The sequence below is a fragment of the Coffea eugenioides genome, chromosome 6 (genome assembly GCF_003713205.1).
Source record: "Coffea eugenioides isolate CCC68of chromosome 6, Ceug_1.0, whole genome shotgun sequence".
Taxonomy (NCBI): domain Eukaryota; kingdom Viridiplantae; phylum Streptophyta; class Magnoliopsida; order Gentianales; family Rubiaceae; genus Coffea; species Coffea eugenioides.
The window spans coordinates 52,582,789-52,726,967 of record NC_040040.1 but is presented as its reverse complement, the minus strand read 5'-3'; the positions used below and the strand labels follow the sequence as shown (position 1 = coordinate 52,726,967).

At 34.6% G+C, this 144,179-nt stretch overlaps 7 protein-coding genes and 1 pseudogene across 10 annotated transcripts; 5 read left to right on the top strand and 3 right to left on the bottom strand.

The window, feature by feature from the left end:
• The first annotated feature begins 13,273 nt into the window (after positions 1-13,273).
• On the top strand, positions 13,274-31,208 carry LOC113773136 (cycloartenol Synthase). 2 transcript variants are annotated; one of them, XM_027317683.1, is made up of 19 exons: positions 13,274-13,374; positions 13,593-13,827; positions 17,124-17,309; positions 17,499-17,588; positions 17,769-17,963; positions 18,065-18,149; positions 18,789-18,955; positions 20,360-20,548; positions 20,907-21,020; positions 21,249-21,371; positions 21,496-21,618; positions 21,697-21,795; positions 23,764-23,820; positions 24,930-24,976; positions 25,209-25,352; positions 25,998-26,175; positions 26,971-27,051; positions 28,144-28,227; positions 30,877-31,208. In XM_027317683.1, the coding sequence occupies exons 2-19, from the start codon at positions 13,627-13,629 to the stop codon at positions 30,988-30,990; spliced, it is 2,277 nt and encodes a 758-aa protein (XP_027173484.1). In that variant the 5' UTR covers positions 13,274-13,374; positions 13,593-13,626; the 3' UTR covers positions 30,991-31,208. The 2 variants fall into 2 exon arrangements, with proteins under 2 accessions (XP_027173484.1, XP_027173485.1); XM_027317684.1 differs by lacking the exon at positions 26,971-27,051.
• A 13,692-nt stretch (positions 31,209-44,900) lies between these two features.
• On the top strand, positions 44,901-46,741 carry LOC113774422 (annotated as a pseudogene).
• A 6,470-nt stretch (positions 46,742-53,211) lies between these two features.
• Positions 53,212-54,654, bottom strand: LOC113773033 (zeatin O-glucosyltransferase-like). The gene has a single exon (XM_027317550.1). It carries the CDS (start codon positions 54,652-54,654, stop codon positions 53,212-53,214), a length of 1,443 nt encoding a protein of 480 aa, XP_027173351.1.
• A 20,665-nt stretch (positions 54,655-75,319) lies between these two features.
• LOC113774421 (receptor-like protein 40) lies at positions 75,320-78,520 on the top strand. Its single transcript, XM_027318960.1, has one exon. It carries the CDS (start codon positions 75,320-75,322, stop codon positions 78,518-78,520), a length of 3,201 nt encoding a protein of 1,066 aa, XP_027174761.1.
• A 1,890-nt stretch (positions 78,521-80,410) lies between these two features.
• On the top strand, positions 80,411-87,204 carry LOC113775300 (TORTIFOLIA1-like protein 2). Its single transcript, XM_027320116.1, has 9 exons — positions 80,411-80,563; positions 80,951-80,980; positions 81,373-82,110; positions 82,458-82,652; positions 82,764-82,866; positions 83,036-83,694; positions 84,123-84,806; positions 86,053-86,218; positions 86,920-87,204. Exons 3-9 carry the CDS (start codon positions 81,457-81,459, stop codon positions 86,931-86,933), a joined length of 2,475 nt encoding a protein of 824 aa, XP_027175917.1. The 5' UTR covers positions 80,411-80,563; positions 80,951-80,980; positions 81,373-81,456; the 3' UTR covers positions 86,934-87,204.
• Positions 87,205-88,210: 1,006 nt separating this feature from the next.
• On the bottom strand, positions 88,211-93,646 carry LOC113775237 (probable serine/threonine-protein kinase PBL17). The gene is made up of 6 exons (XM_027320026.1): positions 93,286-93,646; positions 92,225-92,574; positions 90,970-91,105; positions 90,372-90,508; positions 89,786-89,909; positions 88,211-88,917 (listed from the first exon to the last, which is right to left on the bottom strand). The coding sequence occupies exons 1-6, from the start codon at positions 93,335-93,337 to the stop codon at positions 88,364-88,366; spliced, it is 1,353 nt and encodes a 450-aa protein (XP_027175827.1). The 5' UTR covers positions 93,338-93,646; the 3' UTR covers positions 88,211-88,363.
• Positions 93,647-100,579: 6,933 nt separating this feature from the next.
• LOC113775109 (prefoldin subunit 1) lies at positions 100,580-103,472 on the top strand. Its single transcript, XM_027319850.1, has 6 exons — positions 100,580-100,694; positions 100,796-100,849; positions 101,546-101,651; positions 102,179-102,185; positions 102,353-102,437; positions 103,228-103,472. Exons 1-6 carry the CDS (start codon positions 100,671-100,673, stop codon positions 103,336-103,338), a joined length of 387 nt encoding a protein of 128 aa, XP_027175651.1. The 5' UTR covers positions 100,580-100,670; the 3' UTR covers positions 103,339-103,472.
• An 18,900-nt stretch (positions 103,473-122,372) lies between these two features.
• On the bottom strand, positions 122,373-134,011 carry LOC113773251 (lupeol synthase-like). 3 transcript variants are annotated; one of them, XM_027317856.1, is made up of 19 exons: positions 133,207-134,011; positions 132,319-132,534; positions 131,957-132,145; positions 131,757-131,846; positions 131,463-131,660; positions 131,136-131,220; positions 128,518-128,684; positions 128,178-128,366; positions 127,084-127,197; positions 126,693-126,812; positions 126,482-126,604; positions 126,243-126,341; positions 125,666-125,722; positions 125,442-125,488; positions 125,206-125,349; positions 124,357-124,534; positions 123,558-123,638; positions 122,763-122,846; positions 122,373-122,667 (listed from the first exon to the last, which is right to left on the bottom strand). In XM_027317856.1, exons 2-19 carry the CDS (start codon positions 132,514-132,516, stop codon positions 122,557-122,559), a joined length of 2,274 nt encoding a protein of 757 aa, XP_027173657.1. In that variant the 5' UTR covers positions 132,517-132,534; positions 133,207-134,011; the 3' UTR covers positions 122,373-122,556. The 3 variants fall into 3 exon arrangements, with proteins under 3 accessions (XP_027173657.1, XP_027173655.1, XP_027173656.1); XM_027317854.1 differs by lacking the exon at positions 133,207-134,011 and adding an exon at positions 132,666-133,177; XM_027317855.1 differs by lacking the exon at positions 133,207-134,011 and adding an exon at positions 132,714-133,177.
• Positions 134,012-144,179: the final 10,168 nt, after the last annotated feature.

The window sequence follows — 144,179 nt, the reverse complement described above, 5'->3', positions numbered from 1 at the left end:
GTAGATATACACTAGCAACATTATAAATAAAGAAAGATGGTAATCACGAAATTAAGCAATCTCATCACGAAGATATAAACTTGTAGATCTACACTAACAACATCATAATAAGTAAAGAAAGATGGTTAGCCCCAGGTCCTGTCTTATTATAATAATAAGGAGCTTTAATCCCCCAGGTTATACTTATTGCGATTATAAGGCAGCCTTATTTATATATATATATATATAAATATATATATATATATATATAAGAAGACTCCTTATAAAAGAGGAAAAGCAGAAAAGGAGATTCAAGAGTCGAATTTAGGACACATGCTCGCTAGATCAATATCCCTATCAGCCAAGCTTTAACTAGATGTCGGGAACGACTTAAAGAGGAAAATCCACCGGCTTGATTGCACCTATGGGCTCTGACAAGGAGGACTCTTGGCCAATCCAAATTCTAGTCCAATCCTTTCCTCATCTTAGTCAATGTGTAACCTTACAAAAGAGGATAACGGAGAAATGTAAAAACAATTAAGTATCCTATTTATTATGCAAACATACTTTAAGGCATATACATATAAATAGTTTTGAAAATGTAAAATGCACGAGTCAATCACATAATTTCGAGAAGAATTTAAACTAAACACATTCTTGCATGCTAAAATAGGCTCTCGAACCAAAATAGTTAACACCTGAGTCACTAATATCTTCTCTCAGACTTCCAGAAATCTTGAAGTTTAAATATATAGAAAAATGAGATGAACTAACTGTTATTTAGTTAGGTGGAATATATTTATTGGATCCAAGGCTCAAATCAACTATTCTACATAACTAAATTGAAAATATAGGTGTACGCATGTCAACATTTATGTTTATTATGTTAAACACATGATTTTCAATTAAATATTCATTTGTCATCGTAAATTCTTTTCAATCATTAGTTCTGCCTCTATTTCTTTTCAACATTTATAGGTTTACCATCTTGGCATCCATGCTAGTGCTGGTATAGAAGTTTGCCAACAACTTAAAGAATTTCTCAACAAAAAAAAAAATTTATGTATGTAAGTGATTATCATAATTAATTTATCCAAAAAAAATTAATTTATCCCAAAAAAAAAGGAGTGATTAGAATGGAATATCAAATCTTCACCAGTCCACTTGAATTGGACACTGACAAAAAGCAGCCTCCCAAATAGACCTGAAACCAAAGATAGACATGCTTTGCTTGGATAATGGGCCAATCTGGCCCAATTCCACCCTTATCACAAGGCTTCCGTGTTGTGAATTCACGTTTCCACTTTTGAGCCGTGAAAATCTATTTTTTCCATCTCTGTTTTTTTTAGCAGGTAATTTATTTTATTTTATTAACTCGAAAAAGAAAATAAAAGTAGAAGGGGGACTAAACCTGACCTCCAATACTTTTATCTTTTTCCAGTCTCTGTTTGTGTTTCTACAAATAATGTAACCTATACTAACCTTTACTGATGAAAAGGGGAACTTAATTGATATAAGATCTATTGAGTTTGACAAAAAAAAAATAAAAAATTGAGTTATATAAGAGGTAATAGGGAAAGATCTATTTAGACCAAAATGGTGTACTGGAATTTGGGGTAAAAAAGTTGCAACGAAGAGTTAATTTGAGGTAAAAATGTAAAAGTTTTACAATAAGGCGTAATTTATTAAGAATAACTAGTACAACTTTGTAAAAACAATATTACAAATGGAGTACTGGAATTTGGGGTAAAAATGTTGCAAGGAAGAGTTAATTTGAGGTAAAAATGTAAAAGTTTTACAATAAGGCGTAATTTATTAAGAACAACTAGTACAACTTTGTAACAACAAGATTATAAACCAACACTATTCACAATAAAAATTCCTTTGCTTCTTGGAACTGTACATTTTTTAAACTTTGTCTTGAAAAAATCTTAACCATAAAAAGGTACAGAAAGTTTTCTTTTCTTTCTTCTTTTTTAATGTTCAAAGCCGCTCACTTATAACCCTTCCCATCTCACCGTCCAATCCAACTCAATTTTGTCCCTCAGCTACGGACAATTGTTCTACCCTTAGTTTGTGCTAACACACCCTTTGAATCTTTTTACCTATTTCATGAGGGACCCCAAGAACACAATGCTCTTAAATAGTTTTTATGATCAACTAGCTTAATTAACAATGTGTCTTAAATTAAGTGTTAAGTGGTATTGGAAGTTCGAGCTACGTTGGAGATATGTATGGGCTACGAAATGTTGTTGATAATATATTTTAGAAAATAAGAGGCACTAGAATGTATTGTTAAGACAAAAATGATAGGTTTAATTTCAGATTTTTCTGTTGAAAATAAAAGCGTATGCTTTAATTTGATGGTGGTAAATGTTGTTTAACTTCTAGAATGAGGAGAGAAAAGGAAAAATTAAGTAAAAATAGCCAAATTTAATTTGAATTGTATCAAATCTCGAATTACTCCAACATATTTTTGAGGTAGGTTAACATATCATTATATTTACTAACTGCAAGCAGCAGAGTTGAAAATATTTTTAGTGGGGGAACAATTAAAGCTACTAATTTTTTTTTTAATTTAGTTTTGCAAACAGTAGTGACACATATTAATTCATGAATAATATAAGAGGATGCAAACAAAAAAAAAAAAAAACTCACTAATACCCTAAAACTTATTAAAGTACAAAATTTCAGTTCATAAAAAAAAACTCTTCAATAAACTAAACTCCATAAAGCATTCGGTTTGTACTTTAATCGTCATTAAAATGATTCATTACGTTTGCCAAATGTTTTTCATTAAATGTTGTTATCAAATTACTTAAAGCCACATATTTATACTGATTTCCTACCAATTATCATGGTAACCACAAAAATTTTCTAGAACACAATACCTTAAATGTGCATTTTTCTTTGTTCAGTTGGGGTGCATTAATAAATTAATGAAAAAAAAAAAGAAAGTCCAAAAAGTTTTAAACTTTAACATTGATGATCTGCCGACATGCGAAACTAAACAAAATTGCACCCAAATTACAACTTAACAATACTAACTTCCAGGGAAGATAGAATATTCCAACTTTTGGTGGGCTGGAGGAGGAGGTGGATTATGGTGAGACAATTTTCTAAGCCATGTTCATGCTTCGCCATGCAATTTGCAAATTGTGCATTGTTCTAATAGTTAAAGTTGACATAAATAAATTAAAGGTTTTTGGATTTAACTCTTTCTTTTTTCTTCCTACTTTTAAATTCCATCTTTCTTATACTAAAAATAAAAAGAAAGAAAGAAAGAAAGAAAGAAAGGGAAAAAAATATTTTGCTTTTCGCCTAGCCTCAAGGATTTACAATAGTTGTAAAAATGCTCTTCTGCTCTTAAAGTGTTACTTAGGTCTAGTTTAATAATTCAGATACGTTTAAATTTAATGAATTCAGATCTTAACATATTTAGATACGTTTGATAACAAAAAATAGAACATCTAAATTAATTAAGTGTACTAAATTTTTTAGGCAAAACGTGTTTCAAAAAAATAAGTGATAAGCTATTTACTTATTATTTAATGTGATATATATTTAAATATATTAAATTTATGTTTTGTTTGATAACACAATTCAGCACTTAAACTTAATATATTCAGAAATTTAAATTGTCTATCTTGGACTAGTGCATCACGCATGCCTTCTATAGATATGAAATTTCTTCTTGTTAAACAACCTTCGTTCGTTTAGTTGCAGTAACTTTGTGTAAACTGATGATTTTAGCAATTCATTTTCATTATAAGTTGCTTCCAACTCTTAACACTATCGTTGTAACTGGTAAGTTCGATTTTATCTCTTTTCATCTTGAAATATATTGAGTGAAGGTCTTCTTCTTTTTTTTTTTTTTTTGGTGTCATAACTTAGAGAATGGGAAGGGAAGAATGAGCAGGAAGATATGATGAAGAGTTGAATTTTGATGTACCTCCTCTAAAGGTTTGGGCAAACGAAAATTAACTGGCTGCCTAAATTTGGCAAACTCAACTACCTACTAAAAATTTCAACCAAATGTCAGGATACAATTTTAAACAACAACAGCAAACGAAATTTCCCGGAACTCACCTGATGAGTTAGATGGCACAATACTTGTGTTTTTTTTTTTTTTTTTTAGTACAAAAAATTTGGATGGATTCGGCTCTAATTATCATCACAAAACAGAATGTTTTCAAAATCATAAGTCGTTTATAGAGGTTCTTATAGATTGTGCACCAGCATAACTCTTATATCGAAAATAGGATTCGAACACACGAAATGATATTATTATACTTGTACCATTTGGTACTTCAATATATTGCGCACGTTTATTCTTGAAAAATCGATACAATAATAGCTTTTGTAAGTCCATCCCAAGTTAGAGCTCCTAAGAAAAAAGCCTTCCTTTAGAAGGTTTATTTGCACTAATTTTCAAGGCACACACTAATATGTGTGCAGCTAATAGAAAAAATACTATTTAATGTTTTGAATATATATAGTTAGAGTTCTGAAGGAAAAAGATTTTCCTTAGAAGGTTTATTTGCACTAGCGTTCAAGGCACATACTAGTATGTGTGCAAATAATTGAAAAAATATTATTTAATGTTTTGAATATATTTGATGAATCATTTTCAACAGAATTGGTTTTATATATTTTGACAATATAAATAGGAAAAAATTCACCAAAATAATGTATAAATTGATAGTTATTTGCTAGTAATCTATAAGACTATAACTATAATCGGTAGTTATCAATATAAATTATGATTTGTTAAATAACTTCAAAATTAAAATTAAAAAAAAAATATGGTACTTGGAAAGAGGAAATATAATAGTGGCTGGTAACTAAAAGCAATTTAGGAAGGACATAAAATGACACAAAATTGTTTACACCAAAATCCCTCTCCCCCCTTTATATCTTGACAAATTATAGTAAAAAATGGTCGCCCAAAATCTCCATTTACATGTGCTCTCTCTACATCTTTATGCAAATTGTTGTAAAAAGTTTAGGCACAAACTTAGGTGGACCTGATCTTGTAGCTCTAGTGGTCCAAATTTTGTTACATTTTCAACATTTGAATGGTGAGATAGTGTGGCAAATTTTGAATCACTAGGTCTATATAGATCGAGTTTACTCAAGTTTTTGCCAAAAGTTTATTGCTGAAACAAATTTTAATCTTTTAAAAATTTTAAATAATTTTATATTAATAATTAAATATTTAGGAGTAATATGCTTATAGTTAAAAGTAAAAATTGGTCATGTTTTTTTTTTTTTTTTGAAATAGGCCATGGAAAGTTATCTTTTGCAACATATGTGTAGGTCTGAAACAAACTTTAATCTTTTAAAATTTTTTCATAAAATAATTTTATATTGGTAGTTATAATATTTAGGAGTGGTTATGCTGAAAACATATGCTTAATAATTAAAAGTAAAAATGGCCATGGGTGGTTATCTTGAAAGCATGTGTATAGGTAGTTAAAATAAAAGTAGTTTTCATGAAGACAAAAATGAAGTTTATAAAGTGACAAGTAATAACAAATGTTTACTCCAAACTCCACCCTCTTGCTTTATATATAGTATATATATCTAAATCTTTACTATATATTAAGGGAAAGGGAGGGATTGGTGTAAACAATTTTGTACTCCTTTACATTCTTTCTACCCGGTTCCAACTTCCATTGTATCCTTCTTCCAGCTAATATGTATTTTTTATTATTTTGTTTTTCAACTTATTTAGTACACCTTAATTTTTATTAGCAACTATCAATTATGATTATGAATTATTACTAAATAAGTATTTGTTTATCATTTTATTTAGTGAATTTTCTATATATCTACTATACAACATAAAACTAATTCTCTTGAAAATGATCTCGATTATACTCAAAAAATTTGACACAAATTTCTTTTATCAGTTGCATATATATTCATGTGCACTTTGAATACTACTACTAAATATAAAGGAATAGAGGAGGGGTTGGTGTAAACTTTTTATGTCATCTTTTATAATTTCTATTTTACCTTTCAAATAAATGACAAAATGATACTGTAATCTCCCAAAAAAAAAAACACATACACACAACCCCATATTTCTAGCCTAATCTAACCTTTTTTTTTTAGGGTTTCCCGCAGGGAGTGGGCCTCGCAGACTAATCCCCTGCTCCCGTAACTTGCTGGCAATGAGACTCGAACCAGGGACAACACCCCATCTTCAGCAGCCCCATGCCACCAGACCAAGTCCCGGGGGGCCTAGCCTAATCTAACTACCAATAGAGCAATGACCACTAACAACTTCCCATCCAAACAAAAAAAATGGAAAAAGAAAAACACAATTCTTCCATTCATATTTCTAAAAAAAAAATTTCTTTTAAAATTTTTTCCTTCTAGATTTGCACATACATAGGGTGTGCCATCCTCACTAGTATAGTATAGACATAGATGTTATTCCAATCACCATCTGAACCAATCTATCTCTTTCACACCCTCCCAACTTGTCTACACTTATCCGTCTAGATATCTATAACTTGCAACTTCCCACTTGTATTTGGGTTTTGGATTCTATATACGATTGTTAGTGCACTTTTTTTTTTTGTGTTACATCCATATTACATAATGTTAAGGGAGAAATTCGTGTTGATCATGAATCCACTAAATTTACGTAAAAGAATACGAGTGTTAACCTAGAATATGGTATAACATAAGTGTAACATCAAAAAGTATGACTGAATTTCAAAAACTCTTCAACAGTTTGAAACTTAGATGCAAGCAGATTGGCAATTTGGCATGCATAACAGGGAAGGTATAATAAACAGAGTGGGGACAATGGCAGCTATTAGATTGGTGTCACACTTAAATTGCTCTCTTTCTACTTAAAATTTGTGATCATCTATAGTCCAAGCAAATTTATTGCATCATTCTATCTTAACCACTAAATCTGTGTGTGCAGTATCAGTCAACCACTTTGTGTTAAGCGTGTTCAATCTGCAGTTGTTAGGATAAGTATGTTTGAGGTTTCTTATACTTTTGAACATGAGAAATTGAATTGGTTTAGTATCTCAAATATGCATTTAGATTGTAAGTTTAAGTGTTAAAATTAGGTATACCAACAAGAAGTGTCCATTAAAAGATCATCCCTCACAGTATTCTCCTCGACCCTAGTATCATAGTCAATTAATTTTTGTAGATATTTGTTATATAGGTTTGAAAACCTTGCCTGGCAATTACTACATTTTTTCTGAGGACTAATTTCGCCATCAGAAAAGGGACCATGCAAAACTGGAATGATTAATGCTCGCAGGATGTATGGACATTGGCAAAAGACGCACCCTTTGGTCCAAGAATCTAGTACGTACATAGTCAAGATTGGAGTCTAGGAGGGACTGAGGGGACAAAAGAGTCACCCTTTGGTCCTAAAATCTTGTACATGTAGGTTGACATTGGATTTTTGAAGGTTAGGACTACCCAAGTTTTGGCTGTACACATATAATCAAGATTGGAATCTAGGAGGGGGCTACGGAAGAAAATGGATTAGCAGTTGAGGAAATTAGACAGGGATAGATGTAAATGAGAAGATTAAATGCACACTAACAAAGTACGAATATCGTGCATGTTTTGGAGGTTTGAACTAGGGTTGTGGCTCGAATACGAGCTCGACTCAAGTTCAAATACATTAAACTCGTTGGCTCGCGAGCGGTTCACGAGCTCGATTATATATATATATATATATATATTATTTTAATAATAAAATTACATATATATCCCTAATATTTTATTATTTATTAAGAAAAATTATTATTTTTATTTATTTTTAAAATAAAATAATTATTTTTATTTTTTATAAATAAATAAATTATTATTTTTTTATTTTTTAAGATTGAGCTCGAGTTTGACATTTTGAACTCGTCGAGTTCGAGCTTCATAAAATTAATTGAAGGCTCGGCCCGATTAAACCAAAACTTGACTCGACTCGATTCGTTTGCACCCCTAGTTTGAACCGACTAGTGGCTAGGCTAAACTGTCTTTCTTTTCTTGTGTCTGCTCAAATGATCTGAGAAGTACCCCTCAAATCAGCTGGCCCTGCCATTTGAGATCTTGTTTAAATAATGACAAAAACCTGGACATTTGAACATCACATTCTGCATTTGCCGCCTATTAATGTCTCAGATAACAAATCTGAAAGTTACAGGTGTATATATTTGTCATCAGAAGCTAATTTTCTTTTACCAACATTTGTCCATCTCACCTACCATGCTTGCACATGGCGATCATGTTCTCATGCAGCATTGCTCTCTTAATATATTTCCCTTTAAGGGCTTAGGGAGGACAGAAGGGAATCAGAATTTGTTGAACTTCTGTTCTGAAAAAACAAATACTGTGTTCATAAGGATTTGAAGGGCACTCTCATATTCGCATGTTCTTGGGATGGATTTGTTTGGAACAATTGTAAATTGATCAATGGTTATGATAACTCATGATCTTGCCCGGAAGCAAGTCTTTTTCTCAGGAAGTTGATCTCTGTTGTAGTAGTACTCATACATAAACAAATGTGTAAATACACACATATATATATATATTCACCGACACGATAGCTTTTCTTATTCTAATCCTATTCTTACTTTATACTAAGGGGAGGAGGTGGCCCCAAATGGATCAAGAGAAAATTCAGACGAGACTAAACTATCATCGGACCAAACGAATGTCTTTACATTTGCTGATAAAACTTTTAGAAAATCCTAGAGATAATGCAAATCAAGGGATTGAATCCCTTAACTCGCACTCAAAGAGTGCCTTTCTCTCATCGGTGGCTAATTACTCTAGAGGTAGTTGGTTTCGTATATAAATAAAAAAGCTTGTCTTGTTTTCTTGTATGGTGTACAAGGAATGCATTATTTTAGTACTACAGTACAGTGCTTGACAGCATCTTGTTCCCAAAATCTGTTTTCTATTCCTTAGTGCCAGTCTTTCAGTTCAATCAAACGAACTCACTTGATGCGTGTAAGACATTTGTTTGACCGCAATGAAAAAGTTGTTCTAATCTGATTGGTAACCTTCACGCATAAAGTTTCAAACATTTTGAAAAAGAGTGGACAGGGAAATAAATCTACCACAAGGCCTGGATTGAGAACTTTACATATTATTGTGACAAAATGTGGAAGGTAAAGGGTGAAAGAGGTACATAGGAACATATATAGTACTGCCTCAAACTCTTGAATTCAAAATTCTATTCTGCATGTTGCTCGTAAATTCAAAAATCAGTTTATATGTAATCCTCAAGTCTCACAAACTTTTCATGCATTTGGTAACTACAAATAAGTCTTTTTTTTTTTTTATTCCTTGGTTACCTATTGCAAAATTCAAAATGTACATAGGAAAATGATGACCTTGTTACTTGAGCCAATCATTGGTTTCAGTATCAGAATTCTAAATTAAATTTATTTCTATTTCATAGGGACTAAGTACCAACAAGTGCGAACTCAGTTGGAAAATCTTTAAATAAGTACTAGTGTTAAAGGTACACTCATCAATGTGTGAACATTTAGGAAATAATTAAAATGAATCAATTTTGTATGTATTTTGTTTGTTACATGCAAAAAATTTATATAAAATTTTCATGAAATAACTTTAGTTTATATGATTATAATAATTTGGTAGTTACAATACTTAGGGTGGTTATGTGTAGTTATATTGGCAAAATGTGATTAGGTGATCAAGGTAAAAATTAATTTTTATAAGGGCAAAACTAGAAGTTGCAAAATGACAAAAAACGTTTATACCAACTGGCATTGTTCAGGCATTATATATTGTATAAGACAACACAAAGATCTTAAAATTAGTGTGTAACTTGCGAGCTTTAGACCATTACAATTGACATTCGTAGTTGGTATTTTTGTTGAAAATTAATGACTCATCCTTGATTTAAACTTTGTTAGCCAAGCCAATTAGTTTGAAAAGCCTTATAGCTGTCTCCAAGATTTAACTTAACTAGTAAGAACACTAGTCCGATGATCGTACAATTTTTGGTTCGATTTTTAAGTCCTCCCCTTTTCTTCTTTCCTCTTTGTATATATAGTACATAGCTAGGGATAAAACAAAAATAAAAAAAAACAAGAAAAAAGTTTAGCACAAACGGCTTGCGTGGTGTTTGTCTTGCCATAGACCGTATAGTATAGAGATCTAAGGGCGGAGAGGGAATAGGCCGGCCTGGCGGCTTTGGTTTGAAAAATGAAGTATAATAGAAGTTCCAAAGTCGTCGTGTTTAATACAGTATGTTTTATGTTTTTTGTACTTTTGAAGCAGGTAATCGTGAAATGCAATTTATACCACAATAATGACTACTTGTAGCTATCAAGCGATAGCATTTGCATCCAAGACATTGATGACACTTGACCTAAAGAAGAACAGTTGGCCTAAAATTACTACAAAACCAGCTCAAAGTCTGATTTTAACTCTAAACTGTTAGATCTGTTGCTACCAACTTCACTAGACAATGGATTGAAACACAGCGGAAGTTGCTTAAAAGAGGGAGAAAAAAAAAAGGAAAGGATTAATTTTTACCATGCGATGACTATGCAAATTTGAATTTGAAATTCGATATCTGCATATGTGCCATGAATTAAACGGTGATAGTGTACACACTGTCAGTGTATATAAGATTTATTAAAAAAAAAGGTCAAATATCAAAGAAGATCAATGGCGGAATAATCTTTAATTGTTATGTTTTATTTGTTTTAATCTTGAGCTATAAAAATGTGAATAAACAAACAAATAAAATGTGAATAAACAAACAAACATGTTCATTATCTTCAAACTGAGTTTCTAAGAATTTTTTTTTTTTTCGTAAAAAGGACTGAACCACCATCAGACCAAACAGGTGCACCACTCACCCGTATGGATTTAGAACACTTCTCATATAGAGGCACATTGATATAGAGACACATTGATGAGAGGTAAAGTTTGAACCCCTGACTTCGCATCCCACTATTAATGTGGTGGTCAAAGAATCTTGATTGACCATTATTTAATGTTGAATCTTATGGGGGGAGGGGCGAATTTCCATTAGTTGAGGGGTTAGACTGAATTTTGTTTGTAAATTTGGGTATTTTGTCCAATTTGGTCCCATCTTTATTCGGGCAAACCAATATAGTTATCTAGTTAATTGTTTAAACGAAGCAGCTAATGCAAGAGAATTTACAGAAAATTAGTACAAGATAAAGGGAAAAATCTTGCTATAAATGGACTTGACCTATTAAAATTTTTTAAAAATTCTAATATATCCTCCCCTAACTTGGAAGTTCTCTGTTCTTTCGGTTCTCTTTTATTGAACTAGTGCTCGGTGCACACTCGATGTGTGTGCAATCAAAAAATACATAATATTTATAGTTATATATTTTAAATAAAATTTTTATTACTGAAGCAAACTTTAATCTTTTAAATATTTTTCATAAAATAATTTTATATTCGTAATTATAATGTTTAGATGTAAAGTTATGTTGAAAACAGATACTTAAATAGTTAAAAATAAAATTAATCATGAATAATTATGAGTAATAAAAGTAAAAGAAGTTTTCATTTTGAAATTAATGAAAGTTCTTAAAGTTGATCTCATGTAGCCCAATTGGATTCCTTGTTTTTGCTTCTGTTTTTGAAAAACTGTTTTTCACATTCCAAATGTTACAGTACATGTGTATTTCAAAAACAACTCCAAAAATACCATATCCAAACAATATATCAAAAACAACTCCAAATATACATATTATACTATATATATATATATATATATATATATATTATATTAATATAAATATATTTATTTCAATTATGTATAATATTATATATATTATATCAATTGAAATAAATATTATATATTTATATAAATGCATTTATTTATATATATTTATATATATTTATAAATATATTTATGCAATTTTGTTTTACAATATATATTAATATATATTAAAGTGTATATTTCAATTACGTATATTATATATAAATTATATTAATATTAATGTATATTATATATATTATATATTTATATATTTATTTATACATATTATAAATATTTTGCCGTATTTAAAATATATTTTTATATATTTATATAAATATTATATATTATATATTATATATAATATAAATATGTAATTATACATTTATATAAATATTATATATTATATATCATATATTTAATATATTTAATACATTTATGTATATATATTTATGTAATTATACATTTATGTATATTTATAATATACATTTATATTATGTATTATGTATAATATAATACATTTATAATAGATTTATACATTTATATTAATATACATAATATTAATTATACATTTATACATAATATTAATATATATTTATAATATATTAATCTATACATTTATCTAATATTCATTTATAATTTATACATTTATAATAATATACAATTATTACATTTATAATTATATTTATATTATGTATTATATATAATATAATACATTTATATATTTTTATATAATTATATAAATATATTTATTTATAAATATTAATAAATGTATTATAAATGCATAAATGTATATAAATATTTAAACAATTAAGATTATAAATTATAAATAATATTAATTATACATTTATACACAATATTAATACATTAATACATTTATATTCATTATATTAATACATTAATACATTTATACATAATATTAATATATATTTATAAATTATAAATTATAATTTATACAATATTTATTTATAATATATATTTATATTAATTATAAATTTATACATTTATAAATATATTTATATTATGTATTATATATAATATAATACATTTATATATTTTTATATAATTATATAAATATATTTATTTATAAATATTTATAAATGTATTATAAATGCATAAATGTATATAAATATAAAAATATAAAAATTATAAATTATATAAATACTCAAAAATATGTTTTAAAAATACCTCTAAAAATAATCCAAAAAACATCTACAGTAATTTTTTCATATAGTTTTTGAAAAATAACCCCAAAAATAACTAATCTAAATGGACTTGTATTTGAAAAATGAAATGCTACAATGCTATTTTTGAAAAATAATCCAAAAAATAGTTAATCCAAATGGATCCATGGCTTTCCAAAAGCCAGGGGGCATACGATTATTTAAAAATGCACACAGAAAAGTAAGTACAAATAAAACCAAACCACAACAGACACAAGACAAGTCCCCCGCTCTCTGGCCCCTGGCGTCATCTCATCAGACTCTACCCATAAACAAATACTTAGTAGTAACAAAAACTCCAACACAAAAATTTTAAAAAGCCAAATCCACCCACTTACTCCATTTCCTTTTCAGTTTCCATCACTCTCTTTCTGTCTCTCTCTCTCTCTCCGTTCTTCTTGGCCGTTTCCGGTAAACCTCCTTCTACTTCACTACTGCAACTTTCCATCTTCATCTTCTCCACAAGATCTCGCTCAAATCACCAAAACTGCACCGCGCACTTCACACACTGCTTTTCTACGCGCGTATCTGCATTTCCGTATAAGTACTTGTAACTGCATGTGAGTTGTCCTTTTTCTTTTTTGCTGGGTAATTTTGGTGTGTTTTGTGGTGAATCTGCTGAATTTTAGTGGAAGAGGAGATTTGTAAAGGAAAAGGAGGAAAATGTGGAAGCTGAAGATCGCGGAGGGAGGAAGTCCGTGGCTGCGGACGATTAACGGCCACGTGGGCAGGCAGTTTTGGGAGTTTGATCCGAACGCCGCCGTTTCGGAGGGAGAACTAGCCTCGATCGAGGAGGCTCGCGAGAATTTCCGCATTAATCGGTTCGAGAAAAAGCACAGCGCCGATCTTCTCATGCGTCTTCAGGTTTGTTTCTGTCTGTTTTTTTTTTTAATGTTTATGATATTTGGTGGAAAATGTGGTGCTGATTTTTGCTGACTCACTTGTGCATGATGGATTAGTGATGTGTTACAGCAGCAGAATGTACTATTACAGCTGTGCAAAAGTTAGTATTAGGGATTATGTTTTTCTTTTTCTTCGTTTCTTTAATGTTGGTTAAAAAAAAAAATATTCTAGTTGTATTTTTCTTTAAACGACTGGTTGATATCATTAATTTATTTTGTCCGATTTTATTAGTGGTACTCCTAGTATTTTTGTATTTTTTTTTGTTTTGAAGATTTAAGTTCGTAATTTCATGGTTCATGGAGTCTTCAACTAATTACTGGGTCATAATGACATCTAATTTGCGAAAAAGTAACAAATTTAGCAAGGAGAGAATATGATGGAGGCATGATTGAAGAGTCGGAGGGGTTGGGAAGGATAGTGGCCTTGTAATGGCGTTTCATGAAATATGGTCCTTATTGTAGATTTATTTCATTTGTGAAGTTAGTTGAAAATTAATGGTTTTGTTGATTGTTTATTAAGGTGCGAAGCTGGTTAAGTTAATTTCAGATACCTAGAAAAGTTGGGGGGGGGGGAGGTTGGAGGGATGGGTTGGGTGGTATGGGGGGGGGAGTGTAAGTGAGAGGTCCTTGTTTGAGATCTCCCACCTACACTTCAAAAAAAAAAAAAAGAAGATACTTGGAAAAGTATTTGTACTTACGATGTACAAGTAGGTGAAAAGTGTAATCCCGTTTTGGTGAACTTTTTTTCCCTTTTGTTTGTTTATGAATTACCTTTGTCCATTCTGACGATGTTATTGTTTAAACTTGTAAGAGAGATGTTGTTCAATAGTGCAAGGCAAAATATAGGGTGCCTTTGAATCCTTTGATGGGAATGGAAAAGGTCAGGTGCACATGATTATGCTATCACGTTATGTCACATTATGATACGAGTTATATATAAGTATGTACGCATATGCATGTGTGATGTGCAGTATTGCCAGTATACAACATGGGGTTTGCTGGAGCTTATATGAACGTGACAACAACAAAATTATTCTTGAGAAGTAGAAAGTGTACAAATAAGTTAAAAGGAAAAGTTCATGATAGTGATCTTTGGGTTGGATCTGTCTCTATGCATGTTTGCTTGTGGTTGTCGGTGTCTCAGTAATTATTTATATTGTCAATTTGGTAATAATTTTTCTTCATTTGGAAAATGAATAGCTTCATGTATGGTTCTGGTAGAAATTAGAGTTTAATTTGAACTTGATCGGGAACTGGAACAAGTGAAGTCAGAACACAGATAGTTGTTTCGAAAAGTTAGAAGTAGTTGATAATGACAGTGGCTGTGGGTACAACAAAGTTGAAATTACACTTAATTATTCGCTGCATGAGGCAGTGTCCAAATAATTTATGTTTCTTACAGCTCTTTCTGATGATTACTCATGTGCTATTAGTTTCTTCCTGAGTTAGTTTGTAAATCAGAATAAGTTGATTAATAGGATGTAAAACAGATGGTCAATACTCATTCTTGTCTGGACAGGTAATTCCAATACTATTTCTCGGTTAATGGCTTCTCAACTTTTTGGCTCATTTATTGACCTTTGTTGAAGCTGTCCATGTAATGAGCTGAAAGGACAGAGGCATAGGAAAAAAGTTCTGTAGCTTTTCTAGAAGTGTGAGACTCTTGAAATTTGTATCAGCTGACGCAGACGTGAATTCCAATGTTAGGAGAACAGCTCATTTTTTATTTTGTCTGTCCAGGTTGGCCTCATCTTAGAAGCCATGAATTTTTTTTCCTCTGAATTTTAAAAGTCCTTTATTCTTCAGAAAAAGGTTGAAACCATATGAATGTTAATGAAAAATTAATTTCTGTATTCCAAAGAAACAGAAGTAGACAAATGCAAAAACTCTGATGAAAGCTTATTTCTCACTTTAAAAATAGTGTGAGAAAAAGAGTGGCATGATGCAGGGCATTGCTTTTTGCTATCTGACAACAGAAGTAAAATGTGAACTGTTTGTTTCTAGTTACAAAATTAGGGAAGTATGAATAGTCCAACTTTCTTAAATTATGTCCGTGCTACTGGTAAAAGTTAGAAATACGCTTGAAAATTGAGAAGACCCTTATGCAGCAAAAAGAATGCTGCTATCACTTGGACAAAAGAAGACTCGTCATGGTGTGGCAACATTTTAAGTAATTTCTTTAGCACTGTGGCTATGGGTGGTTACCTTCTGCTTGAATTCTTTAGAGATTTTTTCACATACCTTACAGATGACTGGACCTGTTTTTACATCATTCTTTGAATCAACTTCTTAAATGTAGTTGGCAGTGAAGTTTGTGCATCTTTTTTCTAGGTCATAAGCTGGAAATGTAGAAAATAATACAAAACTTGTATCTATATTGTTGGAAAAAGTAATCAAGTTTCAGACTTGATTGATGTTTGGACCTTCTGAGCTTATAGTGTTCAAGAAGGTAAACTACATTTGCGTAATCCAAATTAGGTTCCTTTAAAGCCATGATATTGTCAACAAAGTAAGGGTTACTATTTTTCTCTGTCTGATAATGACTGTGACATATAGAATGAACAGCAGTATCTGAAATGTAGAAATGACACCGAGAAAGTGACAACTAGTGGGAGACTCTTTTGGTTAATTTAACTCTCTAGATTCCCTGTTAGTACCATTTTGAGTGGCCAGTATGGCTGTGCTATAATTGAGTTGTCATCGTAAGAAAATTTAACTGCTTAAAGAAAGTGATCTTTTTCCTCAGAAGAGTAATATCCCACAATTTGAGTTTAGTGCTTTCAATTTTCTTTTCTTTTACTAGATAACTACTCTTTTTGCTGTTGGGGAAGCAAAGTTTGTTTCCTACCTGCTTTTCGTTCATAAGTATGTTAATTTGCGATTTTGCATAAAATTAAACTTTGTTTTGTAACTTTGAATGTATCAAAAGCCATACAGAACATAAGCATCAGCCATTTGTTCTAATATTTAAAGTGTGCAATTTCTTTCCAGATATGTTTGAATTTTTTTCTTTTCGGGTGAAGTACTTTGGTGGGGTTGAATTTAGGATAAATCTGTTACTTGTGTCAGTGTGGAATGTTCTGCAAAGTTCCTTGTAAAATATTTCTTATGGCATGATTAAGTATAATTAACATCTGTAATGTAACCAAATAGGTTTCAGGAGAAACTGATATTGATGATGAAAGAGTGATATTTAATGTTAATTAGATTTTTTCTCTTTTTGGCATTTATCCACCTTTATCTCCTTGTGAATTTTAGTTTGCACAGGAGAACACAAGTATTGCAGTTTTGCCCAAAATCAAAGTAAAGGAGATAGAAGATCTCACAGAAGATAATGTTGCCCAAACATTAAGAAGAGCCATCAGTTTCTATTCAACTCTACAAACTCATGATGGGCACTGGGCTGGAGATTATGGAGGTCCAATGTTTCTTATGCCAGGCCTGGTGAGTTGATTTTGTCCGTTGTGTTTCCTGTAGGCTTATATACTTTGCTCAAAATTTGGATTATTTGAAAACAATGTTGAAATTTCATTTTTGAAATTTATGATGTTATTGGATTTTTCTGACGACTTTAGACTCGTGTCTTTTGATTTTGATTTTTTGTTTTGAATCTTTGTTCATTTTGTTTTACAGATCATTACTCTATCTATCACTGGTGCATTGAATGCAGTATTATCCAAGGAACATAAGCTTGAGATGTGTCGTTACATTTACAACCACCAAGTAAGGACAGCATAACTTTGACATGCAACACTAGAATGTGACTTATGCCTGGACTATGCATCTCTCTCATTTCATTTTCTTGCGTAATCTTCAATCTTAAATTCTTCCAAATTAGGAGCTTCTCCATTTTGAATTCTCTGATGGTTGGATGAGTGATTCTATGCTATAACATTAATGCAGAACCCAGATGGTGGGTGGGGATTGCATATTGAGGGACCAAGTACCATGTTTGGCTCAGTGTTGAATTATGTTACCTTGAGATTGCTTGGTGAAGGGCCTAATGATGGAGATGGCACAATGGAGAAAGGGCGAAAGTGGATTTTGGATCACGGTGGTGCCACTGCAATAACTTCTTGGGGGAAAATGTGGCTTTCGGTTTGACAATTCCCTGTCTTTTCTGGATTAGGGCTTTCCATTTTTCCCCATGTGCTTGCTTGGTTTTAACCTTTTATTTCTGGTTTCTTGATGTTACCTAGGTACTTGGGGCATATGAATGGTCTGGAAATAATCCTCTGCCACCTGAGATATGGCTTTTGCCTTATGCTCTTCCATTCCATCCAGGTAGCTGCCTTTTTGTGCTTCCCTTGTGGACTGCTGCTTGATCATTTGTCTTTGCATTTTGGTCAGGTGTAGAGATAGCAATATATTCTTTTACACAAGAATCTTGCGTTCTCTATTAAATGCAACTAACTTTCAGTTTGGCAAATGCTTGATTGATGTATTTATACATTTAAATGGGTACACTCTTATTCTCTTGATCGAGGGATCAATTTTGTGAATCCTTCTTATGTGAATAGATCAGATTTAAAACTTCAGATGCTTGAAGGTGCATAGGGTTTTTAAAGGATATACTTCAAATGAAATTGCTCTTGTTCTATTATTGTATGTTCTCATGTGTTTGATTTAGTATAGAGGTACTGATACATACATAATCCTTCACAAGAGAAGCGTAGCCTTGTGGAGGAAGATTTATCATTATGAAATGTCTTAAGTTGACTTGAAATGTCTAAGTTGAAGTAGGGCTGCATTTCGTAATTGATGTCTAGAGTTTTTTCCTGGCCTTGAATAAAATGTTTGTTGGTTTAATCAGAAAATGATGTTCTGGTTGGTCTTGACAAGCACTGGTTGTTTGTTCTTTTTCAGTAAGACTTATGTTTGGAATATCTTTTCATCTCATAGAAAAAATGAACATTGATGCAGGAAGAATGTGGTGCCACTGTCGGATGGTTTATCTACCAATGTCTTATTTGTATGGAAAGAGGTTTGTGGGTCCAATTACACCAACAGTTCTATCTTTGAGAAAGGAAATCCATGCAGTTCCTTACCATGAAATTGATTGGAATCTAGCTCGTAACCAATGTGCAAAGGTTGGTAAGGGTTGCAGAACAGATGTTGTATTTCGTAAAATGTGCAAATTTCTATCTGCAGTGTTGATTTATTCTTGAAGTTTAAATAGGAAGATTGACACATTTATATAAATAGTTTGGATCCTTCATTTTTTCAAAAACTAGTTTTTCAAATACTAGTATTTTGAAGAGTTCATAGTTAAATATGTTGTGGGATGTAAGGCCATAGCATTTCATCCTTAGTATGTTTAGCTTTTGGTTTTCTCAAACGGATTTGTGGAAAAATTGCAATGCACCATATATTTTGCTAATGTCATTTTTGCACTGTGATGCTTTATTGTGTGCGGTTAATTAGACAAGGAGGCATGCCTTTGTACCTTCGCATGCTTTTGTAAGAACTGATTGGTTTATTTTTAGATCATACTAAAAAAAATGTGGAAGTCGACTTGTCTCTGTATGCAAATTACTGTGCTAATTATCGAAGCCCGTTTGGTTAAAAATCAAGTCATTTCTTTTGTGCTTGTTGATCTGCGCATTATGTAAGGCAATCCATCAAGTTGTCAATGGAAAGGCAACTAGGAACTGTGTTTGAGTGACTGAAATATCAATTTGACTGCTGTAATGCTGCCCATCCTAGCATTTGGTGATGACATCCTTAGTTGCAAATTCAATTGACTTTTCTTTCCTAGAATTTCTACATGGTATCCAGTTGCCATAGATAAGTGGTTTTCTTAATATTACTGCCCTCTATCTGTGTGTGTGTGTGTGCATGGATGAAATTTCAACTGACTTTAATAGATGAACTTGGACTTGAAAGGATACCTTTTCGCATTGTGGAACATTTATCAGTCTCCTCTCTGGTTGCGGTTGTGCTCACATGTAAAAGATAAAGTACATGTAAGAAGGATGTAATCAATGCTCAAATATCATCACTTGTTGAACCAATAGATAAAGCCAGAATTATGGTCCAAGAAAGATTCCACTACAGGGAATTACCATTTGGGTAATTATGAGCTTATAGAACTTACTTTGAGGTGGAAGTTAAGTTTTCCCTCTGTCATTCCTCCTAGATCCATTTTTAACTTCCAACTGGGATTTTCATTCCATGGCGGATGCAAGTACGACTGTTTCAATCGCTAGAAATAAAACTTGGTCTTCCATTTTTATTTGGAACTATTGATTTTGTGGTTAGATATTCTTTGTTTCCTTGATATTGATATTGAATTGTTTGTCAGAAATCACCTCACTTTTCCTATTATTTATTTACCTTTGTTTTACTCTTTCACTTGCTTTTAAGTCTAGAAGTTTAGATGATAAAAATAACAGTTCAGTAGCCTATATACTCTTCTATCTTGCATTTCCACGTTGAGTGAAAACGATAATATTTGTCTTTAATTCATGTCTATCCATTTGGCTTTTTTGCAGGAAGATCTATACTATCCACACCCTCTAGTGCAGGATATACTTTGGGCATCTCTTCATAAAGGTTTGGAACCAATTTTGATGCATTGGCCTGGGAAAAAGCTAAGAGAGAAAGCTGTTAGTGTTGCAATGGAACACGTACATTATGAAGATGAAAATACTCGCTATCTGTGCATAGGTCCTGTGAACAAGGTGTGCAAAATTATTTTATTATTAAGATACATGTGAGAAAAGTTGACAATGTCCAGACTTGTTCCCTCTTAACTTGTGCAAAGAAACATCTTTTGCATAGTATAGATATGTGAAAAGGTACTCTGTTACACATTGGGGTGAAGTCTGACTTCTGAGAATTTCGAAGACTTCTGTCAAACTCTTATTTATTGGTTTATTGTCTAGGATTATTGTGTTTTTTTTCATATTATTCTAAGATTCTTCTTCAATAATATAAGTTGAATTTGGTTGTATAATAAAGTAAGAAGAGTTTTGAATCTTCAAAAAATGTTTGACTCCTGTATTCCTATTCTTTTTGAGACTGACCCTTTGTTTCTAGGTCTTGAACATGCTTTGCTGTTGGGTGGAAGATCCAAACTCTGAAGCTTTCAAGTTGCATCTATCAAGAATCTATGACTACCTCTGGATTGCTGAAGATGGCATGAAAATGCAGGTCTGAGAAAATTTATTACCTACACTTGATGTTTCTTTTTTCTTCATCTTTAATTTTTTACTCGTGGCAAATATGCATATATTGTAATGTGCATTTCCATTAGTATTGATTACACACACAATGCTTCTTGGTTGCTTTGTAGTCATAGTCCCTCCTACCCATTCTGGAAATATTGTTCTCTTTTTCTTTGAAACAAGATTGACCTATATTGGACTTCTTATACTTAAGGGATATAATGGAAGTCAATTGTGGGACACTGCATTTGCTGTTCAAGCAATCATTTCCACAAACCTTGCTGAAGAATATGGTCCAACTTTAAGAAAAGCATATACATTCATTAAAAATTCGCAGGTGAGATATTTTTTTTTCTTTATTTGGTTTTGGCTGTGATTTTATTTCTGTTTGTTTACTCTCCGCTATCCATACCCATTTTCCTTTGATTAGTTTCTCCTTTAATATGTTTTTATCTTTAAAGGTTCTGGATGATTGCCCAGGAGGTCTTGATTCATGGTATCGTCACATTTCAAAAGGTGCTTGGCCCTTCTCAACTGCAGACCATGGTTGGCCAATTTCAGATTGCACTGCAGAGGGATTAAAAGTAATAATCACTTTGAGAATAGACATCCCTCAAGTGTGATTTTCTATTTGCAGACTTATTTCATTTTTCCTGTATCAGGCATATCTCTCTTTGTCAAAATTACCATCAGAGCTTGTTGGTGAAACAATAGATGTCAAGAGATTATATGATTCAGTTAATGTTATCCTTTCATTACAGGTATTTGCTCACATTAATTATGTTGGACCTTTTTGTATCTATGTTTGCATGTTAATACACAGCCACTACATGATTAACTAAATCACTTTGCTTTGTCTAAAATTGGAACTTGTTGGAGAAAGATGCATACATAGAACTAGGCTTCCCTCTCAGTTTTCCAATAATTTTAATAATTTTTTATGTCTCGCTTTATTTGCTTTTGAAGTAACTACTACTAAGTTTCTCAATTTTGAAGCATGTGGAAAAACCTTATTACTAAAGAAACAGAGGTTTCTGACTGGTAAAGTTGCTAAGGTTAAGTTAGATCAAGTGTACTGCAGTATAGGTCATCCCATATCTTTGTATTTTCTATTGCCCTTGAATGCTTGAACATCAGGGCAGATACATATGCAAATGGCAACCAATAAGGGGGTCCCTTCAATTAGCTTTAGCTGAGCATGACTGTTATTGAGTTGGACATGAGGGCACCGATTTGATCGAGGATATAAATCGTTTTATCCTTTGTGGATTTATAGTTTGAGTGACAGTATGCCAGACAGGAATTCTATTTCACCTGTTAATCAGGGTTTCAAGTCTGCCAAATATCCAAATATGACTGTAATTCTAGCAAATTCATGAATGAGGTGAATTATTTGAATAAATGAGTATTAAAATTGGATAATTCCGATCTTTGCGGTTCACCCATTACTAGTTATGTTCAAATCTGATGCTAATGTCTGTGTACTTTCCAGTATATTTGCTTTTCTGATTCTTTGTCTTGATTTCATTTATTCCCTTCAGTAATGCCCAATGTCCCAAAACTCCTCCAGACACCCCCAGAAAGTTGGGGGGGGGGGGAAGAACACGAAAATTGAATGTCTGGAAGATTATGTAGTCTCTAGGATTTTTCTATTCTAATAGGTTAAAAGTGTGTTGATGTCTGAATGAGAGGAGATGGGTGTATTTCAACATATGCATAGGATGTTTGGCATACAGAACCAATGGAAATGGCTGAAAGAGAGGATAAAAAGCTCAATTAGTATTGGACATCCGTATGGGTCTTGAGTAAGGTCTTTGGAAGTTTTTGAGTACAAGGGATGAGACTCTTCTAGAGGTTGAAAGATAAAGTTGCCTTGTGATTTGAAAAGGTTTCTGCACCAATAAAATGGAAATGCTAGGGTACAGAGGTGTTAGGGAACACGAGTTGCTTCTGATTACAGGAAGGATAATGTTTATGATTTTTTTTTTCGAAGTTGTAATCATAGATTAATGCTGCTCTTGTTTGTAAGGAATTGAATCCCTTATTTGGTTGAGTTGGATGACAAGGAGTTAATATTGTTGTGCAAAGTTAGTTGGCTAAATAGAAAAGGACTTGGTGATTCTTAACTTGCTTGATCCTTGCTTCAAATTCTGGTTTGGTTTGGATCTGTAATCAATTAAGCTTCCCTGTTTATGGTGAGAGATGTTTGAGTTGAGTAAATTTAGAAAAAATGCAATTACCCTTGAACTCTTTGAAGAATGCATAGTTGTCTGGAATTGGAAGTGAATCTTGTAACCAAGAAATGCTTGGAAGTCATAAGAATTTCTTGTCGATGGTTCCATGGGACCTGACAAATACTGAACTTGTTAGCCTTTTCTATTAGTGCCTACAGGAAATTAGATGCATAAGTTTTAAGAGCTTGATACACCCTGAAGGCAACAAGAGATTATAGAAGAGAAATTCTGGGGTGTGGCGATCATTTTTTAATGTTGTGGTACATTAACATAATTAATTCAAAATCCATTAAAGTTTTTGAAGTTCTTGAGTTGAGACTCATTCAGAAAGTTACCTCTCCTAGACGGAATGTACTTTATATCATATTGACATACATTATCAAGAGATCTTTTTTCTGAAATACCGTATATGTTCTTAATGCAATTGTGGACCTCTATGCTTAGTATAGTGAGATGATCTCACAGCATCTAAGAAAACAATTTTCCTTGTCTCAGAACAGTGATGGTGGCTTTGCAACATATGAACTCACAAGATCCTATGCTTGGCTGGAGGTACACTTCTTTTTTTAAATGTGTTACCAGCAAGTCCATGTGAAGCAGTAATCACAACAAGCAATTTTAAGTGTGTGAGACTTTTTGGATATGTAATCCTTATCATTAGTGTTTTCATATGATTTTCTCTCTTCTGGTACACAAATATTTAGTTACCACAATTGCGTTCATTTTCATTACTTCATTTTCTGTGTACTTGTAGTATTAGTTGTCTATTTGAAAGACACTATGTATTTGCAAATATGTTGTAGAAATTACAACACATTGTATCTCTCAACTCCGTTGGGCCATCTTATAACAGAAATAGGCACTGTGTGCTAAATAATGTATTAAGTCTAGATTTTTTTGGACTTGCTGATGGCATTCAAGAATACTGTTGTTCTCTTTCATTGGTGCATTTTTCTTGTTATAGCATTCATTGTGATGCTTCTTAAGGCTTCCCTTCGCATGGTACTCAAATATGACCTTCAGATTCTGATTATTTGCTTAGATTGCCTCATAATGAAAAAAAAAATCAAACCTTTCCCCTGGGAGTTTACTTGTTCAACTGTAGCTCTCTTAAACATGCTATAAGGTGAATGCAGATTTTTTTTTCTTAATTGGTTCTCCACCTGGTTTCGTTCACTACAGCTGATTTTCTGCTCACTTGGACTAATCTTGATAGATATATTTCGCGGTCAATATCATTGTCTAAGTGTTTTTTCCCCTATAATCACTCGTATAGTCATATCATCATCTAAGTTGTGGTAAATGGGTTCAGAAACTGACAGCTTGACCAAAATTGGTACACTGTCTCACAGTTCGAATTAGTAGCACTACTTTTCCCTTTAAGTTTAGGAATCTCTTGGAAGTAAGATTTAGCTATAGCTAACCCATAAGCACTACATAATGGTTGCAATTAGGCCTCTTATGAAGAACTTTAGGGTAACATTAAGCATTTGAGACTTCCACAACTATTTTTGGGACAACTGCATTGAATTGGCTCCAATTTCTTCGCTGCATGCACTTCAATGTCATTTCTTCTACCTTTGTCATGTTTGCTACTGCAAAGACTTGTGCTAGAATTCTGCCTCTCTGTACTTTATTCTTCATTTTTTCCCTTTGGGCAGACGATCAACCCTGCTGAAACTTTTGGTGACATAGTCATTGACTATCCGTAAGATTTCTGCACCCATGCTTTAATTGTGTAACTTGACCTATTTTTATTTCTGTTAATAATATGTGGATACAAAGACTAAGTTATCCATAGATTGATACAAAGACTAAGTTATCCATAGATTAGATGATTGCTATGCAAGGAGTTTGCTTATAAAGTTCATTGCTTGTATTTGCCATGGTGGTGATTGATTCTGATTTATGATTATTTATGAACTATGGTGGATATCTAGTTATGTTGAATGTACCTCGGCAGCAATTCAAGCCCTGACTGCATTTAAGAAATTATACCCTGGGCATAGAAGAGAAGAAGTACAGCGTTGTATTGAGAAAGCTGCTTTGTTTATCGAAAAGATACAAGCGACAGATGGCTCTTGGTGAGTATTGCTGCAAATGCCTCTCTTCATACTTTTTGAAGGAAAGACTTGATATTCTTTTTTCCTTTTCGTTTTAGCCCTATCACTGCCTCACCCTTGGCGTGCTAGGTTTGAAAGCCTAAGCAAGCCACTTGATGCTCTAATCGAGCTAGGCTCAAGAAAAGCTTGTTTGAGATTGGTTCATCAATCATTCAAATTAGACCTGAAAAAGAGTTCATGTTCCTTATTGTTTTAAGCTTGGCTTAGTAAATATAAACTTGAGTTCTATGCATAAATAAAGAAGGGTGTTAAAAAGAAGTTACTCGAGGTTCTTTTGGGCTTGGTATTATAAGATTTTATCTGAGCTCTGCTAGATTAATAATCAAGCCAAGGTTGACCAAAATTTGAAGGGTGTTAAAAGTAAAAAAATCGAAGTGTAATACTGGAGGTGGAGTGTTTAGCTTGATTTAGGCCTGTTTGCATCCTTAGGCCCTGCATATGTCTGTGGGTTGTGTGAATCCTGGAAATTGTAACGCAGCAATGCATATCTTGTCTGTGTTTCTGATTTCCAATAATATTCTTGCTACATTAACTTTCAGATTCAAAATTTTCATTTGGCTATATCTTCTATAGAATTGATATCATGTCCTTCTTTCTTTGTCTCAGGTATGGCTCTTGGGGAGTTTGCTTTACTTATGGCTTATGGTTTGGTGTAAAAGGTTTGGTGGCGTCTGGAAGGAACTTCAACAATTGTTCTGCCATCCGCAAGGCCTGTGACTTCCTTTTGTCCAAACAGATCCCTTCTGGTGGTTGGGGGGAGAGTTATCTATCTTGTCAAAACAAGGTTAGTGTTTATTAGATACTTATTTGTTTTCTGTTGGTTGGTGGTTTGATTCCATTTTACACTTAAACTGAGGAAAATGACGTAGTAAATATAATTTCAACCTACTAATCACAAAATGTCCACATACTTTGGTTAAGTGAAGGAAGAAGCTCTTCATTTATTCATTCAAAAAGAGACATAACACTATCAATCATTTTGAAAGGAGAAAGGAAAAAAATAAAAAAATGAAAAATGACAACCTTGACATCCGGTTCAGTAATTCTTTCAACATTCCTTCTCCTATGATGCGTAAAGGAGTACTGAACGTTCAATTTTTGGTTCACTAATTCAACATTCCTTCTCTTATAATGTGTAACGAAGTATTGCTATTAATACTGTAATTCCTTCGTGACTATAGTAACTAGGTAACCAACGTTATCAGCTATCAGACTGAGGAATGTTTTTGTTTTTTGTGTATTTAAAGACATTATAAATTACCCAGAATTGCACCTGCAAAAAGTTAGTTGCAAGCTCGACTATTTCACCTTTTGTTCTTTCACCCCAAAAAAAAAAAAAAAAGAAGCCAGATAACATTCAAAAAACTTGTCATGCTGCTCAGGAATTCAATCAAACTTCCAAGATTAAGCAAGTTACTGGATAAATATTTATCAATAGTAGTATATCCATCTTTACGTGTTGAATCCTCTGTCTTTTGAACGCTTTGTTTTGTTCTAAGTACTATTCAATTTGTTGTGAAAGTGGGACTAAACCTCTGAACAACTCTTGTAAAATACTTGACAAATGCTTTTGGTCTAGGTATATTCGAATTTAGAAGGTAACAGGTCCCACATGGTAAACACTGCATGGGCAATGCTGGCTCTTATCGATGCCGGACAGGTAACGTCAGTTTCCCGTAAGACCCAAATTGATCATAGCACTGAGTCAGTATGGTTATTTTCGTTAAAGCACGAAATTGATTGATGTGATAGCTTAGTTTCTATGGCTGGTTCTTGTCGCTTCCTGAGCACTGAGACGAATCTATCCAAGCAAAAGAGGATCCAATTACGAAACAAATTCAACCTCACATAGCCTTTTCTTTATCTCATTTTAACTTGAAGGGTTTCTATTCAGTAATGTTTCTTCATGAGGTTTAAGTAACATGGAAAAACTCCAGATTGTACTGCTATTTAATTAGTGTTGTAAAACTACAATTTTGGCACAACTACTCCTTTCAGAAACATACATAGGGTGGGTTTGGGTTTTTTGGCACCTTAACAAATTTGCCTCACTCTCCTATGTTTATGTGATCAAAAGGCGGGGTTAAGCCCTATATGACCATTCAAAAGGTTGGCCTGACAGTGGCATTTAGGAATCTGCGCAAAAACAGTGGGTTGATCTGTATCAAGAGCTCATGGGTATTTTAGGAGTGCACTATAAGAGAAGAAATATATCCAAAACATTCTTGTTAATATTGAACACGTTGATCACTTGATGGTTGCATTAGAGGGTATTTACCTTGTATTTAGAACTATTCTCAACAAAATCTTGCTAACAATGAAATGTTTCCAATCACTTAATGGTTGCCATTTGAAAGTTTGTGCCTTCATCCTGCTATAAGTCGTCTGTTTTCTGGGCTTCTGGTCATCCTGGCTTATTTTGGAGCTTGATTTTTTTCATTTCTTTCTTTTTTTTTCGAAAAAAATTAAAGTTTCTCCATTGTATTCTCTAATATAGTTCATTTGTGATTCCCAAATAACAATAAGTGAATGTTTAAGTTTTGATAGAAAATTGCTTGACCGAACAGAGTCAAAGATGAGAAGTTTGTTGGACTGAGAGAGCACTTGTTGAAAAATCCATTTCGAATTTGTAAAGACAAATCTATTGAGTACATTTTGGATCAAGTTGCTACAGCTTTGACTTAGATCACCTGGTTGTGAATTACTGAAGTTTTAAACTTGTACTTCTTTGCCTAATGCCTTGATTTTGCAGACTGAGAGAGATCCAACACCGTTGCATATTGCAGCAAAGGTATTGATAAATGCTCAATTTGAGAATGGAGATTTTCCGCAAGAGGTATGTCTGTTGCTCTGTTGCCTGTAGCCTATTGTATTTAGCTGGAGAAAAGTTAGCCTATCGTATTTAGCTGGAGAAAAGTTTATCTCTTTCCTAAAATTCTTTGTTATTAGATTGATGGTTTGGCAAATTCATAGTCAAAAAGTATGTGTCTGAATTTCATATGCATTTTAGGTTTTCTGCATAGAAAATTTTTAAACCATTAAAAATAAAATTAGATCTGATTAATGGTTTTTCCTACCATATAAACTGTTTCAGAAGGCACCATTCTCAGTTCATCCAGTGGGAATATATTTGACCAACCTTGACCTTTTACATCTATCACATAGATAGCTGTTGACAGATACATGGTTTTGTTGTATGCTGTTAATATTGCTTCACTTCCTAGTTTTGTCAAATTGACTTCTACAAAGTAGTTTCAAAATGATAGTTTGGCAATCCTGCAGCTTTCTGTTTTTAGTTGCCTTTTCAGGAGAGAGCAATCACATCTATTTCCATTTGGCTAATCTTCCTTAATATCTGTAGGCATAAAACTTTGCAAGGATAGACATATTTAGTCATATTTTGGCATCAAAATACCAGTATATTAGAATAGAGGTGTAAATGTCTGTGGACACAAACCAAAGGATCAGCATGCTGAAATACCTATGATTGTATGCTTTGAGGTGTTTTGTAGTTTGATAATCTCATGTGATTGTTTAGCTGCAAAATCAACTTGTTTTACTGCTGCTTCAATGCATCTTACTACTGTTGAGGAACAGTAATACTATTGTCAGTTGGCATACTTACCAACCAGGTTGATTGAATGCAATTTGAAGGTTAGAAACCAAAGTGGATTAGAATAGAGGTGTAAATGTCTGTGGACACAAACCAAAGGATCAGCATGCTGAAATACCTATGATTGTATGCTTTGAGGTGTTTGGTAGTTTGATAATCTCATGTGATTGTTTAGCTGCAAAAGCAACTTGTTTTACTGCTGCTTCAATGCATCTTAGTACTGTTGAGGAACAGTAATACTATTGTCAGTTGGCATACTTACCAACCAGGTTGATTGAATGCAATTTGAAGGTGAGAAACCAAAGTGGATTGTTTGGACTAGTCTAGATTTGGTCTTTGCTTGACCTAATCTTTTGTCGTTAACTTTTGAATCTGTATGCTTATTTTTCGTATGTTATTACACACTGAAGGCAAGTGTTTAGTGTATTATATTTAACTATTGAAGGCAAGTGCATTAAAACATCTACTGATTTTTTATCCAACTATAAAGACAATCAAGAGCTGAACAAAAATTTGTTCCGAGTAAAATTTATTCTGAACTGAACTAGCAAGGTTAGGTTAATGCGGAGCTGAACTGGCCCAATTTTTAGAGTCCCAAATCCTTAGGGTGTACATGTTGAGGATGAGGAGAAATCTGTTCATTTTCATTCTTATTTTGGTGTGATGATTAGCTCCAGAGCTTAAGCTCTGGCCTTTCAGTTTCTTTTGATTTTTCTACACCAAATACGACACTTCCCAGCATGATTGTAACAAATGAATCAATATAGTTCTCAATCTGTTTCATCTGTAGAGTGAAGAAATGTCAATCTGTAGTCAGCTTAATGTTAATTGCTCAATTAGAGCTTTTGTTTTTTTCCCCCAATCAAACGACAACATTGGCGGGAGGGAGAGGAATCCATTTCCAGTCAAGCTCTGTGCACTACTACCCCTGATGGATTTAACTGCAGGATTTTTTTTTTTGGGGGGGGGGGGGGGGGGGTTCAGAAACCCCAACCTCAGCTGAAGGAGAGACTTGTGAAAGCTGGTGTGATTATGTTAGCAGGCAGAGTCTCAATGTTGAGTGGCTAAATGTATTTAGGTGATGGCTTAGTGTAATCAAGTCGAATTACATGTTCAGATAGGTAGAAATATTTAAGATGGTAAGATGATGAATAGACCAATCTTTCTCTGGCAGGAAATGTCTAGTGATTATTATAACATTACGACATTACGGCTTAAGAGAAACTAGGGAATGACGAGGATGAGCAGGTGATGGACAATGGATGGTAACTATAGTTGCTTTGAACGTAGACATAATAGGTTTCCTTTAAAGTATGAAAATGGAAAGGGGCATTGGTGAAATTTACTGAATATGCTACTAGTGTTTTTAGCAATCATGAGTTTGATTGCATTTCAATCAGGAGATATGGAGGTTTGGCTTTGTGTTTCTTGGGTTGGATGTTGAACAGTGGGAGCAGCTATTATGACAATTTGGGGTGGAATCCTTGCTAAAATCTTATTGGCTTGTTTTTCTAGATGTGAATTTCTTTTTAAAGTTGTTATTAATCTCGACTACAAAGTTTCTACCGAGTTTCAGTTAAGCATATATTATTAGTAAATGACGTTACGTTATATGACCAAAATGGCTTCTTGATTCTTTAGTTAAAATTAAGAGTCATGTAAGATGGTTTTCAATAGACTATATGCCAACGTGCCAAACTTTATGGTAGTCAAGTTTATGGTGAAGATGGCTGTGGACTCTCAGGTTTTTCATTATGTTTGACACAAACTTTTTTGTCTTGTAAAATTGAAGGAATATTTCAAATTGCTGTTTGTCAGCAATTCTATTTTTTTTTTAAACGTGTTTCTTTTTGGTCTTATTTTGACTTCCAGGAAATAATGGGGGTTTTCAACAAGAACTGCATGATCACCTATGCTGCATATAGGAACATTTTCCCCATTTGGGCTTTGGGAGAATATCGAACTCGGGTGCTGAAAACCACTTGAATTACTGCTACTCCCTTCGCAAGAATCTGGAAGTCAGTTTTCTCCAACTTCTTGATTTGTAGTTTCTCTTCGTTGAGGGTTTCCCTTTTGTATAAATCACGTATGCAGTTATGGATTCAACTTTCGAAAACTATAACAACCAGTGATATTATTAGCTAATGAATTGCTCCTCTTGTTGTTTGACCTTTGTAATTTTTTCATTATTTCTTTCCTTTAATCAGTTATAGAAAGTCTATTAGTTTAGTAGCTACCATCACCAAGCTGCCATGTGGGTTTCACTAAATAAATGGTCTTTTTGGGGGCAAGTTGAGCGCAATTAATTGGCTAACTTCAAGTGCATGTTTATATTTGTACTCTGGGAACTTTCGTGTAGAACTAATGCTAAATGGTTAATTTGAGCAGCACTTAAACGAAAAGGAGAGAATCAATAAACCAAAGCTGCAAGGAGTGTTGAAAAAAAAATCAATTTGGAGGAGAAGGAAAATAGTATCTACACATTCATTGAAAGTCTAACATGTGGCAAATCAATTGCTAATATTCCTTGAAAGTGCAACATGTAGCAAATCAATTGTTAACAGTTGAGATGTCAAATAAGGGATTTCTTATCGATGCTCAATTAGGGCTGTCAACGGTCCGGGTCTGGACCCGGACCCGGACCGGACCCGTCAACATTTTTCAGGTACGAGTAGATATATAGACCCGTGACCCGGACCCGGACCCATTTTATCTAACAGAAAAACGGGTAGATATATAGACCCGTGACCCGGACCCGGACCCATTTTATCTAACAGAAAAACGGGTCGAATAAGGGATAAACCTTACCGACCCGTATTAGACCCGAACCCGTTTTATTTAATTAATAATTAAAAAATATATACCTATCTATCCTAATTATTCATATCATTATCAATACTACTTTCATTCCCAAAATTTTCCAACCCTAATACCCACCGCCGCACATTCTTTTTTCCTCTCACTCTCTTTTCTCTTTTGCTCTGCCTCCCGCCTCCGCCATTGGTGACCAGTCCATCTCCAGCTCTCTGACTCTCTTTTCTTTGGTCAGCTCTCCATCTCCATCTCTCCATGACTCTATCTCCATCTCCAGCTCTCTGACTCTCTCCATCTCCACCTTCAACCGCCGGATTTGGCTAGCTAATGAGAAAAGAGATCTTGGAATTTCTTGAGGTGTTGACTTTAGCTACTATTTGGGTGCTTGCTTTCCATGATTGGTGTTATTGAATTTGTATTACATTAATGCTTTGTTTCGGCTTTTTTGCTTCGGCTTTTACCTTTTCCCACTTGAGGTACTAGATTTCAATCATGTCTGGCCCATGATGAATGATGTGGAAAAATATGATGCCCGTTCCTTTGTTTGATTGAACAAACAAAAAAAATGACCGACTGCTTATATGAGGCTGTGATGATTTTTTTTTATTATCAATACGAAACTAAATAGAAATCAAGATTTTGAGCTTTTCTGTAGCTTGGCTTGGTAAACTCTGGAGGGTCTGTGAGGGGTATGCAGAGGGCTCAAAAGGAAAATTGGGCACTTTTGGTTCATTTTTCCTTTTGGGTTCTTTATCTGATTTCTCTCATGCGGCAACTGTTGTTTGTAGCCATGGCGGTTTTAGCCTATCTTGATGTCAGACTCCAATCTGAGCCTCCACTTTTCGCTCTTCAAGCTTTAATAATGAACCCACAACCTCATAGAATTTTTCTTATTCTTTTTGCTCAATTTTCAGCTGTATTCTGGATCTGTAGCTGGGAACATTCCTTTTGAAACAGAAGTAAGCAATCCTCCATTCTGGTATTTTGCCTTTTTCCGGGTAGGCCCGACCCGGACCGGGACCCGTCAGTTGCGGGTCCGGTAGAGAGATTAAGAGATCCGTCGGGTATTTGGGTCGGGTCCGGAATTAATCCAGTATGACGGGTCCGGGTCCGGATTTATTAATTTCGACCCGGATCCGGCCCGTTGACAGGCCTATGCTTAATCGGCACTTGTTGAAACACTCAAATCAAACATAATTTACTATTTGAATGCACATTTTAATAATTATTATTACACCTTGCATTTAGTGGCAAAAGCAGTGGCTCCAAAGAGATGTTTTCACTTTGGCAAAGACCTTGATGATTTTAAATTTGTGCTTACGGTGATGCATCTAGGATTGTCCAATTTATCAATAGTAAAGATGATGATCTCTCTGCCATTGGCCTAATCATTGAAAATTTGTGGGAAGCTTTGCATGATCCTTGTTTGATTAATGTAAATTGGGTTCCTAGTGTCACGGGTTGTATAAATTCTTATAAGCTAACATGTCGTGCGGCACTAGTGATCGTTCAATATTTAAACTATAAATGGTTTGTTAGTTCAACCTAAACACTAAGTGCGCAAAAATGTGCGGAAGCTAAAGTAGTGAGCAAAGAGGGAAAACGTTTGAGACTAAAAAAAATCTTGTATTGCACTTATGAACACTTGTATAAGATTGGTTACACATGAGGGGGATTGGCCTATTTATAGGCAAGTCAAGATACAAGTCTCTAGAATTTTACACTAAGCACTCTCTCTGAAACTTTCTATACAAGGCAACTCTTATGTAGAAAACTCTAAACTATTCTACAAGACTCTTGAATAACTTAGAACATTTCGAGGGCCTCTAGGGCTTGCTACATACTTCTACCAACATTTGGTGTAGTTTCCATGTTTTAGGCAAGCCTCCAAGTTTTGGCACTTGTTTGGGGGAATGTGGTGTGGGTCTATTAACTGTTCTGATTTTTTTGTTGGGACACTATGTATAGTAGTGCATGGCTGGCTGGCCGAGCACGGTCAGGCACGGTTGTGTGCGTGGACAGGCACAATTGCGCGTGGACAGAGTGCGATCCATGTCACTAGGAAAACTAACAAAGTAGCTCAAAAATTAGCACATTTTGCCAAAATATCTCACTCTGTTGAATCCTGTGAAACTCTCCTCCTACCTTTGTTGAGCAATTCGTGTTGGACGATTTCTAGTAAATTTAATGATAAAATCTTCAAAAAAAACTTCTATTTAATTTTATATCTTTAAAATATTTATGCTCGAACTATTTCTTTGCAAGTGGGCACTTGTTAGATAGACCTGTAAATTGTTGGCAATTTTCGCATTCATCTACTGGTCACCAATTTCCATTTCCTAGTAAGTTTGCAGTTGGAGAGTTGATTTCAAAATAAATGAAACAAAAAAATCATTACTTGATTTAGGTTCCTAAACACACCCTAAGTAAAGTACAAAATTAAACATAACTATGAAGATTGGATGAAAACTTACAGACTTACAGTGAATTCCTACATGCTTGTGATCAAAGAGCCCCATATCCCATTTTGTTTTGGTCTGTATATCACATAACCTTTGCTTGCGCTATCAATTAAATGCAAGTGATTCAAAAGCTATTACAAAAGTCGTCAAGCAATAATGCACCTTGGGATGCTTTTTGTTAAGGGATAATTTCAGAAACCTCCCCTGAGGTTTCTGACACTTTCACTGACATCCCCTGAGGTTCTCAAAATTTCACTTACCTCCCTTGCTTTTGATTTTGTGGTAACAATCCAGTCCAAATCAGATTAAAATATTATTTTCATGTGTGAGAAGGTATTTTTATTCCATAGCTACCCTTTGCAGAAGTTGTATTAGTAGAAGATTCAAAGAAGAATAAATGATTTGGACTAATTAGTAAAGTTGAGGGGGGGTAAGTGCAATACAAAAAATTGCATGCACCAGATGTGCCATGCAACAGTTATTTGGCAGATTTTGCAACGGCTAGCTGCAAATTGCAACGGCCAGAAGGTTTGCTGTTTCAGTAGCAATAGCATATAAAGCAAAGCAACTTAACTACCTCTGAGGTTTCAAGCTATTAACATTCTTTGCTACTAATTTGGAGTGATAACAAGTGCATTTGCTGTGCTACAATTAGAGCTCTTAGTAAAAAGTTTTAGCTGCAACCATGGCCTCTTCAAGCCATAGGGGAGAATCATGGAATTCACCTACATCTTTCTCCATTAAAAACAGGTTTTGCCGCTGTAATCGCAAAGCAACCGTAATGATATCAGAGAGTGAAAGGAATCCAGACAAGTTGTATTTCTATTGAGAAATTTCCAACTTTGTGATGAATTTTAAAAAAATTCTACAAAAGGGGTGATTTTGGGTTTAATTTCCGTCAGGGGGGTCTTCGCATTTGTGAATTTCACAAATGCGAGCTTACAAGAGCTCGCATTCGTGGAATGCGAGCTCTGGTTATTGAGCTCGCATTCCACGAATGCGAGCTCTTCTCAATTTTTTTTTTCCTTTTTTAAGAGCTAGGGAATTATTTCTAGGAAGCAAATGCGAGCTCTTATCTTTTTTATTTTGGTATTTTTTGAGAGGTAGGGAATTATTTGCAGAAAGCTTCTAATTTTTGTTTTAAAAAATGTTGCAAATATTTAAAATTTTGCAAATAGCTCGCATTTGTTAAATTTGACCTGCAAAAATTGTATTTAACTTTTTTGTTAGATTTCGCATTTATAAGTATGACTTGTAGAAAATTAGATTCAAATTTAGATGTATTAGGGTTTTAAAAATATTATATAAGTGATAAAAATTTTATAAATTGTAAAAATAAAATCAAACTGCTTGGATAATTAAATGTTATATTTGCATAAGAAATAATACAATAATCATAATAATGATAATACAATAATATTGGTGTAATAAAACTGCCATTAATTTAAATATTTACTTATAATGCCCAAAGAGCCTAATTACCAATTTTTTCTTCTCGCGCTCAAATATAACATTAACCCGCATGCGAGCTAACCTTGAAATAGAAAAAACACAGAATCCCGCTTGCGGGTTTCAGGAGTATTCGGATATTCTCATATGCACCTATGCAAATTGAACCAACCGGATATCTTATCCGTATCCCATTTTTTTAAATAAAAATCTTATAAATTTGAAAAATAAAATCAAATTTAGATGTATTAGGGTTTTAAAAATATTATATAAGTGATAAAAATTTTATAAATTGTAAAAATAAAATCAAATTTAAATAATTAAATGTTATATTTGCATAAGAAATAATACAATAATCATAATAATGATAATACAATAATATTGGTGTAATAAAACTGCCATTAATTTAAATATTTACTTATAATGCCCAAAGAGCCTAATTACCAATTTTTTCTTCTCGCGCTCAAATATAACATTAACCCGCATGCGAGCTAACCTTGAAATAGAAAAAACACATAATCCCGCTTGCGGGTTTCAACGTTATTCTGCGCTTCGTGTGTTTGCTTTTGTTTTGCTTTTGTCTTTTTTTTTTCGAAATGGAGGGTTGGCGGTGGAGCTTAGTACGAGAGCTCACTGAACTCTAATAGGTTTCTAATTAGGTTTCTAATAAAGACTTCGTTCGATATGTGATATTTCAGCCGAACTTCGAATCCATGGCACTTATTACGCGCTTAAGCCACCTGTCCACATTAGCAATCAAATGGCTTGATATCAAGAATTCCACAAAGGTAAATTACCTAATAACCTTGCAAAATAGGCTATCCATCTTCCTTGAGTTCATATAAAAACATTATCCTAAATACCAAAAAGGACAAGCTTGAATTCCCAATCCCACCTGTGTACATAAATTGTTCTTATTTGATTGAACTTCTTGTCTTGTAACAAATGACTCCACAGACATTTTCTTGCAAAGTACGTAATTTGAAGTCAGACGTGTAATCTTGCATGACAAGAATAGGTACGTAAAGAATAAGAAAATTCATTATGTAACTTAAACATAAACGGTAGTAATTAACCCCAACTACTTGGGATATATCTGTAATTTTGGCCCTGATGACGTCAGAAAAGGGGCCCAATTTTTTATCAAGGGAGGTAAGTGAAATTTTGAGAACCTCAGGGGATGTCAGTGAAAGTGTCAGAAACCTCAGGGGAGGTTTCTGAAATTATCCCTTTTGTTAAATTGATGTTTACGTCACTGGTTAAGAACTAAAAAAGGCAATGGCATGACAACTACAATAATACTAACGAAACAAACTTTGTTCTCTATAGGTGTCAATCACAATTAAATTATGTTGATCACACAGACCTTTTCCCTAATAACTTGTTCAAACCCACCCATTAACTTTAAATGGGTCTAAATGGGTATCCAATTAAACCCATTTAATTAGTGGGTAGTGGGTTGATTCGACTCACCCATTTATATTAATTTAAAATAATTATGCATTTAAACTCAATTTTTACTTTGTGTTAATGAGATAAAATTGAATTTCCTAAGAATCCAATAACAGTAAAATGTCGTTATTTCTTGTCAAACAACATATGAATTTTTTTCTTCAAAAAAATAGAAGTAGAATTTCAAATGAGTCATAAATGGGTATAATTAGATATACCATTAAATGGGTATCCATTTATTTAAATAGGTATGAATGAATTGATCAAATTATACCTATTTTCCAATTATGATCCACTCAAGTCATCCATTTTGACACCTCTACTTCAAAGTATCATACGAGAAATGGAAAATTCACACCGTTCCCTTCTCTATGCACAAACCCAAGCGATATATTACCTCGATATAGTGTGGTTTTTACAGTTCTGTATTAATTTGCTTTTTACATTTTTCCGACGGACTGTACTTTTCTGCTTCTCGTCATCATGGTGTATTTCCTACTCTTTTGGCTGACATATGAATACTTCTAACAAGGAACTGTATTTGATAAGCAAACCTATTAAAATTAGTTGTTTTTGGAATGCGAAATAAAACAACTTGAGACTCCGTATTAGAAACCAAATTTGATTTTCTATGCAATGAAATTTTACTTAAGCAAATTTAGTTAAATTTCAATCAAATTTAGTTGCACAATAAAATCAAATTCAATTAAAACAGGGAATAGAACAAATTGAGACTTTATCTTACAATAACATAAAATATGAAGTCTCAAGTTTTTTTTTTTAATCTTTCCCACTATTATGTTCGGGGTTCCAATCGGCATTTGGGGATGGGAAGTGTATAGGGAGGGTGGGAGGATACAAAGAAAAAAGTCTCAAGTTATAGTTGACATTGATAGCGTTAAATATTAGAGATGTCAAAATGGGTGATTTGGGCGGGTTTGGGTTGGGTAAAATGGGTAATGGGTATAAGTGAGTCAACTCATTTATACCCATTTAATTAAATGGGTATAAATAGGTAAGTCAAAAAATGAATTGGGTAACCCAATTACCCATTTATAACCCATTTATTTTAACTTTTTGTAAACTCATTTAAATTCATTTTTGCAAACTAAGTTATCAATTTATACCACCCTTTGCACCCATCATTAGTTTTAAATATTTACTTATAATGTTCAATAAGCCTAATTATCAATTTTTTTCCTATCCGTACTCTATGTCGTAAAATTACATACTATTTAATAATTGAATAATAAGAATATAAAAATTTAAATTAAGTACTATAAAAATTAACATAAAAACTTAATCCAAAAATTTTGAACCCCTAATATTTTTTTCATGTGTAAATTTAAAATTTCAATTTGGAAAGATAGGAAAAGAGGCTAAAACTTATCATAAATTGATAATGCTAAAAAATTGAGTAAGTTAACAAATTAAGAGAAAATAAAATGAAACAAAAGTAGTTAACATCATAACAAAATGAAAAATTTGAAAAAAAAATGGGCGGGGGAAGAGAGGAGATTTGGGGGAAAACAATTCTAAATGGATTAATTGGGTTTGATGGGTTACCCAATAATACCCATTTATTAAATGGGTATTAGTGGGTAACCCATTTATACCCATATGTAAAAACTTAAGATACCCATACCCATCTATTCAGGGCGGGTATGGGTAAATTTAATTAAATAGGTTGATTTGACACCTATGCCCTTAATTAACAATCATAAAAACGCATTCAACTTAATATGGTAGCAATCCATATTGTATTGCTATACAGTTGCTTGATATACGCTATATGTATAGTGGACTGGAAAACAAGAGATTCACAGTCCAATGTTTTTAAATTCGAACCGGATAGCAACTTGGTTAAACTATTGAATTAGGGGTCAACTGGTTGGATTAGTTGGATCGTTTTAAAAAACATGCTGATATTAGCATGATGTCATAATTATTTTATATTTTTATAAGTTTTAGAAATATTGAAATTAAGTTCTTGATTATATTTCGAGAAACTCTACAAAATGTTCTAAAAATATTAGGCTTGTAATCAAATATACACCTAAAAATTATATATAAAAATGTGAATTCAAGTCTAAAATATGTCCATTCTCCAATATTACTTGAAAAATTAAATTGAAATAAATCATATCCAATTCGAGATCTTTTTGTTTAGAATATGGCTTTCTAATGCAAGTTGGAATCATTGATAATAAATTGAAAAGATGATAGGGATAAAAACTTCTTGGTTTAGAGATCATTTAGGGGCATGAGTAATTTTGGTGTTTATACTAAATGGTGGCTCTTTTTATTACTATTAATAAATGAAAGTTTTACAATTTAGGAAACTCAAATTATATTTGAGAAAAACAAAAAAGAAAAGTTTGAGAACTGGGTTAAGCAATCGAGTCGAGACACTGGTTTGGTCGATTTTTGACCAAAACAATTTTGTGCAGCATATCGACTGTTTTTGAGCATTAATGATCCACACCAAATCGAAGATTGTGCCAGGCCATTTGAAGTCATGGCTGCTGGAATTTTTTCCCTTCCTATAAATCTACCGGGAACCTCATATAATCGTGGTATTAAAGCTGCGAATTCAGTAAGACAGAAGATGTTAGGAATTATAAACCAAAGGAAGGGTGAGGTGATGGATAAACAACTAGTACATGACGAGGATCTTTTATCACTAGTCTTAACCAAGCCAGATGAGAATGGAAAATTCATGAGTGAACCAGAAATTGCTGATCACTTGCTGCACTTCTTGCCTGCCAGGATTCCACCACTGCATCCATCACTTTTACAATGAAATATCTTGCGGAATTTCCTGATATCTATGATGAAGTCCTCAAAGGTACAAGTGTTTTTTTTTTTTTTTCATTTACATTTTCTTTATCAGATAGAGTATTTGTTTGATAAGAAATAGCAAAGATAACAGTAGTACTGTGGCCAAAAAGTCATCCTTAATCGTAAACTTTGGAGCCTTTAAATAGGCAAAACACACAACTGAAATCCCTTAAGATCAGGTCCCATATCTGGCACCTTCTCCATAACCCCACCACTCCTAAAGACTAGACCACTAAGCCACTAAATCTGCTGACTAAGTCATAACTGAAAGACTCCAACGTACAGCAAATTCCTAAACTCTAGGCCACTAAATGAATGACTCCATTTGAAAAACAAGTTAAACAATAACATAAGTAAAAGTTTCAACAATCCCTCCCTTAAACTGATGTTAGTAAACATCAGTTAACAACCTTGACTGAACCTAGGTTGCAGAGACCTAGTAATCCTCTGAGTTTCACAAACGATTCTCTCTTGAGCGCCTTGGTGAATATATCAGCAACTTGATCATCACTCTTACAATGCATCAAATCAACAGTTCCATCTTTGCAAAGATCTCTCAAAAAATAAAGCTTCACATCAATGTGCTTGCTTCTTCCGTAGAGCACTGGATTCTTTGATAACTTGATTGTAGAGCTGTTATCACATAGTATTATAGTAGCTCCACATTGCTTGAACTGCAACTCCTCAAGTATTCTTCTCAGCCATATGGCTTGGCAAGCACAAGCCGTAGCTGCAACAAATTCAGCTTCTGTACTGGATAAGGTGACAATTGATTGCTTCTTTGATGACCAGGAGATTGCACCTGTTCCAAGCATAAAAACATAGCCAGAAGTACTCCTTCCATCATCTTGATCTCCTGCATAATCACTATCAGTATAACCCACCAAGTTAGATTTTTCACCCTTCTTGTAGCATATCCCTAGGTTTCGAGTTCCTTGTAAATAACGAAGGATTCTCTTGGCAGCTAACAAATGCAACTCCGTGGGACTTTCCATATATCTGCTGATTAAACTCACAGACTACATTATATCTGGCCTTGTTGCAGTAAGATACATTAAACTGCCCACAATTTGCTTGTAGAGTGTGCTATCAACCTTCTTTCCATCATGATCTTTGTGTAGCTTCATGCCACATTCAATTGGAGTACTTACAGAATTGCAATCCTTCATATGAAATCTATTCAAAATTTCTCCCACATATTTCGTTTGAGATAAGAAAATTCCATCATCTGATTGCATTACTTCTATGCCAAGAAAATAATACATCCAACCAAGATCAGTCATTTCAAATTCATTCATCATGGATTTCTTGAATTCACCAAACATGGTATCACAATTTCCAGTAAATATAAGGTCATCAACATACAGGCAAACTATGAGAAGCTTCCCCCCATCTTCAATCTTAACAAACATTGTATGCTCATAAGGACATTTAATAAAACCAACTTTAAGAAAATAAGTCTCAATTCGACTATACCAAGCCCTCGGAGCTTGCTTTAGTCCATAAAGAGCCTTTTTCAGTCTGAACACTTTATTCTCATTCCCAACTTTAATATAGCCAGGGGGTTGCTCAATAAATACCTGTTCCTCCAAATACCCATGCAAGAATGCTGATTTGACATCTAGCTGGAAGATAGGCCAAGAATTTTGCGCTGCTAATGCAACCACCAATCTGATCGTGTCATGTCTTGCAACTGGAGAAAATACTTCTGTATAATCAACCCCGTACTGCTGCTTGTATCCTTTTGCCACCAGGCGTGCTTTGTACTTGTCAACACCACCATCTTTGTTTAGCTTTGTCTTGAAGACCCATTTGACACCAATGGTTTTGTGCCCCTTAGGAAGATCACACAACTCCCAAGTGTCATTCTTCTCAATTGAATTGATTTCATCGTCCATTGCCTTTTGCCATTTTTCTTCTTTGACAGCACTCTCAAAAGTTGTAGGATCACAATCTGCGAACAAAGCAAAATGAGTAATTGGATTACTTAACCCAGTTACCTCATAATCTTCCATCCAAGTAGGCCTTCTTCTAATTCGACCAACTGACTGGGCTCCTTCTTCATTTACTTCAGCAACTGGTTGTGAAATTCCAGTAGCTGTTTGAGTTGTATCTGAAGAGTTTTGTGGCATGTCAAGTGCTGGAACTTGCTCCTGTTTAGCATCATCATCATAAAAGACTTGTTTAGGCTGCTGCCCATCCCAATCCCAGGTGCTCTCTTCTTCAAAAACAACATCCCTGCTGGTCACAATCTTCTTCGTCAGTGGGTTGAATAATTTATAGGCTTTGGAGGATTCACTTACGCCAAGAAAGATGCATTTCTCAGCTTTGTCATCAAGTTTTTTTCTTTTCGCATCCGGGATGTGGGCATAGGCGAGGCAACCAAAGATTCTAAAGTGATCTACAGCTGGTCTTCTTCCACTCCAAGCCTCTTCAGGAGTCTTGTTTTGAACGGCAAAAGTTGGACTTCTGTTTAAAACATGAATACTCCATTTTACAGCCTCCGGCCAAAAAGTCTTTGGAACTCTTCCTCTTGTTAATAGAGTTCTCACCATATTAAGAATTGTTCTGTTCTTCCGCTCCGATACACCATTTTGTTGTGGTGTATGTGCAGCTGTAAGTTCTCTTCGAATGCCATGTTGCATGCAAAAACTTTCAAATTCTTTTGAGCAATACTCGCCACCCCGATCTGTTCGAAAAGACTTAATAGTCTTGCCTGCTTCATTTTCCACAAGAGCTTTGAACCTTTTAAACATAGTAAGAGCTTCTGATTTTTCCTGTAAAAAATAAACCCACGTTTTCCTTGAAAAATCATCAATGAAGGTAATTAAGTATCTTTTACCTCCATTAGACGATGGGTTTATTGGGCCACAAATATCTGAATGCACCAGCTCTAACACATCCTTTGCTCTCCAAGACTTTCCTTTGGGAAACTGAGAACGGTGTTGTTTGCTGACAACACAGTCTTCACAAACTAGGGAGGGAACAGTAATTTCCGGAAGCCCTGTCACCATGGTTTTCTGTTGTAGAGCCCTCAGTCCACCAAAACTTAAGTGGCCATAACGAAAATGCCACAACCATGAGGGGTCCTTTACTTCAGCCATCAAACAAGATTGAATGCTTTCAATTTTCATTGGAAATAATCTGTTAGAACTCATCTGGACAGTCGCAATAGAACTTCTTTTATCAGGATCATAAATTTCACAAGTGCCTTTCTTAATTGTAATGACATACCCCTTTTCTTGCAACTGACCAGCACTCAACAAATTACTTTTCAAATCAGGAACATACAACACATTAGAAATTGTTTTCACAAGGCCATTCTTAGTATGTATCTTAACATCACCTTTTCCCATCACTTTCACAGTAGAGAAGTCACCAAAACTGACAGTAGAGTGAAAGCTTTCATTTAGATTCGAAAAAGAAGACTTACTTCCACTCATGTGATTGCTGCAGCCTGTATCGACATACCAAATATTCGACTCAATCTTTTTTCCTTCATGGGCAGCCATCAACAAAGTTTCTGGTTCATTCGTTTCTTCTGCAAAATTTGAGTTCTCCTCTCTTTCTTTATACTTTGGCAGTTCAGTGACACATTCAGAAGCATAATGACCATATTTGTGACATCTAAAGCACTCTACTCTAGATTTGTCATGATCTCGATCTCCCCTTCCTCTTCCTCGGCCTCTGCCTCTTCCTCTTGAGCTGTTGGAGCGAGTGTTGGTAGAAGCTTTTAAAGCTTGTTCCTCTGCTGTCCAGCTTCGATTCATCTTCTGTTCATGGACTAACAAGGAGCTCTGCAATTCATCAAGAGAGAGGTCATCTATGTCGTTTGACTCTTCAATTGAGCAAACAACATAGTTAAATTCTCGCGTCATAGAACGCAGAATTTTTTCTACTATGTTAACATCTTTAATCTCTTCTCCATAGCATCTCATTTTATTTGCAATTTCCATCGTCCTTCCAATAAAGCTTGTAACAGATTCCGCATCCTTTATCTGCAAAACTTCAAAATCCCTCCTCAAGGCTTGAAGCTGTGCGCGCTTCACTCTAGAAGAGCCTTGATATTTTTTCTTCATTGAATCCCAAATATCCTTGGATGTATCTTTGCAAAGAATAGTCTCCAAGATGGGACGATCAATAGCCTGGAAGAGATAGTTCTTCGCTTTCAAGTCTTTGAGCTTTCTAGCTTCAATGTCTGTTTGCTGAGCATCTGTCACGGTTGCACCTGCTGGTGGTTCTTGAATTCCAGATTCAACCACTGACCAATATTCTTTGGACCGTAAAAAATTTTCCATGAGCATGCTCCAGTGGTCATAGTGACCATCAAAGCGAGGGATGGCGGCTTGCACAAAATTTGAGTCATTGGCCATTTGGATAGGGTAGTGGGGAAGAGTAGATAATTTCAGGTGTTTCACTCTCAGGTCTCAGGAATCTTGTAGCTCTGATGCCACTGATAAGAAATAGCAAAGATAACAGTAGTACTGTGGCCAAAAAGTCATCCTTAATCGTAAACTTTGGAGCCTTTAAATAGGCAAAACACACAACTGAAATCCCTTAAGATCAGGTCCCATATCTGGCACCTTCTCCATAACCCCACCACTCCTAAAGACTAGACCACTAAGCCACTAAATCTGCTGACTAAGTCATAACTGAAAGACTCCAACGTACAGCAAATTCCTAAACTCTAGGCCACTAAATGAATGACTCCATTTGAAAAACAAGTTAAACAATAACATAAGTAAAAGTTTCAACATTGTTACAATTGCAAAAATGAATTGGACTCATCAAATTATTGTTTCAATTTACCGAGAACAAAGAAGCATTGCGCAAGAGAAAATCCCCGGGGAGCCACTGAATTGGAAAGACTTACAGAAGATGAGGTATGCCTGGAATGTGGTCAGCGAAGTACTAAGACTCGTCCCTCCTGTTCAAGGGAACTTCCGGGAGGTCTTAACGGACTTCGCATATTCTACTTTCTTCATTCCCGAAGGATGGAAGGTATGGGACCTAATTTTGCATGTTTTAGAAATGTTGATCAATGATTAAGGCAAAGATGAAGCACTAGAACGTGTAAAAAGAACTGGGAGCCATGTAATACTGCATTAGTTATTCAACCTACTCCTTACTCTCTACTTATATTATATGACTCTCAATGCCATCTTATATCAAACTCTCTCCATTTGTTCTATTAAAAGTATTATGCTTTTTTATTTTATTTTTGCATGTTCCAAAATACTTGTCATCTTAAAAAATCAAGCATGATCATCACCCTTTTTCTAATCTTAGCATTCAACTTTTGAATTTTGCAAGGTAAAATTTGAAAAGATCTATATACGCTATCACTATTAAACATACTACTTCTAGGATTTTGTTTTAAATAAAAAAAATTGATAAGTAACAGAACTTTTAGAAATAGAGATGGTCCATTTAACATGGTTGGATTCAGTGGTAGAGTCACATGTAAGCAAGAGGTGGCAATTGCCCCTACTTAACTTTAGAAAAATTAGTTTTTTTTTAAACTTAAGAAATTTAGAAAATTTTAAAGTTCCATCTTATTTGTCCACACTAAATTTTAATAAATTCTCTTTTCTATCTATATTGACCCCCAAATAATTAAAAAAATTCATAAAAATTTTGGATTTACTTAAAGTTAATTATGGAAGTTATTTCAAGAATAATCTCTTTCTCTGTTTTTGAGTTAAATTAACCCCCAAATAATTAAAAATCTTTGTTACCATCAAAGGATATAAGGATTTTGGAGCTACTTAAAGTGAATTACAGAAATTATTTCAAGAATAATTTCTTTGAAAGTTTTCACATTCAAATGGAGAAAATAATTGTCACATTTAAATTTAAGCATAATATGAACTTCCAAGCATATTAAATTTAGAAAAACATAATTTTAACATAAATATCCATTTATTTTAGCTATACTATTACTTCATAAATGAAGCTAATCATGTTAAACATCTTAATGTTCAAGTTTGTTTGATTATTTTAACAAGTATGAATTTGTATTCAAGTTTGATTTTTTTTATTTGTCAAGCTGAGGTCAAGCAAGTATTTATTGAGGTGTGCTCAAATAGATTGAATATTTACCTATACATTTCAATTTTATGCCAAACAAGCCAAGTTTGAGTCGAGTTTAAAATTTATCGAACACAAAATAATATTTAAATTTGGTTTGATTAATTCGTAAACTAAACTTGAACGAACACTTATTGAACTCAACTAAATTTGAGTATTGAATAGTTTGGTTGATCTTTTTGCCTTAACTTTATTTCATGTGCCGTCACGGATTGATCCCTTTATCTTAGGGTCTTGACTCCACCACTGGTTGGATTGATTCATGTTTAGTAAATCTAACCGGGATTTCTAAATTTTTTTAAAAAAAATCTTATTTTCATCTAGATATATTGGACTCCCAATTCAACACACAAGAATCCACAGTATTTCTCTGATCCTGAAAAGTTTGATCCATCAAGATTTGAAGGATCAGGACCTATGCATGCCTCACACATTCGTTCCTTTTGGCGGAGCATTATCTCGGATATGCCCGGGTAAAGACTTTGCTAGAGTGGTTATACTTGTTTTCATGTACAACGTGACAGGGAAGTTCAGATGGGAAAAGCTCGATCCTTCCTGATGAGAAAACCGTGGTCCTCCCTATTCCTCTGCCCGCCAAGGGATTCCCTGTTGTCCTCCATCCTCATTGAACATGCACCGCAATATTTATGGCAATAGCCATTGGCCCATTGATGTACTGCACAATTTTTATACAGGAGTTTTCACAAAACATCACTTCTAAGGCAAATAAGAAGTCCACTACTGAATAAATTACAGCAAAGTTTTTCATCGTTCACAAGAAAAGAGCTTCAACCTTGTCATGTTAAGGGAATTCAACAAGAAAGCAATTTGCTGATTTTACTTACGTATGATGGAGTCTAATGTTTACTACCGCAGCAAGAAAAACGAAAAATCATGCTATTAGTTGACAAATCAAGTTTGAATCATCTGCTAATATGACATATAAGCAATGGCTATATACAGTAGTAGAATGTGATTCCATTAATTAGGCAGCAAATATGTTGGACTTGAAAAATTGCCTGTATTTTCTATGGTTCTACACTTCAACTTTGCTGAAAACTCGGTACGAAGTAAAATTATCAACTAAACTAGGATGCAACTTAAGTTTATGCAATGCTTCTTCCATTGGTATAATGGAAAATATGAATTCGAAGCAAAGAACAAAGTAAGTGTGGAACCATGAGAAAAAAAAGAAGAAGTGTAGTCTATATTCTATATATGCTTCTACATTTTAATATTGCAGCAAACTTCGTAGAAAGTAAAACTATCAACTAAAATAACGTGCTACTTGAGTTTGGAATTTTCATTTAAGGAATGAAGTTCCGCTAGCAATCAAGTTAAATTTATTATTTGAGGTAGACCTTTAGCTTTTTATTTTGAATTTTTTCTTCCTTGTTAGATATTTAGCTTTTTAAATATCATAATGATAATTATTTTGGATGGAAACGTAAAATTGGACCTTGAATAATTTTAATAATTCTTGTCCATAGTCACACATTTGGAGCTTAGAGCTCTTGATCGACAAGACTACAAGTTGTCAAAAAAAAGAGAGTAATTACTGTAAGAAAACAGTTTGTAAACGGCCATTGGTCATGTAGTAAGACAATAGCGCAAATTTTATTAATGCATTCTTGATATTTCGACCAGCAAATGCTCTATTTGCATACTGACGAGCGTGACATATACATACAAAATTAGTTCATACACAGTCAAGTTTTACATTTATAAATTCTAAATACTCCACACGTGATTTTCCTGCAAGTATACAAGTCGTGAGTGAATATAGGGTATTAAGGGTTGAACCCACAGGAAAGATTTTCAATTACCGGTGATTTTCGAATTCCTTTATTATTTAGACTATCATAGTGCAAGAAATTAACTCTACACTATAAAAGTAATAAAAATAACCCTATAAAGCTCCTAGAGGTATGGAATTCCTTATAACTCTTACAAATGAGATTACTGATTAAGTGAATGCTATTATCTTGGCTAGTTATGGGATAATTTCCTTATGTATGTGAAACCTACTCTCATAGTGAACCAACTATACTTGTAACTAAGCCATACCTACTCTCGTGGTCATGAATTAATTACAAGCTCATTTCTTCTATAAAATTACATGAAACAAGTCACTAAAACCACAAAGATGCTCCTCTACTCTCGTGAGTGAACTCCCTAAGTTTATTACTTCATTGAACTAGTGTTAAATTCCAATTTTCATTGCACACTTAACACCTTAAGATTATCACAATTAATGACCGGTTAATCATGATTAGAAAAGCAAAAGCGGTAAATAACTTGCTCAAAATAATATCATCAAATAACCAAGTAAACTTTACTAACAAGATATAGCAAGTTCATCCATATTCTAAACATATACTTTAACTGAACATGAAGAAAAACGAATCCAAACTTGTATTATAGCTAAACATGAATTCAAATATAAAAGTGAAAGTGATAGGAGAGAAGTCACCCTTGTCACATGAGTTCCAACTCTCCATCTTTGCTCCTCCAATTTTTATCCAAATCTAACTACAAATACAAGAAAGGTAAACTATACTAACTACTCTATACTATCCTAACAAATGAACTAAGGAAATTCTAATAAATACTACATTTTTGTGGAGTTTCTCTAACTTTCCAAAGTTTTTCAAAATGTTCCTCCAAGGCTGCTATTTATAGAGGATTCAAGAGCTAAATGAGTTGTTTCTAGTTGTCATTTTTAACTCTTGAAACTCCCATGAGTTGTTTCTCCAACTTTCCACACATTTCTTGATAAGACACAGCCGAAATTGTTAGCTGGAATTGAGCTAGAAAAGTTGTGTGAAAGCAGGCAAGTTGATGAGCAAGTTGCAGAAAATAGAAGAGAATACGCGACCTCAAGAATACTCGGCTTCAGCTCGCATATTGGAGGTCGCGTTTTCACTTCGGCACCATTTTAACTGATACTTTTTTGATGATGGAGGCCGAACTAGCTCTTGTACAAAACATGAAAGCTGTAGTCCTTTGAGTTACTTTCCAATGCCTCAAGAATCATCCAATTTAGAGCTCTGTGAACCGAGATATGACCAAAATACTTTCGAATGGTCAGAGCTCTGTTTCAACTTTCGACAACAGAGTTTCACTTCTGTATTCCGACATTTTGACAATGAAAACGACTGAACTGGACTTCGATGTCTTCATACCAAATGTAGCTCTATCTCTTAACTTCAAAATGGTATAAAAATCACCTTAATCCAATCATTTTAGATCAAGATATTGCCAAAATACCACAAGGTGTTAAAGCTGTAAAACTTGTGTTTCTTTAGAACTTAATTGCATTTCATCTCTTGTACTTCATATTCTTTTTTTATTTCTTTAAACCATCATCAATCATCCAATTCTCTTCTCAATTCATGCCATTTGATGATTGAATCATTAAACCCACAAAAACATGAAGTTTTCACTATTAAAATCCATAGAAATGCAATTTTTACCACTTTAACCACAAAATACATATTTTCACTAGAATCTTAGTTAATTAGTTATAAAAGTGACTAAAACACACCAAAACTAACTGATAAAACACACTAAAAACATGTAAAATATACACTTATCCCATACATGTTAATATGTCAATTAGCTAGTCTGATAGGTGGAAAAATCTATATCTTTAGCTCCATAAGTTTGGCAATAGTTCAAACGAAATAAGCCAGTACCATAGTTTTATAGCTTTAGCCCCACAGGCATGCACTAATTCACCAATTAATCCCTACTCTATCATTTCAAATAAGTTCATGGTAAAACTAGAGGTGGGCAAAAATACCACAAACCAGAAAATTCGATATATCCGATCCGATTCAAAAATTAGGATATCCGATCCGTATTATTTGATCGGGTCAAAAGAGGGTCGAGTACCCAATTAGATACGGGATGAGTTAGGGTCATATAATTGAAAACCCGCAGGTACCCCACCCATCCGCGCACACACACACACATATATATATTTATTTATTTTTATACACATACTATAAAATATTATTTTTAGAGCTAAATAAGCAATTTCATTGAACGAATTACATTAAAAATGTGTGAGACTATAGTTTGTTTATAAGATTCAGTTGTAGAGGTCATGAACTTATATTTTTTAGAAAAGAGTTTAATTAATGTGGAATATATACTTAAAAAAAGGTGCCCCTTATTTCAAATTTTTATTGATTTTGAATTCTTTTAATTTTTTTCCTTTTTCTTGTATTCTCTTCGCTTGTTTGTTTCTTGGTGGGAGACTTTTTTTGAGAAAAATCCTTTATTAAATCTTAGACGAATATGCAGAATATAAAATAAATTAGTATAAATCATTTTTTTAAAAAAAATTAAATGATAAGCGGGATGGGACGGGTCTTCGTTGATCCGACCCTATTTCAACGATTACCCGATAATCGAGTACTCGTTGATATGCGGGGCGGATAAGGGTAAAAAAAGCTTGACCCACAAGATGCGGGTTAGGTCAGTAAAATGGTGATCGAGGTGGGTACCCGACTCGTTCCCACTCCTAGGTAAAACAATGAAATAAATAACCATTAAGTTTTATTTTTAAATTAGAAATTAACATAGGTTTCATTTACATATGCTGATATGCATATTTAATATTTCAACTAACTAGTTAATTTCCTGGATGGGAGAGATACAGCTTTAGCTCCTTAAGTTTGGCATTGGTTCTATTAATCTTTGCATAATGATTTTTAATAAATAATTATGATACTACATTCAAATGAATTAGACCAAGTGGGTAGTTTTTATTTGAGTACTTGATATTTAATTTCAACAAGCTATTTTGTCAGTAGGAGATTTAATTTATATATAACTTTAGCTCCATATTTTTTGGACTAGTTTCAATCAAAACTTTTCAAAATGTTAAGCCTATTTTGTAACTTTACTAAAGGTCACTCCCTCAACTATATCCAGCCCCATCACTGATTTGAATGCTTCCACCTTTATTTTTTTCCTTTCAAATGAAAAAAGTCTAGCTTTTCTTGTTTCCGAGTGTCATTAATCCTTCCCTAGTGGCACAATTGTTCAAGAATGTGAGACAGGAACTAAAGTTGGATGATGTTTTGAAGCGCAACGGATCTTCTGTCCCACATCCTGTGCCACTCTGTGTCCCGCTTTTTATTATATTGCTATTTCTCTTTCATAAACATCATGTTTTAATTCTTTTTTGTTTCCTTAAAATCCAATAACTATTAATTCAGTAATACACAAAATTTAACAAACTCAAAAAACCAAAATGCATAAAAAATGAGATTTTTTATGAATTTTCTGCTGTATTTTTTTATTTTCTATTATATATTATTTTTTTGAAACTGTTGTATTTAATTTTAACTGAATTAATAGTTATTGGATCTTAAGGAAACAAAAAAGAATTAAAACATGTTGTTTATGAAGGAGAAATAGCAATATAATAAAAAGTGGGACAGAGAGTGGCACAGGATATGAGACAGAAGATCGGTTGCGGTTTTGAAGATCATTTGCGTGATTCTCTTTTTAAATTCAAAGCTTTCATGAAACCATGCAATAATTTATATCCATGACTTCAAATAGGATATGTAATTCAAATAAAATTTTCAATGCCTTTTTCCTATTAAAAAAACTTTGTTGCACCAGATCCTGCCACCTAGAGGTTGTAAGGAAATGAATTTGTTGCACCAGATCCATAGCAAAAGCCTTTGGTATAAATTAAAATAATTAAGTAAATCTCATGAGCAGAGGTATGTGTTTAATTAGTTGATCGCAATAAAATTAAAGAACTCATCAAGCAGCAGTATTATTGAGAATTTATTGTAATTGGTTTTAACTTCATATCGTACGTTCCTTGTTAGTTAATTGTGCTCCTGATTCATAAACATAAGTACACTAGTAATAGTTCACGTACTTTGCACGTGGTTATATTAATCCAAATATAGTATCTCTTAGATATAAATTTTTAATTTTTTTGGTGAAATTTGATTGTTTACCTGATAACAGAATGTTTATAGTTTTAATTTTTTAACTAATTAGTGCTACAAAGACTATCTAATTATGAACTCTATGATCTATTAATTTTGAATTTACTTTGATTTTTGGAATTCATTTTGTGCTTTTTGGTAAATTATGGATTCAACTTTGATAAACAATTCTTAGTACGGTTATGTTTCACCAAAGTTGTTATATACTCACAATATTTTATAATTAAATCATAATATTATTTTTAATATTGTAGAAAAGATATTGTTAAATAGAAAATACACGTATACATGTCAAGTACGAGCCGAGTACATAAAATTCATAATTATTAGCAAAATAAAGACTTAAACCATAAAATCAATTTCTGAAGGGTATTAGAGTAAATAAATTGGCTTGTTAGATTTTGTTATTCTAATTATTTTCACCACACTCACCCTTCCTTTACCCCTTGGAAAGCTTGTTGACTAGCGGTAGTCTAGATGTGCCTTTTTTTTTTACTTAAAAATAAAACCCATGGTTAAGTTTTTGATAAAATCAATGAATTGTAACAGTTGAAAAATTTTGTATCAACATTTTGAATGTTATTTTTTCATTGCTAAGACAAACGAAATGTAATTGTATAATTAGAATGAATTAATTATTTAAGAATAAGATATATGAACCATGCTATTATCTAACTTTGCATGAACATTTAATTTTTCTACCTTATATTTTTGCAGTTGGACTTACCAATTTTTTTTTTTGAAAATTTGAATTGAATAATGTGAGATGCATTGTTGAATTTGGATTATTTAAATTTTTCTAAGTGTTAGTCATGAGGCTAGTAAAGAATGTAAATGATTTATATTGATTAATCATCTTAGATTGGCTATGTAGTTGTCAATTGACATTTAATTGATAGAAAGAGTTAGATTCTTTTGTTTTTGTTTTTCTTTTAGTATTTCTTCAAATTGATAAAAAGCACATAATTATATATCTATCTCTTGATATTCATATCAAGATTTTCCAAATGAATGTGAACTTTTTTTTCTTATATATTTATCTTTTATTCCAAGAGCATCTATTTAGTAATAGATATTAATAGATAGATAGATAGATAGATAACCAATCTACCAATCTATCTACGAATATGAGCAATGAAAGAATCCATCTCCAAGCGACTAACACCACCTTCCGTAACAGACCCCTTAATAGTTTTGCTCAATTCTTTAGCCCTTTGCCTCATCTCCTCTCCTTCTGCAGAATTCATCAATCTTCTCACAGCATTTTCAATAGTAACAGAAGTCACAGGTTCATCTCGCCGCGACCAGTCCCTTACTGGTAGGCCAATCTTCAGCAGCTTTTCCATCAGGACAGCGTTCCACGGCTGGTCAGTATGCATAGGCCATGCTGCCTCTGGCACTCCCATGCTAATGCTTTCCATGCACGAGTTCCAGCCGCAATGACTCATGAAACCACCAGTTGATGAATGTGCAAGAACCTCCAACTGCGGTGCCCACTCCCTCACAACTATACCTCTCCCTTCAATGCTCTCTTCAAAGCCTTCAAGCAACTTAGCCCTTCTAACCTCCCCTTCAAAAATATCTCCTTTATCTGCATCCCTGAGTACCCATATGAACTTCTGCCCGCTTTTCTCCAATCCAATAGCGATCTCCACGGCTTCTTCATCTGATAATGAAGTTGTTGAACCAAAAGAGACAAAAATAATAGAGTCCTGGGCTTGCTTGTCAAGCCACTCCAAGCAATAGTGTCTCTTGTTGGAGTTTTTCAGCCCATCTATTATTACAACTGGATTGAGGGGACCAACAGCCCATTGCTTGTCATTATCAATTATACTGGTTTTTGTTAAGAGATCAAGGTAGGGACCCTCTATCTCTCTGCACGTATTCAGCAGGTATCCAGAGATAATTGGTTTGGAATCCAGTTGCAATTTTATAAATTCCATCATCTCTGGAGGCGTGCAACCTTCGTTGGATGGAAGAACTTTGAGTAGTTCGAGTAGTTCAGGCTCGGCGAGTGTAGGTTTCCCTTCTAGTTCCCAAATGAATGCGTAGCCATAGAAGGCCGAGAAGATACTAAAGCTGTATGACTCCACATTTGGAATCAAATGCGCATCCTGGATGACATATGACATGGCAGAGTCATAAATAACTACCAATCTTTTTGTTGCTCTTGAAAGTTGCTCCAAAAGTGCGTAAACTGGCTCGCGAAGTTTGATCGATGCATTAAACAATGGCACGAGTTGAACGGGGAATTTTGTCCGGGCGTTTGGATTGGGCGGAGGAGTTTCGTAACAAGGGATAGAAAATTCGTGAAAATTGATGTTAGAAATGACAAGAGGATCCCAACCTTGGACGCGAACCTTTGCCTGGCGGATATGGGTGGCCAGGCCAATGTAGTAAACGGGTATGTTATGGGAGGAAATGAGGCAGGAGAGATGGAGGAGTGGATTGAGATGGCCTTGTGCTGGAAGCGGAACCGTGACCACAGTCACTGGAGTTTGTTGAATACTCCTAGTATTATGGCCTTGGTTTGGGTTTTGGCTTTGGACAAGGGCCATTTCCTTCGAAAGATTTGGGAACTGGCAGTCGTGGACAGCTCTTGACTGTCAGCTGGCTAAGATTTCTTTTGGTCTTTGTGGAATCATGGTAGGATTTTTTTGGTCTTATAGAGATGAAAGATGAAAGCTAGGGACGTAGGATTCCTAGTTGAAGTAGGATATCTTTTTCCACTCTGACCCCTTGGGTTTGTGAATGGCATGCAAAATTTGAATTTTGAATTTTGAATTTTGGATGGCAAAATTGAAAAGTTAATCCAATTATTCATATCAACAGTCATTTTTGAATTTTTAAAGCAGTTCAACCACATATGGGATCCTCTGTTTGGATTTTATTGTATACTATAAAAATTTTTAAAAAGTACTCTAAAAGTTACTTTAAAAGGTATTTTAAATTTTTTTAATGTTTAAAAAATATTTCAAAATATATTTTAAAAACTCTACTACTCTTAAATATGCCAAAATATTTTCTAAAAATATCCCAAAATATACTCTAAAAACTCTGCTACAGTTTTATTTTTCAAAAACACCCTAAAAAACAACTAATCTTAGTTTCACTTACTAATACTGCTAATGTGGCACATAACATTGAATGCATATTCAGGGGATGTTTGATAAATGTTTGGACAGGAAAGTGGAACCACGTAGTTTTGCATTGTAGACTGTATGTAATAATTAGGCACGAAGACAAAAGTTTCAAACCAAGATTTAGAAGCTTTTTTCCAACTCTGTGCCTTAGACCAAAGACACAGATCAAGAGTCTCTGCAATCACCAATCGCAATTGTATGGTACAATGTAGACAACAAGACAAGGGATATAAACACTAATACAATAAATATAGATATTAAGACAATAATATGCAAAAAACACAACAAATTTTAGCACTGCCTCAAAATTGGGTCCCCAAATCAATTTCATCCATCCAATTTCAAGTTGAGAACATTCCTACCATTAAATGCACCATACAATCCAACCTGCAATTGTATGAACCCTATCCCCAAAGACACATCTTGACTAAATTTTGCCTTGAACAGGCTTGCATAGATTTTGGATCAATTGGTTTCCATTATGTGCACTCCAATCGCGAGTGCTATAAGCAGACTGGGAAAACTTCCTCTATTTCCTTCAGTTATAAATTTTTAAGATAGCTGAAAACTAGGTAAAAAAGTAAGGTATATCAACTAAACTAGAATGCTATATAAAATCGTAATATTCATTTGAGGAATGAAGTTTAAGTAGCAATTGATTTAAAGTAATTAAGTTCGGTGTACGGCGTTTTAATTTTATCTCTGTTCCCCTTCCTTTTAGATGTTTAGTTTTGAATTCTCGTGATTGACAAGCCTAATAATTATCAAGGCAAAAAAAATTAAAAATAATGAAAGGAAAATGATAAATACTTGTTGGTAATGTTATAAACCAATAGTGCAAGTTTTTTTTTTTTTTTTAGTGTAAGCGAGATGACTAGAACCCGAAACCTCTTGCTTAATTACACTCCCTCCCCCAATAGTGCAATTTCAGTTTGCATACTTGATATTTTAATTAGCAAATGTATTATTTGCGTGCAAGATGTTTCAACCAGCTATTTTGTTAGATGGGAGATTTGTAACCTTACCTCCATAACTTAGCCCTAGTTTCAATCAGTTCCTCTAAAATGGCTTCAAATAAACTATTCTGTAAGCCCTTCTTTCGTGTCAAGATCAGGGTACTAAAAGGAAATGAATTAAATTAAACTAGGTTTTCTTTGCGTACTTGAGAAATTTTACAACTAGCTAGTTTGGCAGGTCCGAGCGAGATTTATAAATTTAGCTCCATATATAATGGTTAATGGTGGCGCTGCATTAAATGAAATAAATAAATATTAATTGTGTGCCCCTCTTTCATGTCATTTTTTGTGGTACTCCATTAAAAATGAAATAAGCCAGTGCCACAAGTTGCTAGACCTGGAGATATATAGCTTTAGCTCCGTAGTCATGTAAAGTTCCAATTAATTCCTATTTTGGCGTTTCAAATAAGTTTATGGTGCTACATCGAAATGACAAACCATCAATAAGGTTTCATTTGCATATACTAATATGCGTACGTAATATTTCAACTGACTAGTTCTTTTCCCAGATGGGCGATTGATAGCTTTAACTCCATAAGTTTGGCATTTGTTTCAATTAGTCTGGATAGAATGTTTAGGAATAAATTATTTTGTGTGCTCTTCTTTCATGTCAACCTTATGGTACTACAATGAAATGAATTAAAACCAATAGTATATATTTTGTTTGCATATTTGAAAGTATTTCATCTAGCTAGTTTGGCAGATTTGAAAATTATAGTTTTAGCTATATATCTGATGGTCCAAGGCACTGCATTAAATGAACAAGTAATAAATAATTGTATACGCCCCTCTGGCATGTCATGTTTATAATACTGCATTAAAATGAAATTAGGCAATACCATATGTTGCTAGACTTGAAAATTTATAGCTTTAACTCCACAAGCGTGCACTAGTTCCTAGTAATCCCTTTTTTATGGTTTCAAATAAGCTCAAGGGGATACATTGAACGTGAAAAACCATTGACATAGGTTTAATAATTTGCATATGCTGATATGCATACTTACCATTTCATCTAACTAGTTATTTCGCTCGATGGGAGATTGATAGTTTTAGGTTCATAAATTTGGCACTAGTTTCAATCTGTCCTTTTAGAATGCTCTGAAATAAATTACAATAGGTAGGGGTGTGAATCGGAATCAAAATCAGTAATTCGAAACTTTGAAATCCGAATTTTTTGAAATTTTGGCATCAGAATTTTCAACTGAATTCGATTTCGAATTCACCAACTCCAAATTTGATTTCGTTCTGAATTCACCGAATTTAGGAACATAAAAATTATTATTATTATATAAATGTTATATTACATATATATATTATATATATGAAAAATGAATTTGAAATTGAAATAGAAAATTTGAATTCCGATTTCAAATGGTGAATTCGAAATCGGAATTTCCTATTTGAAAAATTCCATTACCGAATTCAAACTAAATTCGCATAATTTGAAATCGAAAAACCCGACTTCAGTCCCGAATTCCGAATTATTGATTTCGAAAATTTTGAATTCGATCGATAAATCGAAATTTTCGATTTTGCACACTCCTAACAATAGGAGTGTCAAACTTATGGCATCACAATGAAATGAATTAAAACCAGTAATATAGGTTTTATTTGCATACTTGAAGCATTTCAACTAGCTGGCTTGACAGATTTTCAAGATTATAGCTTTAGCTCCATATATGATGGATATGGCAGGGGTGGCCAAAAAATCCGACCCATCCGAAACCCGACAACCGATCCGAACAGATCCGAAAAATAGGATATCCGATCTGATTTTTCTTGGCGGGCCAGATGCGGGTCGGGTACCCCGCAAAAACGGATACGGATCAGCAAAATAAAAACCCGCGGGTACCCGACCCGCAGGGTATATTATATAAATATTAAAAAAATAAGGGTTTATTATATAATTTTATAATTTTTAATCCTAAGTGTAAGTAAAGTGTTTCACAACCTCATATTTTAATCTCATATGATCCGCCTCTCCTCATCTTGTCTAAAAAAAGTGAATATTCTTGGTGAAACTTGAACCAAATGAATAAAACAAAGAAAAATTTGTGAAACTCTATCATAAAAATTGTTCATCCATTTCATCCTTTTTCATTTTTATTCTACTTCCATCGATCTTTTCTGCAAATTTTTTATCAATTCAATCAAAAATTTGTGTTTGGAGCTCCAATTTTCTGTTAGCTAGATAATTAAAACATTTGTGTCTTTCATTTATTTATTTATTTTATTGCAATTGTGTCTCTTAAATTTGTTTCCTTTATTTTAGTGCAAGAAATTTATTTTTCTTTTTCATCACCTTTAATGCAACAAGGTCTATTCCAAAGATGTAAGAAAGTTGGGGAAAATTTTTCAAGATTATTTTGGTTATACTTTCTTCAAAAATTGTTAGCTCTGTTCAATTCTTTTCCAAACTTGATTCCACAATCGACTCATTTTGGATGCAATCTTGTACCATAATATCCTTAAGGAAGTTGGAAAAGTTGTCATATATTTATTATTCTTGTGTTTGTTACGTTGTAAAAGGATGAAATGCGTGAGAATGGTGATGTACTCAAAATTATCATAAAACTTCGTTTTATCCTTGTGTTTGTTATACTTGAAAAAGTTGCCATATACTTATTATCCTTGTGTTTGTTATGTTATAGAAGGATGAAATGCGTGAGAATGGTGATGTACTCAAAATTATCATAAAATTTCGCTTTATCTATTAGATATTATAATTCTAATATGTACTAAATTTATGAAATCGGTTTGATTATTGGATGAAATGTGTGAAAATGGTGATGCATGGATTTTGATTATAATATCTCTACCAATGTTAATTGGAAAGCATACACTTTTTTAATGGAAAACATGTTGATATTAAGTGAAAAATAATTTTTTATTGAAAAATAGTTTTTTTTTTGTAGGGGCGGGTACCCTATGACCCGTCCCTTTTTTTCGGGTACCTAAATAGCGGGTACCCGAAAATATTAGAAGCGGGTTAGGGTCGAAAAATGGCTGATCCGATATTTTAGGGTCGAGTCAGCCAAATCTTGTTAGGGGCGGGTACCCTACCCGTGCCCAACCCTATATGGCACTTCTATCAATGAAATAAGTAATAAATAATTGTGAACGCCCCCTCTTGCACGGCATGTTATGGTACTGCATTAAAACAAAATAAGCCAATACCATGGGTTACTAGTTTTGAGTAATCCCTTTGTTATGGTTTCAAATAAGTTAAAAAGTTACAACATTGAAATGAAAAACCATTACCCTCAAAAAAAAATGAAAAACCATTTACATAGGCTTCATTTGCATATGCTAATATGCTTACTGTATTTCATCTAACTAGTTATTTTGTTTGATGGGAGAATGACAGATTTAGCTCCACAAGTTTGGCACTAGATTTTGTTAAGCCTTCGTAATAATAGTTATGGTACTACGTTGAAATTAGGCGTGTCAATAAGTAGAGTATGGATTGCATCCATTTGATATAGATTCAAACCCATTAAACAAATTCATACCCAGACTTAGAACCTTATAGGTCTGAAAAAGTAAATTCAAACCCGAACCCTCATGGATTTAGATATCCAATGTGTATCCATGAATATTTTTCAGAACATATAGTAAAGAACTAAACGAAAATTATTTTGAAAATATATAGAGTTCAAAAATAACATAAATACCATCTGATTTTAATTTTCAAATAATAAAATTACATTCAAGATGTTGAATGCAATATTATAAACTCAAAGAAATAACTATTGTCAACTAAAACTATTTATTTTCAAAGTTTCATTTGCATCTACATTCAATATTTCATTTGTTTACTTTTACTTTTTCACCTTTTCCTAAAACGGTTTGTATCAGTTACAATGACTTAGAATATTATATTATTTTATAAATTTATTGATATATATATATATAATTTATGCATGGGTTTGGTTAATGTCGGATATGGATCTAGATTTGGGTTTGGATTATAGAAAATTAAATCATACCCGAACCCATGACTCTCTTGTAGGGTCTGAATTTGAGTAAACTCTAGGTTTGACAAATTAAACCAAACCCTTTCACATATGTTAGGTCTGTATTGAATTTAAATAAGATCTGACCCATTGACATGCCTAATTGAAATGAAACAAATTAGTAGGTAGACGATACTGTCACAGCAAAAATTTTCGTGTCAAAGCAAACTGCCTTAAAAGTCCCAAATGCCCTTCACTACCTGTAGTCAAAATTTCTATGTTCTACGACCCACCAAAACACACACACTTCCTCGCTCTCTCCTCCCCTGTTGGGGAACCTAGGCCTGCAAACGAGCAGCTCGAGTCGAGTTCGAGCTGGCCGCAAAATATTAAACTTGAGCTCGAGTGTATATATTTATTTATTTATTTATTTATTTTAATAATAAAATTACATATATATCCTTAATATTTAATTATTTATTAAGAAAAAATAATATTTTATTTAATTTTTAAAAATAAAAATAATTATTTTTAATTTTTTGATCTCGAGCCCGAGTTTCAAAATTGTCAGCTCATCGAGACTTGGCTCGATTAGACCAAAGTTCGACTCGATTCGATTCGTTTGCAGCCCTAGGGAACCTCTCCTCCTTTAGTATCATCTTCCTTTCTCCTCCACTTAATTTACACAATAAAGAACCCTAGACTCTCTCCATTGCAAAATTGCAGCGAGGTTCCTAAATAATTTCCAATACCCAAACTTTCGTGAAACCCCAAAATTTTTTGCTCGAAAACAAAGTAGTAGTCCAAGGTACGCTTACACTCTTCTTACAACCCCAGCCCAAATCTTAGATGCATCAAGAATTCGTAATTTGTCATCATCAAATAATTTCTAGATCCAACACTCACATACTTTAATTGCTGTACAGGAGATTCTGTTCGCAATCTTGTTTTATCTCCAAGAACCCACAACAATTGCTGAGAATATGGATGCCAAGGATGACAAATGGCTAAACTAATCTCGATACATGGCATTCTGGATGGAGAAGGATGACTGATGGAGGAATTAGTTTTTTGGTAATGCAAGTGTTTGGGCATATCTAGTAGGGCTACACACAAGTTAAGCCGCTTGCGAGAAATTCGAGTCAAAACTCGACTCGATTTCGATCAACGTCGAGCTTGAACTCGAGTTCAAAGATTTCAATTCGTTAGCTTGCAAACCAACTTGATTATATATATATATATTGTCGCGCCTTGTTTTTGAAATAAAACAGAAAGTGTTTAAAAAATGAGTTTTTGATTTTTAAAAATAAAGAAGAAGGGCCTAAAATAGAACTTAGAGAATGCGATGGTTTGGATCCAAAATATTAGTCTAAAAAAGATTTTTATAGAGAAAAAAAAAGTAGAATCGCCACTTGGTATTGAGTTTAAGTGTACCAAATCACTCAAAATATATTTTTAATGAAAAAATAAATAAACCCTTTTTAGACTACTCCAAATCTTTAAAAACAAAAGAAAATTGAGTTTGGAAGTCACGGTTGAAAAAAGGGAAGACAAAGATTTAATCGACTCAAATCTAAGGCACCCTTCAATCTAGCCAAGACTAGTTGCAAGATTTAGTCAAAATTTTTCCTAATCTAACATATAAAACTTATTACATTTGAATGCTTCTGTATGGATGCAAACCTATACCTAGAGGGTATCGGCAGGGATGAAATGTCTCTTTAAAACTTAATTGGTACCAATCACATTAATTGCGAAGCCTAAGAATGATTCTTTGAAGAGGTCACAAGAAATGCAAAATATGAGACTCAAAAAAAGAAAAATATGATATATATGTGTGTGTGTGTGTGTGTGTGTGTCCTAGAAGGGAGGTATGCAACATAATTGGTGCGGGAAGCGAAAATTCGTGACACAATTTTCCTTCTTACAGAGGGAGATAAGAGCGTGCTAAGTCTAAAGAACCATACTCGCTTATTCTCCATATTCGGAGAGTGACTCTCTTAGTCTAATCAAGCAAATTGACTAAATGATCTAAATGAAATACAAGTTTAAATGGTATGATTTGCACATATAGGGATGAAGGGATTAATATAGAGGATATTCAATGCAAATGGAAATAACTTAAAAATGAAAAAACGCATAAAATACAATAAATGTCATACAAAGTGTGAATCTAGCGCGCAAATAGCCTAAAAGGACTAGCATTAGATCAGCCCATTTCTAAAAATTCTCACTAGCGTTGGACTAGTGGGAAATCAGGAGAAAAAATCATAACTAGCATTGGATTAGTATGGTGACATCATACACTCATTATAAATAAACAAATAAATAAAGCAAATAACACATAAAGCATAGAGAGCACATAACACGTAAGCATAATATTTAGATGCAAAACCCTAAGAAAGCGAAAAATTATATAAGCACACAAACACACAAGTATGCTAGCAAATAAAACCTAACTATTACATTTGGAAACCCTAGCTACAATCTAAAAGGGGGATTTTGAAAATAATACACCCGTCTATTATATTTATCTAACTAATTACATTTTTAACAAAATTAAAATCTATCTATTACATGACCTATCTAAATACATTTTCTTGGGCAAAAGGGTGAAACCTATCTATTACAATTTGGCATTCAAATGCCTTCCAAGTAAGCATCTAAATTAAATAAATGAAAGTTTAAAATGAGTAAATAAAAGAAAAAGTACTCAAAACATGCAATCACACATAAAAACACATAGCAACACATAAAAAAAATTAAAAAAATAATAGAAGGTACCTTCCTTGAAGTAGTGGCTAAATGAGGTAGAGTTTGCCTTATTTATACTCCAAAATCAACAAAATGATCAAGGTACCAATTTAATTGATAACACTTTAAAAGAAAATATAAACATATAGCAAATTCACCTTATTATTTTTAAGAAATGTGAATAAACATAAAATCCCTAAAAAATACAAATTTTGTAAATGAAGCATGATTTACAATTTAAAGAAGATAAGCAATTGTAATTAAGAAATAATAAAAATTAAGGATCTAATTGCAAAAATTGAGAAGTTTTTGAGGTCAACTTATAATTCTCAAAAATAGCGTCAAAATTGAATAAAAAGTAAAGTTTAGGGATCAAAATGTAATTAAATTAAGGACCTAAGTAAAAAAAATTCAAAATTTAGGGACACAATGAAATTACTCAAAAGAATAGGGTTTGTTTCTGATTTTACTTAGAAAAACAACCTTGGGCCATATTTTGGGGCAAAACTCTTCAGCCCAATACAAATGACCGGATTATTTTGTTAAAAAGAACGGATCAACCCAACTTATTTTTTGCTTCTTAAAACCAAATAAAAAATGTAGGGCTTGAATCTCAAAACCCATGCACAAACCCAAAATAAAATAAATTCTTGGTCCAATTCTTTAGTCCAAGAACATGTTCCATTAAACATTTACAACTCAAATGAATCTAACATAACAAAACAAAACCTGTTGTAAAACTAATAAAATAACAAGATGTAGGATAAAATAAAACAGAGAGAAGTAGACAAATGTAATAAACCCTTCTTTCTTATTCGCCCCAAAGACGATCAAAAACTCACATCTATTTATAGATACACTTAATATAATGAAACTAAAAGATTAACCTAGAGGGGTTACAAAATTAATTATATAGGGAGATCAAACCGTCATCCATACTCTTTTATCTTTGGACGGATTCAATAGACATTTTAATGGATATTCATTACCATTTAATTGTTTCATAACAAAACAAAAATAAAAGGAACATAAATAAAGAGAAAATTGGCAAGAATTTTCCGAGGGATATGAAGAAATTCCGGCCAAGTTGGCCTGAATCTCACCGGAACACCTTTTTGCAAACTCTTGAGGCCAGATCTTTTCATTTACATGAAAATCATGACATTATAAATTCAACAAAACATCAAACAAGATTCGAAAGATAACACAATCACATAAAAATGAAGATCTAAACTCCTTGAACATAAGCTTCCATGAACACATTCAAATCTTTACATGAATGTCGAATCAAACAAGGAAAAGTTGTGGAAATACCTGAGGATGCTTCCGGACCAGATCAAAACCAGAAAAACACGAATGGAAAGAGATTTGTTGAAGCTTCTAGCGTGCACCAGCAAAGACGAAGCAGCGATTTTAGGGCTAAATTCGAATGATTTCTAGACGTTTTTTTCTAGAAAATTTCTAAACAAAACTTCCTCTACTAAGTTCTTAGATTGTGAGGAAATCGAGAGCTCCTTAAATGAAGCTGTATCAAAGGAGAAAATCTGGTCGCAACAGAGCTGAACAATTAGCCTTTTCTCAACAAAATTTCCAGAAATTTTTCTTTTTCTCTCTCGTTTTTCCTTTTCTTTTCTTTTCTCTCTTTTCCTGCCGTTTCCTTACTTCGCCCTCCCTTCCAGCAACATTTTTTCTTTCTTTTTAAATGACACTAAACTGCCAAACCCTCATCTCATTGGTGAGGATGAAGTAGGTTTTTGTGTCAGGGACTGAGTGGCATAATCAGGAATTGGGAAGAATACAGCCCTGGCGAGCTGAAGAAGATTGGGGAAAAAGAGGGAGAAGAAGGAGGAGAGGAAGGGGAAACCTCAGAGAGAGGGAGAGAGATCGGAAAGAGAGAGAAAGGAGCCAAAGAGGGAAAATGATAATTCTGTTATTATGCTTACATGGATTCTCTCTCCAATCGGCTTTATACAATTCAGCTGAAATAACCTCCCTAACTAACTCAGCTACCAATCGCGTGTTCCTATAACAACTCTTACATTTGCTAAACGACACCGTCCTACTTAAATCTCATATTACTTCATTTGCTCCATACGTCATCGTTTCTTGCCTTACATTTTTGTTGGCCTGACAATGCCTCCCGCAAAAGAAAAGTCTTGTCCTCAAGACTGGAAATGAGGAAATTGCGCAAGGATGAAGTCCTTATCCTCCCATGAAGCTTCTTCAGCTCCCAGTTGGCTCTATTTGATTAAAAACTGAACGACTGGTTGTCCATTACACACAATAGCTCTCCTCTGCAAGATAGCTTCTGGTTGTAAGGGACATTGGTCAGCACTGTCAAACTCAGGCAGGTTATTTGACACCTGCTGCACTGGTCCAATCTTCTTCTTCAATAGTGAGACGTGGAACACGGGGTGTATTCTGGCCCCCGCAGGTAACTTGAGGCGGTATGCCACGGATCCCACCTTAGCTTCTACCTGGAAGGGTCCATAAAATCTGGCAGCCAATTTGAGACATTTTCTGATGGCGACTGACTATTGCCTATAAGGTTGCAGCTTAAGGAAAACCCAGTCCCCTACTTCGAAAGAACGTTCTGTTCGCTGCTGATCCGCAAAAAACTTCATCCTATGCTGAGCTTTAGTCAGGTGATCACGAATGCTACTAGAGATTCGTATCCTTTCCTGAAGAAGTTGAGCTGCTGCAGGTATCATCGTATCTAAGTAGGGACCCAATGGCAAAGGCACAGGTTTATAGCCATATAAGGCCTCAAATGGAGTTAACTGCAGACTAGAGTGGTAGGATGAGTTGTACCACCATTCTGCCATTGCCAACCACTTACTCCAAAGTTTGGGAAATTCGCCAGTCATACATCTGAGGTAAGACTCAACACATTGATTCAATCTCTTACTTTGTCCGTCAGTTTGAGGATGATAGGCTGAGCTGTAATGCAACTCAGTTCCCATCATCTTGAACAACTCTTTCCAGAAAGTGCTGGTGAAGACCCTGTCTCTATCAGAGACAATGGACTCTGGTAGACCATGCAGTCTGAAGATGCCGTCTAGGAAATGTTGAGCTACCTGCCTAGCAGTGAATGGATGAGCTAAAGCTATGAAGTGTCCCACCTTGGTGAACCTATCAATGACCACCAGTATGGTGTCATACCCCTGTGAATTTGGTAAGCTCTCTATAAAGTCCATGGTCAGGTGAGTCCAAGCCATCTGTGGAACAGGCAGTGGTTGCAGCAGACCTGGAGCATGTACGTGCTCAGCCTTGTACCTCTGGCAAGTGCCACAGGCTTGTATAAACTGAATAACATCCTGTTTCATGGAAGGCCAATAGAAAAGGGATTTAATTCTTTGCCAGCACCCCCTCTGTCCTGAATGCCCTCCCACAGCAGAAGAGTGTAGGGTCTGAATGATCTTGCCCCTTAAGCCAGTAGTAGCTCCCACATAGATCCTACCTTTGTACTTAAGCAAGTCATTACTCCACTCATACCTTGGTTGCGAAGTAGGGTCCAGTAATAACTGAGCAATAATGTCCTTGCATCGGTCATCTGTTGAATAGCTCTCCTGAAGTTCTTGCATCCAACTTGGCTTGACTACTGACAGCGCTAGACATGATGCTGTAGCAGTAGAATCCCCCTGCTTACTTCCCTGCAGCCTGGAAAGGGCATCTGCCACCTTGTTTTCCACCCCTTTTTTATATTGGATCTCATAGTCTAGGCCTAACAACTTGGTCAACCACTTGTGTTGTAGTGCAGTTGTGAGTTTCTGATCCAACAGATATTTTAATGACTGATGATCAGTTTTGATAACAAAATGGTATCCCACCAAGTAGTGCCTCCATTTGGTGACTGCCATAACCAAAGCTAGTAATTCTTTTTCATAAGCTGACAATCCCAGATTCCTTGGAGACAAGGCCTTGCTTAAAAAAGTGATAGGATGGCCCTCCTGCATTAAGACTGCCCCAATACCACCCCCACTTGCATCTATTTCAATAGTGAAAGGCTTCTGGAAATCTGGTAACTTCAGGACAGGAGCCGTACACATTATGTGTTTTAAAGTGCAGAAGGCCTCTTGAGCTTCTGGATTCCATGTAAAGTTGTCCTTTTTAAGAAGTTCAGTGAGAGGTTTGCATACAACCCCATAGTGTCTGATAAATCTCCTGTAGTAGCCTGTCAATCCCAAAAATCCCCTCAGTTCCTTCACTGATCTGGGGATTGGCCAGTCCATAATGCTGTCAACTTTGGATCTGTCCATAGACACCCCTTCTTCTGTTATAGTGTGGCCAAGGTAATCCACTGTCTGCTGGGCAAATGAGCATTTTGATCGTTTGGGAAACAACTTATGTTCCCTCAGAACTGATAGCACTGTCTGCAAATGCTGTAGATGCAACTCCAATGTAGGACTATAGACTAAAATGTCATCAAAGAAGACTAGGACAAATTTCCTCAGGTATGGCTGAAATACTTGGTTCATAAGAGCTTGAAATGTAGCTGGGGCGTTAGTCAACCCAAAAGGCATTACTAGAAACGCATAGTGGCCACAATGCGTCTGGAAAGCAGTTTTATACGTGTCCTTGGGTTTAACTCTGATTTGGTGATATCCTGAGGTGAGATCCAGCTTGGACTTATACCTGGATCCTGCCAGTTTATTGAGCAGCTCATCCACATTGGGAATAGGGTACCTATCCTTTATAGTCATCTCATTTAACCTTCTGTAATCTACACAGAAACGCCAAGTTCCATCTTTCTTCTTCACCAGCAAAACTGGTGAAGCAAAGGACTGTTACTGTGAATTATTATTCCATGCTGCAGCATGTCTTTAACTTGTTGTTCAATTTCCCCCTTTTGAGAGTGAGGGTATCTATAGGGCTTCATCTTGAAAGGCTGACACTCAGGCTTTAATGGAATTTCATGGTCTATTCCTCTTGATGGAGGTAATTCAGTAGGGGTTTCAAAAACATCTGCAAACTCATCAATGACATCCTGAATTCCTGCAGGAACCACAGTCTCTTGGACCGTGTCCCCCTGTCCCAATCTCATGTTCATGCAGAGTTGCCTTTTATACTCTATGAAAGTCCTCAAGTCATTTCCTCTAATGAGGTCTAAATCACAGTCTTCAGCCTGCCCTTGCAAGTGTACAGCTTCCCCTTGATCTTGCAAGGAGATAGTCAATTTGTGAAAATCAAAAGTTATAGGACTAAACTGAGTCATCCAATCTACCCCAAGTATTATATCCCAGCCACTCAAATCCATCACCTTAAGGTCATAACAGAATCTGTGTTGGTTAATTCCCCAAACTACCTTAGGACATATTGCTTTGCTTGTTACACAGGCCCCATTTCCCACAATTACAGAAAAAGATTAACCACCTGGTATGGTATGTCAAATGCAATTACCTTCTCGCTGCTCATGTAGCTGTCTGAGCTGCCTGTGTCCACTAAAATCAGCATTTCCTCTCCATCAAGCCTCCCTACCAATGTTATGGTCTTCCTCTTGAGAGCCTCAGATAAAGTGTGCAAGGACATCTCCATCACCTCACTAGGATTGCCTGTAGCCTCATCCTGTTCTCCTACTGCATCTTCAAAGTCAGATTCCTCCTCCTCCTCACTAATCATGAAGTTTAAATGGCTGAACTTGCACTGATGGCCCTGTCCATACTTCTCCCCGCATTTGAAACAGAGGCCATGGTTCCTTCTATACTGTATTTCCTGCACAGAAATCCTCCTGGATTCCGAATCTGCAGGTGAAACTGGTCTGCCTTTAAAATGAGTATTTTTAAATGAATTAATTGGAGGCATCCTGTAGTGTGAGTTGTGATTCAGCTGTTGAGAGGAACTTCTTGACATTCCAAATCTGTTTTCTGAGCTTACTTTCACATTTTCCTTGGGATTCCTGTACTGTAGACTCAATGCATTCTCTTGTAACATAGCTAAGTCAAAAGCCTCAGATAAGGATGTAGGTCTTAGCATCTTAATCATAGTCTTAATTTCCTCTTTCAGTCCACTCACAAAACTTGATATGAAATAAGCCTCACTCAGATGTGGATTCCTTACTGTCATCAATACCTTGAGCTCCTCAAACTTTTCCTGATACTCTTCGACCTTCCCCCTTTGATGCAATTTATTGAATTCCTCCACCACATCCTTCCCTGCCTGATAACCAAATCGTTTACACAGTAATTCCTCAAACATTTCCCAGGTTATCTCAGGTCTCTCTGCTTCACTCCCTGGAACCACCTGTCCGCCCTCCCTTCCAAGTACATCTCTATCACTTCTACCCTTTGTTCTTCCAGAATTTGGTAATTCACACAGTACTTATGGCACTTCCTGATCCAGTCTCTCGGATTGTCCCCAGAAAACAAAGGCAAGTCAATCTTGGGAGGATTAGGAATTAGAATCTTGCCTGACTCTTTCCTCTCATTCCTGATACCTTCACCTCCTAACTGTAGCCTCTGATTGGGTGGTGGTGTCGGTAAGAGTGGTGGTTGATCACTTAGGGTTCTTCCAGCTTCAGTACAGGTCTTCTCTCTCTCCGTCATCAACTTAATGAGAGTACTGACCTCCTATTTCATTCCTGTCACTAATCCTTCCATCCGCTTGTTGTTTTCCTCCAGTTCAGCTCAAAGCTCGTTGCGTAGCTGTTGCTGCTGGTGGTGCGATGTTTGCAGACCTTCGATCACTTCTTGAAGCTTGGATTCTTGCTTCTTGATCTGCTCTTCCAGTGTTTTGAATCTGGTACTCTCCGCCATTTATTGCTCAGTTCCGAGGATTCGACAAGCTCTGATACCACTTGTCAGGGACTGAGTGGCATAATCAGGAATTGGGAAGAATACAGCCCTGGCGAGCTAAAGAAGATTGGGGAAAAAGAGGGAGAAGAAGGAGGAGAGGAAGGAGAAACCTCAGAGAGAGGGAGAGAGATCGGAAAGAGAGAGAAAGGAGCCAAAGAGGGAAAATGATAATTCTGTTATTATGCTTACATGGATTCTCTCTCCAATCGGCTTTATACAATTCAGCTGAAATAACCTCCCTAACTAACTCAGCTACCAATCGCGTGTTCCTATAACAACTCTTACATTTGCTAAACGACACCGTCCTACTTAAATCTCATATTACTTCATTTGCTCCATACGTCATCGTTTCTTGCCTTACATTTTTGTTGGCCTGACATTTTGCTGGTTTCTTTTGGGCCATTTGACGGCCTTTTCTAGATATTTCTTAATGATTCCCCTAAAAGGTGAGGTGGCTCTTTGTACTGGTATGCTTAGGGTAAAAGAAAGGGAAGAAAAATTCGATTTGATACCTCAAAAATTGCTGCCAGCTTAATGTCGATTTTCTATTTTTTCTGGAGAGGAAGATGAAGTGCACGCGCACGTGAGGATTTTTTTTTTTTTTGTTTTTGAAACTACATTTTCAGTTTCATTTTCTTTCTTTTCTTTTCCTTCATTTTCCTACAAAAACCGGCCAAACAAAATGATTTTATTTATATAAGAATAAAAAGTAAAAAAAATAAAGATCAAAATTTTTGGTGTCTACATATATTTTTTTATTTTAATAGTGAAATTACATATATATATATTTCTAATATTTTACTATTTGTTAAGAAAAATTATTATTTTATTCATTTTTTAAAAATAAAATAATTATTTTTTATTTTTTGAAGCTCGATCTCGAGCTCAAACTCGATTTAAATTTGAGTTGAATTCGAGTTCGACCTTTACATTGAGACCTTGTCGAATTAGAGTTGGAGCTCGAGTTTGATAAAATTAAGTCGAGACTCGGTTTGATTAGATCAAATGTCAACTCGATTCAGCTTGTTTGTAGCCCTAGGTCCCAGGAACGGAACTAGAAATTTTAATTTGAGTGGGGCAAAATGCATATAAATATAAACTTTTGAATTAACATAAAATTGGGGGAGGGGGGGATAGTATAAAATACATAGGAGCTTTTCAAAATTTCCAAAATTCTAAGAAGAGAAAATAAAAATATCCCCGCCCTGTAGTTCTGTCCTTGGTGGGTCCTAGAAGGTTAATTGGAATTTTAGACAAAAGTGGAATGTGACCAGAATATGAGAAATGTGCTAGAGTTAATTAGAAAATAAGTGGCCATGTAAGAATCAGATAAGTCTAAGCTCTAAACAAATGGTCTTCAAACCTATTTTCTAGTCTTGGATGCTTTCACGGATTTATTATTTTATTATCCTGTGTTAATAACTACATAGTATTTTCCCTGTTTCTATAAATTAAGTTTATCCACCATTTGATACGTTTTCCCACTCTACTATGATAAGCATGGATGAGAATACGAGTCTCCATTTATTTGTCAAGTCTTACTTTTTACAAATACTTATAATGCATAATGTAAATAAGAATTTTCAGAATTAGAGTGTAATGAATGGCTAACTTAAAGTGCATAAAAGAGGAACAAAATTCTGCATTCTGAAATTGCGCTAAATCTTAATTATTGGACTTAAATTTCCATGTTCCCTAAAAAGTTATGATAGTACCTTTTATTTGTCCAGCTAAATTATAGTATTCTTAAAAGTAATCTATATATTCTTTTATTCTTGAGCAGCCCCTAGAGGCATGAAAGTATTCAAACGTGGTTAGCTCAAGTTTCAAACTGCATACACTACACTAAAGAGATAGATTTTTTTTCTCTATTTTTACTTTTTTTGGGTGCCGTGAAGAAATTTACAATCAATTTAAACTTGCAAGATCTGAGACCAATATCATTTTGCAATCAAGTCATAGATGAAGTCTTCTTATATGGACAAATATGGCACTATCTTAAGGTCAAATTTAATCTACTTTGATAAGTAGAAAGGTAATTACTTAGCCGAAACTAATTAATTAAGAAGAAGAAAAGCAAGAGAGATAGAAAGACTGGCACCAACAGGTAGGGGTGTCAACGGGCCGGGTCCGGGCCGGAATTCATTATTCCGGACCCGGACCCGAATTACTATGCCGGATCCGGATCCGACCCGTTTACCCGACGGGTCTTTTATTCTATGTTCCGGATCCGGATCCGGCGGGTCCCGGATCCGGATCCGGGTCTACCCGAACAAATTTACCAAATTTTATAATTTCTAATAAAAATGAGAAAAAAATATATTTGTAAACTAATTTCTAACTAATGCAAAGAAAAAATCAAATAAGAAAAGAAATCAAAATTAACTTTATTAAAATACATCACCCTAATCAAATTATATTGATAAATATATATTTTTTAAATTATTAATTCATTTATATCCGGATCCGGGTCTAATACGGGTCGGAATACTATATTCCGTATCCGACCCATTTTTTGTTTGACAAAACGGATCCGGATCCGGATCCGGGAAACGGTATTAAATCCCTACCCATACCCGCAATAATTTCACGGATCCGGTCCGGATCCGGGTCTAGACCCGACCCGTTGACAGGCCTACCAACAGGAGTATCAGTCGCATAGAGTAAATTTTCCCTTGAAAATTCTGCAAACTTACTTAGAAAAGGACTAGGAGTCAATTTTAGTTATGGACTAGAGCAGTCAACTGCTACTGCTTACCTGAATAAGAATTCTTATCATGGTATTCCGGGTGGGGAAGGATGAACCGATGGAGGAAATACTGGATTTGTTTGGATACAAATTTTATTTGCAAAAAAATAAAGGAACATTTTATGTGCATCACAACCACATTTTTTAATTATTTTTTTTTATATTCTCAATCATCTTTTCATTTCATATACATCATATCATAAAAAAAAAAATCTCCTTGCTAAATACATTCAATGATTTGGTAAGTGGTGACGGGAAGTTTAATTTATAGCCACGAAGAAATAAAAAGTCGGATGGATGGTGGGTTAAGTGGATTTTTTGACAAAAATCAGAATAAATTATAAAATGAGAAGCCAAGTAAACTCTTGAAACATAGTCTTCAAATCTAGATTTCTACTCTTGGATCCTTTCACGACTTTATTGTCCTACGCTAATAACTATATTCTCTCCAGTGTCCCGTAAAGATAGGGCTAAATTACTTATAATCCCCTGTGATTTTACATGGTATCAGATAATTTTCATAAAGTTTCAAAATAGCCACATAACTCCCCTATAATTTTATGTACAGTGAAAAATGGACAGAATTCATAATCAGTTATAGCGTTTATACCAAATGCGCTCTAAAAGTATGTGGGGTAAAATCTTAATCTCCATGAAACCCCTTGTGATTTGTATAAATATCTACTTTTTCCCCCCTATAATTTTTACATCTATTCACATAATTTATCCCCTATAATTTTTGCATCCCCCCCCCCCCACCATACTTTATACAAGGTAGTTAAGCCGTCAATTGACTTAACATTTAAATAAGTGCACTATTAACGTTTCAACTAACGACGTTACATAGATTATTTTTCGTGAAGTTTTCACTTTACAGAAAATCATAAGGAGTGAAGTGAACATTTTGAAACATTAGGGGGTCATGGGGCAATAGACGAAATCACAAGGGATCATATGCAATTTACCCTAAAGATAGACCCGCTTTTCTTTTATTCTTATTTCAAATTACAGGCCTATTCCATTTCTAAAGAGTAGTTGGCGTATGAATTTACTATTATACCCATAATTAATGTGCATCTTAATTAGCAATCAATGTGCATCTTAACTTTGTTAGAAAAATTAATCTAACTTATTATCTTCCTAAAATACCCTTACATCAAACGGAGTATGAATAATTAGCTTTACATTAAACAGGTTATACTTAATAATAACCTACATTAAATAAGGGCATTTTAGATAAGTTACAAGTTAATTACATTTTTCAATTAGAAAATGGACTATAATTTGAGATAGATGAAAAAAGAAAAGAAATTTATCAAAATGGGATGGAGGGAGTATTAACGGAAGGGCATATAAGAAAAGTAGCAAGTAAAACATGATTGCATTAGTTACCCTTCTTAATCTGTGTGTAAGTGGAAGTGAGCATATCTTTATGAGAAGGAGGGAATATTTCTTTGGTTGTTCTTACAAAGTTTCTCCACCCTTTCCCACCTTTTCCCATCCTATTATGATTAATTTGTTGGGCGAGAATATGAGTTTCCATTTATTTATCAAGTCTTGCTTTTACAAATACTTATAATGCAATAATGCATGACGTAAAGAAGAATTTTCAGAATTAAAATGTAACGAATTGGCTAACTTAAATTGCGTACGTGTTAATATCTGCATTCAGAACTTGTAATAAATCTTATCGAACTAAAATTTTCATGTAGAACTACGAGTAAAAAGTTATGATAGTACATTTTATTTGTCCAGATAAATAATTATTATATTCTAAAAAAATGATCTATATTCTTTAATTGTTTGCATCACATTAAGTTTAACTTCGGCAGCACCTAGAGACATGAAACAATTCAAACGTGTATATAGCTCAATCAGGGGCGGAGCCAGAAAAAAATTTTAGTGGGGGCAAAAATAACATCAAAATTTTTTATCTACTCTTTTTCTAATTTTTTAAGCAAAAAAATAATAAATTCACCAACAAGTATAAATGGGGGAAGAAAGAAGAGCCGTCGGTTGTGAAGGGAAAATGGGGACCAGAGGAGGAAAGGGAATTGGGGAGTGGGGACCAAAAGAAAAGACTGATATAATTGGTACTTGGCTCTGTTGGGAGAAAAAATGGGAGACCAGGGGGAGGAAAGTGAATGATATAAAATTTGTGATCTATTTTTTCACATTTGTTCTAAAAAAACTCTGGGGGCACCTTTACGATTATATCAAAATTGTATAACTATTATACAAATTTGAGGGGAGGCAGTGGGGGCCCATGCCTCCAGTGCCCCCACCTTAAATCCGCCCCTGAGCTCAATTTTCAAACTGCATAGACTACATTCAAGAGATAGATTTTTTTTTCCCTCTATCTTTTTATTTTTTTGGTGGCAAGAGGTATTTTACAATCAATTTAAAGTTATAACCCCTAAAACTATCATCATTTTTCCATGAAGTCATAAATGATGTCTTCTGATATGGACAAAGATGGCAGTGTCTTGAGGTCAAATTTAGTCTACTTCAAAAAGTATATTGCATAGACTTGTTAATAAGTGGAAAAGTAGGAAAGACAGAAAGACTGGCTCTAACAGATGGAGACAATGTTCTACAAACTTGCATAGAAAAGGAGTAGGAGTCAATTTTTGTTGTGGACTAGAGCTGTCTACTGCTACAGCTTATCTGAATAAGAATTCTTACCAAGTCTTTAAACGATGGAGAAATCGTTGTTTGACTTGGTCAGCAGCTTTGTCCTGAATCCTGATGATTCTTGAATCCATTGAAATAATTATACAGTTCTCAGTTGTGATCTGCTAACAAAAATTTCTAATGGCAAAGCCACCTTTCTTATTGCTTTTCTTGATGTTCTTTTCCCAAATCTTAACTTGTATCATCACTGTTGGTGCTTTTGGCAAATGTCTCAGTGATCAAAGGTTAACTTTGCTTCAGTTCAGGGACGGCCTGCTGTTCGATTCAACACTTTCGAACAAGCTGGTGCACTGGAATCAGAGTGGTGACTGTTGCAGCTGGGGTGGAGTGGCATGTGATGTTGTTGGCCATGTTATCAGCCTGGAGCTAGATAATGAGACAATATCAGTAAAAAATGAAGATTGGAAAAGCCTTTTCACTCTCCGACATCTTGAGAGACTAAATCTGGGTGACAATAACTTTGATTCTGTCGAAATCCCTGAGGAACTTTCTAACCTCACAAGGTTGAAGTGTCTAAACTTGTCAAATACTGGTTTCACCGGGCAGATTCCACTTGGTCTGTCGAGAATGAAGAGCTTGGTTACTCTTGATCTCTCCAACCGTTTACTAGACCGGAGAATACAAACAGAGAATATTCCGGGAGGTTTAAAAGCGTTGTTTAACAATCTAACCGAGCTGAGAGAACTTTATCTTGACAGTGTCAATATTTCAGCTGAAGGGAGCTTGTGGTGCGATGTTTTCTCATCTTTGTCTAAGCTACAAGTTCTGAGTTTAACTAGCTGTCACCTCTCAGGTCCTATAACCTCTTCCCTTCTTGATCTTAGTTCGCTAACCACCCTCACACTCGATAACAACAATCTCTCAACCGTAGTTCCCGAATTCTTCTCAAGCTTCACAAATTTGACTTCTTTGAGTGTTGTCTCTTGTAATTTAATGGGGAAATTTCCGGAGAAGATTTTTCAGTTACCAACACTGCAGCGTGTATTGTTGTCAGACAATCCCTTTCTCAGGGGAAGTTTGCCAGAGTTTCCCAACCAGGGGTCCTTCACCGAGATCATCCTCAGTGAGACAAACTTTTCAGGTTCTTTACCAGACTCTATCGGAAACCTTCAAGCGTTGTCTAGGATAGATTTGTGGACTTCCAATTTCAGCGGACCAATTCCTGCCAATTTGTCGAATCTTGAAAATGTGGTCTACCTTGACTTATCATATAACAAGTTCAATGGTTCTGTTCCATCATTCCAGATGTCCAAGAAGCTCGTGCATGTAGACCTGTCCCATAATTCTTTTACTGGTCCTGTTCCTTTCGCCCAATATGCAGATCTCAGAGATCTTGAATCCATTAACTTGGGGTATAATTCCCTGACAGGGAACATTCCCTTGTCTCTGTTTACTCTCCCGTCCTTGCAGAAACTCCAACTTTCTAATAACAAGTTTGATGGTCTGATGAACGAAATTCCCAATGCTAGCTCCTCTTTACTTGATGTACTGGATCTCAGTAGCAACTATCTTGGAGGATCCATTCCAAAGTTCATTTTTGAACTCAAAAGGCTTTCTGTCCTCTCACTTTCATGGAACACTTTTAGTGGAACTGTAAGTCTAGAAATGTTCCAGGGGCTCCCTCAACTTTCTGAACTTGACCTTTCTTACAACAATTTGTCAATAGATGCAAGTAGCAATACAGGTACAAGCTTATCCTCATTTCCACAATTGTCTGTACTGATGTTGGCTTCTTGTAATCTGAAAATTTTCCCTGATGTAATAAAGAATCAATCCGGAACGTTCAATTTAGACCTATCATTGAACCATATCACAGGGCAGATTCCAAACTGGATTTGGGATGTTGGAGGAGGATATCTTGGGCAGCTAAACCTTTCTTTCAATCTTTTAGCAGAAATTCAAAAGCCGTACACCATTCCTTCTGCTCTCCTTGTGCTAGACTTACATGCCAATCAGCTCAGGGGTGAAATACCCACTCCACCGCTGCAATTCATATATCTAGACTACTCTAGCAACAATTTTAACACATCTATTCCACCCAACATAGGTGATTACTTGTCCAATGCTGTTTTCCTTTCTCTTTCAAATAATAGCATCACTGGAGCTATCCCTGAATCCATATGCAATGCAACTTATATAGAAGTTCTTGATTTGTCTAAAAATGCCCTGAGTGGTAAATTACCAGCTTGTCTTCTAGGAATGGAGGATCTTGGGGTACTAAACCTAGGGGAAAATAACCTTCACGGTCTGATTCCTAATACATTCCCAGACAAATGTGGCCTAAGAACCTTAGACCTCAGGATGAATGCCCTTGAAGGGAAGATACCAAGATCGTTGCAAAATTGCAAACAGTTACAAGTTCTCAATGTTGGGAAAAATAAAATGGAAGACATATTTCCATGCATGTTGATGAAAGCAACAGATTTGCAAGTCCTTGTTCTGCGATCCAACAGGTTTCAAGGTGAAACTGTCTGTCCTCGGTACAATCACAGTTGGAAAAGTCTTCAAATTTTGGACATTGCTCACAACAACTTTAGTGGTGCTTTGTCCCCAAAACACTTCTTCAATTGGAGAGTAATGATGACTGAGGAAGATAATGAAGCAAAGTACCTGCAATTTGGCTTCATGGAACTCAGTAACTTATATTACAAGGATGCTGTGACACTGACTATTAAAGGGCTTGAACTCGAGCTTGTTAAGATTCTGAGAGTGTACAAAGTTATTGATTTCTCAGGCAATAAATTCCACGGGCAGATACCGATGACAATTGGAGAACTCAAACAACTTTACATTCTCAACTTATCTCACAATTCCCTCACTGGCATGATTCCAGAAGCAATCGGAAACTGCACTCAGCTTGGTGTATTAGACCTCTCAATGAACCAGCTAACCGGGATGATTCCGGTAAAGCTTGCAGGCCTTACATTTCTTTCATTTTTGAACCTGTCCTATAACCAGTTGTCAGGAGAAATCCCAGTTGGCCGCCAACTCCAAACATTCACAGATGCTTCCTTTTATGGAAACAGAGGTCTCTGCGGATTTCCCCTAAGCATAAGCTGCAACAAGTCAGAAGCCAATGGATTGTCATGGATAAATGCATCATTCGAGTCTGAGAGGGACTCTTCCAGGAATGAGATTGAGTGGGAGTACGTTAGTGCTGCCTTGGGATTTAGTGTAGGGTTAGGAATCATTTCCTGGCTGAACTTTTCTAGTCCAAGATGGTGGGAAAAGTTTATTGCACTTGTCCTTCAACTCCTCCTGAGGATTCTGCATCGGCAGGTCAGACAAAAGTACTGCAGGACTCCAATTCGGAGACTTTAGGACTTATCAATGCTTTCATAAAGTTTCATTGGCTTGTTTTGTAATAGTAGTGTGCAATAAATTATTAATAATTTTTATTTTTTGCATTTCTTTCACTAATTTTAAAAATATAAATTGTTGTGATGAGTTGATGTGACTTATTTCATGCCAGATTTTAATGCGGAAACTCGAATATCAGCTTTTCCAATTTCCAGCATCATCTTTAACCTACTTTTTACACCAAAAAAAAAATTAAAATTTTATAAAAAGTCATTTTTACAAGTTTTTCATGTAAAGAACTACCATTATTATCGTTTGGATTGCTATTTTTAAGATTTTTTGTAGAAAAATGTATTGTAGTGATTTGATATACATGAACTAAAAAAGTAATTGCAAGATGTGTTTGTGGAAAATATAAAAATTTTTCTGCAGAAAATCACAATCCAAATTTAATATACATGTGTTTGTGATTTTCTGCAGAAAAATTTCTGGATGGATTTTTAATTTTCTTGATTCAATGATCCTTACCCTATTTCTGAAGCTATCAACAGCAATTGTAATTTTTACCATTTCTATAAATATACTGAAAGAAATACACATACTGTAACTTTGTATAGAGGATAAGCATTACAACTTGCCAATGAAACTGAACTTCTAACAATCAAGAAGTAACCCTCTCTGTTTCTGCAATGGGAAAAGGCGAACTGCTGGATATCTTTCCAATATGACAAGTTAAATTCTTTCCAATATGATTCAAGCCTTTATGGCTGTAATCAAAGTGAAACTTTTGGATTTTTCGTTAGATGTAACAGTCAATCTGAATAGTTAAACTTTCAAATAAAATTATGATGAGGATATTTTTAAATCACCCATCAATTTAAGGTTAACTTCCGAATAAAATCTGAAGGCAAATTTTACTAAGGTTAAAATGAAATTTTTGAAAAAAAAAAATCACACTTGCTTCGTCCTTAATGCTACCATTGTAATAAAAAAAATGCTTATATATTTTTGTCTCATACAAAGGACAAAAACAAATCACAAAAGCAAATATTCGTTTGAATTACTATATTCTAGAGTTTTGTAAAAAAAATATATTGTAACGATGTAACATATGTATGCGAGATAAACAAGTGATTAAAAAAAGATATCCTACAAAATGATTTTTTTTTTTTAAAGTTGTAATCCAAAGTTTTTTTTAAAATTACAGATAGAATTGAAGAAGAAGCAAACACATAATTTTTTTTTAATTTTAAATTACATTATTTTAAAAGTGAGGGACTACAAAAGTGTAAACACCAATTGCTTGGAAAGCAATTTTTCTTTGAAAAATTGCTACGTTTTTCATGAATACATTTTTTAGTCACATTTTTATCTCATATATATCAAATCGTTACATTAATTTTTTTTTAATAAAAAATCCAGAAAAATGCAATCCAAACAAATTCATCTATTTTCCCCTGAGAATAAACACCAATTGCATTTGGTTGCACAAAAAAATTTTAACTGCATTTGGATTGGTCATTTTTTGAAAAATAATATACAATGTTACAGTAATACACAAATAAAAATAATCACAAAAATACCAAAAATAACCTCAAAAACACAAAAAAAAATAATTTCAAAAACACCAAAAACATGCTCAAAAATCTCATCAACAGTAAAAAAATTTTCACTTACATTACTATAGTAAAATATTTTAAAAACATTCTAAAATACAAACCCGAGTGTTTTTGTCTTCTTCCAGTTTTTTGTTTGATAAGAAAACCTTGGGGATGGGGTCCCACCTCATAACGCTCCCCAAGATTTGAATCCCTTTTCCGAAGCGCGAAAACTCAAACCTCTCACCGCTTTTAAAACACACACTCACACAGTAGATTCACGCTCTCCCACACACACACACACAGAGCACTGACCCAGGTACTCTCGAACTTCTCGATTCTAGACTTTAGACGACGACAATCTTTTTCTCTTTTCAGAGAATAATGATAATATAGTGTATAATTTATTTATCTTTTTTTTTTCAAAGTGTATAATTTTATCCGTACCAGTTAATGGAATCGAATGGTAAGTATCGGAAGGAAATCGCAATTTAGTTAATTAATTTCGTAATCATTGTAATAATTCTTGATTTAATTGCCTTCACTTTGAATTTTGAATTTGCAGCTTTTTAGATATATAATATATAATTAGTAGGCCTGTTGGCTGTTGACTGCGTTAATTTCGAAGCAAATTATATAGTGGTACTTAGTACTAATTAATCTACTTTAGCACTCCAAAGCCTGCGGTGCATGCACTTTTCAACGTATGTATGCATCTTTTTCGATGCTTCATTTGAGTTTAGGGGCTTGGTTTCTCTTGTAAGTTTTCAACGTTTTTTTTTTCTGCTTTTGGTTTCCGATTAATTTCAGTAATGAATTTAATCTTTTTTAAATTTGTGTTCTAATTCTGCAGTGGACGTTAATCTTGAAGCTCCAGGTCCAGGTATATAATTATCCCTTTTTTTTTTGTTTTTCCCCCTTTTTAATTATCATTATTGTTTTAAATCTACTTGTACTTCCACTATACTTGGAGGAAAATGTGTTGGTGATTGCTGCACGAAAAAGTTCAGATTTTTCTTTTTAGATACTTTTATTTATTTTTTCTTTTTTACGGTTCTTTCCCTATATTTGATTGAAAATGAGAGTATTTAGACAGTGAAAATGAAGTGGAAACATCAGAAATTTGACTAGGGAAGTTTAGTTACCGATTAAATGGAGCCTTCTGTAGTTAAATCTTACTGTCATGAAGAATGGTGTTAGATTTTAGCAATGTATCACTTGTCTGTAGAAACTCTTTTACCATTGGTGATTACAGTGATGCTCTGGTTCTTGAAGGACAAGCATGGATGGGATTTTGCAGCTTAGAGCTGCGGTTTGACGGAAAGATTGAAATGGGTTCGGAGTATAGAGGTTAAGGAGATGAAGACACAAATAAATATGGTGAAAGGGAAAGGAACTGCGAGGGTGAGTAGTCAGCAGGCGGCTTTCGAGCTAAAACAGCGCGTGGTTCTTGCCTTGAATAAGATTGCTGATAGGGATACTTATCAAATTGGGATTGAAGAGCTCGACAAGGCAATCGAATGCTTAACCCCAGATGGGCTTTCCTCATTTTTCTCTTGCATATTGGACACTGATTCGGTGCAAAAGAGTGCAGTTCGTAAGGAATGTATTCGATCCATGGCTTCACTAGCAACATACTATGAAGGCCTAGTATTGCCCTACTTAGGGAAGATGGTTGCTAGCATTGTTAAACGGCTCAAGGATTCAGACACTGTGGTGAGAGATGCTTGTGTGGATACAATGGGTGTATTGGCTTCCAAGTTTGGTAGTGATGAGGGTGGAAATAATGGACTTTTTGTTGCTCTAGTGAAGCCTCTATTTGAAGCGTTGGGTGAACAGAATAAGCAAGTACAGTCTGGTTCGGCATTATGTTTGGCAAGGGTCATTGATAATATCAGTGATCCCCCAGTGTCAATATTGCAGAAGATGTTAGCAAGGACTGTTAAGTTGCTCAAGAACCCACATTTCATGGCAAAACCAGCTGTCATAGAACTGAACAGAAGTATCATTCAGGTCTATTTATTTCTTACTGCAAGGTTATTTTTCCATGTCTATTTTCTTTATTCAATGCTTCATTATAGTACTTGTGGATTCAAAATCAGAAAAAAAAAATAAAGAACTTTTTCATTTTGTCTAATAGCATTACAGATTGAATGACCAAGTGAAAATTTTCCTGCTGTCTATCAGCATCTCTCTCTTTTTTAATGACCCATTATGGACACTGACTATAATTTAAAACCAGCCCAACCCAAACGGAAAAGAGAAAGGGTGTTAATGTCTTGATAATTACTTTTGGAACATGAGTATTATATTTTCTATTTGATTCATATATATCTGAATGATTTTAGTGTACCATTCAGGCTGGTGGTGCTTCCACACATAGTTCGTTATCTGCAGCCATTGCTAGTATCCAAGAAGCTCTCAAGAATAGTGACTGGATAACACGAAAAGCTGCTTCTGCAGCATTAGGTGATATTGCTTCCAATGGTGGAGCATTCTTTGGCTCTTTCAAGTCTTCTTGCTTGCATTGTCTTGAATCATGTCGCTTCGACAAGGTTAATAATTTCTTGTGACTAAGTAGTTACCACATAGTAGTTAATGCTCCAAGAGCTTCAATTGTGTGAAAAGTTAGTTGGAGTTTTATGTGATCCATCCTTGTTGTTTAGGTTAAACCAGTCAGGGACACAGCACTGCAGGCATTACAAATCTGGAGAAACCTTCCTGGAAGTGATACACCAGAACCATCAGAAGCTGGGTCTTCAGTTAAAGGTCTTATAGATGGTGCCATTATTGTTACTTCCTGTGAGCAATGCAATTTAAAATGTTCCCTTTCGAGTTGCTTTCCAGCGGATAGCTGTTCCTAGCTGTTTTTTCCTCCAAATAATGGTTGACTTTGTTATTATTGTAACAGCATCTAACAGTTATTTGCATTGTGCAGAAAATTTCTATAGAGACGAGTATTCTGATATTGCAAGTGCCTGTACTTCTACACCCAAGGATGCTCGAATTAAGAGAATTGGTACAAACTCAGTCAAGAAAAGGGTCCCTCTCTCTTTCAAAAAATCAGGGGACAATCTTATTGAAAAGGCTCAGCATTCAAAAGCAGGTGATTGGAGTATAGAAATTGCAGTTCCAAAGACTCGTAACATTTCTTTGTCAGATGTTCAATACGAAGAATCTGAGGGTAGTTGTGTTACTAAGACATGTGAAAGAAGTGGTGGTAGGACAAGTACTCAGGATGTGGAATATGAATATGTGCATGCGGATGACAAACAGGAGTGCTCTTCTGCCTCTGCTCATTTTCCCGAGAATTTTGAATCTAAAGCATTGACAGTTTGTCCTAGTGTCCTTGATGAAGTTAATCTTGTAAAGAAAACAGGTAGAGGTCCACTTTTTACAACTGAAGAAATGAGCACTGAAGAAAAAAGATGCAGGTCCCAAATCCGGGATCGTCATAGCTTGGACTCCACAGTTACTGAATCCAGTTTTCCCACAATGAATGGCTGTTGCTCGAAAACGGCAAATGACATAGCATCCATTCGAAAACAACTTCTGGGGATTGAAAATAAGCAAACAGATCTGATGGATTCGTTGAGGGTAATCTTTTCCAATTTATTGAATACTGTAAATGGTTCAAGCCTCCTTCCTTGTGTTAGTTATCATGCCATCTGGACATGCTATCTATATAAACTTTTGAAAATAAAAAGAATACTTGTAATAATTTTCAGGACCAAAAAAGTATTATGTTTAATTCAGCAAATACTACTCTACAAGGCAAAATTGTGTTTAGAAGTGTCTGATTGACGAACTTAGGGGAAGGGAAATTTAATTGAGTAAACAGAATAGTCAAGTTTATTATTGCTAGCTTTACCTGCTTAAAGCAGCTAAGACCTAATTATTCTCTTGTTTCTCTTAAAAGTTCTCTTCTTGAATCTGTGTATATAAATGGTTCCATAGCTTTAACTTTCGGACTTAAGAAATTTCTCTGTGCATCTGATATATGTCTTGTTACTCAACATTTTCAGGTTTTCACGTCCAACATTATGGATAGTTTGTCAATGATACAGTTGAAAGTGTCAAGTCTTGAAGATGTGATTGAAGGAATGACACAAGAGCTTTTCAATGGGGGAAGAAGTACAGGTATAGTTGCAGCCACATTTTTGAAGAGAAACTTAGATTCTTGTTCTCCTAGAATCTCTACTTGCATTCCCAGACCATCTGTGGATATATGCAATAGACAGTCTGCATCATTGCCACCAAAAGCTGCGGATACTTGGGAGGAAGAAGCATCTACCAGGAGCAGATCAAGCAATTTTGCTAGACAAGGTGCAGACATATGGACTAATCCATCTCAAAAGTTGAGTAAAAGTACTGTGGGAAAGGGCATCCATGGACATGGTGGCCAAATGAGAAAAGCTGAAAATGTCTTTGCTTCAGTTTCTGCTGTGAACAGTAGACAGCGCGGTGCAGATGGAAAGGATAATCTGTGGAGAGGTGTAAGTGGTTATCTGTCTGAAGGAAATTTTGACTCCGCATATGCAGAAGCTCTTTGCTCTGGGAGTGAGCTTATTTTGTTTGAGCTTCTTGATAGAACAGGTCCTGTACTGGAATATTTATCGGAGAAGACAACCTGTGACCTGTTGAATACTTTGGCATCATATTTATCAAAGAAAAAATTTGCAACTTCCATTTTCCCTTGGTTGCAGCAGGCAAGTTGCTCTTGATTCCTTCTCTTATTGACTTAAGCACTTCGTTTTCCTTTATCCTTTGTAGGGTGGCCCTTGTCATTTTCTCATCGTGTCCTTCCTGTGTTGTTGCATTAGATGATTTACTCTGATGAATTTGTGGTACGAATAGAATAAAGCCTTAGGTACTAAGTAGGATAAATTTCAACTCATTGCTAGCTCTTGGCATTATTAGAAACCATTTCTCCACTGTTATGTACCATCTCAGCTGACCATTACAAGATAGAGCACATTTCTTGCATAGATTGATAGAAGCGAAGTGTGTGAAGCAAAGTGTGTGATAATGTTTGTATGTGGCTGCAAATGCTGCTTTAATGACCAGTTTCAAGGTTTTCTGAACAATGCTGCTTTGTGAATCATGTAGATTTTCTAAGACATCACTTTAGTTTGTCATGATACCAGGAAAAGAAAAGCTCTGGCACTATTTAATTTGACTTCATCTTCCTTATAAATTGGTACTAAACTTATTACACTTAGAGTTGCTTTTCTTGTTTAGATAATTGTTTGAGGAGTCCCTGTGGTATCTTTAAGTTCAACAAATTTCGTATCTTTGTTTCTTTCTTGACTAAGCCGCAATTTATGTAAGTTAGTGCCCACACTAGAAGTTGTTTGATGGCTGCCTTCAATCTCAAAGCAATAGTAAAACTCACCCTATAAGTGGCTCTGACAGATAAGGTGCTAAACTATGGGTCTGCTTGTGTGGCCATACTGAGAAATGAGGATTTTAATGTGAAAACAGTTTTAAATATTATTCTTTACTTGAGGAATGTAGGCTATGCAGCTAAACTTTGTCATTTGAAGACCTCAATATTCAACTGGTAAGTGTGTTAAATAAATGGTTTTACTTGGCCTACAATTAATTTTTTCACTTTGGGTTTTTTTTTGGGGGGGGGGGGGGAGGATAGGGTTGTCTGACTGCAGCTCATGGGGAGGTGGTGGAGGAGTTTCATGGATTCCTAAGGACAGTTTTCAAATGCAAAAGGATTGGTATTTTACCTTTATTGATAACTTTCTAGCTCTGGGTTAACACTGTAGACAATGTAGGAATGACATGAAAATCATCACATCATATTACATTTAAGGTTAAATCTTAGAAGAATCATTAGCAACTCTTAACTGTCCATTAGATAGTGATGCCTTTCCATTATGGTCAAGTTTGTTCTGCTGGTATACATAAAAAGATGATTGGAACAAACTCTTTTGACCTCAGGTGGTGGACTTGACTGCCATCCATGGACCCAATTACGTTGTTATTTCTTCAAAAGCAAGGCGTGATTTCCTGTTAGCTGTTCAACAAATTGCCGGTTTGAAATTTTCTAACCCAGTTGAGAGGAGATTTGTGACAGAGCTAGCTATGACATTGCAGCAAATGTGGGGTGAGATGTCTTTTGAATATCCAAATTCTTCCTAAGAAAATCAATTGTAACTGTCTCTACTTTCAGTTTATGTTATAATTTCTTTTTACTTCCTATTGTTGGATGACAGATTGTTGTGTAGTATTAATTATATGCCAAGAAGATAGTTAATAGAGTTTGTCAGATGAGTAAACATTCCATACTATCAACTGTTTACGTTTGAGAGGTTTTCTCTTTGGGGCTGTTGAGGTATATAAGAAAGCCATGGGACTGGTATACAGAGAACTTTTTATTTAATTTTCTTAACCTACAATGAATAAGCTTAGGTTTTTTAAAAGTTTTGAATTCTGAATATTTCTGTACTTGTACTAATTATTTTAATTGGATTTGATTTAAGGTTAGTACAGATTGAAGTTTCCTTACTCCAGCGCCTTCATTTCTCTATCCTATACTTTTTAAGCGTTTTATACTTTTTTTTTTTCTCTTTCTCATCCTTTTGTTGTCTACCTGGTATATAAATAATCATCTTTGGTGCATTCACTAGCAGCTAGTGAGACTACTTGGTATAATTCTTAATTTATGATCATTAGCCAGTTTACAAGCAACCTGGAAACAAGGATAACAAAAAGACTTTAGGAGAGGAAGCTTGGTTTCCATATTCCAATGATGATTGTGTCAGATTTTTCTATGACAGTTAACTCGTTTTTTCTTCTTTCGTGTAGGAAAATGCTCCTAGCAAGCAAATGCCCTTGGTGTATTTACAATGCTCCATGTCCATGTGAGGAAGGTGACAAGCCAAAAGCTGATTTGCTATGTAACTTGATTATAAGTTGATTTAGCTTCCCTTTCCTGATAAAACTGCTACTTGTGCTTGCTTACTGGACTGGCTTGGGGGAACCCTTTGTTTGCTAGAAAGATCCTTAATTTCCAGTGTCCCAAGCATTGATACAATTTGAATGGGTAGGGATGGTTAGACTGCACTTTCTAGTCTACCAACTTTTGTTTTCCTTGTGTCCGGCCCGACGGGAAAAATTCACTTTTTGTCTTTAAATTTTGAATTAGGGACACATTTCATTCTCAAATTTTTAAATGCATCACATATAGTACATGAATTAATTATTTTGGATCACATTTAGTCCAAAAACCGTAAAATATTCAATTTGGACGGAGAAAGTTGATGTGGCGTTGATTTTGACTGAGAAATTATTTTTGCTTAACAGTCATGTGCTAAACATGTGACTTTCTCCATTCATAAGCAATTTATCGTTTTTGGATTAAATGTGATAAAAAAATTAATTCATGTATTAAATGTGGTACGTCTAAAAGTTTGAGGACGAAATATGTTCCTAACTCAAAATTTAGGGATAAAAAGTGAATTTTTCCCACATAAGATCCGTATGAATACTGCTGGACAATGTCTTGTCATATATGGTTATGATGGAGGCGGGAGACACTTCTCCATACGTTGAATTTCCAGTATATCCATTGCTCCGAAGAGGGATATTTGGGGAAAACAATCATCATAACTTGAAATCATTCCACCGTACTAAGAAATGGCAAAAAGACAAATGACAAAAGTTCACCCTTACCGTTTTGTTATCGGAATAGCGAAGAGAATAAGTGCCTAATTTCCCAAGAAATCGCAACAGAGAGAGAGGGGCATGGAATTAGGTGCAAGTGAGAATGACCCGAGTGTCAGAGTATGACTATTTGTTCAGTTGTCTCTTTCACGTACCAAACAATCATAGATGCTTTAACAGCTACAGTTTAGTCAAGATTTTGTTCCTCAATTCCTAAGGGGTATTAGTTTCTTCAATTAAACAAATTTTTAGCATAAATAGAGCTTGAAATGAATTTCAGTCCCTTAATATTTCCTCATGACATGTTTTTCTTCCCTTCTATTTCGCATGAAACAAATCGTTATGTCTAGAAGACTAATTTTTTTTAAATATAAAGTCACAAGCACATTATGGTTGAGCTGCTCCATAGTCCAAATTGCACATAAAACAGACGTACCAAAACTCAAGCTGTATACACGAAAAAAATTGATGTCTCTTCCAATAAACTACAAGTTCCTACAATTGTCTAAATAGAAACAAGAGATTTCCAAGATGGTACACTAGGCAAGTAACTTCATGAGATGATACTCATCTTTATGGTCAATCTTCAAGTAAATTTTCTCTCACCTAGTCCAGCATCTGGGAAAGAACCGTAAAGATCGCACTCCTTCGGAGGCTCACTTCTGCTCCTTCCATTTGTTTGTTTGCTTTTTGGAGGCTTAACATCTCTTTGACTCTCACTTTTCAGCTGGTTTTTCTGCTCTGTGGCTGGACTGTCAGGCATTCCTCTCGGGACTTCATAAAGGGTTACACTTCCACCTCCACTCTGAAGCATTTCCTCCTCTCGACTCCCACTTTGTGTTTGAAAGCCTTCCAGTAATTCGACCACTTGGCTCATGACAGGCCTCCCTCTCGGGTTTTGGCTAAGACATTGATATGCAAGAACTGCCACCTTTACGGCGACTTTAGTAGAGTATTGCCCTTCCATTCGAGGGTCCAGTATTTTCAAAAGCTTCTTGCTGCTGTTAAGAAGTGGGCGAGCCCACTCCACAAGGTTATGCTCCCGGCTAGGCCTACTCTTATCCATTGCTCTCCTTCCAATAAGCATCTCAAGCAAGACGACCCCAAAGCCATAAACATCACTTCTTGCGGTTAAATGTCCTGTACAGTTGAATAATGGCAACAAAATTTTAAGTTATTATTAAAAAGGATCTAAATGACAAAGGTGTGGAAGAATGATGCATGGCACATACAGCTGATAAAAGAAGATTATGACAATTTTTTTACCCCCATAGCATGTACTCACAACTAAGGTAAGAAAAGATGGAAAAGATATCTACAGGACTTCAATTTTAAATATAATTCCACCAGTTTTACGCAATCCCATACTCAGGAAAATGGTTATGATTATGATTAAAATAACTAGGTACTAGCTACCATTATTATTGCTGTTCTTATTATCCTAGTCATTATTTAAACCCTTATATTGTCATCAAGAGCACTTATTTTCCTTCTCCATCAACCACATCGGAAGGGTGACCCTCCCTCTTTGAAATTGCGATGGAGGCTTGGCAATGACAAGCTATCCCTTCAGAGGATTCTACCATGCAAGTTAGATAACCTCAAAGTGAAGCGCATTTACATGTCCCCAACTCCAGAATCAGGAAACCGTGAAGACCGAACTTATAATTATACAAGAATATGACCTAAAATTGCACCAAGAAAATCTCTAGCAAGAATGATTATCCAAAATAATGATCCACAATTAATGGTCCAAATACAATCAAGAAGAAAAAAGGAAAGGCCAGAGGGGAAGTTGATCTATGCCAAGCATCAACCAACAGAAAGAACTACAATTAGCTCTATTCTTTCTATGAAATCAACACGTATACAAAGTTCCTGACATGCAAAACAGCTAAACTGTACATTCTATAGGATGAGCAAATTATATTTCTCTGTTTAACAAAATATAAAAAGATCAATTTTGACGAACAACATTACTCCTGCAATTTTACATTACTATTCTCACCAGTCATGACATACTCAGGAGCTGCATAGCCGTAGGTACCCATGACTCGGGTTGATACATGTGTTTGATCTCCCATAGGCCCATCCTTTGCAAGTCCAAAGTCAGAAAGCTTTGCATTGAAATCCTGTAAGTTCAAATTGGGCCATCAGCCAGTGTAGTGAAGAAGACATCTAAAATAATTCCTTTTTCATCTTTTCCATGTTTTCACTAAGATAACAAGTTTAAATTTAATTTCATTACACCCCAAAAATGGCTACTTTTAACGTAATCCTTTTTCAATCTAATCCAAATGTATTAATCATGTAAAATGTTAGATGAATGCTTGTTGGAAAAAGAATAAAAAAGACAAATAACTAAAACAGCATTGTGATTTTGGAATCTAAGAAGGATTTAGAGGTGCTTATCTCTGCACTGCACGAAAAATGCTAAGTAAAAGCTGAATTTTCAATGGAAAGGGAATTTCTGGCTTTGGTAATCCGATGATTGGCTAGAAAGTCCAAGTATCCAAAAGAAGAGCTAAAAATGAAATGCATCACGACGGAAACTTTTCTTCCTAAATTATGGTGTACAGGAAATGCCTACTAACCGCATCCAGCAAAATATTAGAAGTCTTGAAATCTCGATAAATAATTTGCCTTTCTGCACTATGAAGAAAAGCAAGCCCTTTTGCAGCATCTAAAGCGATCTTCATTCTCCTTGACCATGTTAGCGTAGAACAGACTCCTAACAAAAAAAACACAAACACACCCAGTTGATATAACCATTTCATCAACAAAGTTGAACATCAAATAATATCATAAAATGAATTCATCTTTAAGTCAAATAGACAGTTTGCTAGGGAATAAAATAGAAGATGTACAGCAGACTAAAAAGATAACAAAAATAATGAGACGAAGAAAGGAAACATCTATTTATTTTTTGAATGTTCAGATTTCTGCAGCATCCTTTTCATTTATTGTTTCTTAACAATATGGAAAATATAGCACCAGAAAATCCCTTTCTAAATGAGCCAGAGCCATAAAAAAACAAACCAACCCCATAATTTGGTTTGAAATACAAGGCATCAGAAGTCTCTCATTTGAGCACTCCACAAATGTATAGCCCCTTATGACATGATCACCAAGAGGCCAGTACAGAGTAATCATTCTGCTGAATACAAACAAATCATAAAGGCAACTACTTACTTGGGAAAAGGTGTTTCTCCAGGCTTCCAGAAGCCATGTATTCATAAACCAACAGCCGATGGTCATCGTCACAGCAATATCCAATGAGCTTCACCAGGTTAGGGTGACAAAGTTGCCCCAAGTAGTTCACTTCTGCCTGCAAGGAAGCAATCAAAATGGTGTCACAGAATGACTACATTTTTGCTTTACAAGAGATGCACCACTCGAGTAACTACAAAACAAAAAATAAATAAGCCTTCTGTTATAGAAAGACATTCATAACTTAGTGGTCAACAAACAGACCACCATGCCCAGAGGAGGAGGAAGGGGGAAGGGGAGGATTATACAACATGAATACTAAAGAAGGGGCACAAGGACAACTTATCAAATGAAGCTAAACACACCAACACAGTTTAGCTGCTTCATTTCCGGACAACCAGGAAATTGAGAAGGGGAAAGGACAGTTCCTGTAACTAAGTTCCTTACCTGAAGCTAACTTTTCTGCTTTCCTATTCCGATTACCATGTTAGCATCAATTTTGGCTTGACTTTGTGCATCCAGATTTATGCAAATTTCTCTGTCAGCAGCTAATACTTATTGTTCATACCTATTCCAAGATCTCCAAGAAATTTGCTCAACACTCAATGAAGTCCAGATATTCCAGTATTAAACCCTTAAGCCTCCGCACATTTCAGATTGGAAAAAGAAGTTCAAGTCTCAAGGGGAATTTAGCATAAACCATTTAAGGAAATTATCCAACAGAAAAACAAAGTCAGAGACTCATGGATAGATAAGCAAATTAAACACTAACCCTCCAGACATATTAGATTGTAAAAAGAAGTTAAGTCTCAAGGGGTTTAGCATAAATTATTTAGGAAATTTCCAAGAGAATACCGAAGTCAGAATCTCGTAGATGGAGAAGCAAACTTTCAACATTGAGTTTGCTCAGACCTGCTCCTTGAGTGGCCTTGGCCCACTGGGTGAGTTTTAAGTAGTTTAAGATGTGTTCTAATGTATGATTCCAATTGCAGACTGCCAGATACTTCATATTCAACCCTAACTATGTCCATTTGAGGCACATAACTGGTAATTAACAGAAAAGGAAATTGAGAACTGCAACCATGGATGTTTACTATAGCTTCTTATATTTGTACCACATGCTTCCACCACATAAACAAAAGAATTCATTTTCTTACCAGCTACAAAGCATAATCAGAATATGAGTATCTCAAGTATAAATGATTTCATTAAACAAAGGCAAGTCAGAGCAAATTACCAGCCATTCTCTGTCACCCTGCAGACCTTCAGGATCAAGCTCTTTAATGGCAACACGGGTGGTTTTGTAACCAGGCCTCACATTCCCGTCTATAACTCCCTTATAAACTATGCCAAACCCACCCTCACCAAGAACTTGATCTGGTCGGAAATGCTTGGTAGCTAACTTCATCTCTTCATACGTAAACAAGTCAAGATTACTATTCACGGGATTTTGACGCAGATCATTGACATCTTTTGAAACTATGACAACACTTTTTGCACCTTCAGTGCTACTGGTTTGTGGTGCATTTGCCTTGTTGGAAAGCTCAGAATGTGCTTGTCCAGGAAATGCAGCAATTCCATGGGCAACTGAAAGGTTTTTAACAGAAGTCAGGCAATAAGCTACTCACGGTAGTTATCAGACAGTCTCTATAACAAATTGACAAATATCTGTGCATCTACTCGCAGAAAAGAAACATTCACCATAAACATGTCTACTTCCGTGCATTCTTGATCTGAAGTGATCTTAATAATTTCTTTCAGTTAGATATTTAACTTTACACTAGAAACTCTCTCTGCCTCTACATGCATCAAATGGAAGACAAGATCGGACCATATTTTATATCATCAAAATGGTTTTATAGAGGAGACAGTTGAGGCGGGATACTAGTAAATGCTGGTTCAATTGCCACCCCCAAAAAAAACCCAAAAAAAAATCTCTAAAAAATGTATAATTTCTTGACTAAGAGTGATGATTTAATCTTTCTTCACTTGAAACCTTAGCAAATATTGACACCCCAAATTTGGATTCACATAATTAAGCAAGTGAATAAAGCCTCACTTCCATACATTGTACTTGCAACCTTGAAAGTATTCCAACTTTACTAGATGCAAAAATCCAATTCCTACACAATAACCTGCTTCTTGATTGAAGCAAAAGATAACAAAGGCCTAAACCACACAAATTTCCAGCCAAAAGAAAAGCAACAACGACTGCCCCACCGTAATGAAAAAAAGATGCAGAGACCACTACCACAAGAAGATTGAATAGAGGCGAAGATAAGCAAAAATTGCACTAACCCTTATTCTGTGGCTGCTGAATCTCCTCTTCTACACTAAAGCAAGACCCCATTTATCTGATTTCAGGAAAAGACTCACATTTCACCTCTATTTACTGGTCATAATATCACATCAAATCCACAGAAAGATAAGATTTTTATGCCCAAGAGAACAAGGTAAACACTTCGCTTGTTTTTCAGTGATGTATCATTTCATTATCGTTTGTCATCAAATAAGCCTTAGACACTACTTCAATGTCCCAAATCTGAGAAGGGACAGCCAAAAAAACCAGACTAATTTGGCTAAAAGAAGAAAGGATTCATCACAAGAGAGAGGAAAATAAGAGCAAAATAGACTACTAAAAGTCTAAGAAGTCTATTTTGCAGATAGTCTATTTTGCAGAAGGGTCTTCTGATTGTCTTTCAAACTTATGATTTTTCTTTTTCAATTTTAATGTAATTGCTTTGAGGTATTATTATAATGGCTAATTGCAAAAGACACCTCTAAACTATCACTTACTTAAACTTTGCGCCAAAAGCTATTAATTGTAGCAATGTAGTGCTGTAACATCAAATTGAATTGTTGTAGGAGTGAGAATCGGTTGGTAAAATTGTGAATCCATTAGAGTGAATCAGTTTCCCATTTTTATCCATTTGAATTTGCGACCAAAATTTAATCAATTTTATTTTTGCCAAATTAAAATCAAATTGAATTAAAATTGAAAATCAATTTCAATAATCGGTTAACTAGTTTCATCCAATTTCATATTTGGTACCAAAATACAAAAATGGGTTTGTTGTTAATATCTAAAAAAAGGCATATCATATGATTTACTAATATTTTAAAACTAAGAAAAAGTTATTATTCATAAACTATAAAGAAGTGCATTGCATCTATAAAAATTGTATACCCTATGGATTAAGCATCAAAAAAATTAAGTATTAGGCATTAATACTACTTTATATATTATGCTAGACTATATTATTTTAATTTTAATTATTAGAAAGGTGTTATTATAATTATTCATAACTGATGAGATAGTCAATAATTAGTAGTCAATATGTATATGAATTTATATAACCGTAATAAGTTCTAAGGTTTGACATAGAGAATATAAATCTCAAGACATAAAAAAAAAAGAACAAACAATAAAGATATTATATATGAAAAATGAAAAAATGAAATCATTTTTTGGTTTAAATCAAAATTGAGGATCTAAAACAAAAATCAAATTGAAATCGAAGTCACTGAAATCAAATTCACCAAATTCAATTAACCAAATTTAATACACGGGTGGAAATTTGATAAATCCATCTTAGCCTCGCCTCTAATTGATTGCACATTAAACAACTAGTTGGAAATATGGTTAATTTGGGAACATTATAGTTTGACACACCAATCTTTATTAGTGGCAGATCTTTGAACTTTTTACTCATCTAATATAAAGATGTTTATTTGCACTTTCTGTGTTAGTAAAAGGATATAGTTGTGAGTACTACAAATAATAAGCGATTGTTGCATGGTTAACATGGCCAGAAAAGAAGTCAATAGGGGTGTCACCAATATATAAGAAATTGTCATTAATAATTCTCAATCTTAATAACTATTATTTATTGAAATGATTACCTTGGACCAAAGGGTATTTTAGTAAAACTAATTTAGGTAGTGCAAAAGTAAATTCATTTTGAAAATAGCTACAAAAATTTATAATTTTAGATGACTTTGAGTAGTATTTAACAAATTGATAGCATAAGGCACTAAACTACCATGATTGATAAATTATGGCATGAAGTATAAATTGATAATAATTCAAGGATACATATGTTACAATGAAATCTTGCTATTATTTGCATACTGTAGTAATACTCAGTGCAAAAGAAGGCTTGGAACTAAATGCCAAATGCAATGGCTGGTCTCCTGAATAGGTCAGATTTGGTCATACATGACCCAAGCACAATGCCCAACAAGTTTATTGTATTTACAGAAATATCATTCTTCCCGGAGAACCAAGAAGTCAGGTCAGGTGTTCTTTAAGCATCTTTTAGTTTTTTCAGTGAAGGATATATGTATCATTCTTGACGGAGAACCAAAGACGTCAAGTTTAGTTTAAGCATTTTTTTTTAATGAAGGATATGTGTTTCAATAGTAATCCTTGGATTACTTGCCACAAATTGTTGTCGCTAATTATCGTGAGGAGCAACTATTCTGAATCCTACACATTTATACTCATTTGGCACATTTGCATGCATATATATAGTGGATATACTTCTCAGTTTCTCAGTTTGTGATACATGAAAATTTTAGAAATCGATATGTATTGATATTCTCCTTCTTTTGTAAGCTTAATCTATCATATAATCATAATAGTACTTGTGATAGTATCGCAGTAACATACCATTCATTTGGTTTTGAAACAGAAGGATTGTGAAGATATATTTTGATTACTATTGCTTTACTTTGTAGTTGTGTCTTAAAGATTTCAAAAACCAAGCAATATAACACAAATTGGAATTATGCATTTGATCGTTTTGCAAACCTCAAAATAAGATTATAGCCTTTTATTTGTCCTTGTGATACCACGCTTGATTCCCCATTTTGAACCTTATGGTTAGAAGTATATGGATTTGATCTTTATTTTTCAACTTTTATCTAATGTCTAGATGAACACTGATTAGGTTACTTGGGCTGAAACGGACATATTTGCGATAATATTTTAAAAAATGATTAATTGCAACTATTTTTTTTGTTATAAGTAAGAGGATTTAAATTAACATCTCTTATTTAGAATCCGTTCCATCTAACCACCCCAACTCAATCCAACCCTTTCATCTTACCATTCAACTCAACCAAACCCTCTCTCGATCAATTGCAACTATAGCAATGTACTATTCATGTATAAATAGATAAGATTAGAAAATGATCATACTTTTTGTTCTCATCTTTTTTCTCTACTGCCTCCAAGTGATAAATCTCACACCCCTCATTTCCTATTATATTCTTTCATGTTGTCTTAAAAAACTAAGTTTTCATTTAGATTAGCTATTTTTTGGGATATTTTTAAATATTTTACTGTAACAATATAGGTGAAAACTTTTACTGTAAATATTTTTAATGGTATTTTTGGGGCATTTTTGAAAATATATTTTGGGATATTTTTAAATTTTTAAATTTTAATAAGATATTTATAAAATCTTACAACCACCCACCACTGCCCATCCCCTCCCACCCTCTCCCGCCACCCCCTCCCTCTCCCCCCTCTCTGGTTGCAGGTCGTGATCAGAAAATGGTGCCCACCCATGACCAAATCTGGTCGCAAGTCTCGACCAAACCTAGTCTAGTCGCCATGGCCAGCGACCAGCGAGATGGGAGAGGAGGTGGGGGACAGTGAGAGAGACGTGGAGAGGGGAGGAAGAGGGAAGGGAAGAAAGAGCAAAGAAAAGGAAGAGAAAGAGGGAGGAGGAGGAAGAAGGAGAGAGGAGAGAGGGAGACTGGGCGGCGAATAGTGGTGTGTTTTTGATGGTTGGTGGTGGTGGTGTATTTTTTTTTTTTTTTGTATATTTGGAGTTGTTTTTTATATATTGTATGGATGTAATGTTTTGGAGTTATTTTGTTTGTGTATTACTGTAATATTGTATATGAAAAATTTGTTTTTAAAAAATTGAGAAATCCAAACAGAGTATTTTAGAATTCAATATTGGTTTGAATTTTCTATTTAATGAGCCAATTATTGAATTTGACAATAATTTAATTATCATTTATGTTGAACTTATACGAACTTCTATCTAGTTTACTTGGTATCTATTAATTTATCAATTGATAAATTCCAAATTTCATAGAGTAGTTATTATCCGGATCTCCAAATTTCGATACCAAATAGTAAGTCATTTGAGATTCATATTTGGACCCTTTTATGTCCAGCAAACTACATGCATGAAAGGCTTTAGCTTTGGCATTATTGACAACACTTTTAATACCAAAAAAATTTTGGAAAGCACCAAAATGATCCTTCTCAAGTCAAATCAGCTAGCTTCATAAATTGACTTGATAAGGGTCATTATTGCTTTTTGATGACTACTTTTCCTACTTGCTTAAATCTTGCAGCGATGCAAGTAGCTTCATTAAGCAATCATTGATCCCTATAACGGGCATTATTGCATCAGTGAGGGTTGGTGCCATCTTTTAGCATCTTTGATTAATTGCATATTTGACATGTTTGGCATTTCGTTTCTCTTCTCATTCTTTATTTTTTCTTTGGGGCACAGTCCTTTAAATTTCTGTTTTCTCTTTTTTTTTTTTGCCAATTCTTTCCTTTGGCAAGAGGAATTCTCTATGTCATTTTCATACTGCAATTCTTTATCGTCAAGAAACAAAGTTGGTACAACAAATTTGAGGTATCATTGCTCATCCATAAGGAGATTCACCAAACCAATGTTCCTTGATGGGTTGATGCACGAGCTCACGTCAACTTAACATTTCACTTGAAAATGTGGGGTAAGTCATAGTACATGTTACAAATAGTAATTCACTAGAATAAATCTGTTATATACTAACAGTGTCAACACTATTACGGTGAAAGCATAACACATATGTAATATTTAAATTTCAAATTTAAATTTGAGCTATATATCATGCATTCAATGATAAAAATATATACACGGTCAGTATATGAAATATTAATCCAATTCACTAATCCCTGTTACATATACACTTCATCAAATACCACAAGCTTTATTTGGAGCAGATGCACAAGCTTTTCATTTGGCAGCAAATACTAGTACTATCATAATTGAAACAGCAAGGCATTAGCTAAAAGTTGCCATGGAAATGAATATTCTGTTGCTATTGAAAGATGCCCATAATGGTAATTTCGAGAAATCACAGAAGTTGTAGGGATAAAATGGGAATCTAAGAAAAAGATGCAGTCACCCGCTCGCCTTTAAGGCCTTAAGCCTCTGAGCTGTTGGTTCTTGATTTCCAATTTTGTTCCTTTGTCTGCATTATTTGACTTATTAATTATTATTTGACCACGCGCTTCAGAAAGTAGTACCACACGGTTCAAAGCAAATAAATTGATTTTTTTTTTGTCAAACGCAAAGCAAATAAATTGATGGTAAGACATAATTCATTATTTCAGATCTTCTAGATCTTCAACTTTTTATTATTATTATTATTATGATTTCAGATGGAATTTATTTGAAATTGAAAGAGTAAAATTGGCTGCAAGATATAATTTTCATTGAATAATAAAATTAGCTGCATTTTTTTTTCTGTTATGGCTACATCTATTGTATTATATATTGTATTGCATGGTGCAATTGGAGTGACAATTAAAAAGGCCCTAAATTTGAGTATACACAATACATATGCTCTATAAAACATAAAATAATTTACGTGTAAAGGCTTATATGTTTTTTGGTTAAGCTAGTTTTAAACGATTTTGTTCCTTTTTTGGTTGATTAAGGCAGGTTTGGGGTTGCGGTGCATTTAAAAAAAAAAAAAAAAAAAACTCCTAAAGTATTTGCTAAATAATTTTTCGTAACTCAAAGAATCTAATTTTTGGTAATTTAAAAATATTTTTGTTAAAAAAACTTGTATCAGAAGTATTTCTTTATAAATCACCCCAACTGCAAACGCAAACTTGGCTTAAATTAGTTTTGCTATTGACCTGTTGTCCTTTTTTCATTAATAAATATGTTGGATGAGCAACTCCTGAAATTCGGACATAAGTCGTACCTAGAACACGGTTTCTTAAGCACATACAGGTCTCATGCATGAAGAACCATAGACCTACCACCATTCTGTTTGCTTGCTTACTTTTCATTCATTTTTAAAAGCTAATACTCGCACAAGTTGAATGCTTCTTGCACTTCAATTGACATAATTTTCCTTTTTGGATTAACATTGCTTACTTCTTAGGGTCAACGGTTTTGAAAAGTTGAATTCTAAAATGTTGGGTGGAATTTGGAAACTAAATGAAGTGATCATATTGCTTGTCTTGATAGGCACTTTTATGGTTTTAATTTGCAGTGGTAGGGTAGCCTATGATCAGATAAATAGCTAAATCGAGTGAAGCTATATTCCATGGTAGTCCTTTTTGTTCGTTGCTCTATTAACATCTTGAGACTCAAAGAGTATTCTTGTTAACAAATACAACTCATTAAGCACATTCTTGATACCATCTAAGCTTAATTTGTTGCTACAAAAAACTTTGTAAAACTGCCCTCTTAGACTCCCCAAGATGTCAATCAATTTAGTGGAATCAACATATTAGAACTCGTAAAGATGAGAAATTAAGAGAAGGTAGAAAAAAATTATCACTTCATTAGTAATTGTATGAATATTTGCTACACTAACATTGTGAAATATTATCGATACTAGTATGCTAACACGTGCAAAAATGAAATTTCTGATATGAATAAAGAAAAATTACCGGGATTTTAGAAAATTTTAAACGATAGTATATAAAAGAATAATCTTTCATTATAGTATGAGCAGATGGTACAAATTGTCCCTTTACTATCTAGAATTTCTCATTTTGGTAACTAAAATTTTCACTTAGTCCTTGTTTGATAACTCAGTTAAACACTTAAATTTAATGGATTCAGATCTTAACATATTCAGACCGTTTGCTAACCAAAAATTGAACATCTGAATTAATTAAGTGGTACTGAATTTTTTAGGCAAAACTTGCTCCTAAAATTAAGTGATAAACTAGTTATTTATCACTGAATGTGATATTCACTTAAATGTATTAGATTTAATACTTAACAATTTAATAATTTAATGGATTCAGACTTCAGTTTTATTAAACGCACCCTTAGTCAAAACGGTCATTGACCAAACTAATCCACAAATTTTGTGACCGAAAAGTGTGTATATTTACTAATTAAGTGATTAAAGTGAAAGTTTTTTTAATTAGTCGAATCACTAAAAACACTATTTTTTATTAGTTAAATGACTATCTAATCGATTTTAAAACGTGATATGTCTAAAGGATAGATATAAATATAAAAACTCCTGAAAAATCAGAAAGTCAACCATCATTTATTGGTTCGTATCTAGTTTAGAGTAAGATTTTACTTTCGATAATGAATTTGGTGACACAAACAAGGCATTGCTTAAACAACGGGATTGTGTATGGACAAAGGAATGAAAGGATGGAGAGACAGGAGAAAAAGGAATGAGACCACATCCTCTTATACAACTGCGAAAGTCCATGAGTCAAGATCTCATTTTGAAATTGAGGCCCATAGCTCATGGACCAGCCCAAGTACCTGTGCCCAAATGCCACAGTTCCCAAGAATCTTCCTTTCGATTGTGTGGGGTTCTAATTCCGGGGCTTCAGTTTTCCGGAACCAAAAGTCTCGATTGAATCCGGAGCAGAGAGATTCAGAGCTCGAAGCAAAATGGCAGATGAAGCAAACAGAAAGGTGATTAATTGTCCCATTTTCTTTGTTTGTTTACAAGACTTTGCTTCACATAAAATTTGCTGTAATCTCTGACATTCTTTTCTGTTCCTATGGTGAAATAGGCTTTTCTTGAGATCCAGAGCCGCATGATTGAAAGTACAGCCAAATTGAAGCAGGTATTTGACCAATTAAGGTTGATGTTTTAGTAAATTTTGTTAGTTTGAACTTGAGATGCTAGCCCTTTTTGACTGTTATTGCCCAGCCCCAGAATTTTTAATTCTGCAGCTGCAGAAGTTTAATGGTTGATCTGGTCTACCATATGTTCGGTAAATGTACTGAATTGGATTTAATGGTTAACTGGGTTTGAGAGTGGCTAATGTTGATTAAATTTCTGGGTTTCAGACTTTCAGTTGTTTTGTTTAATTTGAATAATAGCATCGGTTTAAAGCATGAGCTTCAATCGAGAACGTAGACCGGATAGAATCCCCAACACTGCCTAACTTCTTGTCCGTCTTTGGCTTTACCTTTACTGGTCCAGCAAGAAGGAACTTTTTTCCAAGGCAAAGTTTTTTTCTTTGTCTTTGAAATTAAAAGGATGTTTACTTTGATAGTTTATGTAATTCACTTCGTTTTAGATTTTTCTCAGTGTGCTTGTCTGATTTGGAACATCATTTAGCGTAAGATTTGGATGTAATGAGATGGTCGAATATAGGCCCTTGTATGTGTAGACCCCTTTTCATGTCCATTTTAATGTTTTACTCCCTTCATTCTGATTTTATAATCTTTTCTGGGTTAAAGATATTCTTTTGAATGTCACTAAACTCGTGTACACCAGTAAAGTGATGTTCTTTCTCTTGTTTTCTTTTACTTAGGTTCAGAATCAGATAAGAAGTAAAGAAGGGGAAAAGAAGCGTGCATATTTGACCTTGGAGGAACTGCGTCAATTGTTGGATGATACTAATACATACAAATCCATAGGTTCGATAATTGAACTAAATTTCCCAATGAATAAATGCTGAAACACCTATGGTAGAATATTTTGGTGATTTCGTTATTCTTTTCTTCTTTTAGTGTTGTACTTTTGTTACATTTCACTACATTCAATGTACAGGTTGGTGATTTCTTAATTCATGCTACCTGGTAGTGCTAGTTTATTATATTGTTTCAGAAAAGAAAACAAACTTGATTAGGAAGAATAAGTAAGGACAAAGAATGGTGGTGCACGTGCTTTTGGCTCTTGGATAAGATGGTTTAACCATGTATAAATTACCAACCATTCCTTTTAATTCACTTAGAGGAAGGTCTGATTCCGCTTCAAGTATTTGCACTCTCATGTCTAATGAAGATTTAAGTTAAATTTGGTCCTAAATAAAGTTTGTTATAGATGACTAAAATGATATATTTCAAAGAAAGCTATAAACTTTGAAATTATTAAATCTTTGTGGATCTTGAATTTTATCCTTTTCTGCTTTCTAAATTATTATTATTTTTTTTGAATTCTGCAGGGAGAACGTGAGTTCATTTACTCCGGATGTTCTTTCAGTTGGATGGATCTCTATTGTCCTTGTTTTTTGAACTTCAACGGATAGATGCAACTTGTTTTACATAATTTTGTTTTCTTTCTTCATCTTAGTCTCTGAAACTTTTCTGTTTTCTTCCTGCCAAATCACTATCACCAGGTTTGTATTGGAGCCCAAATCAGTTTTAATGGATGAACAAGAGCAAAAGCTCAAGGAGAGTGAAGCTGCAATATCAGCATTAGAGGTTGTCTTTTCTTTTCTGCTTTATTTTTTTAAAAATTACCATGCCAAGCGGTTCTTATCGATATTACCTGGTTATATTTTCTTGTGATGATGAAATTGTGCAACTTATGCTGAAACCTATAATATGGCCATTTTTTAGGTAAGGTATTTTCATTTAATGATGAACCAAATTTGCACCAAATAGGGAGGAGGACCCTGCAAAAGTACATCCAGAAGGATGCATTCCTATGAAAACTCAACTGGTTACTCTTTAAGCATAACTTGTAATATGCTGGTCAACTCCCCATTTAATACTGATTTCCAGTTGGCTTTGTTGTTCTCTACTGTCCTCCTCCTATTGCTAACTAAGAACATCAGCTACAACTTTAACAATGTTAGATATGCAGAGCAGCCTTGAAGCTGAAGCAGTCTCTCATCCTCTCCCTCTTAAAGAGTGCTGAAGGGTTGACTTTTAAGAGATTACTTTTGCACTTTAGTAAATATTTCTCTTTGACATATCCATGTTGCTGGAACTGGATTATTACAGGCTAGGTACCTAAGCTTCCGCTATGGTTGAGTTACATCCATATAGGTTCATAATGTAGATCCTTATGGGCATACAGATTTTCAACTTTAGATCCATGGTACTTATCTGTGCATTCACTAATAGGTTTTGTATGCTTTATTCTGGTAAGCTGATCTGTGGTGATTGTAATCGATCTTCACGAAACATTTTAGCAAAGAACCAAGACAAAAATTTTAAATCGTATGTCTGGTAACCGACTAATTGTTTTTTATTGGCCACTGGACAGAAATCCAAGGAATACTTAGAAAAGCAGATAGCAGAGGTGGAGAACAACCTGAGAGAGCTGCTGCAACAAGATCCTGGTCTTGCTCGTCAAATAATGTCCATGTCTGTGTAATGTAATTCTAGTGTACCGAAATTTGTGGGCATATCGTTTTATCCATTGTGACTGTTGCCATATTATGTATTTTCTCACATGTAAAAACCAATAAAGACTGAAGTTGAGATAAAAGACAAAATCTGATTTAGACATGGGAGTTAGCAGAACTTCGCTAACCCAAAAGGGGTAAATTTGGCTTAATTTCTAATTAAGAAAATTCTACACGTTTTTGTGAATATATCAACATGAGCAGGTTTACAATCATCACTAGAATATGAGTACATTGTCCTCTTCCTTTTAGAGAACTTGAAACCTTGCTTATATTTTCTGAGAAAATTGTCTGCAGTTCTAAAAATTCTCCTATAGTTGTCTAATCTAGTACTCAGACCCAGGGTTGCTGGTTAGTATCACAGTTTTCTGCCAAACGCATGCTGTCAAATTTATTAGTTCTTTGATTTTAGAAAGCACTTTTAACTTTACTTCTTCTTTTTTTTTTTTTTTTTAAATTTAGAACACTGGGTTTCGTGTATGTTTTTACACTCTGAATAATTAATTAATAATGAATTCTATTATAACAAAAAAATTTTGGCACCTCTCATGGTGGACGACAAGGGACCTCTGTAATTTCTTGCCAGATTCTCAGCTAAGGTGAAACCGATGGTGAATGAGTAATTCTATTAGAAATCCTTTTTTTTTTTCTTTTTTGGTTTTTGTGACCGTTAAATCCACGATATATACTCCCTTTGGCTTATAATCAGAGTATCCCACTGAAGCGAATGACTTCTTTCTTAAAACCATAGTTTACCCGTTTGCTTATCAGGTGTACCATGTGTGCGTGCTGACTGCTGACAAAACAAATTCACATATATGGAAAAGGAAGACAGTACTTTAAATTTTCTTGCACTGATGATTAACATGTGTTTAATGTGGCTATCTTAGTTGAAACTACCATTGATAACACTGGATTGCAATTTTGTGAAATTTTTGTAGAAAAATATACTGTAATGATTTGACGTATGTGAGGTAAAAAGATGATTAAGAAATCTGTTTACAGAAAACGTAAAAATTTTTTGAAGAAAAATTGCAATCCAAACAAGGTAAATTTGGAAGTAGAAGAAGAAATTGATTTGGAAGTAGAAGAAGAAATTGGTAGGCAAAAGTCCTCATTTGTTTAAGTTTGTTGTTTAAGTATGTCCCTTCGAGATGTGGGTAAAGTATATATGTCAACAATGGGAACTTGTCATTCTCTTCGAGTTTTGATGTTCGCAATAGTAAAAGAAAATAAATATGTGATGACAAATCTCCCAAGGAACTGCCTTATTAAAGATCTTTCTTCACACACAACAGCCAACTGCCTTAATATGATCTCGATGAATGCCAATTTAGATTGTTTTGTTCTATATTTCAAGTTGTCGAAAAATTGAAATTTTGGGAAGGAATCTTCATCAATTGTCAATATAATTGGTGGGAAAATTCATGGTGGTTATATCTCCTTTAGAACTATGTGTAGTGGAGACTAAAACTTAACAAAATTTTGAAAATGTATTTTTTAATCCGTTTATCAATTGTGAAACCGAAAAAAAAAATTGTCATTTTAGTTTTTACATATTTCTCAAGTAATGATAATTGCTTGACCCTTCATCCAAAAATCTTGTACTTGTTTATTGGTCTCCTTTCTATATATAGAAAGTTATGCAGAGATTACTTTATCCAAGTCTGAATTACTATAAATGTCACTAGGCAATCAAAAACAAATTATACATGGAGCCCTTGCATGTGTTTATTTTTATCTTCCTTTCTTGCTTAAGTGCAATTTTATTCTCAAGAAAATAAAAAACCAACTCCACTTACAACTATAGCTGTAAATGAATCAAATCGAATCAAACTTTTCACAGTTCGAGCTCGATTCGAAATTTTGGAATCGAACTCCAATTCGAATTCGAATCCTATACCAGCTCAAAATCTAAGTTCAAGCTCGATTCAATTTAATTCTTCGATGTTTAATATTAAATTATCACCGATACATATATAGTATCTATATAATAAAATAATAATTACATAATTTTATATAAAATATTAACAAATATTTGAATTAAAATTTTTTCGAATCAAATCGAGCCTTAACAAGTCAAATATCTACAAGTTCGAACTCAATTCGATATTTTAAACAAATCCTAATTCCTATTTAATTATGCACTAGGGCTAATAGGTTTTTAACATCAATATCGACAACAACAACCATTATCCACGTCAGATATGTCTTTTGAAAAAATTATAGAATTACTTACTGCTAATACATATCGATTTCAACAGGAGACACATATGAGAATTAGAAGGATGGAGGATGGAATGTGTCAATTGGCATTTATAGTGAGCCAATTGATTTCTCCAATTTGTGAAGAATTATTCTCATAGAGCATTATCGACCTTAAGGGAGATGAGAGTGCAATTATCCTGACAAGTGATATGGAATTGCAAGAGTCTTAAGAAGAAGGATCTAAAGATGCAGTTGAAAAGGAAGTTGAAGAGGAGGAAATAAGATCGCAACTTCGAGTCGCTCAAGTGAACAATTCCCAATTATGGTGACACCCCCTCCTTTTCCTAACCAACATTCTCCTAACTCTTATTCTGTACTTTCTGTTAGTGAGATTGATTTTGTTATACTAGAAATTTCTGAATTTCATGGCACGAATAAGTTAGGAGTTGCTATGGCCAAATATTTTGAATTGGTAATTGCTCGTGATGGAGGAGTGAGTAAAGAATTTAGGTTATTGTTTGCTTGTTTGATGCCATCTACAAGTCAATGGAAGAAAGTAATTCATAGGTTTAAGGATCACTCTATTTATGAGCGTTATCAGGATTATATGAAGGATGAAACACTGAAACGAGCTATGAGATTTTATCCTCCTTGAACAAACATGGCAATGTCTAGTCAAAAATATTAAAAAGATGCTTATTGGGAGGCAACCCAATTCACTTTTTAATTCATTTTTATTATTAGTTTTATTATGTTTATCTTAGATTTTTCATATTTGGTGTGTTTAATTTTCGCTTTTGATGTTTCAATGGTCAAAAAATTTCAGTTAATTCTTAGATTAATGTACTGGAATTGGAGCTCATTTGTATCGGTTCTTGGGTTTTGTTGACTCATGTGATGTTATTTAGTCCTTGAATTTTTTTTTATTATGCTATTATTCCTTAAATTTAATACTTAGCATTAGAATGGCATTTAACATTTTTTGGGCATTTTTTTTATACAATTGTGGCCGGACACGTGACTGTCATATAGCTTTTTTCGATAATAATTTGGAAAAAAATCGTCAAGGGTACTTAATGTGTTCAAAATTTGAAAGTTCAGGTACCAAATTTGTTTTCGTCAAAAATTTGGGGATTAAAACCGCTCGTGCATCAAAGTTTAGGTAACAAAACTGCATTTTTGGCCTTTTTTAATTTCATTTTGGCCAGACACGTGACTGTCACATGGCTTCTCCGGTAACAATTTGGGAAAAATCGTCAAGAGTACTTAATGTGCTCAAAATTTGAAAGTTCAGGTACCAAATTTGTTTTCGTCCAAAATTTGGGGACTAAAACCGCTCGTGCGTCAAAGTTTAGGTACCAAAATTGCATTTTTCTCTTGTTAAGTAATTTGCCATTTAGTACCGAGCATAAAGATTAAACAACTTTCCTGTTCCTTTCTCTTTAATTTTATATTGTCTCTCAGGAGGAGATAATGTTAAATTGTAGCTTTTGAACTGATCAATATATGAAAAACAAAAAAAAAAATTCAACATTTACAAACGTAAATTATTACAGAGCATGCAGCAATATTTGAACACCATTTTGGGGTCGGAGCAGCAAAATTTGTGTTGGTGAGTGGATATACTCTGGGGAGATGGTAAAGGCATAACGTTGCAAAATCATCGAGACTGCTATCTTAGCCTCATTGATTGCAAAATCTGCTCCCACACGTATTCGAGGTTCTAAGCTGAAGGGCAAAAATGCTGCTCGATTATTTTTGGTAGCTGAAGCAATACCTTGGGAGAATCTTTCTGGGTTGAAAAGCAGTACATCTTCACCCCATATATTAGGGTCATGGTGAACTGCTAACGTTGGAAAAGATACTCCTATGCTGGCCGGAAGGATGAGATTCCCTAGTTTTGCTTCTTTCTTGGTTACTCTTCTGTTGAGCAGTAATGGAGGATATAGTCTTAAAGACTCGTTGATGAGCATGCTCACCTGCTCCCAGGACATGGAAACCCTTTATTAAAGGATAATCCCAAAGAATTATTCTTCAGGCAAAGCATATTTTTTTCCCAACTTTCTCATAGCTTTTAGCTTCATTTTCTAAGGTGCACCTTGCAGAATGTACTATTTTTGTAAAGGCTGATACTAATTGGAGCTAAAGTTAAGTGGAAATTACATGTATTTCTGTGAGGTAAATCTTTCTAGCAGTTGAAGCTTGGCCTTCATATAAAGACTTGACAGGTGTCGAACCTGTGCAATAATAATTATTAAAAAGTCCCAATTACCACCACAATTAATTATAGAATAAATCCAAGTACTGGAGCAGGGACCCTAGGTGTGCAATGGATTACTTGATGCATCCTATTCCCGAAGAGTTTGCTTGATCCGATATACCAGAATTGTCTATAAAAGTATTAAATTTGCATACAATGGCAAGTAGCGTCGATTCCATAGGGAACGGGTAGGAAGTTGTTTCTTCCCAAGTCAATAGAACAAAATTGGGGGATATTTAATGGAATGAAAATGAAAATAAAATAAACAAAATTCAAAAGCTAACTCGCCAAGTACAATTCACTAAAAATAGCAATTAGCAAAATTCTACCAAAAGGATCAACTTTTCAGGCACGGTCCAATTAAATGATCATCGATGCAAAGATATTTCACTCATTCGTCACTAGGTTGGTTATAACTATCAACAAGCTCTGACAGCCAGTTTTTCTTTACTTTTTCAACAGTCAAAGTACGACCGTTGACTGCTTCTCTAACCAGAAAACAACCCTAGATACGACCATAGGAATTTAATTTTCCAGTTGCATTAACGCTAGAAAAATCCAACCCTAACCAATAAATACGCTAAGAGAGTTTATTTAAATTAGATCTTACGTTTCCCCAACATAAAGCCAATTATGATGGTTGTCACTAATTATAAACTAAACGAACAATTACGGATTCAATTTAGTTAACGTGATAGTAGGCTATTAGATTAAATAAAATATCCGACCGTTGATACTCAATTAATAAAATAACCATAAACAGTTAATCCAGGAAACAAACGAATAGTAATGAATTGGAAGAAATAGTGAAAGTTCGATTAGATCTCACAGATGTTATGGACCGCGCCTTCGTGTCTGTGAGGACTCATATTTTAATTATTGCAAAATATTCTTAAATTGGTCATTTAAAAGTATTTTTGCATGTGAATTACTCAAGTTTTCCCAAATTGCATGAATTTCTCGAAAATGAGTCTAAACAATTGATTCTTTAAACAATTATTATTTTAATGACCAAATTCGAGTTGAATTATTTATGGTGCTTTTGATTGTTATATATACTTGTCGCATTTGCATCTTTGACTTTTAATAAATTTTATTATTTTTGGTTCTTAGATATGTATGTAAAAATAAGTTTAAAGTCGCAAATAAGTTAATTGTGCAAAATATTGGGTTATTTGAATTTTTGCCAAGTTAAGTTAATATTTCTTGACGTAGAGTGTGTTATTGCTTTAATATTAATTCCTTGAATTTCAATAGCTAATTTTAAGTATTAATAACGTTAGGTGTTAAGGGGAAACTGGAATTAAGACGAATCGTTTTAAGTCAAGACTTTGTATAATTACGCTTAGGACGTTGTATTTCGATAATTGGGTTTTGCGAGGTTAGTATAATTAGTAGGCATTCGATTTACTTTTGGGGTAAAATCTTGGAATTAGTTACGAATGAGGAACCTAAGTGGAAGGTCAAATAAGATGTTACAAGACCAAATTAGCCTTATCTCCATTTCGAATTCACCATGCAACCGTGGAGTCTCCTAGAACAGTCTTCAACTGTAAACAATTTCAGCATGTCGGCTCCATGTTTCATTTCAGCATTTCCGCCATTATAAAACCGACTCAGCTCCACTACAACAACTACCATTCACCACAAAATCTTCATTTCATTTGTTTCTCTACCATCAGCCGTGAATAACCAGCCCTTTGGAATTAACGACCGAAGAAAGAGAAAGAGCCGAGCTTCTTGTTTCTTTTCTTTCTGTCCGTAAACTAGAGAGGGAAGAGAGAGACTTGCGATTCAGTTTGTCTTCCATCCGTGAGCTGGAGAAGAGCTTGAGACCAGATTTCCTTCATCCAGCCGCAAGCCAGAGCAAGGGAGAGGGGGAGAGAGCTAGCGGTCTGCATTTTTCTGGACTACCGAGGGAAGGAAAATAATTTCTGCTGCTAATCGTGAGTGTGTACTCCAAGCTGAGGTAATTTCTGGAACTAGATTGATTGGTTAAGGGTAGGTGGTGTTGACTATGGGCTTGCATGTGGTGATTGTGTGGTTAGATGTTAGATTAAGTCACAGAAAAACCTGATGTTGAAGAAACTGTGGTTGCTGAGAGCTTAAGCTGGAAATTTGCAGCTTCGATTGACCAAGTTTTGATGATCTGAGCTATATGTATGTTTAACTAACCAAAGTCTGGATGATCTAGCTCTGCATGAAGCTAATTAACTTGGATTAAGCAAAAAAATTGAAGGAATACCAAAAATCTGGTTGCATGCATGTCGATCGAGAGAGTTGGGATGAATTTCTGGTTGGTTAGTGAGTTTGATGTTGTCCGAACTTGGTTATGAAACAAATTTAATGGATAGCTGTTTATTTGGTCAGGCATGTAGCTGTATTACGGGCTGCATGATGGTTTAGCCATGAATAATAATATTTGGCTGAAGGGAAATTTTGATAAGAATAAAAAATGGGAGCTGGATCAAAGATGAGGAACCGAGAGCTTGCATGTTTGTCTTGCAGCTTGTGATTCCAGTAAAATGGAAATTTATGTTGCGTAATGCCTGTAATTTGTTAGCTTTATGTGTTAAGTGAAGTCTAGTTGAAGAAAACTAGGGACAAAAGCTCTATATAAACTACTATATTGCTGGAAATGGGATTTGATAGCTGGCCGAATTAATCGAGGTTTTTGTGTGAGATGATTTTCTGGAATCATGTGTTATTCATTTTGGTTTGGATTGGACAGATTATGAGCTGTATATTTGATGTGTTTCAAGTAAATAAAAGATGGAGATTTAATAGATGTCTTGAATTGGCAATTGCTGGATTTTTCTTGATTGTTGAAACAAGAAAAGAAAACCTGAGTTCCTAAGTGTGCTTATGAGTAAGCTAACCGTGACTTTCTTTTATGTTTGAGTTAAATTTCTAGTTGACTTGTTGTAAGAGATATTTGGTTGATGCCAAGAGCTAATGATTGATGAAACTCTTGGCCATTTGAGTAAATTTTTGCAAGAGTTTAATTTTGGTGAATTTGTTCAAGTGGTTGGCTGAAATGTATTTGGAAGGTCCATGGTTTGTGATTTGGAATTGTTTTGATACCTTGGACTTCCTTTGTTGAATTTTATTTGAAATTGAATCTGTTAAGACTTAGGGCTAATGATTGATGAAACCCTAGTGAAATTGATGTTTAAATTGTGATTTGGCTATTTTGGCAACCGGGAATACAATGTACAAATGATTTGAAATCGTAAAGTCCGTTTTGGCCCTTGAATTCGAGTACTCTTGACCAAGCTTTGTTGAAATGTTTTGTTCCAATATTAAGCTATAGAAATTGAGTATAGTACGATAATGTTAAATTCGAGTGTCGGGACTTTTAAACCCTTGCTGACTTGTTGATTCTTTTCTTTGCTTACACTAGCTTTATTATTTTAAGAAATAATTGCACTAACTTCCAAACTCTAAATTTTTCATAAAATTATTCCGGGCCAGTTGTTTTAGAGGAAAATTGTTAAAAACACTAGATTTTAATAAATTTAAATGAAAAGTGTAGAAAACTTGCTCGGAAAGAAAACATGATTCTTTTTCACTTATATTCTAGTACCTGAGCTTTTATTGAAAATTTTCTAGTACGAACACATTTTTCACCTTCTCGATTTCCGTGCCAAATTAAGCATTTTACTCTTCTTTTGAAATTGATAGTCCTTGCCACGATTTATCTCGGAAATGGGACTTTTAAATTCCTTTTGGTTTTATACCAATGATTAAGTTAAAACTTCCTATTTCAATTTGTTTGAGCTTGAGGCTTGAGTGTGTGTATCTAAGAGGTTTTCTTTTATTCGCCTTAATCGAGCATCTAGGTAATTTGTAATTGTGATTAATCTCAGGTGATTCAGAGGACACCGAGAAACTCTTTTAATTTCCTGCTTTTGCTCTTGCTTTGCTCCGGATTACGGTGAGAGATTCCAAACTGTTTTGCACAAAATTGCTTCTCGAACTTTTATAACCACTATTTGTATAATTGCTTATATATATATACGTGATGTGACTTGATGAGTGCTTCTTTCATGCCTAAGTGGTCTAATACTTGATGAATCTTGTTCATTTGAATGAAAAGTACTTATTTCTAGGCGAGTGTGTATTTTATCGCACTCGACCTAACTGTTGCTGTATTGCATAACTGTTCAATATTTCATTGTTTATATGTTATTTGCGTATGCTGTAGGCCATGTGTACTTTATCACATTGGCTGAACAAGGCCTTTTCCCCTTCGTTATCACCTATTCGAGCCAGAAGCGGACTCGGTCGGATAGGTTGATAATCCTGGGCACTGTATTTTGGTATACTCGAGTATTACTACTGGAGGGATAAGGTGATGGCCAGTTAACCGAGGGAGTTATCTATGGGAGTTATAAGGACGGGAAGTGGACCGAGTACTGTATCCTTTTGTGTTTGCTTTACTATTAATACTGTTATTGCTCTCCTAGTTAACATTTCTCGGGTAAGACTCCTCATGAGCATTAATCTTTGAGACGAAGCAATCCTTGTAATGTTCTTCTAGTCGGACGAGCCACTATTTGTTTGACTGAAATTCGTGAAAATATATTTATATGGTCATTCATTCCAAATGTACGATAGTGGTTCTTAAATGATTTAGGAGTTGTACTCATAATAAAGTTGCCAACAAAAAGTATTACTTCTACATGTGTTTCCAAAGTAACACTTACGCACTGATTTATAAATACTTGATTTTCCCTTTTGAAACCTCATTGAGCTTTAGCTCACCCCCAAAAACATTTTAGTTCTATGCAGGGCTCGAGAAGGATAGTTACTCAAGCACAAGGATTTGGAGTACCGTGGATTATCCTTCATCTGGGTTGTGATTGATTTTCTTTGTGAAATGTAATGGTTATTTTGAAAGATTTGTGAAACTTTTTGGTATGATGTACTTGTGGTTGAAGTGAATGTAAATCTCATGATATTTTGGGGATTATACTTTTGTAAGAATGATTTGAATTGCAAACATAAGGATTGTACTTAAGTTATTAGTGTGAAAATTTAGATGAAGTATTGGACTTGTACTTTGGTATGTTGGACTGGTGGATATATTATACTCCGTTTGAGCTTTTAAGAACCATCGATTATATTCATGCTTGAGTTTTGTAGTGAGTCCCGGCGAGAGTTGGGCAGGCGGCTCGCCGAACCCTTTGGTTCGCCTTAGGGGGAAGTGGGGTCGTCACAGTGTCGACCTTTGGGTAGCGGAGAAATCTAGCCGCTCCTTATCATATCAATCTCGCGTGATTTGATTGATTCCATCCATATAATTACCATAGAGTTAGGAGAGATGAAATAACGAAGAAACAAAAGGGAAAGTCTTGCTTCTTTTCTTGTTTCGTGTCCGTCTAGAAAAAGTAAAGAAAAGGTCTAAAAGAAAGTCGTCATAAGCAAAACATTGAGCAAATCGTCTACCTAGGGATACAAGAAACTAAAGCTCATCTCCTAATCCCACGTGAACTGGCTTTTCTACCAATTCTCCTAAGGTAGCTGCCGAAAGAAAAAAAGACTCCCTACTTTCTCTAGAACTAAAACTCTTATCCTCTACACCTCTGCAACCCACAAGAAAAATAGCTGCCCCTTTGATTTCCTAATTCCCCACTTTTTCTACCAATCCCGCGGGGTCTGTCTTTTAGACTATTGCCCCTAATTCGCCTCCTTATTGGTTGCTACCAATCCGCTGGAAATTGTTGCCTTTTGTTCTGACGCATTTCCAACAGCATCCAGCAGGAATAAAGGTAAGTTTTGTTAATTAGTCCCGCGGTCCGTCTTTGAGGCGTCTCTCTATAGTTTCTGGCGTAGGCACGCCCTGGAATAAAAAGTCTTCTGGAAATTTGCGTCGATAAACCACTTTTTACACCAACCGCCTACAATTTACACAAATATCAAATATGAGCAAAGTCTCGATACTTAGTATAATAAGTAGCCAAAATTATTACCAAATAACAGCATATTAGGTGCCCAATTATTGCTCTATCAAATCCCCCCACACTTAGACAATGATTGTCCTCAAGCATTTCGAAACTCAGAAGTACAGTCAAGATAGCAACGATTATGCAGTGATCTACACTAATACAAGCATCCCGATTTTCTGACAGTGTCGCCAAAGTTAGAACACACTGGACAGGTGGTTATCCAAAGAATATGAACAGTAATACTCGTCACCTTCAAGAAAATGTATAGATACTAGGAACGCTCAAATCAACATCATAGAATGACATTACCATAGGCTTGCATATTTATCACATCTCCACCACTCAAAAGTGAACTCAATACAAAAATCAAAGGAACTTTAATAGGGTTGTAATGGGGCTTGGGTAAAAGGTGGGATAAGAAGGTAAAGAGAGGGTGTAATGTGTCAAAAGAATGTCCGATATCCACTTGCATAACCTTAAAGCTTTACTGGAGAAATTTCACAAGTAAGGCATTTCCATTTGCTATACTCACTATGCAAGTGTCGAAACTCTTTTTTCTCTCTTTTTTTTTTTGAAAGGGCGTCTTGCAAGGCGTGGGCACGCCTTGGAGGTCAGAATTGCATATTCACCAGTTTGTCGACATTTTCTCCCTTTTTTTCTTTTTTTTTTCTTTTTTTTGTTTCCAATATCAGATGCACAGAACCAGTACCATACAACTTCTATTCGGACAACACTTGCGACTCTAGATTTATTTGCCTTGCAACAAACAATGAAATTCAAACATCTCTTAACGACACAAGGTTGAACAAGAAAATCTAAAAAAAAAGTCCCGGGTTATCAAACACGGCTAACCAACAAAGGAGAAGGATAAAAACTCAAATTGATTCACTATTAGGAGACAAGATGAAGGCATGGTTTGTAGAAAGTTAAAGAAGGTTAAACCCTAAATGCCTTTGTCATTTCAAATGCATCCAATTCAACATAATGTGGTCTCGACATGTACAAAATAGCAAGTTCTAGAATGACAAAACGAGGTGCGATACCCACTCAATAGCAAAACATGCTTCATATAAGGCTCAAAAGCTCACCAATGTCTCAAGAGTCGATTAAGTCTAGCATATTCAACATTCAACGATATTGTCAAGGGAAAACAAAATGCATAGCTAGCATATATGACCACATACACGTGCACCTTGATTGTGCAATCCATCATAACAACATGCTTTAGCAGTTAACAATTGTAGAATTAAAGAAATCAACTAACTACACTTTTTTTTTCTATTTGTTCCTTTTTTTTCCTCCTTTTGTTTCTTCTTCCTTTTTTTTTTTGTTCTTCTTCTTTTTTTTTTAGAAAAAAAAATAATAGAAGCCATCCCCCCTATACCTAAAACCTACAGTGTTCTCAATGTAGCAAAGACAAATAAAGTTTAAGTATAAAGGGGCGAAACTTCCCTGACAGCCGAGACGACGCAGCGAAAGCATCAAGGGGGAGGAGGATGAGGCTGCTGGAATCCAATATGAGCGAAGAAAGTTGCCTGATTCTCTGTCTGAATACGAGCAAAAACCTGCAGCGCTGCGAGACGGCTATCCAATCTCTCAACTCGCTAGCCTAGTTCACGGACAGAATCTTGGAGGGCACGGTATTGGGAATCCCAAGCAGGAGGAGCGTGGTAGAAGGACGGACCCGCCTCATCAGTGCGGGGCGGTGAACCAGTAGGGGGAACAGTAGGAGGAACCCGGGGTTGTAGCTCGCCATCACCGGGAGGCGTTATCTGATATACATCTCCCACTTTGAAAATAACCCCCATCCTCTCTAAGCTACGCAAATCCAAAGGCTCAATCGCGCGAGTAAGAGTGAACTTGTGTTCTTTGTCGAGGTTAAGCAATTCCAGCCGAACGGCCAAGTGAGTAATGAGCGAACCCATAATCACCGGTTTATGCCATTTTTGAATGACGGATTGCATTTGAGTGGCAACCCAACACCCAAAGTTGACATGTACCTTGTTGCGATGCACCAAAGAAAATAGAATTCGGCCTTAGCAAGGGTGCCGGAGGAATCCTTCTGGCCTGAGAAATTGTAGGCTAAGAACCTGTGGATAACCTTCAAGACCGGATTCTTAAGATGAGAGGCCTTGGACTGACTTGGATCATAGAGTTGTGGATCCGTGGACCACTCCCTCCATATGCCAATATAGTCACTAGCAAAGGGTCTGGTGTAATCACACGTACTGTTGATATACGTCCCGAAGGAAAGGGTATCCTCACTGACAAACCCCAAATTCAGATTAAAGTCATTAATTGACATATCCTGCGGGGTACCTCTTAATCTAAATTTAATCACCTTCGGCTCATCCAAAGTAATGAATTTGTTTTTATTGAACTCAAAAGTGGAGTAGAATTCATAACATAGCTCCTCTAATGTAAGATAGTCAATGACCAAGTACCGCTTCCAACCAATTGCAGAGAACAACTGTTCAACTTCTCGTGCAATGTGCAAATGATCCAGCATTGGGGCATGGAAACACTTACACGGAGCAAAAGGATGTGGCAACAAGCTAGTCAATCGGTCATTTTGTTCCGGTGTAAGGCCAGTGATTGGCTCCCCTCAAGTCCCAGGAGATATAGTATTTTTAGAGAGACCTAAACGGGACCGAGTTGAGGGTTGAATTGGGGCTCGACTCTTACGAGATTAGGACCCAGATGGACCAGGAGACGTGGGAGTCTGACCACGTGCTTTTTTCGGAGGCATGTGGAGACCAAAAAAATGAATATAGATAGGCACAGAAACAGCGAGACAACCACCAAATGGGGAAAGGGGATCCCACCAGAACAATGACAAGGCAAATAGACAGAAAAATGCCCCACTGGCATCACTTGGCAACTAATAGTAAAGACAAGCAGATCTGAGACCCCAAAAATAAAATTAACAATCAATTATAATCAATAAAGGGATGAATCACCAGCCACGTGTACCAAATCTCAGACCAACCAGAACCCACAGTTATTGCAAGCCCGAATTTGTGTCAAATATAGCAGCAAGACTCCAAATTCGAATTACCAGTGACAAAAATATAGTAAAATAGGGGTACCACTTTGCCACGCTGGAGGAGATTGCGGGGGAGATGCACGGTGAGAGAGAGGGTCACGAGGAAGGCGTGCGAGAGTTGAGGAGCGCTGGGCGTGCTCCGTACCGGGGAAGGTGCACGCTTAGTCACGCGTTTGTTGGTGAAGCGCGCTGTGCGTGGGTAGGAGGCGCGGTGCCTGGTAGTGGAGTGGCGCGCGCGCTGGGCAGGGCACGGCTGAACGGCAGTGGCGGCGAATAGCGAAGGCTGGAGCGGCGCCTATCTGGTTGGCGGAGTGAGCAGGCAGCAACGGCATGCGGGATGCACTGCGCTTGAGCAGCGTCGGTGGGCGGCGAGAGAAGTCGCTCTGAGGTGCGGCGCACGAGGACGATGGCGCGGGCTGGAGTGGCGGAGAGAGAACAGCGGCGCGCGATGGGAGGAGAGAGACGGAAGGCGACGCGGCGGTGGTGCGGGATGCAGAGCGACGGCAGACGAACAAGAAAAGGGAAAAGAAAGATATTGAATCCAAGACCAAATAAAGGAAATGGAAAGTAGAAACTAAGACAAAGGAAATTGAAAAGACCAGACAAGACAAGAAAAGTAGAAAAGTGGGGTTAGAGAGGGTCCTGGTCAATTTTTGAGTTTCGTTGTCGCAATTCACCTTAATTTGCCCCCCTCTTTGAAATCATCACATCTTGCTTCTTCAAGTGTACAAGAGGTTTGCCAGCTTCCAGTCGAAATTTTGTGTGAAACATGAGTCAAAAAGTAAGTGTGAAATGAACACAAGTTGTTCTGTAAGTTACAGAGGAGAGAGAAAGATCAGAGGCCTAGATCTGAGGGGTAAAAAGCTGTTCCGAGCTCGGATCCGTGCCTTCAGCATTTTCTTCACCGTTCTTCATAAAGGATTCGAGGCCTTCTTCGGATCGATCTGAGCTCGGATCGCCTGGCCCTCGGATCCACTTCTCTAGAAGTCTAAATGAGGGCTCGGATCACAAGGGATAAGACTGGATCCGAGCTCGGATCCATCTCTCCTGTTTCCATATTCAAATTCTTCTCTCTTTCGCTCAATCTTCGCTGCTTGTTTCACTTGTCCGTTGTCCTCCAACTAGCATCTTGCCTCTTCTTTATAATATGTAAGTGTTTCATGCCCCGATAACCTACAAAATATCACATGTTTATGCATTAATCTACTCATTTTGCAAGTTCCGATCACTAAACAACACTTGAAGCAATTTGCACCAAAAAGAGCTTAAGTACGACTATGATCCTCTAAAATATGACAAAAGCTCATCCAAAACTGTACAAAAATTTATACAAAATATTCACTTATCACAAATATTCGCTAGATTATACAACCCAAACATCAACATCAAATCTCATCACCCAAATGCAAGATTCAACACAAGATTGATGTGATAGGAATCTAAACTAATGAGCTACAACAAAAGAAGAAAACAACAGAAAAAAGAAAACAAACAAGTGCGGCATAGACTTTGACAGATCTGGTGCAGATCTAAGCTTGTATGAAAAGAAGAGAAATGAAATAAGCTACCTCTGATGCTTTATGGAGTTGGATAAATGTGGAAAATCTCAAGAAAACCGCACCCAAATGCTAGAAAATGAAGTCGACAGGTTTTTGGGACAGATTTCAACAGCTGGTGAAGTAAGGACTTTGAGCCTAAATTCAAAGAACCTAGAGACGTTTTCTCTTTATACTTCTCTGAACGACAGTTGTTCCTTGATGAACGTAGATGGTGCAGAAACTAAAAAAAAATCACCTAAACGACTACCATTGAAATTGGATTTTGATCAGAAATGAGGCTGAATCATCAGCCCTGCTCACGAATTTTTTAGAAAATTTTTGCTTTTTCTCTCTCCCCGTTTTCTCTCTTGTTTCTCTCTTTTGTTGTTTTTTGCCGACTTTTTCCCCCCTACCCCTTCTAAAAGTCACCTTCTTTTCTATTTAAATGGAATAAAAACCGAAACTTAAGATTCATGGTTGAAATTCTAAAGAAAATGGGTTATGTGGCTTGCTTTGATGCCCTTGATGATTTTTGACATCTGTTCTTGATAAGAATTTGGGTGATGAAATGTCCTAAGTACTTGCTAAACTTGGAGGGAAAGAAAACAAGAAGCCAAAACGAATTTTGGTTTGCCAAAAATCCAGCTTTCCGTGGCCTTGTATTGTTTTCTGCGTTGTTGCAAAATGGAGAAGAAGCGCGTGGGCAAAATTGTAGCAATTTTTTTTTTAGATAACCAAAGAAATGGGCCTTTCCTGTTTTCTTTTTCTTCCAGGCTTTTTGATGGATTTTGCCATAGGCTTTTGGTGTTTTGGCTTGGGTTTTGGGAAAATTTTGATTGAACTTTTTTCTTTTGGATTGGGCTAAAAATGAATAATTTTTTAAAATTTCATTTCTTCTTCTTTTTCCTACAAAAATAACACAAAAAAGAATGCAAAAAGTATTACTTAACCAATAATATAAGGATACAATTAAAAAAAATCAACAAAATTTTTTGAGAAAAATTTGGTATCTATGAGTACACTCACGAAAGTAGAAGTGCATTTTTGTTACTTGTTTTATAGTAATTTTATAGAAGTAAATGAGTTTATAGTTAATTTCATAATCATGAAAGTAGGTATAGATTAGTTATAGGTTACTTATCAACAAAATTTTTTGAGAAAAATTTGGTATCTACAATATACTCACGAAAGTAGAAGTGCACTTTTGTGACTTGTTTTATAGTAATTTTATAGAAGTAAATGAGATTGTAGTTAATTTCATAATTACGAAAGTAGGTATAGATTAGTTATAGGTATAGTTAATACACCGGCAAAAGCGGTATACAAGGAAATTATGCGATGATTTAGCTGATTTTTTAGTACTGATTTAGTTAGCAAGTTGCACTAGCATGAGTAGATAGGGATTCCATTATTCAGGGAGTTTTCATTTGTATTTTTCTGCCCATTAGTAGCTTAAATTTATTTGTTTTAATTTGTTGATAGCCTAAATAATAGAAAAACTTTAGTAATGCCGGTAGTTGCCCGTCTTTTCTATGGGTTCGAACCTAATTACCTTATAATCGCTCACGATCCGTATACTTATGAAAAATCGCGTGTAGAGTAGTTTAAAAAATTATAAATTTAAGATTTGATTGTGGATTGAGTTTATTGTTGTATGCATACCACACATGTCAAAACCTGACATATGCCACAAATGATGACCTAGTATTTTTAAGATTTTATAGAAATATTTGTTATGAAAAAGAAAATATATCTCAAAAAAAAAAGAAATTACCATAGAAGAAAGGTGTAATAGATTAATAAGCCATGGCTCCAATATGGTTGGCCAATGTTCGAATCACGGGAGCCACATTTTAGGTATATTTTGAGTCTTGCCACGACATTGGAAAGGTGCCACCCCACATTAGTGGTGCCCACTTTTTTTATTGATGTGCCAATAACATGCCCATCCTAGTCAATTGGGTCCCACTATGATAATGTGGCACTACCACATCATTGTGGGACACATCATTGGACATGTCAAATGTGGGGCCCACGATTTTTACACGTCAACCATGAAAGCATACAGTAATTTGACTGAAAATCCTATTTGTTTAAAGTTTTTGAATAGTAATCAATTTTCTTGTTTTGAAATATATCAAAATTATACCCGCTCTGTACATTTTGAAACTTCTATTGCCCTTCCCAAATTTTCTCTATAGTATACATCTAAAGAATTTATACTTTAATTTGTATTTTAGTTTAAAACAATTAGCCTCAATATGCTCTTTTTTGTTACAATAATTGCACTCCATATCCTTATATTTGGATTCAGGTCTAGATTTAAACTTTCTACTATTAGATTCTCTTTTATCAGGTTTGTCTCTAACAATTAGGCCTTCATCCTCGCTCACATTGATTTTTCCAATAACATCCCTATTTTTCTGTTTTTTAGATTTTAATGCAGATTTATTTTTTTTGATAAGAAATTGTTTATTTTCCATAATTCATGGTACGTGAAAAAACTTAAAGGATTAGCGAAAGGAACACAGTAAGTAATAGGACTTGATCCTCATCATTAATTTTTGAATCTATATCCTCCAAAATCCATAAAGATAGAATCCAATTTATTAAGATATTAGAATATAGATGCACCTTTAGTCATCTGAAATATATATAAACTTTGTTTCAATTAAAGCCAATTCTCCATTATCTTCTTTATATTCACAGTGTTTGAACTTATTCCGCATTGTCTTAGCCAAAGTCTCAGTGACTACCTCCCGTAAAATCTTGTTAGAGAGATTTAAGATAATATCATATTTGCCATTCTTATTCATGTAACAAAATCCTTATTTGTCAATTTCTTTGGCTTTTTCTTCACTTCCTATATCACTAAATCAACTCTGTCTTAAACCAAAATAGTTTCCTTCAGGAGTTGCCGGAATCAAAATTGCATTCCTATCAAATATCTCAACAATAGTTTTTGTTATTGCCATTGACCCCACAAAACTCATAGAGCCTTTGAAGAAGTTCGAATACTAGTTTATTGAACCTAGTCCTAGAAAATTGACGAAGGTTCTAATACCAGTTTATTAGGTCTAGTTTTAGAAAATTGACAAAAAGATTTTTGACAATCCCAGAAGACAATAAAAAAGCAAAAATAAATCAAACAGAGAAACATCTACTAGAAAATTGATGAAAAAGTTTTTGACAATCCTAGAAGACAATACAAAGAAAAAATAAATCAAACCGAGAAACATCTACATCCACAGGCTAGAATTTTACCATGAAGAAAAGGGTAGGAAAATCTTAGGTTAGTGTTTCTATGCCCAAAAATACCTAATGCTAAAATTTAAGAGGATCCAAAGTAAAAATACCTAATGCTAAAATATAAGAGAGTCCAAAATAATACTACAAAAAAGTTTAATGATCTAAAAACTCAAATAGCTCACAAACTAGCTCTCCTGATTTGGTGCATTTCAAAGCCTTGCTAAAGCCCTCTATATATGAGTCCCAAGCAAAGGAGTGCTCTAGTAAAACCAGCATTGTGGGACAAAGCTACACTCAACATGGATATTATACATTTTGTGTACACAGGCTGTACATTTCAGGTGTTTTTCATTTTTAGGTTTAAACATAAAACAATTGATGTTATGATTTACTAAAGCTAAATTCTTTATCCCCTCTTTAACGCATCCTCATTCTTTTTTTTTTTTTTTTTTTTTTGGTTGCCACAAAGGCGATTTTTCAGCACCTGTATACATGTTTTAGCAGCCATTTTCTTGTGCTTATTACACTTTCTGTTGTTGGAACACAATTCTATTGTAAATGCAATTAGAGCGATGATACCGTGGGTTCGTAGGAGGTGGGAGGGGTTATGGTGGCTTTCTACGGCAAAGAGAGGGAATAATACCAGTCTTAGGATATGAGAAATAGTAAAGTAGACCAGAGGGAGGCATAGTTTCTACCGTATACATAGCTCTATCGTGTGTTTAAAGGAGCTGTTCACAGTGCATGTCAGTTGGCAAAGTAAGGCCGATCGGCTTTTAAAGCATTTATTTGCACCTGTTTATATTAGCTGACATCCAAAACTAGTAGATTTCACACCATGTATTATTGTTCATTCGACAATAGTTATACAGACTTGATAATATTTCCTGTCGCTAACTGTAGCAGCGTGCTTCTTCATATTCATGCGTGATGAACTATGCATGGAGAACACGGCGGCGGAATTCACCAAGAGCCCAAATTGGGAATACATTTCGATAAGCTGAATATTGCATGATGCAATTCTTAAAGAATACTCCTGTGATTTCCTGCACACGAAGCTCCAGACGTTGAAGTTGTGCATAAACAAGACAAGTCGAGATAATTGCTTGTACATGCACTTTGTTGGATCTAAGTGACATACCTGCTGAGGAAAGTCGCCATCTTCCATTTGAGAATTTATCAATAATCTTAATCCGCGATGTATAGGAGCTGGATTGTGCTCGACCTAATGTCAAACAGAAAAATTAGAGAACCAAACAAAGGAGTTTTTGAGGAGGATTCAGTTGAGTAGTGTACGATGTTTTCGATTTTTTTTCTTTAAACACCAAATCTCTATTTAAGACATGACAAGTAGTGATTATTTATCTATTTTGGGTTTAAGGAAGGCTCTAAATTTCACAAGGGAAAAGGGAGCAAGAAAAGCTAAGGTGGAGCCGGGATTTGGCAACAAACTCGGAAATAAAAGAGCCACCTATAATTATGAAATAAATGCTCTAATACTTATTATTACCAATGATGGTTGCAAATAAAAACCCAAAATAACACAAAGAACCATAAAACGCAAAGAAACTTAAAATGAAGAAAGAACTACAATGTTTTTGAGGAATAAGTTGGGGGGCAAGAAAGCTCAATAAAATTTTTAGGCGAATGTGCAAGATAATAAGTCAAACTAAAATTGTATAAAATGATATAGAATTAAAAAATGCAACTGCTCAGAGGTTAGGGGATGTGACCACCCCGGCTGGTCACCCCTGCCTCCGCCATTCATGAAAGAGTTAAAGAGTCAACTCAAAGAGTCAGAGATTGTTTCAATGTATGTAAAACGCGTTACCTAGGAATCATTGACGTTCTTCCTCTGTATATTGCTTTGAGGACTGTGGCATTTATTAGGGTGTAAAACTTGACGCTAATCTATGCATATGATAATAAAACAAACCTGTCCTGCAGCAATCAATGTTAATAAAGCCCATGAAGTTTGCACCAAATTTGACCGATCCCCCTCTAGATTTGTGTACTCCTGCGACAAAGAAGTCTTGAATGTGTCAAAAATTGAATGCAAAATTTTCTAAACATAAAACTGTCTGGCTAATGGGTGTTCATTGAGCGCTTACTAAGAGGGGGTTCAAGTATCAAAATTTTGGAGAAGTATAATCAAGTTGAGACAATGTCACAATTCAAAGGGGTGTAATAAATGTGAGTCTGTATTTATATGATAACTTAGATAGTCTTTCCGTCCCACTTTGATAGTCCTGTATTCTTTTTTCATCTGTCCCAAATTGTAGTCCACTTTCCAATTGAAGAATGTAATTGTATTTTAATTTTTCTAAAATACCCTTATTCAATGTAAGTAGTTGTTACTATAAACCTACTCCATTTAATGAGAGTTGATTCTTTTTTTACCATTAATTCAAGTTCCCATAAAGTTGTACCATATTTAATGTGAGGGTATTTTAGGAAAATAGTAATCTAAATTTATTTTTCCAACAAAGTTAACTACTTTTTCTTAAACTGTGTGAAAAAAGAAACAGGACTACCAAAGTGGAATGGAGGGAGTATAATCTAGGTGTTTTAATGGGTATTTATTGGACATCTCTCAAAAAAGTCTAAGATAAGATAGTGTACAAACGCAAAATGTTAAGTAAGGTATGTTCGTGTTGTACCTGCAGCTTAATTTCTACCAAAGGATGAAAAGGGAAAAAAAAAAAACACTTGAAAGGAGAGAGTAATATATAAACCTCGTTCGAGCAAGAAAGATAACTCTCCCCCCATCCACCATCAGGCAATTGCTTTGATAGCAAAAATTTACATGCCTTTCGTATAGCTGGGGAATCGTTATAAGTCATTCCACAAGCAACAAGAGCTTCCACCGCAAACCAGGTCGCATATGTGTAACAAATTGCCCAACGACCATACCTGTGAGGGATTAAAATACTCACGATGGAGTTTAGTGTTCCCAGTTATTATTCATATGAATCACGACAAAGTTCGCAGAAATTTTGTCTTCTAAACTTGTCAAAAATGTCTCACAATTCCTCAAACTTTGTTTAAAGAGAAAAACAAAAAAGGAAGCTATTTGGTCCGTTTATGTCAACTGTTAACGTTAGCTTTAGCATTTCCCCTCAAATTTGTAATGTTCTACGGCAAAAACCTAAAGAATTTCTTCACTGTAAACGAAGCTAATATACCATAGAGAATTTTATCAAACTACAAGCTAATAGAGCCCCAAATGAGCAACTTTAACAACTTTTATAGTAATACTTTTAAAAAGGGTAAATTATAAATAACCCCCTATGATTTTATTTATTCCCACGTGATACTCCTAATATTTCAAAATGTTCGCTTCATCCTCATGATTTTATATAAAGTGAAAAGCTAAGGAAACTTTATGGTGTTTATTATATCCAAAATTGAAAACTACAAATGAAATTTAAGAAAACAAAAAGTAATTAGTGACTAAAAGGAGCTTTTGGCAAAGGTTTAAGGACTTCTAAGCGTATTTACCCTCGTGGGTTTTTGACTGCTATGGAAGTTTTTGTTACCACAGAACACAATACTGGCTAAATCAGCAAGTAGAGAAAGCTAACCATGAACCGTCTTGTTCTTGTTCATCTTCAATATAAGCTAAAGCTTTGGAGATGCAGCGCTCTATTTCAGATTCCCTATGTCCAGGATGCAACTTTTTGAATAGCAGCAGAGTTTGAATTGCTGAAGAAGTGCACTCCACGTACCTGGCTAGCATAAACAGCCCTTGTTTAGGTAAAGTAGGTTTTTTAAAACCAGACGGCCAGATAAGGGGGAAGCGAAGAAAGGAAAAAATTACCCTCGCTCAATTATAACATCTCCAAAAAGGTCAGTGGGGTTGAACATCTATAATGAATTGTAAAACATCCAAGTACTGTTAGGAAAATTTTATGAGAGCAAAGGTATTTCATTTCACAAGAATGCAAAAAATGAAGATCCCACAAACGCTTAAAAAGGTTGTAGAAAGGAAGAACTATTTAACGATTTAAGAACTGAAGGAGCTGGTTAGTATATTGCACTTACCTCCATCCAGCGATATGCTCTTTGTGGCTCCCACGCTCTAAAACCACCATCCTTACCCTATGTAGAAATTAAGAAATCAATTTTGCAAAAAGGCTTTTCAATTCAATTCTTTCTCTAACAGTCAGCCTTTTTTGGATACCCTTCTTGTTCATTGGAAAATTATCGTGTGTTTTTTGTAAGGAAAATAGGAATGTTAGACACGTCATAGCTTTGAAAATTACATACAACTCTTAACCACCAGTTTTTCTATGTCCATCGCTATTCTATCTTCTTATCCCTTTATTTTATATATTTTTGCCCCCCTGATTTATACATACTTTTGTAAATTTTTAAAATTTCAGGCGATACAATATCTGTAACATTACTAGAATTCTTTCAATAATTATCTTATCGTGTGCTTTGATTGCTCATTTTTTGGTAAAAATGTTATAGTTGTGTCATAAAAATATTTTTTAATCACATTTTTTATCTCACATATATTACATCATAGAATATATGACATTGTTTTTCTAAAAATTTTTCTAATCAATCTTCTATCCAAACCCAAAACTTAAAAGGTATTGTTGTTTGCAAATACCTGTAAAGACAAAATAATATTTACAGCATCGTATAAACGCCCTATTTCAATTTTGTCCCCAACATGCTCTGGTGGCATCTGCCCAAGAAGAAGTGCAACCTACAGAAAAGAAGTAGGGAGAAAATTGAAACGGGAACAACTGAGCATAATAAAATGGAAGGTATACGGATACTATTAAAACCTGACAAAATTTACTTGGGAAGAAGATTTGACAGTAGAGCAACATTATAGAGGTGAACCTTTAATCCTTCAGCGGTGCAGTCTACGGCTTGCCAACCATGATCTTGTATAGAAAATGTCCAACATCCTTTAGAAATGTGCCTATGCATTTTGGTGAAATTCCCCGAAGGATTATTTTGAACCTTCAAGTCCACCAAACGTTGAATCAGAACTTGCATTATTCGTCAACAATACATTAATTAGAATGACTATTTGTTCATGTAGTTGTACCTGTGATGCTTTGATGAAGTCATGTGCTTTCTTAAGCATTGGCACGTACTCTTCAACTAGATTACTACGTAATATTGCTTGAATGGCTAAAGCACCTTCCCATGCTTGGCTGCCAAAAGTCTGCAAACACTTGGGCTTAGTTTCAGATATAGTTTGATGAACATTTCGTCTTTTGTAGTTTGATGACGATAGTGGAGATTAGGTAGCTATCTTTCATGACACTTTAGTTTAGTTGTGGAAAAGGGCACATGAATTTATTGACTATATAACACCAGATTTGTTTACAGATTTTTGATGGAATGTTGAAGGAGCATTACTCAAGAGGAAATTGATACTGCTATTGAAATTTCCAGAGCAACTAGCTAGGTGCATAAATACAAATGACAATAACCTGCATTTTCAGGCCATCTTCTGCAACCCAAAAGTAATCAGGTAAACGAGCAATGTGGCGCTTGAATGCTTCTGAATCTGGATCTTCCACCCAACAAGCGAGTAGGCAGAGCACCTGCATTGTATATATTTGAAATATGTCATCACAAATCAATTTTTGCATCCTTCATCTTTTTTCACCTTCGAGAGATCTGTCACATAATGGTACTCGTCCGCCCAATCGGGGTGAAAGCCTACGCCCCACAAATTTTATTTTTAAATATTTTAAAAATATATAAATACATATGCATGTGTGCATGTGTGTTTATATATATATATATGTATGTATAATATTAAAAATACCAAAACAAGATTGGATAAAATAAAAAAATAATACCTTATGTTTGCATAAGAAATTAAAACTTGTTTGTATGACTAAAAGTAAAGCCTGCTTGTGTTAATAATGTTATGCCATGAGCCGAAATCCAACACATCACTGTAAATTTCGATGATTATTTGCATAAAAGACTTAATGTCATCCCGCAAACTAATGATCACAGTTGCGAAAACTCTTTTTCAGGGCACTAACAAATGAAATTTGTGAGTTTGACTATTAAAACGAGTATCTTTCCCCTTTTTCTTTAGAGTATCTTCAATGTGAAGCACAAAGTTTTGAAATTTTACATCATTTGTATCATTAAATTCTAAACTAACATCCATTTTAACTAACTTAAATTTGTAGGCTAACACAAGAAAAGTTTTCAGAAATTGCAAGTCCACCTTGACGGTCTCAACTTTAAACAAGTGAAGAGAAAATCCAGTTTAGATGTTATTTTAGAGTTTTAAAAAAGAGAAAAAGTGGTGAAATTTTGAAAGCATACAATTTTTATACCTAAAAAAAAAAAACTTGCCCAGACGCCCATGCATTCTCGTCAAGGGTCGAGGGCGAACGCCCCATTTGACCGCCTAGGGGCAATTCGGGAACGTCTCGCCTTAGGGCTCACCCTCGACTCGCCATAAATACGCCTTTCAAAACACTGGTTCTATTGAGCATCTCACCAAATCAATCAAAAACATATAATATGGAATTAAAGAAGCAATTAACGCAGCTTATACCTTTTCTACAGCTCCGATGCAAAAATATCTACTGTTCTCGTCCTCGTAGTGAATATGTTCCATTGCCTTTTCCAAAGCCTTCTCTCTTAATGTAGTAAATGGCCATCGCAATAGGATAGGTTCAGCAAAATGATACAAGAATCCCCACAACATATCTTGTACTAAAGGGTGTGGATAATATAGATCATCCTGATAGAAAATAACAAAACAAGGAATTCACTTGTAACAAGACAACAAATTCCTGAGCTTCGTTTTTATCGACCAAAATTTAGTCACAACTCATAATTGGAGCTGAAGTGCATTAAAAGAAAAATTAAAACACGGGATAATTTCGGCCGACCTTTGCACAGGTATATCGTGTTCTGCTCCAATTGATTTGATGATATGGTTGTATGTACAGCTCATCTCTTAGAGAATGCACCAGTCTAGTGATAGCCCCAACAAACCGTTTCCCATACAAATATGACATTGGCATGTAAACCAGGCGACTATAGCATATCATTTGTGCTGCATCAAAAACCAGACCATAGATAAATATGTCCGAATTTAGTTTAATGTAATATTTGCAGAAAATCTAGAAAATGAGCATTCAACAACTTGGCTACCCAACTCAAAATGAATGTCGATTACAGGATTAGCCCAACACTGCAATATCTTATTAATTTGTCTGGGGATGAGTTAGAGCACTGACAGGGCTAAATACCAAAGTTAGAACTAATACTTTTTGGGTTAAAAGGAGATCCTATGCCTTACAAGGGAGATGGGGAAAGGAAAAGGTTGAGAGTCCAACAAGAGATCTCGTACTCATTAGATTAATGTCCTTGCCAATGCCTATACTATCAAAGGGAAAAAAAAAAAAAAACCCAAAGCCGAGTCCATTAGTCCAATGTATGATTAAGAGCATTATGAAGGTCGAAATACGGAGTCCAAGCCAATACTGAAAATGAACTGGGGGAGCTGCGGATGTAAAGGGCAGCGAGGAGGGACTGTCATCCCCCAAGATTTTACAAATTCTTGTATATTCCCTTAAAAAATCAAAACCTTTTGTTTATATTATTATAGAAATTAGACTTTGCCACCACAAAATTCCAGAAATCCTTTTTAATCCCTCTATTAAATCACGTTTTTAAACTCAAATCGGACTGGTCGATTCAACCGATTAAACTGGAAACTGGATACATGTCCGATATGAGTTTGTTCAAAAGCTTGGGTGACAAGGACCCGGTCAAAACCAGTCAAAAACTGGGTTTGACTGAAAACCTTAAACAACCAGGAAAACCCGATTTTTTCCTAAAATTCAATTTCAAACATTTTTACTCCCAAAAATTTTAACACAGACTTTAATCCTTGAGTGCAGATCCTCTGCTACGGCCACATATGGCTCTTCCAATGCAATATTGAATGATCTAAAGTTAAGGTTAAAAAAATTGAGAAAAAAAAAACGAAGAGAAGTAAAGGGAAAAAGAATATGAAGAATAAAAGTTGATGATTTCTTGTAATGAATAGAGAAAAAGATGCAAAGATTTAGAAGTAAAAAAGGGGGGGGGGAAATGAAAGAAACAGAAGACAAAAACTGCGGTTGGAGAAGAAAGTATAAGGGCAGAAAGGAAAAAGATGGGTAATGCGAGAAACAAGAAGAAAAATAGGAATTCAATAACTATTCTTTTTTTTTTTATCAGACGGCAACAGCTAATCTAACCTATTCCTACTCCTACTCTAGTCTACACTAGGGGGAGGGAGAGGAGAGGTCCAGTAGGGCCTAAAGAAATTAACGGGAACTGAACCACCATCGGATCAGACAAGTGCGCTACAGACTCTCATGGATTTAGAAGAATCTACATATAGTGGCACATTGATGAAAGATAAGATTTAAACCCTTGACCTCCCACCCCAACTAGACTTAATAGGTTAGGAATTCAATAACTATTCACTAGAGCACAATTGCGATACATCTGATAATTGATACGAACTACACGTTTTGGTGAGCCAAGTCTAATAGCTAGACCTCACTTTAAGGGCCCTCAGGTCTACACCACTGAATTCAAATCAGTTTTTGGGTTTCAAAGTTTTATTAATTCTATGATTTGACCCATAGTGTTAGAAAACTATTGATACACCTAGAAACATTTTATAATTTATAACTTCTATCCTAAATTCTACTATTATTTTTCAAATAAGCCCTCCAATTTAATTCCAAACTTGTTGAATATGTATTAAATTGTATAGATTGTTACTTGATTATATTACTTTATTTATATTTTCTTGTAAAATATTTTCGAAACATCAAATGTGCATGAACATACCGTGAGATTATAATGCTTTTAGAAATTTTACATAGCATATTAATTTTTAAATTTAAATATATTTATGACATTATGATGATGTCATCTAGTTCTTAAATGGGTCTGACCCCGGTTGAATTCATTGACCCTGACCCCTGATTTCGACCGAATCACCGCCCAGTCCGAATTTCAAAACATAGCTATTAAAAGGTTTCACTTATATCCTCATTAATATTAAATTTTGTCCCATAAACATTTGACAAAATTGTGAAAGTGGCCCTTCAAGTGTACATCTTTACTAGTCTTGCCTCATCCCTCCAAACCCCACTCCAAAAATGTCAACCTCTAACCCTCCCAGTGCCTTGGAACATCCAAGGTAGAAACAGAATGCGAGAAGTAATTATCAAAATGACAAGCACAATACAAGAAAAGCCAAGTCCTGCGTAGGTGGATAGAACACAGTAAAGTACTAATATCATATTAAACTGCATGGACATTCACAGAAACCAATTGACAGAAGAATGGGGCTATTTTCTACTTCAACTCACCTTCACGTACATCGCAATGAGTTGATGAAGAAATAAATGAATCAAGTCAACCTCGAGTAACTAATGTTGGACAATTGCTATTGGACAAGAAGATGTCAAAAATCACTCAATCGACATTAAATAAGAACCTGGGTGAATTGGGAAGAATTTGGGAATCAGCCAAAACTCTGGAGGCACTGGATTACAGCCTGCCCAATCATAAAGTCCAAGAACCTGTTTGAAATTTAGTGATTCACTATTACTTATTTAATCCAATAATATAACTCAAGAAGTTGTTTCTGTTCCTGTCTCGTAATATAATCCGGCAACAAAATTGATTAACAGAATTGGGAATACACGCATTCCAAAATCAACACAGAGAAATAAAATACGCTCCAATAATCGATCACATAAATCTAGTCTAATGAAATTTAAACACATGTATGAGCTAGGCTATTTTTGTGTGGTGGCTATACCGAGAGCCAAAACTTTCCCCAGGATGGTATTGCAACCGCACCACCATGGTCAAGGATCCATTTGCGACCTCTGGCCATGGCCATATGTTCTCCATCTTCAGGTCCTTCTCCTAGCAACCTTAATGTAATGTAGTTAAAGACTGAACCAAACATAATGCTGTGACCTTCTATATGTAATCCCCAGCCTCCATCTTCATTCTATCAATTAAATAAAGATTGATATCAAATAAAATCAATAATTTTCTTATGCCCAATTAATTGTTTATGATTCCACGGGAAAAAAGTCTTTAGGACCTGATGATTGTATATGTAACGGATTATCTCCTTCTGATGCTCGTAAGACAGAATCATATTGAGTGTACCCGTGATGTACAAGGCCATGACCTGTTTACAGTGTGATATTGTAGTCATTTCTTAGTTTCTTGCTTGAACAAAATCTTCCGTGGGTTGGAGCATATATTTTGAAAATTTTAATATCAACTAAGTAGACGTACTAATGGAGGTAGGAAGAAAAGAGGGCCAGCAGATTCAGCAGGCCAGTGTCCATCGTTAGCCTGAAGGGTTGAGAAGAAGCTTATTCCTCTCCTGAGCGTAGTTGTGACGGCCTCCTCTGTAACATCATCTGTTTCTTTAACATTAACTGGCGGTGGCATTGGAGGACAAGGTGAATTCTCCTTTCTTAGCTGCAGTTGCACATGAAAATAAGGAAGGACAAAGGAAAGAGGCTTATTAATTTCAGCACGTGTAGCTCTTTATTCTAGTGCTGGTGTCACTAGCAAAGGAATGAGTGCTGAACCCTTTATAAGAATAAAGAATCTCAGAGTAAAGAGCCATGAGATCAGTAGCACTGTCATACCTGCATGCGCATTAGGAGGTCGGCACTTTGCTGCCTTCGAAATCCGTTCTTTCTGAACTCCTCACGCACTTTATCTACTTGAGCTCGTTCTTCAGGAGTTCCGGCATCTGGGTCAAATTCCCAGTGCTGCCGTCCCACATGGCCGTTGGTTGTGGTCAGCCATGGGCCGCTGCCTTCAGCAATTCTCAACTTCCACATAGTGGATGCAAAAAAAGGCTATATGCGAAGTAGGTGAACAACTTTTATGTTAAAACAACAATCAAAAATTGAATCTAGCAAAACTCAAATTGGTAAAAAAGCGTGTTTGAGGTTATCCTGGCTGATGCATAAACAAATGAAGGGTGTACCTGATATATACAAGAGATTAGTGAGGCAAATGATAAAGGGATACTCACATTCTGAGGCTTTCTAGCCACGGAGTATTTTTGGTCTTTTATGCTAGGACAATATATCGAATTATGGAGATTATCTGGTGCATCTATAACTATGCCTCGGAAAATGGACATGTTACTAAATAATCTTTACCCTTTCTATTTTCAAACCAATACTGAAGGAGAATGACGAAAACCCATAATAATATAGTGGGGTCTTATGATTAAAATTCCCATTTCAACTTCGGAATGTTAACCAAACACCTCCTAAATGACTTCAAAATATGTAATACGTATACCATTGTTATTGATCTACAATAAATAAAGTAAAAGAATATAAAATGATGCAATATTAAACTTCAGATATTCGAACAAATCATAGCATTATATATACTAGGTATTCTGCCCTGATGCTATGCGTCAGGTAGGTAGGACCTGGTAATAGGAAAACAAGGGAAGGAAAAAACACTGGCCAGAGAAAAGCTAAGAAGAAGAATGAGGAACGGGAAAAACACACCTGGTAAAGAAGGCGAAGAAAAGAAAAAGTAACAGCTCCCAAAACTCTGAAGCGGTGCGCACTGGATTCAGCACAGAACCAAGAACAGAATGAGAGGAAATTGCTGACCGCCAAAATGTTCCCATCCAAGAGGCCCACGCGGACAGAAGTGAATTTCCATCAAACCATTGCCGTCCAATGCCAAAAGACCAAAACACCCCTCAAGTTCACAAAAATCACAGTATAACTGGCCCACCAAACACAGCTTGCTCAGAAGATCAATTAGGTGAGAAAGTAAAGACATCACCCTGCAAAACCAGAGACTGCTGCGGACACTATCCACCGCCTACTCACCAATGCAGCCAAAGCAACTACAATTATACAAGAGATTGGGAAACCAAACACACGTCTGAAGTGAATTATACAAGAGGACCACACCGACAGAAGCGAATTTCCAAGAAAGCTAATTAAACAGCGAATTACTTGAAAAGTAAAAGAAAACTTTTCAAGTCATTTCTGAAGCTACCAACGAAAACTAAAAAGAAGAAGAAAGCTAAAAGAGAAGAAAGGTTCCAGCAAAGCCAACTAAACAGTGAATCACTTCAAAAGCAAAAGAAAATTTTTCAAGTCCTTTCTGAAGCTGCCAAAGAAAACTAAGAAGAAGAAGATAGCTAAAAGAGAAGAAAGAAAACTACTGACCGCCCACCGCCCACTAACCAGCAGAAATTATTAACTTCCAAAAGACCAAGCAGAACCGGAGCCCGCATGGCAAGAGACCAAGCCTTGTCTGCATCAACGTGTCGCCAAGCTGCCCCAATATCATGCAACCAAGAATCATAAAAATCCAGAAAAACCAATGCCACCCATCAGCAAAAGACCAAAACGCCCCTCAAGCTCACACAAATCACTGCATAACCGGTCCACCAAACACTGTTCACTGCTATTCGTGCTTTATATATGTATAAGATAAGATATATATATATATATATATATATATCTCTCTCTAAAAGTCTTAAACTTTGTAAGCGTTTGAGAAGGAATAATTGTTTGAACCTTATCCTCAGTAATATTTACTTGAAGATTTTTGACAATTATAGGTTTGACACTAGCCTAAGTTTTAGTTAAGACATTTATTGTGGAATATCCTGTGTTTTGGGAGTACAACTCTATTTAAACAAATTCAAAGAATCCTTAAACCAAGCCACAAATTCTTCAAATGTTTTTAGATCAAACAAAGGAGCAAGCCTTGTGCAAGTTTCATATTTTGTAAGTTTATATATATATATATATATATATATATATATAGGATTAATCTTTCCTACACTGACAGTGTATACACTGCCAACATTGAATGAATGATAACCATGCAAAATTTGAATTTAAAATTTAACTTTTACACATATGTCATGAATCAAACGGTGATAGTGTATACACTGTCAGTGTATATAAAATTTACTCATATATATATATATATATATATTTTACATATAAAAAGAGGGAGTTTAGTTTAGGAACAGTGTGTTTGGTCCCCTGTGGACATCTTGAGTGGTTGGGCGCTATTGGTCGAGGCTAGTTTCAAATCTGATCATGTAAGAAAGAATATGGTCCAATTATTTTTTGTGACTGTGCTATCCTTATAAGTCAATTATACCTTTTGTTTCTTCTATAATCCATACTGATTGGGATGATATTTTTGAGCCTTTGACAATTATATACTAAGTTGAATCTAGGCCCTCTTTCTGGTACGTGTGTTATCCAAGCTGGCTGTTCATAGTTATGCTAATGGGTCAAAATTTAGGTAGATTCGATTTTTAAAAATCCAATAATTTAAATTGTACCACACCAAGAATTATGAGCACAGTTTGGGCGCATGAAGTAATATAGATGGTTGAATTGATTTTTTTGTACTAAATTAAAAGCTTAGTATAAAAAAGTCAGTGCTTTGAATATCTTAGTAATTAATTATAAAAAACTGGACCTTATTGTTGGTTACATGTATAGATTGAACTTATAGTCCTTAGTTTCCCAAACAAAAAGGAAAAAAAAAGAGACTTATACTCTTTAGAACAGCTGCTTAAGTGAAATAATTTAGTTATATAAACTGTACTAATTAATGTGTAACTACGTTTGATTGATGAATAGATTTAATACTTGCAATTGCACTACTTTAAAATTGCTAAATCAATGATCATTAATCTTAATTGCTTTTAGTTCAAAAATTAAATTACATCAATCAAAATGAGGTATGCACAAGTTTGGTTTATGTTTGTGTCGCGCCCCATTTTTCGCGATGGGAAAATAAAAGAAGTGATTTTTTACAAAAGATGTGATTTTATTTAAAAATAAGCGAAAAAAGACCTAAAATGGGACTTTAAAAAATGCGACAGCTTGGGTCCAAAATTTAGTCTAAAAAGAATTTTTAAAAAAACAGGAGTCACCACTTAGTATTGAGTTTGGGTGTACCAAGTCACCCCAAAAATATTTTTGACAAAAATAAAATAAAATAAAACCCTTTTCAACAACTCCAGGTCTTTGAAAAATAAGAGAAAATGGGTTCGGGAATCACGGTTGAAAAAAGGGAAGGCAAAGATTCGATTAACTCAAACCTAAGGCACCCTTTCAACCTAGTCTAAGTTAGTTGCAAGGTTTAGTCAAAATTTTCCTAATCTAACTCTTAAATTTATCACATTTGAATGTTTCCCACATGGATGCAAATAAAAATATTGAGAGGGATAAAATGTCCATTCAAGGGTTTAATTGATACCAATCGCATTAGTTGCGAAGGCCAAAATAATTCTTTGAAGGAGTCACGCGTATACAAATGGTGAAATCAAAAGAAAAGAAAAGAAAATTAAATTAAATTATATACATAGGTATAAATGATCAAAAGGAAAGGAAATACAACATTATGGGTACGGGAGACAAAAATTCGTGACATAAATTTCTTATACAGGGATTAATGGGGTATTTAAACTAAAAAGTTATAATCACCCATTTCCCATGTTCAAAGAATAATTCTCCTAATATGAACAAGCAAATGAACTAACTTCTTCCACAATTTCTTAAATGAGATGTAATTCTAAATGATATGATTAACACATATAGAGGATAGGGGTATAATAGATAATAGGGAATATCATGCAAATGGGAAAAGATCCTAAAAAATAAAATACGCATAAAAATGTAATGAATATCATACAAAAATGAATCTAATGCATGAACAATCTAAGGGTCTAGCGTTGGACTAGCAAGTAAATGGAGGGAGAAACCACAACTAGCATTGGACTAGTGTGGTGATGTCATGCATTCATAATACACAGTAAAACAAATAAGAAATAAATTAAAACAAATAAACACATAAGAGCACGTAGCACATAACATGTAAGTATGATATCTAGATGCAAAGATCCTAAGAAAGCGAGTAAACACATAAGCACACCAGCATGCAAACACATAAACAAATAAAAGCGAATAAAAATCTAACTATTACATTCAGGGACCCTAACTATAATCTAAAGGGGTAAAGAATGAAATAAAATAATAACCTAACTATTACAATTTGGAGTTTAATTGCCTCTCAAATAATCATCAAAAAATTAAATTAAATATATGAAACTTAGAACGAATAAAACAAATAACTAAAAGAAAATCACTCAAAACATGCAAATTCACACATAAAAACACATAAGAGCATATAAGAGAATTTAAAATAAAACAAGAAGATACCTCCCTTAAAGTAGTAGCTAATTGGGTTTGGTTTTACCTATTTAACTCCAAAATTAACAAAAATTATCAAGGCACCAATTTAATTTACAAACAAATCATAACAAATGGAAATAAACATGAAATCAATCAATTGAAGCACTTAAATGAAGTGTAATCAATGAGCAGAGAAGAAAAGCAACTTCTATTTAAGCAATCAAATCTGTCAGGGACCTAATTACAAAAAATAATAAAAGTTTTAGGGGTCAAATTATAGTTTCCACAAAAATTAGGGTCCAAATTAAAGAAAAATAAAGTTTAGGAACCTATTTACAATTAAATTAGAGACCTAATTAAAAGAAATATAAAGTATTTAGGGCTACAGTACAATTACTCAAAAGTATAGGAACTGTTCTGTAAATTCGTCACCCGATCACTCAAGAAATTAGGCCATTGGGCCACTCCTATTATTATTTGGGCCAAAGGCCATCAGACCCGCACAAAGGTCCAAGGAAAAATATACAGGCCAGCCCATATTTTATCCAAACAGGTCCAACCTAAACTCCAATAAAAACTAGCAGGCCAACCCATCTTTTTCACCAATTAAGCTCATGCAAAGTTGTGGGCTTTTAGGCCTCTAAACCCAAATCATAAACCCAACCAAAATAACCAAAATCCATTATCAAAACACAAGCAAATAACCCTTAACCCAAAATTTAAACTTATTTACCAAACCCAATAAGATAATAAATTCACTAAAACAAATTAAGGTTTAATTATACCCCAAATCACAGAAACAACATGCTTAGAAATGCACCTAAAATATGAAAAAGAAGATGAAAACTCAATAGGGACATGACTGGTTCAATTACAAAAGATTTTGGGCCACAATATAATTATTTGAAAGTTAGGGGGCTAAACTGCAAATTTTCCAGATTATCATGCAAAGTTTTGGAAATCATCTTCTGCAAACTCTCCTACAACATTCTGTCGGCGGCAATGGCTACCGCTGACGATGCCACCGGTGGCTGATCGCCGGCGATTTTTCCGGTTGCCAAATTTTCTCAAAATATACTCCCTCACTCAATTTTTCGTGTAGATTCCAATTTTAGACTTAGTTTTTACAAAGAAAGATCCGAAGGTATCCAAAACGCCAAAAGACAACCCAGTTTTTATTTTTATTTTTAAAAATACTCAAATCTTTATCAAAAATCATAAAATTTATACTACAACACTCCTTACAACTTCTACAATACAACCATGATTTTAATTTGACAAGAAAACAACATAAAAAGGCTAAAATAAAGCAGAACAGCCCCCAAAAAATTCCTTTTTTTTCATTTTGGCATTTTTTCAAACAGTTAACATGCATATACAAAAATTACTTCTCTGTCCATTAATCTTGTTTATAACTTGTCTAACAACACAATAATAACCAGATATATAATCTTGTCTAACAAGCAGCCAAACATACACTTAATATAATTAATTAAGAAAAAAAGAAAAAAATGGAAAAAATAAAAGAAAGAAATACCTCAAAGCAATGTTTTGAAAATCGGACCGGACCGGCCGGTTCGACCGGTTGAACCGCGAACTGGCCATGGCACCGGTCCAGTTCAATGACAATGTTGACTTTGCCAGAAAACCGGTCAAAGACCGGTTGAACCGTGAAAACCGCCGAACCGGATTGAATCGGCGGTTTCCGGTTTTCAGCTTTCCCTTTTTTTTTCTTTTTTTTTTTAAAAGTTTTGCAAAATGCAGCTATCAAGATTCGAACCCAAAACCTTTGTAATAAAAGACCAATGTATTAACCGTTGCACCACCACATCTTATTAGTTTTTTTTTGATAACTTATTTATATAAAGCAAACACTCATATTTCTTTTTTCCATTTTTCTTACAAAATCTCATCCCCTCATGGCTCTTTCTTTTTAATTTTCAACTCTCTCTCTCTCTCTCTATCCTCTTTTCTTTTGTCACTCCCTTTTTAATCAAACCTCTTTATTTTTAATTTATTGATGTTTTCTTCCATCTTTTAATTTTGTTTTTGTCCATTAAATTGAAAAAAGTTAAAAAAGAATTTTTTTAACCCAAATTATTTAATGCCACAACCACTCACTTTTATCTTATTTTTTGTTTCTTATCAAGTTTACATTTCTATTTTCGATTTTCTTGACTTCCTTCGAACTCCAAATTTTCTTTTTTAAATTGCAATCTCTAAATTCCAAAACGTAAATTAAAATTTAAGTTCATAATATCTAAATTCTCAGAGATATGAATTTTGTATAATTTCAAAATATTGTGATATTTTGGGGTTGGATTTAGATATAATTGAAATTGAGATGAAATTTATTTGTTTTAACTTATAATTTAAAAAATTTATTTTTAAAAATCCAAGTTATTAAAAAATAGTAAACTTTTCATCATATAAAATATTAAATTAGTCCATTACATGTCTTATTTTGTACATATATATATTTATATAAATAATTTTTTAAAAAATTCATTGAACCGAGGTTGAACCGGTCCGACCGGTTGAACCTCGACCCTTTCACTTCACCGGTTCAATTAACGGTCCGATTTTTAAAACATTGGTCCAGAGAGAGAGGGAGTGAAAATTTTTTTTCTTCTATGTTGAGAGCTCTAGCCGAGAGAGACCCAGGGACTTCTTCTGCAAAAAACCATTTCTTCCGTCAAAATCCCTTGCCTTTGATCCATTGCTTTGGCTTTCTTTTGGTCAAAAATGGGAGGCATCATGATGACGGCCACCACTTAATTTTTTTTTTTTACAAAAGCTAATTTTTGTTTTCTCTTTTTTTTTCCTGCTTTTTCCCTGAAACAAACCTGCAAATATAAGAAAATGTACATTAAAATGCAAGAAAATAAATAACTCATTAAATAAAAAATAATCAAGAAAATATTAAAATTTGACAAAAATTTGATATCTACAATTTGCATATCGCTAAAAAGTTTCAGCTTATTCAAGTCAATTTGTATCGTCAAATTTTTCTTTTCAATGTTCCATTGGTTTCTCAATCTCAAATATGAGATTGCATCTCCTAAATGGTTGCAACTTGCAATCTGTAATGTGTTCGAAGTAAATATCTTGCACTCAAATAAACCCTTCAATTTATATGGATACATAGGAAGTAAATTAGCTGTGGAAATAAGAAAATTTCAAATTAGCCGTCTGCCAATAGCTTTCTCCTAATTTGGTTTGGAATCACGTTGGTTTTGCAAGTTATCAGTCAAATGTCGATTACATTTTCGAAAAGCTCTCGACCAATGATGCAATTGAAAGAATGCACTTCATGAATGCAGCAATTAAATTCTTTTAAAAAAATTTGGAACTATCTCCTATAAAATGCAATAAAGGTATGTTTGTTCTCCATACCTCTGGATTTCAAAACTTCCTTCTAACTCTCAAATTTGGTACCTTAGTACACTCTTATTGTTTTACAAGCTTCACTAATCTATGAATACTCTGTTCCATTCTTTATATGCACAAATTTTTTAATAGCTTTCACCTGGGCAACATCATGCATCGCATGATGCCCCAACAAACTAGTATGTATATTTGGAACTGTTTAACAAAAAGCTTCAAAAAAAACTATTCAAAAAAATTACACTTACACAATTTTGATTGAGAATAATATTTGGAAAGTCTAAACGGACTGCTTCTTGTGGGTAGCTTTCGTGCGGGTTGGACAACCATAGAAGCTTCTCTCAAAGTACTTACAACGGTGGAGTAAAGGATAAATAATTTATATCTAGGAGGTTATTCCTCCCGTGGATTTCGATGAATGGTCATTTAAACTAATGTTTTTTTATCAGGGTAAATTACACTTCAACTCTTAGAAGTTCGACGCTTTTCCACAAAATATCAGAAGTCGTATAAAACCCTTGGTACTTCAAATTAAATTATCAATTTGACGGAAATCGATTTTAATGGCCCGAATTTTCAAATTCAGGATAAATTACAATTTATCCATGTACAGTTTAGTAACTTATGAAATAATTTTTTGATAGTTTCAAAATTAGTACATAATCATCTATACTTTGGACTAAAGTATTAAAGTGATAGAAATTGGTTCCAATTTAATTCTTCTCATATGGGATAATATTGTTAGGAGGCACCGGGTTTTAAATAACTACAACACGCAGCGAAAAACCTCCCCAATTCGTTAGAACAGATTAGGAGCGTTAAGCAAGACAAAAATCCAGCAATTAACCGAAGATAAATCAACCCACAAACACAAAAAGAAACAACTACACAACGACAGAAGAATTTTTACGTGGAAAACCTCTCCAATGTGAAGAGGAAAAACCACGAGACTCTTGACCCCACCACAAATTACTCCACTGTCACCAATTAAAGGTAGAGTACAACTTTCAATAAGTACACAATTGAGATATGGCCTTAAACAATCAACAAAGTCACCAAATCCCAAATAAAGAACCAAAGCTGTGAAAATCTTCACCAAAAAACAGCAGCAGTCCGAAATTTATAACTAAATATTGAACTGTCGAAATCCAATCTTTACGATTCAGAACGTAGAATTGGATGTCCTCTACCTTTAGTTAAAATTTCAGGCCGATCAGAAAACAACTGTTCAAACCAGAAACTTGCTAAAATTTCTCTACAAAATTTTCTGTGTTTCTCCCCACTTTTTCTACTACTGGAATAAGCCTAATTTGACCTATTAGGCCTAAACAAGTACCCATTAATTTTGGATTTTTCCACATAAGTTGGGAGCCCAAAAATCCAACAAATATTGACATTTTAATTAGTACTATTCTTAAAAAGTATGATTTTTGTTAGTTTGACATGTTTGTCTAATGTGCTAAGGGCCCGTTTGGGGTTGTGGTAGCATATTGAGAAGTATTTTTCTAGTAGAGATTTTAATAAAAATACTTATTAAGTGCATGAGTACTTTTAAGTATATTGTTTGGAGATATAGTTTAATAAGTACTTATTGTATTGGATAATGTGTGATTTGAAAATTTTTAAATGTATTTATCTCTTTATTTAGTTTATAATATAGGATAAAATGATTAAATTTAATGTTTTATTTTTTAAATCATAAAGCAATTCTAAAAGCACCAAATTTGAACTTTTGCTAAAAGTGTTTTTAACATCAAAAACTGCACTCCTAATTACATGGGATGATGTTTACAAAACACCTTAAAAGTACTTTTAACACCTAAATGTGCTTTTTTACCAAAAATACCGCAACCCCAAACGGGCCCTAAGTGTCATGCATATCTTTGTAAATTATATAAGAACTAATTGATAAGGGGTTAATTGCAATTTATTCCCTTAAGGTAACCCTGATTCTCATTTTACCCTTAACATTTATTTTGTGTCACTTAACCCCTCGAGAGACAAAAGTATCCTCTACAAAAGTTTTCTTTCATCAAATATTTTTTTCTAAGAAAACAATAAATTTGTCTAACAAAAAACTTAGGATGTCTGTTCTCTAATTTACAAAATTGAAAAAGATATTTATATTTTTTACAAATGAATTTCATCTATTTTTCAATTTAAGGAATTAAGAAAAAAAATTTCCTTATAATTACACTATTCATAGTCAATTACCTATTTTTAATCACCTAATCATATGTCAGTAATGGACATTTTTTGTTCTTCCTATTAGGATCATTTTTTATATTTTCTAAAAATATTAATTGTTACTATATTCCTAATATATTTACTCATTTCATGCAAAACTTTACCGCCATCAATTCGAGTAGTCAAAATCAAATTGCAAATTAAAGTTCAATGATTAAAAGTAGAAAATTTGAAAAATAAAAACTTAGCATAGTAGATACTGTTGTCTCTTATTGGCTCAAGTGACGAAAAATAAAAATTAGGGGGTAAAGTGAGAATGAATATATACTTTAGGGGGATAAATTGTCATTAACCCTAGATAAAGTATTAAGAGAAAATTATAATTTTTGTCCCCATCTATCACCTGTGCATAGATCTAGTCCCCAATCTAATTTGCAAAGCAAATGTGGTCCCCAATCTATTCAATTTTGCTTGAAAGTGGGCAATTGATGGGTTTCATCCAATTAATTCTTGGAATGATGGCACGTGCCTCCACTTAAAAACCTTTTTTTTCCTTTTTTGAACCTCAGAAAAGGATAAAAAAGTCAACAATCGTTATTTTGTTTCCATTTTCGTTAGTTAAAAAGGATAACAAATTGGTAATTAACAAATTAAGAGGATTTTTGAAGTAAAAATCAGTTCATAAAGCCAAAGAAAGAGAATGAAACCCCTTTACAGCCAAACTCTTTCTCACTCAACCAAGCTTCTTATTGCATCTCTGAAAAGGCCCATAAGCCTACAAACAGAGATCTAATCTATTCACAAAAAAAAAAAATCTAAAAGAAGATTTGGTTCCTTATTTAGGTTTGCAAGGAGATTCATATGTTTCTTAATTTGAGCAAAAACCTTAACCCTTCTTTATTGAGTCTCCTTGTAATCAGTGTTTTCAAACTCAAACCGAACTGATCGGTCAAATCAGGAATTGGCCAGGCATCCAGTTTGAGTCGACTCAAATACCTGGAGGTAAAACACTTAGTGAAACCCGAACAAGGCCTCAGTTTGACCAGTGAACCAAAAGAATTGGATGAAACTCGATTTTTTTCTTTTCTGCCTAAATTTTTTTAAACAAACTTTGACTTAATCTTGACCAAGTAAAAAAACTAAAGAAGGGGAAAGATACAAAAAAATTATACAAACCAACATGAACACTAGCTTAAGAACTTCTTAACAGTTAACCCTAAGCAAACCAAATCCCTAATCGCCATCGCTGCCACTTCTCTATCCTTCAGGATTCAACCTTCAAGCTCCACTATCATGGTGTTGCCAGTTCCTTCAGACATCATGGCTCATGCAACACGAGATCTCAAAAGCTTAGTCTGGTACTTTTCTTCATTTTTTAATATGTTTTTGACGTTCAATTTCCTAATCAAGTCCTTGTTTGTCAACTTCTAAGCTTCTATAAGCATAAAAAATGTAGTTCTTTTGGCCTAGTGAGCCTACTTTACTTGTAGTTCTTGATAATGCCTAAATTTGTGATCTTTTTTAATGTGTTTCATATTGTTTTGAGTCAATTTGTAAGATTAATTGGTATAAGTTGTTAATTTTTGCCTTTAATTTGCACTTTGAGTGATAGATGAATTAGTTGTAATTTTGTCAGTCTACTTGCAAAATCTCTTTGTTTTTGTAGGTAAAATGATCAATCTCAATTGGAAGCGAAATGGTGATCTAACAAAACAAGGATT

Excerpts from the sequence above, each read along its gene's own strand:
- LOC113775300 (XM_027320116.1), top strand. The coding sequence starts at position 81,457 with ATGAAGACACAAATAAATATGGTGAAAGGGAAAGGAACTGCGAGGGTG. Across the intron at positions 82,111-82,457 it reads TGAACAGAAGTATCATTCAG|GCTGGTGGTGCTTCCACACA; the intron begins GTCTATTTATTT and ends TGTACCATTCAG. Across the intron at positions 82,653-82,763 it reads AATCATGTCGCTTCGACAAG|GTTAAACCAGTCAGGGACAC; the intron begins GTTAATAATTTC and ends CTTGTTGTTTAG.
- LOC113773136 (XM_027317683.1), top strand. The coding sequence starts at position 13,627 with ATGTGGAAGCTGAAGATCGCGGAGGGAGGAAGTCCGTGGCTGCGGACG. Across the intron at positions 18,150-18,788 it reads TGCTCTTCCATTCCATCCAG|GAAGAATGTGGTGCCACTGT; the intron begins GTAGCTGCCTTT and ends ACATTGATGCAG. Across the intron at positions 20,549-20,906 it reads GCATAGGTCCTGTGAACAAG|GTCTTGAACATGCTTTGCTG; the intron begins GTGTGCAAAATT and ends CTTTGTTTCTAG.
- LOC113775109 (XM_027319850.1), top strand. The coding sequence starts at position 100,671 with ATGGCAGATGAAGCAAACAGAAAG. Across the intron at positions 100,695-100,795 it reads CAGATGAAGCAAACAGAAAG|GCTTTTCTTGAGATCCAGAG; the intron begins GTGATTAATTGT and ends ATGGTGAAATAG. Across the intron at positions 100,850-101,545 it reads GTACAGCCAAATTGAAGCAG|GTTCAGAATCAGATAAGAAG; the intron begins GTATTTGACCAA and ends TCTTTTACTTAG.
- LOC113774421 (XM_027318960.1), top strand. The coding sequence starts at position 75,320 with ATGGCAAAGCCACCTTTCTTATTGCTTTTCTTGATGTTCTTTTCCCAA.
- LOC113773033 (XM_027317550.1), bottom strand. The coding sequence starts at position 54,654 with ATGGCCCTTGTCCAAAGCCAAAACCCAAACCAAGGCCATAATACTAGG.
- LOC113775237 (XM_027320026.1), bottom strand. The coding sequence starts at position 93,337 with ATGGGGTCTTGCTTTAGTGTAGAAGAGGAGATTCAGCAGCCACAGAAT. Across the intron at positions 91,106-92,224 it reads AGGGTGACAGAGAATGGCTG|GCAGAAGTGAACTACTTGGG; the intron begins GTAATTTGCTCT and ends GCTTCCTTGCAG. Across the intron at positions 90,509-90,969 it reads GGAGAAACACCTTTTCCCAA|GAGTCTGTTCTACGCTAACA; the intron begins GTAAGTAGTTGC and ends TTTTTTTGTTAG.
- LOC113773251 (XM_027317854.1), bottom strand. The coding sequence starts at position 132,824 with ATGTCCATTTTCCGAGGCATAGTTATAGATGCACCAGATAATCTCCAT. Across the intron at positions 131,847-131,956 it reads TTTTCTTCCTACCTCCATTA|GTCATGGCCTTGTACATCAC; the intron begins GTACGTCTACTT and ends CACTGTAAACAG. Across the intron at positions 127,198-128,177 it reads GCATCGGAGCTGTAGAAAAG|GTGCTCTGCCTACTCGCTTG; the intron begins GTATAAGCTGCG and ends TATACAATGCAG.